Genomic DNA, 142,869 nt, shown 5'->3' with positions numbered 1-142,869 from the left:
AATCCTAAGCACCACATCCTTCAAATAAGTCTGTGCAGATGTAACCTTAAGACCTCATTAGCCTGATGGGACTAAATACAGCTAAGCATGATGCTGATACAGGTCAATGGCTTTAATATTTTGCAGTCCAAAACTCTGTTTTCCTCCTTACATCTGTTTTGTCCAGCCCTGGAAATTTTGCCACTGAGAGAGAGCTAGGGTCATAATAGATTTATCAGCTCGGTTTTCTGGGTGCTTGAGAAAACTGTTGTGTTGAGTTGGCCCTGGCTGGACACTGGGTGCCCACCAAAGCCTCTTTATTGCTCTCCTCCTCAGATGGACAGGGGGAGAGAAAATATAACAAAAGGCTCATGGGTTGAGATAAGGACAGGGAGAGATCACTCAGAAATTACCAACACAGGTAAAGCAGACTCAACTTGGGTAAATTAGTTTAATTTATTACCAGTCAAATCAGAGTAGGATAATGAGAAATAAAACCAAATCTTAAAACACCTTCTGCTCACCTCTCCCTTATTCCCGGGCTTAACTTTACTCCCGATTTCTCTACCTCCTCCCCTCCAGGGGTGCAGGGGGACAGGGAATGGGGATTGCGGTCAGTTCAAAACACGTTTTTTCTGCTGCTCCTTCCTCCTCAGGGGGGAGGACTCCTCACACTCATCCCCTGATCCAGCGTGGGTTCCCTCCCATGGGAGACAGTCCTACATGAACTTCTCCAACCAGTTTTTCATGAACTGCTCCAGCATGGATCCCTCCCACGGGGTGCAGTCCTTCAGGAACAGGCTGCTCCAGCGTGGGTCCCCCATGGGGTCACTGGTCCTGCCACCAAACCTGCTCCAGCGTGGGCTTCCCACAGGGTCACAGCCTCCTTCAGGCACCCACCTGCTCTGGCGTGGGGTCTGCAGGTGGAGATCTGCTCCCCCGTGGACCCCCATGGGCTGCAGGGGCACAGCCTGCCTCACCACGGTCTTCACCAGGGGCTGCAGGGGAATCTCTGCTCTGGTGCCTGGAGCATCTCCTCTCCTCCTTCTTCACTGACCTTGGTGCCTGCAGAGCTGTTCCTCTCACATATTCTCACTCCTCTCTCCTGCTGCTGTTGTTTCACACAGGTTTTTTTTTCCTCTTCTTAAATATGTTATCCCAGAGGTGCTACCACTGTCGCTGATGGGCTCGGCTTTGGTCAGTGCTGGGTCCCTCTTGGAGCCGGCGGGCACTGCCTCTGTCAGACACGGGAGAAGCTTCTAGCAGCTTCTCACAGATGCCATCCTTGTAGTCCTCCCTGCTACCAAAAAAACCAATACAACTGTTAACATGTTCATTGTGTCTCAGTCAGTAGACAGTTACAATTTTGGATGTATTTGGCCTAAGAATAGAAAAACGCCCTATCAGTGATGGCTTGTACTAATTAAACCTACCTCCCTAGAAGTAGACCATATGTGATATTGATTCATTCAGTCACGGGGTTTCCCACTGCAGATGTAATGGCAAGGCAGAGACAGTGAGCTGAGTGGCTCTCAGCAGCACATCAGAGCAAAATACACAGCAGACACACACCACCGAGAGAAAATAGCAAAAAAACCCGAGGCAAAGCTCTAGAAGTACCACTTACATGATCCTGATGAAAGCTTCAGAAGGGATCTTTTTGAATGGTGTTTTAAAAAATCAAAGGCTCAAATTTGTTCAGTTTTCCATGCCCAAGGCACTACAATGTGGGCAGCTGCTCACTGGAAACCAGTAACTATCTCTGTTGCATTTTCTGGATGAGTAGTGAGGCCAAACAGTCACTCAAGTGAGCAGGAGAAGGGCTGGTCCCTGTAGGGGTCTTGGGGGAGACAATTTCTTGCATGACCACTGTACAAGATGAAGTACAGTGCCAGCGTTCCCAGGCACAGACGTTTATCACCCTGACAGGCACAGGGTGTTGCTAGCTCACTTCCCACTATGAGACCACAGAATCTACAGATTCTTCGGTAACTGAACGCTGAGGAAAGCTCAGCAACCTGTAGAGGTTTGGATTCACTCCAGTCTGATCTGCAAAGGTGAGGGAAGATGTTGCAGTGACATTCCCCCATGCGCTGACCTGCCGAGCTCAGGCGAGCCAAGCCCAGAAGTTCCAGACTGCAGCAAATGCTGGCCTTAAATTCTTGTTTTTCATGACATGCCACAGCAAAAGTTGAGACGTATCATTTTGAGGGATACCAGAATAAATCACTTCAGCATGTGCAGAATCAAGGTACTTTGTTCTGACACGCTGAATTGATTTTGTCACTAAGTTCATTTGATATTTTCCACTGCTTCATGGGAATTTCAGCCTCAGGGTTGATGATTATGTGATTGATCTCTGTGAGCCAGAGTTTGGAACAAATTCAGAGTGGTGTGACCTCCACAGCACACTGCGTGACACATCCAGAAGGAAGCATGTGTTGCCCCATGGGACATACCGTTTTCTGCAAACCCTGTCCTATGAGAGGAAATGAAAGGGAAAAGAAGCCAGGACTCCTTGAACCCTGCAGACTCAAGACAATTCATGGCAGTTCACAGAACAATGTGAAACACTTCAAACTTATGCAAAAAAAGAAATTTTCCCCAGGAAAACACTGTGGTTTTATTTTTTTTCTCTTAAATGCCTTTCTAATTAAAGTTTTCCAGTCAACGTTAATTTTTAATAAAACCAGTATAATCAGAAGTTTAATTTTTTTTAAGAGATCTTTGTAGACTTAGCAGCTTGGACTTTTAAATAATGTAGAAAATATTTTCTGGCAACAGCACAAATCTCTTGTTCCTGTTCCGATTTATTGAAATGAGCAGAAAACCCGAGGAACTATTTTGAGATCCACTTCATTCCCATGAAAGACTATCCCAGGCTGCATAACATAAGAGGGACTCCAGAGCTTGAACAGCATTCAGAGAGAAAAAGGACTCCAAACCCACCGTGTCACAGGTGTTCTGCTCTCCATTACTTGATAAAAGGGTCATTTCAAAAAAACTTTTTTAAATAAAGCCAGCTTGCAGAGGTACCCACAGACGTGGAGGAGGTTTCAAGAGCGCTTCCTCAAGGGGTTCTCATCCTGCACTTGTTCCCGTTCTCTCACTAAGGGTGGAAGGTGGATATTCAAATACGACATTCACAGAAATTTCAATTTGGGCAAAAGCTTAGTTTTCACAGCCCCTAAGAGATGAACTGAACAGACAGTACCGCTCCCTTTGATCACAAGCACAAGCCCTGGGGATGGGCTTGAGCTTGTTACATTTCTGTTAGAACCCTACCCATCACCTCCTCTAAGCAAAGCCAGCCTCCAAGCCTGATTCCAGTTTGCCATCGGCCCCAGGGCAGTTACAGTGCTCGCTGCAGCAAGCAGCCTTACATCAATCACGTGAGATAAGCCCCTTGGGCAGCCCTGCCTTCCACCCAACTGATGCTCCAGCTTCCATCCATCTTCCTTTTTTCTTTGAAGGCAAACAATCCACCTCAGCTTTGAATCTCGCGTTTAAATCAAGAGAAATAGTTGTCTTCTCTTAGCCTTTTAAAATAGTTTAATCTATTCCTTTCTGACAGCCAGATATAGCTAGAATTGCCACTAATGGGTTTCAATACATTAAGTTTTATGACTCTGTGGCTGACACTGTTTATATCATATTGGTTTTCATTTACATACATTCTGTTTGTCTTGATTCCCAAACCTCAAATTTATTAGCAAAGAAGAGCTGGCAGAGCTGATGTAAGTAGCAATATTTAAAATATATTTGTCAGCCAAAATGAATCTGTGATATAAAGTGCCTCTCTGTGGGTTTCACAAAAAAAAAGCCTTACTGAAAACCTTTTTTTGCAGAAGTTAAGCAATTACCCTGATCATATCATAGAATCACAGAATACCAGGATGGAAGGAACTTCAGGGATCATCTGCTCCAACCTTTCTGGCAAAAGCATGGTCTAGGCAAGATGTCCCAGCACTGTGTCCAGCCGAATCTTAAAAGTATCCAATGTTGAGGAATCCACCACTTCCCCGGGGAGATTATTCCAGTGGCTAAATGTTCTCATTGTGAAAATTTTCCTCTTGTGTCCAGTCAGAATCTCCCCAGGAGTAATTTGTACCCATTATACCTTGTCTATTCCATGTGACTCCTTGTAAAAAGTGAGTCTCCATCTCTCCTGTATGCTTTCCATACTCTTTAATTAGTGGAACATGGTGATGAGGTCTCCCCTAAACCTTCTCTTCTTAAGGCTGAACAAACCGAATTCTCTCAGCCTTTCCTAATATGACGGACCTTCTGGTCCCTTGATCATATTTATGGCCCTTCTCTGGACCCACTCCACACAATCATATACGTGTTCCAAACAAATACTGAAGACTCATCTATCATGTATATAACACACAAGCAGAAATAAGATTTACTGTAACAACATGTATTGTTTTCTGACACTACAGATTATTCCAGTGGCCTGAAAACTAAGGTAAGATTTCACTAAAGCTTTTGTTTGTTTGTTTCAGGTGTCTAGATTTAGGTATCTGTGGTGTTACTTTCAAATCCACAAACTTCCATGGACTTACCGATACTTTAACAGCCATGAAACTGAGGTACCAGTAGACATCTGAAGCTATCACATCTCACCAGGCGCAAAGTAACTTGCCTGAGGTCATGTGGGTTTTTGCAAAAAACCCCCCCAACTTATTTTTCTTGTCCTGTCCTGCCCACTTTAATCAATTTATGTCCTGCACCCATTGTCTTGCTGGTAGACTGCTGATGCTTCTGCAGCACCACAGCTCCAGCTTCTTCTTCATGTACCCCACTGATGCTGCTCTCCATGGAGGAATGTCCCAGGAGCTGGCAGAGGGAGGTGACTTTTCTAGCAGTCCCATAGAGGGTCCGTACAGAAATCATGTACCCCATAGTGAGCCTTGGAGGGTGTCCTGGGTTTCAGTGAGTGGCGGGGGTTTTGGTGGCAGGGGAGGGGGATATAGAGGTGACCCCCTGTGAGAAGCTTCTCGAAGCTCCCCCAGCTCCAAGTCAGCTCCACCTCTGTTTGGGAAATTGAGCCCATCAGCTGCGCCTCTGCGATAACGTATTTAAGAAGGGACGTGGTGAGGGGCAGTGGGACTGGTGAGGAGGAGTTGCTGCAGCTGCGTGAACACCAAGGTCAGTGGAGGAACGGAGGAAGAAAGGAGGGGGGAGGTGTGCTGGAGCAGAGACCCCCCTGTACCCTGTGGGGAGACGGCAGGGCAGCCCCCCCTGCCACCCATGAAGATCTGACGCTGATTTATGGCCTGTGGCTTCTGCTTGGAAGAATCAAGGTGCTGTGCCCGAAGAAGGCCGGGGTCTCATGGGAAAAGGTAGCCCCGCTGCTGTAATTCAGTGCTGGGAGGATTGCAGCATGCGGGGGAGTCCCACGCCGGAGCAGCTCGGGAAGGGCTGCAGCCGTGGGAGGGAATCCAGTCAGAGGAAGTTAGTGACCCATGATGGAGCAGTGTGGGGAACGCTGCGGCCCGTGGGAGGGACTCACATCGGAGAAAGTTTGTAGAGGACTGTCTCCTGTGAGAGGGGGACCATGATGGAGCAGGGGGAAGAAGGCCTTGAAAATCAGCTGGGAAGGAATTTTATGGAATGACCCAAAGTGTACAAGGAGGTAGAGACTATCTGGAGATCTGCAGGTGGTGAGGAGAAACTTTTACGGCTGATCACTATTTAAAAACCTTGACCAAAGATAAACCATTACTGGAGCCTGGTTTTGAATTAAATTTTGCTTGGAGTCATAACTAAATCAACACAAAAAAAAAGGATTTCAGTGGAAACTGACATGATAAAATATAACTGAAATGCCATTGGTCTTTGAATATTTATGTAAATTTTTTCTAGTATTCAAGCATGATTTGGAGTAAAAATCCATATTTATCTATACAATAATATTTTGGCTTATAAATGTCAATGAAAACCATGCACTCCAGGACATGATTTTTACTTTTCTTAAAACGAAGTAAACTGGAGCCTTCAGAGCTGTATTTATTTTGTAGTCAGCCTTTAGAGAGATCTTACTATAGCAACAGAGCAGCCGATCTCACACTGCTTGCTCGGGTCTCCTTTCCTTTTCTCTTCAAGCCTTAGAACTCCTCCTGGCCCTGTTGCATGTATCCCCTCCATTCTCTGCTTTCTGTGACCACTCGGCCCCCAAAGTCTGTGTGTGCCATTCACCCCCTCCCAGGGACACTGCCATGCCTCCCTCCAGTCAGGTCCCATCTTGCCCCCAACCTGTGCATCCAGCCTCCCAAAGGGCATACGGGTCTTGTTTCGCAGCACATCAGGCTAGATGGTAACTAATTCCTTCCAACTCTAAAACCCGTAGCTGAATACAGCGATAAACCCAGCAAGAAGAGAATTGAGCCCTGTAATTTCAGGTACCTTTGAGTACCTGTTACTTCTCAGGAGATCTGCTCTAGTAGTGGTGAGGAGGTCCCAAATTCACCAGCTTACAAGGTGTATGTGTCCCAGAGAAACCTGCAGCGTTACTTTTATGTCTTTATTGTTTAAGTAGAGAGAAGCAAATGAAGTTGTGGAAATTAAATTCTTCCCATACCCAAACTGTTAAACCTGGAAGTACAAACACACAGAGCTTGAAAGCAAATTTTATGGAGGAAAATGAATGTTTCTGGAAAGGGTGTATTGAAATGTTTACACTGAAGAACAAAGATGAAGCATCCTTTTTTCCTCTTAATGTGGGGGAAGAGGCTTTCCACGTCTGGCGAATTAGGCCTACCGGGAGCCTGAAGCTGCTCTGGCATCACTTGCTGAACTGAATCTGTGCAGACCCAACATGACAGGCTGTGCTTCAGTTAATCGGGACTGCCCTAACAAGCAGGGTGTGAGGCTCATTAAGGTTTTGTGAGTAATGAATCATTTAATTTCACCTTTAGGAAGCACGACGTCTGAGTGCAGGACCGGTCCCTGGCTGTTTGCTCATCTCGGCACTAGCGCGAGCTGCTGGGGGTGTTGTTTTGATGCCGTTCCTGAGGATGAAACGAACCAACAATCAGAAAGCTTTTCTCACTGTGAACATAGTTAAGAAGCACTCTGAAGTTGTTTGATTGCTGCCTTAATATAATACTGCCTCTTATTAAACACAGTTTGAAATCCCATTGTCAAATCTTCTAAGATCTCACTGACAATTTAAGGGCCATCTCCAGCTCTTTGCTTAATCTGTGTGATACCTACTGAAGGCCATGGGGGTTTAGCGAACACAGCTGAAAGCAGCATGTAAAGCATAATTCTGGATGGTATTTTTAGAAATTACAGGATTAAGTAAAAAAAAGTCAATCAGTAAAGGCTGTCTGAAATCCCCTGATGCTGCTTGGGATGTGCAGCAAAAGGAGAGAGGGAGGCATGAAATATCCACCAATGAGTGGCAATACCTCATGTACTGAAAACATCACGGGCAGCGCTGTCCCTGTGAGCACAGGAGAGGGAATGGGTGAAAACTGAGTATTTTCCAGACTGAGCTCTGTGGAGTAACGAGGGATATAGGGATCTTGCAGCTGAATGCTGTATGGGCATACAGAGCCCTGGCTGTGTGAGGGACCGTGGTGAGGCACAGAGAGCTCCTCTGCCCAGGCTGTGCTGTTGCAATTGCAGGTGCCGGCGGAGGCTGTCGGTGGCTGGTCTGCCTGTGCAGGGTGGGCTGGGGGGGTGAAGGAAAGGGCAGAGTGAGCCCCAGATTTGTCGCTGTTCTGCCCCAAAGCTGGTGCTGTGGGCACCAGGAAAAGCCAGGCTGACGCAGGCTTGAGCCTGAGCAGAATGACCGTGGGGTTGTCGAGCCCTTTCAGTGCTCCTGAATCAAGAAAGCCATTGGGTTTTTATATCACGGAGCTCTGCCTCCTCCTGTAAAGCTATTAATCTTTGAGTGTGTTCTCCAGACGCTTGTGATTCTTCCTTCATAGTAACATTTGGGCCAAATCCTAAATGCATTCAGCATTTACATACAGGAATCTTAACATCGGGCAAAAATACAGAAGGCAGATTTGCAAAGGTGCTGCCAAGTGCCCAAGGCGGGTGAGTGGCGTCAGGCAAGAAAATACCATGCTTTGTTTTTTCAGAGTGTTCCTTGCAGCAGGGAGCAGTGGAAGCTCTGACAGTCAGTGGACCTGGGGTGCTTCTTTGCATCGTCCCTGTCAACCAATGGCACAACTGTCTCTTCTGTGGGAGCAAAATGTACTAAAATATGCTGGTATGTGAGTGCATGGAAAAGGGTGGAAAAAATGGCAAGCAGGAGGAGCAGGCGGATAAATCTGAGGTGTTCTGGGCATTTTCTACTTCACCGGTGACCTTAGTTTAAACAAGATGGCTATGCTGATGTCAAGGGCACACCAGCCTAGTTGGAATGGGGGGATGACTAAGGTCCCCTCAGCCTCCCTGATAAATCCCTGGAAGGTTCATTAGGAAAAACAAACAAGCTCTGGGGTCAAGAAAATCATTGAGAAAGAAAGAAATAGAGAAGAGGAAGGAAGTAAAACTTAAGACTGCATGAAAAAGAGTTTCTAAGTCTTATATGCCATGGGATTTGTTAAGCAATATTGGTTCTGAGAGTCAATTGGTGTGAAAATTTAAAGTGTTTCAGGAGTAACCAACAGATTTGCAATTATCCCTGCAGGATCGATGAAAAGTCTGGAGCTTTGCAGCACACCCGTGAACAAGCCCCACCAGGTTATTCTACCTCTGTTGTTTTTACAGAACATTTTCCCGTGTCTGCCTGACAGGGCTGATTTACAACCCTTGATAAATAATTAGGGAAATAAAAAATTGCTATGTTCTTCAGCCCATGAGTAAATTTCCTTTTCCATTTCCCTTATTCATAAAGAAAATTATTTGAGACCCTTGCCCAGTGAAGATGGTAATGTTTGTTATTCAATATCTTATTGTTTAAAATTCCTGCTACCTCCTGCTAGGTAAAACAAACTGTCATAATTTTCTATTCAATAACCTCTTCTAGAAAGTGATTTAAACTCAGGCTTTACCCTGGTTTTGTTTAAAATCAGACCACGGTTTTAGACCAGCTGCAGACTGGTGCTGCCTGGGAAGGATGCTGCTGCTGCTTGGAAATGGAGGTGGGGTGGAGAGGGCCGAGGCACAAGGCTTGCTCTAGGAAGGGGTGCTGCAGGCAGGGTGTACCAGGGAGTCAAGATCTCTTGCTATGATCGTGGGTGATCTCAGGGGCAATTCTGCTCCCGGAGAAGTCGACAACGCGAGCTCAGCGGTTGCTGTGAGGGCAGTGATACAGCACTCAATAAAAAAAATGATTCAGGGATTACGGTGTTATTTTGTCCAGGGAGCTCTACATGCCTGTGAGCACAAAACTTGTAGCAGTGTGTGGAGTTATGCATGGGTGGTTTATACTGGCTTTGAACCTATCCTGAAAATAAACAGAAGTTCACAAAGGTATTTGAAGCTATTTGTTTCCTCCTTAATAAATTTTTAAACATATTTGATAATTTCAGTAGGAAAAGAGCTCTTACGCAACATTTGGATATGTACGTCTTGAATAATTAATTGTACCCTGAAGGGGATGACTCAGTCAACTCAAATGTGATTTGTATTTGTCTCATGCGGGCTATTTCTGTTTGTGCAATAGTTATTCTATGAGATACATTACAAAGAGTGCATTTAAACATAAAATCTAAAGAGAGAGGTAAGATGGTCTAGCAACATTATTCAGAGTGCCTGAGATGTAAAAGCCCAATATCCACTAATGAACACCACTTTTTTGGTTACTGTGAGAGGGGATGTAAATGACCTTCTGCCGCAGAGAGACACTCTACGTCCACAGAGATACAGCCAGAACTTTGTTATACATTTCTTAGTAGGAAAGACTGGCCATGGCAGACTTGTCACCTGCATGTGGACCTCATACCTTTCTTTATCTCAACAGATCCAGCAGCTGCTCAGTCAGTAGAGAGGGAGCTTTACTTACTGCTCCTTTGGGTGTAGAAGTACTCTGCGCAAAGTGAAACATCTGCAACAGCAGCCTGTCCACCACTGCTGCTCCGTGTAGTCCAGTGGCTCCGGGCAGCACAGAGGATTTCTGCTTAAAGCTTAGAGACGGGCGTTCAGGCTCCCTCTCAGATGACTTCTCATCTTACAGGTAATGCTGTCACCACCACGTGCTTGGGTAATGCACAGCTTTGTGTTCTGGGTGGGATGAACATATCCTGTCACCATCAGTAGGTGCAGAAACATCTTTTCTGTAAATCTCAAGGAAGGGCTAAAAGTCTTAAATGTTACCACACTATCGTGACTGAAGGTGTTCTGACTGTTCCCACTAATGGGTTCTTGAGTATCTGAATAGTTTAGACAGAAATAGTTGCAGTTGTGCAGTTAAAGCCTTGATCTTTAATGCTTGGATCCCTTTGGGGGTATTTCAGCACAAGTGAAGAGGGCACTTCAGAAAGAGATTTGGCCAACAAAGGCATTAGGAAATTACACAGGACAGTACAAATCATTAACTGTATGCTCCCCTATATTGTACCATTTCCCAGTCCAGTGATAGTGAGATGTAAATATGGGATCTTACTGGTAGTGACTGTGTAAAATCATTTCCTTGGAGCCGTTAAGACTGAGGTTTGACAGAATCATGTGTCTTTGAAATAAGTCTTATAAGTGTACATGTGAAATATGGAAGAACATAGATCTATAAATTCTCTTTGGGCACACACTCCACAGAGATTGCTACTGAAATTTGGGGGTTTTTATTTGTGGATGGTAGAGGAGAATATGACATAGTTATCTGGAAATCTGTAATTATTAAGTAATTTTTCACTATTCAGGAGGACTTAATGGAGAAGAGAACGCTTTTTGGAGGGTTAGGGACATTACATAGAACAGTATTAATATCTTACAAATTTAAACAGCTTACGACTGTCTTCTCCAAGCTATCACCAACAGGTCAGATCCCTGAGAGCTGACTGAACAACAGTTATATTGCCTCTTTAAATGATTCCAGTGAAAAATTTTGCTCTGCTCAGCTCAGCCCTTGCACCCAGCAATCAGTAATTCCTCTGAAGGCTGACACAAACCGTGGGAACCCAACACCAGCCAGCAGCTCCTCACAAGAGGGCAGCAATTGAGAGCTTATTCGCTGGTCCTGGTGTGCTCCACACGTAGCGGTGGGGCTGCTTTTGAGCTAAGTGGCTGCACGTGAAGTGCGTTGAAGATCTAAACTGGTTCTTCAGTCCTATTGGGGCATTGCTGAAGAAATATATTCATTTTTTTTCTAACCATGGAAACAATTTCTTGTGAACGTTAAGGGAGATATATGCCTGCACCAACCCCTTAGATGCTTTGAACCTTTTGCTCAGCCTCAGCAGCAAACACTTTTCTTCCATTCTTTACACTGGCAGAGAGGCTCTAGCATGGAGAAGCCTCAATCTCACCTGCAAATAATGAATACAATGAAGCATGCATTTTTATGAGCAGATTGCCTGTGTGCTGACGGGAAGAAGGCACTTCCACGTCAGGTTGTCAGGAAGACACGGAGCAAGCAGGGAGTTGGAGGAAATCATCGATCCCTTCCCCAGAGTCTCCAGTGTTACACCTCCACCATCCAAGCAATGCAACCCCTTGGAAGGCTCCAGTAAATCCCTTATGCTAGATACTGGTAATGAGCCCTGCAAGGGGGCGAAGTGTTAATTGAAAACAGACTCTCCTTCACAAGCAAAAGATTTAAAACCTGCAGATCACAGAGGTAACCGCCCAATTAATTCCCAGTGGGATGAAGGCAGCAGGGTGAACGTGCTGTGTAACTCATCACCAGTACTGGGGGAACTGACGTGCAGATCTGGAGAGCTAGGGACAGTGATGGGGTGGCTGGAGGCAAAACCAAGCAGGAATGAGGAGAGCTGGGCTGAGCAGTGATGTGAGGTAAGTGATGCAGACAGCCCGAGCAGCTTCCCGGGGGGGTGCGAGTTGCAGAAAGGTGCCACGTGCTGGGGCATTGAGAAGCTCTTGTGGCTCTTCAGCTTCCAGTGCTGCTGGCACCAGCCTTGCAGAGAAGAGAAATGGGAATTCGGGGGATGGACTCGCTCTGCATAGCTGTGTAGATGATGGGATGAACCCCGGGGGTCAAGGATTCACAAAGGTTTTGTGCTGCGGCTGACAGGAACGTCAAAAAGCAGTAGCATTTTGTATAAATGTTACATTTGAATCTCTTTGACATTTTCTCTGGGTGCTAATTATTCCCAGCAGCTTCTCACCATGCAGCAAATGCCTGGCACTCTGACAGTTATTAAAAACCTGTAAACAGGCTCTGGAGGAGACTGCCTGGAGTCACCTTGACTGGTTAAAGAGGACCTGTCAAATAAGTAAAAATAAATTGGATGTGAACCTCTGTTAGGCAGCTTCAGAGGCAAAGGCTCAGGGAGGATCTTATCAATAAGTATCTGATGGGAGGGTGTAGATTAGATGGAGCCCAAGTATTTTCAGCAGTGTCCAGTGAAACGGGCACAAACGGAAACACAAGGAAGTCCAATTAAACATAAGAAAACCCTTTTATACTGTGAGGAAGGTGAAATACTGGCCCAGGTTTCCTAGAGAGGTGGTGGGGTCTCCATCCTTGGACACGGTCCTGGGCAGCTGGCTCTAGGTGGTCCTGCTTGAGCAGGAGGGGCTGGACCAGGTGACCTCCAAAGCTGCCTGGGCTGTTCTTCAGTTCTCAGTTTTTGTGAAAATGTGTTGTTCTCTTGAGAAACAGCTCTGATGGGCAGTCCCTGAGGGGAGTAAAGTACGAGGGATCTGCTCACCCAGAAGCAGCTAGTACAGCACTGGCTCAAATCCTCTCAGGGACCGACTGTGATTAGTACTGACAGGAGTCAACACAATACTCACCTGGAGTAAGTATTTCAGCCCAGATAGAGCTGGGCTCCATCTTCTTCCTCTTTTCAAGCCAGGAAAAATGTCATGGCTCAGTCCACAGGTCTAGTGTTAAAGGGACTTTGCAGAATGTACAAAGCTAGAGTTTTTCCCATGCCCAAGTGAAAATATAGACAAGATCAAGCAGCGTCCTTGTTTGGAGCTTCAGCTTTCAAGCAGCAAGTCCCTGAGAGCAGGGTTTGGACGATGGTGGCACCGCACTGGCTCAAGGCTGTGTTTCCACACAGCTACTTCCCTCATCTCTCTGACGGTTTGCTGTGGTTTTAGTAATAAATTACTAACTTTAGAGACAAGCGGCAGCAGGAATTGCAGTGTATCAGAGGACACCACAGACCTTGGGGGGAAGATAGCACTTCTGAATTATTGGAGTTGGCTGAATGATAATTTACATGTAAATTTGTTTCTTATGGGCCCATGTGCTGTCCAGACCAGGAGCTGGTAGAAGTATTGCTCCATGGGTTACCTGTAGTAGATGCACAGGTCCCCTGATGACGTATTTGCCAGAGCTGTGCTGAGATTGCTGTTTGCATAAAGGTGTTCAAGAACATTTGGTCTCAACTGGATGTGTAGCCTAAAATGTCTGTTCCTTTTAACCTGCAAAGCCAAAAAAAACATGGTGTAGCAAAGTACAGGAGAGAAAAAGCAGCGGGTGGGGAAAGTGAGATGTGGATCTTTAAGTCTTAGAGAAGTTTCAAAGAACTGGTAAATCAAGGCTTCTTTCATCCTCAGATGGCCACCCAAACAACCTGACTTGTTTGCCAGACCTCACCAGGGTATCAGCAACCTGAAAGAAGACTATGCAGTCCCATAGAGAAGCTTTGCCAAGCCCAGCTTTGCCAAGCCCAGCCTGGTTCCTCCATACCTCTGGGCTGGCAAAGTGTCGGAGGAAGCAGTAGTTCCCACTAGCTCATCCAAGGACATCTGGAATTAAGGTGTGGCTTAGCAAGGCTATCAAAGTGACAACCGGGATATGTCCAAGAGGTTTGGCCCTGAGGATCAAAAAGGACAAAGCTTTCTTGGGATCCAGGGCACCCAGGATCTTAATCTTGATGGTGTGATGCCAAGGGAAACTAAACAGGTCATTTGAACACCTAGTTTAAAGGAAAACTATCATAAGCACAGGAAAAGCTTCAGATATCTGAAGGGGCACCCTACTGACGAAGAAGTTTGCTAAGGATGATCTGCCACCATTTTTAATATGTGCCCATCAGAAGCAGTGGCTATCAGCAGGTCATCTTCATGAGTAACTGGGGCAGTAAGTCATCCAAAAATTCAAAGGGGGCTGCTGTGACAGACATCAGTCCTTCTGAGGTGGGGCATCCTTCAGGAGAAAGCTTAACTAGGGCCCACAAAAAACCATGAGAGCTGTGGCATGTGGAAATCTTTAAAGAAGCTTTACTGGAAGGTGATCTTTGGAAATCGCCCACAAAGAACTGAGTCGATCACCCCTAGCAGACAGTACAAAATAATGGAGGTGAAAGTCACAAAAAGGAGAGCTGAACTTCCCAGGCAGCGGGAAGAGAGCACAGAGTCTGTTAGGCAGCCATGGCCAGGCCTCTGTTAGCTGCTGGCCAAAGATGAACATATTTGACCCAGCACCTACGCTGTGATGGAGGATGGGTTTGGATAGCGGGTCCTCTTTGAGTGCTCTGTGAGCAGCCTGGACAGGAGGAGAAGGGGCTTTGGGTTTCTCCCTGCCACATTAGGGAAAATGGGAAACAGAACTGTTTTGTCCAGGTGGAGGCATGCTGAGTTAGCTAGATGCTGAAGTCAGACAGATGAGGGAAAAGTATAAATTATTCCTCTGAAACACAGGATTTGGAAGGAATCCAGGTTCAGTCCTGCCTTCCACAGAATACCTGGCATTTCTTGTTAGACTTTGTAGCAGATTGACCTCAAATCACTTTTTCCTCAAGCATGATCCCTAGGAGATCAAACCCTAACTCCCATTTGTAACGCAGGTCTTAGAAGTGGTTGAGACCATCTCCCACAGCAATCAGGCCTCTTGATAAGGAGACTACTGACACAGGTCTGATGCCGTTGACATATCAGCTCTAAAGATAGTTCACTTCCTGATATGAAAAGTCACTCAGTTTCTCTGGGATCCTAAAATCATATTCAGCACAGAGAGCTTGGCTGGCTGCCCTGCAGAGCCCAAGCTTTGGGGTGTTGGTCTTTGGCATGTTTCTTGGCCCATAAGTTGTGGTGGACCAGCACTTAAGTTTACATGCACGCGTGGCCCATCGTCCAAGCCTTGACAATCATTTTCTTGTCTGGGGTTCTGAGACACTGTCACGGCAGAGGAAAGCAGGAGTTTGACAGATCCTTTGTTTTGATCCACTATCTCTGAGGGGGCTCTGGACTTGTACAACCACAGGATACCCTACAGGCACAGGAACTGAAGCACTAGCTGTAACAACCACTGGTAGGAAGCAAAAACTCCAAGTCTTCCCTCTGACCTGAACTTTGTGCACACCAGTATTACACAGGCAGAGTCATACTGAGTCAGGGCAAAGGCCCACTTAGCTCAGTGTACCTGCCCGGGGTCAGCTAGCAGTAATGCAGAGCTTTAGCTTGAAGACGTTTTTTGAAAACCATAGTGTTTATTAGCCATTTACGGACCTTTCTGCTGCGATTTTGTACAATCTGTTTTAAAGCCCTTTTGCACTTCCCAGCCTCTGCACAGCTTGTGCTGTCAGGTTCTGCAGTTCAGTTTTGTGCTACGGAAACTCATTTGCCTGTATTGAAACTACCCTGACAAGTTTGTTGTGTATCTCTCAGAGCCTGGGTTATGAAAGAGTGAAAAATTACTCCCTCTTCATCTGTCCCATACCATTCATTAGATGGACTTCTGCCCCTCTCACGCCTTTTCAAATGGAAACTTCTAGTGTACTTAGTCTCTCACCAAACAAAAAATGTTCCGTATTTTTACAGATCCTTATCACCCTTCACATTGTTTCTCACTATCCTTAGAAATAAAATTGAGGAAGTTCTGGAATGTGTTACTTCTTAATCTGAAAGGAAGGTATTTCCTACTTAGATGAGTGTTGACAAGCGAACAACTCCAGGGGCCGTAAGAATCTGACTCGCCCCACTGCATTAAATATTTTTGTTCAATATCTCTTCACAGGTGATGCAGGCAATGACAATGCAACAAGCCAGGCCACATTATTGCTTCTTGGGATCTATTCCGTCCCACAGTTGGGCTCTTCTGCAGCACAATCTTGCCTTTGTCAGCACACGGAGAGTTGAGGTACTTGAACAGAGCTTTCTGAGAAGAGCAGCACTTTTATTATGCTTGCCCATGCAGCCATGAGCTGCATTAGCTGTGCTGTTTAAAACTGGCTGAAATTTCAACTGTTTGGGGATCTTGATTGTGGACAGGTGGACATAAAGGTGGGAGTTAACTCACCCACTCAGAGTCCCCGTTCTGCAGAGGCTGGAGAACAACCCCAGGTTTATGCACAAGGAACCAAAGCAATGAACTGCAGCATGAGCTCATCCATCAAGGTAAATCCACCATCCTTTGTCCTAGCAGTCATGAGTACGATAGAGACTTCTCATAGAGGTTTGCCAAGACTGACTCAAATATGGAGATCGGTATCTAAATCTCCAGGCATATGGCTGCATGCACTAATGTGGGAATGTAAAAGCTGCACAGACTAGTATGTTTTTACAGCTTAACTTCAGTATCTCTTTCCTTTCCTTTCTGCATTTCTACAATCTCTACCCTCTCCACTGTAACCCATCCCACCTTCCAGGATATCCGTTGAAGAAACCAGAAAAATTTTAAGAACGAAGCAGCTGAATTGCTAACAAAGGTCATAAAACATTCATTCTAAGCAGCACTCATGATGATGCTGGAAAGGCAACAAATATTTTATCAGTTTTTGAAAGACTGGCAGGACAATTTCAGGCTTCTATAGCAAGCATTTGTGGAAGTGTTAATTATACTGCCTAGGTGAATAAGTGGCAATCCGTGACAGAGTTAAGTCAGGGCTTGTAAAACAAAATCATACCTTATTCTGATAGGACTTTTAATCTTTTTCAGACATTCAAACTGCACTTGACAGAGTTCCTCACAAGAAGATAATAACCTGGTAATTATGGGGTGATTATCCACATTTTATTTGGTTAAAAAATGTATTTCACTTTTTATTAAGTGTAAAGTAATTCCAGAACTAGAATTTGTAAGATCAGAAGCATTTTGGTTAACATACAATCCATCAACAAAAAAATTCTAGCCTGAACAAACCATAAGGGAAAGAGAAAGAACAAATGATTGACTTGGTTTGTTGGGACCAGAGATAGACAGAGAACTTCCCAGCAGAGCTACGTGAATGGGCAGAATGAGGCCACCGGGCCACAGCAGAGGCTGAATCAGAGCACTGCCCCTGGAGCAGAGCCTCTGATCTGCGCTGCGTGAAGGGCCACCACAAGGAAACGTCCCTGACGAACAGAGCATAGTTGTTTCCAAACGCAAACGGAGGCGGCTTGCAAACAAAACATGAGTAACTGTCCTGGGTTGAGTGAGTGGTGGAGTTTTTTGGTGGCAGGGGAGGGGGCTATCGGGGCAGCCCCCTGTGAGAAGCTTCTCGAAGCTCCCCCAGCTCCACGTCAGCTCCACTTCTGTTTGGGAAATTGAGCCCATCAGCTGCGCCTCTGCGATAACGTATTTAAGAAGGGACGTGGTGATGGGCAGTGGGACTGGTGAGGAGGAGTTGCTGCAGCTGCGTGAACACCAAGGTCAGTGGAGGAACGGAGGAAGAAAGGAGGGGGGAGGTGTGCTGGAGCAGAGATCCCCCTGTATCCTGTGGTGAGATGGCAGGGCGGCCCCCCCCTACCACCCATGGAGATCTACGGTGGAGCAGACATTGATTTATGGCCTGTTGTTCCTGCTCAGATGATCAAGGTGCTGTGCCCGAAGAAGGCCGGGGTCTCATGGGAAAAGGCAGCCCCGCTGCTGTAATTCAGCGCTGGGAGGATTGCAGCATGTGGGGGAGTCCCACACCGGAGCAGCTCAGGAAGGGCTGCAGCCGTGGGAGGGAATCCAGTCGGAGAAAGTTGGTGACCCATGACGGAGCAGTGTGGGGAACGCTGCGGCCCATGGGAGGGACTCATGTTGGAGAAAGTTTGTGACCCATGACGGAGCAGTGTGGGGAACGCTGCGGCCCATGGGAGGAACTCATGTTGGAGAAAGTTTGTGGAGGACTGTCTCCTGTGAGAGGGGGACCACGATGGAGCAGGAGGAACAAGTTCTGGACACTCCCCTCACCGAAGATGAAGAAAGTGGCAGCGCTGACTGTACCCCCCATTCCCTGCCCCTGCGCCACTGGGGGAGGAGGTAGAGATATTGGGAGCAGAGCTGAGCCCGGGAAGAAGGGAGGGGTGGGGGGAAGGTGTTCTCAAGATGTGGCAATGCTTCTCACTGTCTTACTCTGTTATGTGTTGTTAGTGTCTGTAATAAATGTATGCTTTTTTTTTCTTCCCCTAACGAGTCTGCCTTTTGCTCGTGATCATAAAGGGGAATTTTTCCCCATCCCAGTCCTATCTCGAACCCCAAGCCTGGCTCTCTGTCCCTTCTCATTGCCAGAGGGGAAGGGAGAGAGAGGTGCTGCATTGTGGTTGGCTGCCAATCAGGCCTAAACCACGACAGTAACATTAGTGAGAGTCTTAAGAAGTCTTTGGAAAAAAAGGCTGGTGGATTGGCCATCAGCACTTGTGATCAACTGTCCTTAAGCACAGAGCTACTAATGCCTCCTCCTGAGCTGTGACTGAGCTTGACCTGGCAGCGGCTGTTATTTCCCATTGTATTCTGTATCACTTACACTACCTTGCTAGCTAGGGAACAGTTAACTTGAAGCAGGACTAGTGAGAGCTCTCCTTAAGACAACCAAGGAACTCACGAGGTCTTCAGCCATACAATGTTCCCCTCCATCCTGAGGGACATGTGTGGTATTATCTGCCATTCTCCCAGGCTTTTGGGGAGCAGGTACCAGACCCTATCATGCAGCAGCACCCCTGTGAAGACGGGGTGCAGTGCTTGCCTGTAGAACCAGGGCTAACACAGGAGTTCCTGCTCTGAGGACATTGATGAGCTTCAGTATAAACAGGCTGATTAGGCCTCCATCTGGAGGCTGTCCCAGCTCAAATCCAACAAAACACCCAATGTGCTGTCCAAAGCCCCCATGGCCTAACCCCTTCGGTTTTGACCACGGTCCACAACTGTTACACTTCAAGAGGAATTTCAAGAGTAAAGAGCAAGGACACCTGAGAATTTGGGCTGTGATATTGGCTAGGGTTGGTGTTGACTTCTTATTTCAGCATGTTTTCTTTCCATTATTTAAGTGATTTTGAGTTAGATCTGAGTACACAGCTGAAACAAAAAAAAAAAAAAAAGGGGCCCAAACAACAGGCCTCAAACCAAAGTTGACTTCTGAGTGAATTCCCCGACCAGCAACCAGCATCTTCTCAGCAGCATGAAGCAACCAGCATCTTATCAGCGTGAAAATGCAACCCTGGGAACAATCCCTGAAAACTGTAAGTAAACAACAGGAAGTAACTATAAATCCCAAATGTAAAGAAAAACAGAAACTCCTCAGACGTGCCCCGATCCTGGCCAGATCCGGACATGCCTGAGTGAGGCATATCAATCTACTAGATATCTCCTATGCATTTTGTATAGATTTGTTTGTTAAACTGTACAAAAGCCGGGCCCTCTCCCAGCACAGACGCAGACCCCACCCACGAGCGGGCGCCCTGCGTGGGACTTCCCAGCTGCCGGGACAGGCTCTGCGACCCTTCGCTGGGACGGGGCTCCCCAGCTGGTGCACAGGGCGGGGGGGTGGGAAAGTAGGAGGGCAACTGGTGATGGGTCTTTCTTAATCACTATAGCCAGCTTTATGTAGCAATGACTAGGTGCATTGTCTTGCTTATTCTTTCTGCTGCTTTAAACTAAAGTAAAATAAGCCTATTTCTTTAGCTTGGTGTCTGTGTCCTTTGTGTTAACCCCGTCAATTGGCAAAACAACAGCAGACACACCAGCACACTTCATTACTCCTTTCACATGAAGAGAAGGCACCTTAACGCTTTGTCCCATGGCATCAGTGAGCAATGGATGTTCCTACGAAGTCACAGCTGTTGAAATACACACAGGAGAAGTGGGCACAAACTAGCTGATCGTGCACAATCATTTTCCCAGCAGAAAACTTTCTTTATTGGCTGTTTATTATGACAATTAACAGACTGCTTACACTCTAGATTTTTTTTTTTTAAGTTAAATTTGTAAATTATTAACAACCTGTTTTTTAGTTTTTTGAAGTTGTTCTGTGTAAGAGCTAATCTCTTAAGTCTTCAGACTTACAAAAACATTGCTTAAAAAATTTATTTCTCACAGGAATAGCTTAGCTTTGTTTTTTTAGCCTGCAAAAGGAGCATACCTACAGATTTTCCATAAAGAATGTTTCATGCTACTCCACTGATGTAATTTCCTATCACTCCTCTCCATAGACTGCTTTCCAAACCCGTTCTTCCTTTCTTTGATGGGGAATCCTTCAGGCCTCTGAATGCATTTGCATAATGTCTACTTACCTTTTCATCTTGAAATATTTTCCCCTAGTGCTCAGAACTAACCAGTATACAGAAACTCCACCAAAGCTGTTTCATTCCTGCCGTCCAAATGCAGCTCCTAGTTAATCTCATGAGATTTCCTCTGCTGATTTCAACGGAGGCACTGCTGCCTCCTGACTAATAGGGGCACAAATAAACATGTATGAGTCAAAGGAATCAGCAAAAGCAGCTAGATGCAGACAATTCACCTCTCTCTGCTTCCACTAGTCCCATGGATTATGAGCCCACATGGATTATGGCCCACAGGTCTATTCCTGTAAACCACAGACTGAGATTTGAAAAACATGAGCAGTTTTCTTCTCTGTACAGAATTTAAATGATCGAGTAGTAAGTTACATGACGGATACCACTGTAAAACTGTGTATTAACAAAGCTAGTCCATACATGCACGTAACATGCAACAAATTGAAACATTAACTACCTACAAAGCAATATTGCACCTATTTTTTGTTGAATTAAATGATTACTTAAGGATATCATCCTCAGTGTGACTGGAGAGGTGCATTTGTTCTCTACTGACAAGGCAGGTGTGTGGGTATTGCGAAGCAACCACGCGGCTGCGACCTAGGCCCTGAGAGCCAGAGCTGCACCAGGCAGCATTAATGGCAGAGATTCAAGTGCTCCTAGTTTTCTCAGCAAATTTATGATGAGGTGGCAACATCAGGGAGAATTTTGATCGTTATTCTAAATATCTCCTTTAGTTTTCTATTAACAATAAGCAGAAGCAATACAATTAAAGCAAACTCAAATATAGTCATTATCATGGAGTCCAATGAGCAAAAGCCTTCAGTTTTATGGTGCTGTAAAAAGCAAACCTCTCACTACTTTTCCAGGGTTTTTGGTAATGAAGTGGCATTACTGGCTTTGGAGGCACTTCACAGTAGCTGCTTACAGCAGTCCCTACCCAGCGTTGATCTTGCTTTCCGGGATTCTAATGGAGTGGTGTCTTGGGCCTCTGGCTGAGACATATTCTAGTTACAGGCACAATAACAAAAGTCCTAAACCATGAGAAGTATAGAAACTAAAAATAAAGTCATTTGGACTCCTCCCACCAGTCAGCAGTCATTAGAGATGATGTTAGGGCAAAGTTTTCCTGCACAAAACCAAAGTTACCCAGCTGGCAAGCTGCCTCGGACTCACCCATTTCCTTCTCACAGAGGAAGAGACAAAGATCAGTTCCTTTTGGGTTTCCCCAGGCCTGGGCCATCTGTAGATACTGGTTAATAAAAACAGATTCACAGTCCTCATTCTCCCTGGTGATCAAATAAGGGATTCAAATACTTCATCACTCATCATTTACATACCCAGTTATTTTGAAGGCACCAGTATTTCAAGGTATTTTTTGGCTCCTGAAAGCAGATTAACCAACCAAACAAATTACCAAGAGAATTCCATGAAAGGAATATCTTAATATATCATCAGTTTCTGTTATAAACATTAAAAACAGTCAATAATGATTCCCAGGTTTTCTTTTTCACACCACAATTCTTGAATGTTCCAGAAAAGGGAACTTCAAGCAGTCACTCAACTTTGCAGTCCTGTTCTAATCTGCCTGTTACAAAAGCGAGTTGTGAATTCCCCTTCTCTTGCTTTGCTTTAACCTTGTAACATTTATAATCCCCTTGATACTCCTTACAAACGTTAGTACTGTTCGGGCTCACTGACATGCAATTTTGTCTTCAGGTTTCAGACAGTAGCAGACTTGCTGAGTCTTCTAAAACTAAATTTAATATAGAAGGCTCCACATCTTGTTTTCAGAAACTCTCTGGGATCCTATGCTTGAAAAAAAATCATTAATTTTTTGGTTCATGGAATAAAAGGTCACTTTTGTCATGCTGCTGCTAGGGTTGCATATCATTAGTTATGTCTCAAAGGTCAGAGTTCTGGGGGCAGAATACTTGAGTAAATTCCTGCCTCACTGCTTTCAAAATTATGAAGGCTGGAGTCAGAAGACTAATGTTTACTAATATCCTTGCAGTAAAACCCAGAGCTAAGGCAAGAGAAAAGATGGACTTTAAGACGGCTACTACTACGTTTGTCAGGCCAGAAGTGTAAGTCTGAGTAAGCAAGCAATGAATGAGTCGAGACAGAAGCCCACAACGGCAACACAGTGTGGACCCAAAGCTAATTGTCTTTGCCTGACCTACCCTGCCTTTGCAGGGCCCAGTGAGCTGTGAAGTACTACCAGCTTGAAGTTGGAAGTGATCGGACTACGCTGCAAGACCTCTGGAGAATCTGATTAATGACATATGTTTTGTGATAGCATCAAAATTCCCGATCACATGAAGTGTCCATTGCAAAAGCATTTTTAATTTGCATAAAACTAGAGACTTGAAAGTTAACCTAATCTGGGGAAGCATGTCAGGATAGAATATGAAGAAAAAAAAAAAAAAAAAGTTTAAGCTGCTTTTTTAGTACAACTGACCACAGAACACTGTTCAGGTGATAAAATTATGACACAGGTGCTTAAATAATCCTGTACTTGGTTTGCAAAGAGGAAAAAGGCACAAAAGGTTAAAGAAGAATGCTTTTATTCAGCTTTCAGTTCTCACAGTTCTAAACAGTAAACATAATTAACAATTCACCCACGGTATCGGAGAACATAGTCCTGGCATCAGTAAAATGTCTACTGTTTAAGGCACTGATAGTGGAAAAAAAAAAAAAGAAAAAAGACATAACATAGATTGCTCCTATTATTCAGATTTTGAATCTATTATGAATATATGCTTGCTATTCAAATGCTTAAAATTCCACAAGCTACATTCACAAACAATATTTATACAACTTCAGTGAATACTGAAACAGGAATCAGTGGCTCCCCTACTTTGACTTAAGAAAAAGTATTGCATTACTTTGGAGTGGGATCCATTTTTAACCTACTAAAAGAAAACAAAACACAAATTACTTCAGCAGTATGGCTTTAAGACCCTGTATTTGGTTACAATATAGCAAGCCAAGTTAAATAACAGCATACAAGTGCCATATAATGTCATCTTAAAAGGAGCAGTTTTACAATACAAAAATTAGTTTAGAACACACTAAAGAAAGTTTTTGTACAAACATTTTTACAAAACTGAATTACTCAAAGAAAAAAAATCAAGAACTTTTTAAATATGAATCACTCTTTACATGTTGTATACATAAAATTACTTATCTTGATGATATAAATTAGGGATACAACAAACTTTTTAAAGCTGGCACCCATTTACTATTGAAATGCACACATCAGAAATACTGAAGTGTTCGTTCTGCAAAAATCCTTAAGTCACATTTATACTTGCCAAATAGATACACAGTGGCTAAGGTTTCTAAAGGAGCCACAGTGACCTCCCGTGGCCACTTAAGAAATCCCTGTCCTTAACGTTCCGATTTTGAACATGACATTCCTCACAAACGCTAATAAACTTAACAGGTACAACAGTGGTTCATGCTTGGTCCATCTACCCCAATTCTATTTGAAATTAGTATAAAGGAACCTAGCCTTCACACAATCTAGCTCCTGGTCACAGAAACAAAGTTGTATCTCTGTTCTGATTTATCAAGAACCTGTTCCAGAACAGTTTAGAGAACTGTTTTCTGTACATCAGTGAGAGATGATGTTCAATAGTTGTTCAACACATCTTCAATATTAGGCTCCCAAATACATACCTTCAGCTTTTGAGACAACAAAGGAAAGAAAGGTAAAATGATGCTGACTGAAAGTCCAAACCAGAACACAGATAAAGTTGTATGAGACATTTTAAACGTGTCTCAAGTTTATTGGTATAGAAAGCCCAAAAACATTTTTAAAAGAATCCAAATGTAACAAGAGAATCGAAAAGTCAATTTAGGTGCCTTCTTCCATTGCTCTGAAGGAATGTAACAAACAGGAACAAAACACTGTCTTCTATGTCACCAACAGATGGACAACATGAGAACAACACAAAAATCACAGTAGTGACTGTCTCTCGATCTGCAGTACATTAATTAATACTTACATTCTTGTACTGCTTACAAATCCTCTCTGTGATATCCAACTTTCTTTCCATTAAGTGACTCTTCTGTGTTTGGTGCCAGCCATGTAAAATACACCTTCACTGGATCAATATTCCAATGCTTGTGAAATGAGACTGGAATTTGGTGAGAAAGGTAGCCTTTCGGGTAGTCCATTGGCCTTGCCTAAGATGGAAGAATAAAGCAAAACCACTGGTACTCAGTGATGAAGAATAATTTTAGAACATGGAAGTATCACCGTTCAATGGCCGCTGTATCACAAAAAAAGCAATGTAGCATCTACAAAACATACAAATTGATAACAAAGGGGGCTTCACATCATTCTATTAAATCAATTGACAGACATTAGTTTAGATCTTCAACTCGGGCTGCAGCCATCATGCTATGAATTACACTGACATTAAATATGCCCTATTTCTCAGGATGAAACGGTCACCATCTATGAAAGCAAGTGAAAAACACTGTAGTTCGTATTGCATCTTTTTGAATATACAGTTTTGGTTCAATAACGACAAAATGATTTTAACTAATCTTCTCTTGCTCCTTCTCTTAATGAGAGTTGCTAGCACTGCCACTGTGACTGGAAGACTCCAATAAGGTTGAAATATATGAAGTTTTGTGATGGGGAAAGGTTGCTAAACATAGGAAATATTGTGGTGCCAGAAAACTGCATCGTTAATTCCTTAACAGGTTATAGCAAAAGAGGTAGAATTACAATACAGCTACATGATGCAGCTGACTTCTTAATGCACCTAGCATATTTTATTTCCTCTGACAGTTTAATGGCATCTAAGTGCCTCATTGTATAAAAAAGCCCCACCTGTAGTGGTCCCTGGTAAAATAAGTAAATTTTGCTATTTTAAATAGAGTTTTTGTAAAGAAAAATGCATGGAAGACACACATTTGGGTTTTTTGAGATGTAAAACACAAGAAGAAAATTGAGTGATTGGGATACTGAATCAGTGATTTGATGCCTAAGCCAGTAACTGATTCAATACTGCACGCTACGCCTACTCATGGGGGTATTAATGAATTCTACATGCTGTGTGCTTTACGCAGTTCCATATACTCTCCTGTCATAAAATTATGCAACAGAATTTGACATTAAGAAATCTGAATATGTGGTGGTGCTGGGGTTTTTTATGTTGATATTTAAACCACTGAGTGCTTATTTTTAAAAAATTCCACTGGAGAAATCAAGAGGGACCTGTCTCCTTCAAGACTTTTGACAAAATCTTTAATGAACATTTAGGTTTCAAAAATCCGAATGATTTACTTTGGACAAAGGCAGTTTTTAGAAATCTGAGACGAAATATTTCTGCTGTTTGAAAATCAATCAACTTTTTATTGAGCTACTGAGACAAAATTTTGGTGTTTACATAATTCTAAAAGAATGAGATCTGCTCTAGCAACTATCATTTTTATTACATTGCTCTCTAAGAATCATACCACTTTATAGGTGGTTGACCTCAAGCTATAAATTTCCTGAATTTTTTATTCCTTACATTTTGTGGAATCAATTATTGTAACTTTTTTTTGGGGGGGGGGGGGTTGTTTTTGTTTTTGTTTTTTTGTGCTAGAATGTGTATTTTGTATCCTACAAAAGCCAAATACGTTGCTCTTGCCCAGATTTTATATTTAAGACCCCAATCCTGGCTGCTACTCAACAAGGTTCCTGTTCTCTTTAAGTGCCTCATCATGTCAAAAGCCTCTGGAACAGGTTACAGAGTATGTATCTACTTTAGCATTTAGCAAACAGGAAACCAGGAAGACCGAGCAAACACTGTAACATCAAAGACACTCTGAGGATGAAGATACCCCTGCTTTTGTTTCATAATATATACTCATTACAATTTTGCATTCGTGTACTTCAAGGAACATTGTACATCATAATATTTCATTGACGTCTTTAAAAAAAAAATTTTCTGGTTGACAGAAAATTCAGTTTTCGTCTTCTCATTTTTAAAATATTTGTTGCATGATAGTGAAATTTGTAGAATAAGCACACACAATTTTTACTCAGTAGCTTTCCCTCCAGCGTTAATTTTTGTTGAAGGTATGTTAAATTAGAATTTGTTACAAGGAACACCAAAGACAAATTACAATCCAGTGTCATTTTCTGCGTGGAAAATCAAACTGCTAGGATTTTACTTTCAAAGTGATTCAGTATCAAATGCACACCAGTAAAGACTACAAAGACATGCTTTGTTTTATTGTATAGAGGCCATTCCTACAAATCTGTAAAATGAGTTCTGTTCTTTCCAACTCCTTTAATTAGGTGGCTCTTTTAAAAAACACCTGCGCAAGCATAAATCAGTCAAAACCTGCTGATTTTATAAGATGCATTACTTGCTTTCTTTCTATACTGAAAGGAGTAAGCAATGATAAACACAACAGAAAAGTAAACAGATATGATTTTTTTTACATGGACAATGAATTAAAATATTGAATAGTGCATTCTCAGTCTTCCCATTTCTCTAAATAATAAATGTAATCAGAAAGAGAACCTTAATATAGGAAAACCTGATAATTTAAATAGCAATCTTTTTCCTCCCTCTTACAGCTGCTTTGAATTACATGTCAATTTACTAATTTTCAAGTAGTCTATTATCTTATTCTCAGTTCATATTCAGATACCCAGGTCTTCCCATTTTTTAAACTAGATTAACACCTGAAAAACATCAAACACTGCCCTGATTTAAATGCTGATTTTTTAAAAAGTTGAGCACTGTTTGGGAAAAATCTTAAGTGCTTCTTCTCTTTAATGCCATGGGAGGAAGGTAAAGTGTTTATTTGGTTTACAAGGCAGCAAATCTTTCTGGGACTCAATGCATCGTGTTTTCCACTGTGACACTACAGTTAGATTGTTAAATATTCTGGAAGACAGAAACAACGTTAAAATCTATTCCAACCCAATTCTCCCAGACTAGAGAATATACTCACAAGAAAATTATGTTTTGTGACCTCTTTTTCCCTTGTGCTAGCACAGGGCAATTTATCATATTTAAACCACCCTTCAGAATTAACCACGAAAGCAACAGTTCTGGGAATACTTTTACCTTTTATGTCTTCACTAATGAGATATTTCAGAATAGTAAACACTGAATTAATAGAGAGATTGGATAAGTAGAGAAGACAAATTTACTGAAAAATTTTGCAGTCAGTTCTCCATTATCTGAAGAAAAAAGTATTGTGGCGTGAGTTTTTTTGCTTGATCAGACTTGTTCTGGAGAGAAATAAGGTATAGCAGCAGCATCTTGGTTATCGTTATTACACATTGATCGAGTTTGCAGTATTTACGAGTCCTGTTTTATGTGTATACTTAAAAGAATGAAATACATTTTAAATACCAGTAAAAATAACTCTCTGACCTGATGGAAAAGTGGACTATGTGTTATAGGGATTCCTAAGCCACTGAAACACATCCCAAGGACCATATCATCAGGTGCATCCATGCTGTAACACCGGCATTTACTACCAAGTAGTTTCTGAACAGCTGTTCTGCTGAAAACCATCCTGAATAAAAAAAGCAAATGAAACGTGTAAGACAATAGCTACTCGAGAAGCCAAACAATTGTAATTAAATAATGCTAAAAAAAAACCAACTGCTAAATGATATAAAAGTTCAAGACAAAATGTAGCCCTCTGGTACAACATATCTGAAATTTTAAAATTTGAGGAGTCGGTACTGACAAGTAGTGTAAGAGGCATTTTCTGAAAGATAATTACTTTATGTAATGAAAATTAATTATATCAGTTATGCCAACTGTTGTTATTTCAACAATTAATTATTTAGCCACCATTTTTAATGCAGCTCATAATTCTTCCTAAATTTGGCTAGAACTTTAAAGGGATACTCTCCTCTGTCTTACTCAAATGGACTGTTCAGTTAGTTATCATGTAGCAATTAAATGAAAAGGACTCTAAACCTGAACTGTCAGTCCTTGAATCCTCTGTTATACAGAGTTCTCTCCATAAGTGAAAAATGTTCCTTGAAGCCATTGCAAGGCTCTTCTGTTCATCCTAACTTTCTTGCTTATCTAAATATCAACCAGGGCCTGGAGCTGTTAGATCATTATCGCTAATATAAGCCATCAATAGACCAAAAACATGATGATGTCTTAAATTCAACAGCTGAGGGAATATCCTCTTGTCTAGTATTCCACAGCTATCTTTTCTGAAGTTACATCATCCACCCAGTTCAATCAGAACACAGGGTACTCTAGCTACTGCAAGTTATACTAGAAAGATTCACACTCTGAAACCACTATATGACAATCCTTCGCTTGACAGTGGGACGTGGAAAAACTTCTGCAAGTACCAAATGCTAAGGCAAAAAGACTGACCTGAAAATACTGTGAGATTAAAGTTGTACAAGACTCCATCACTACCATTGCAACTGTGACGACTGCATGTATCATAAAAAGAAAAAAATAAAGGAAAGCACAATAGGAAGTCGTATCTCAGTACTCAGATCAAATAGAGAATGAATAATAAGCTAGAGACATGGGAAAAAAAAAAAACCAAAACAGAAAAACAAAACAAAAAATAAGAACAAAAGAGTTGGGACTTGTGACCAGCATGCGTTGCTCCACAGAAGGTGCGGTGTAAATTGCACACATTTGGGGGATATACTTGCTAAGTTGATTATCTGGACTGGGTACCTTCAGTTACATAGAATTCTTCACTTAAAATGAAGCTTCTCAAAATTAGGGTATGAAGCAAGATAGGTGCCTCTATCTGCTCACACCTAAGAATGAAAATAACCCCCAAATTTCCACATCTAGATGACAGAAGAGAAACTAAGAGACAAACACTAAAAAGATACAGAAGTGTAGGACTGGTAATCAACAAATATACCAGTACCAGTAGAAGGTTTGTTTCTCAATTCAAGCATAAACCCTACTTAAGTAAGACCTTATGGAACTATGCAAAACAATGAGGAGGCCAGTCAATTCATTTTTACTTACTTATAGATGGATAAGAATCTGGGAAGTTAGTACAGCCATTACTTATCACAGAGGAAGACACTAAGGACATTCAGCCATTCACACTACTTGCTTCAGACACACAAGATGGACAAAGCAGTCTTAAGATCATTCTTATTGCAATATGAGCCAGCCTGAAAGTTCATATATATGTTACTTGAAACCAAATTTTGCATACAATCACAGGGACCCATGTGTCTCATGCATGAGATCAACCCACAACAATCTCTTTCTCTGAGAAACTATTTTCCAGGACATCAACATCAAACGCCTTCCTCAGCTATCTCTCCATTAATCATTGCATGAAGTTCAAAACCAGAATGAGAATCGTGATCATTTTTCTCCTTGGACAAAGAAAGAGAACAGGAATGAATATTTTCATTGCAGCTATTCGTATCGCCAGGTGTGCTGCTTTGGGTTCTCCTGCAAACTTGACAACAGTTCAGATCATGAGGGTATTTTTTTAAGCAACTATCCCAATTGTCTCTGCTTACTACACTTTGAATCACATTGTAAGATGGGCTCTGAGTATGCGGAATGAATTCTATCAGATGAAACAAGGCTGCAAGATGTCTGTATTGGGAGGACATGTGGTGCAGATAGATAACTGATAACTCGCTTCACAGAACCAGTCAAGTTGAAATGACTCCTCCTGAAACACGCGTGGTCCTCAGCACCACCTGTTTCGCTCTACAGATCTGTTCCCAATGGGCACCACAACTTCTTACTAGTTAGCACATTTGGGTCTTTGAGCACCATTACATTTTAACTGCACTAGGAAACATTACTGGTTTTGTTGAAACTGATTTGTGTTGTAATTCAAAACATTTGCACTCAAAGCAGGGACTGGTGCAGATCTCAGTAGGACTTTAAACAAATTACCCTCCTCCGCCAGTGATATAACTATATCCTCCTGTTCCCAAGCCGTAACCGTAGCGCTCTCCAAGAAATACTGGTTCATTGGGATCATAGCAGCTGAGCAGTTTTCGGAGTCTGAAGATACTATAATATGAAAATCCATTTAATAAAAAATAAAATCACAAATCACGTAGACATTCATTTTGAAACAGACATCGCTAGCCTAAGTGATATTCTAGTAAATAGAGTAAAAATTACAGGAGAAATTCAGAAATTCTACAAAAAACAGAGATACCAACCGTTACACAAAAATTTATGCTGTGTTATTGGCTATGAGATATGACCGCTGAATTTGGTCAAATGATGAATCAATTAGCTTAAAATATTTTTCTGAAGCAGACAAAGCTTCTCAGCAAACCTGAGTCTCATCTCAGAGAAAACATTAAATTATTTTTTCCAAACAATGGTAAGTTCTCTGCAAACGATATTTTCTGCCCAGGAATTGAAAAACAAAAAACTAGATTTAGTTTTACAAATCCTGCTTTATCTACAGTTACAGCCTCTTCCAAATTTTTCTTCTGTCACATGATTTCATGTAAAGTATTGTCTTGAACCATTTCTTCTCATGTTCATGACCATGTGATCCTGCTGGTTAATCACTGTGTCTTATTTCACTTACACTGCAGTGCCAGTTTTCATGTGAATGGGATCTATTTTCTAACAAAGGCAAGTCCCTGGACACCGTTCTCACTCCAAAAACTGACCCTAGCTTATGGAACCTTTTCTGACACATTTATGTGAGGAATACATCTTAGAAAGTGTACTAGCAAATCACTAAAACCAATTAGCTCAGACATATCTACACTGAAGAATCACAATGTGTCATCATATTCAAACTATATAATTACATAATAACACCAATATGCATAGCTCTTATCAAGTTACAAGATTACGGGGGTTTTAACAGTCAAGGAATGCTGAAGGAAAGTGACAATTTTTTTCTTTAAAAGGAATATAAAGCTACATAACTAATAAAGCAGCTGTATCTCTTAAATACAGAAGAAGAGGTGAATATTTCTAAAACTTCTGTTGGCATGAACAGTGGTAATTCCTGAAGTATTGCAATGTATACCTTATTAGTGTGTCATCATCCACTACGACTAACCAAGGAGTTCTGGGAGAGGTATGATTCAAAAACCTTTCCAAAATGGCAAAAGTTTTCCCACAGTGACCTAAAGGAAGAGAAGTAACAGAATAAACATGTAAATAAAATTTAATTTTGTAATAAACAATTTTTCATTAATTAAGCAGTTTATTGCTCTATGCAAAACATTTTGGAAATGACCGGCAAAATATCTGAGATGCAAGTCTAAATTACATCCTTCATTGTGCTGACTGGTATTTGTTCCAACACAACCATTTCTTTCTATGCAGGAACATACTTTTGAAGGATGTTGAAGTATGGAAATTCTTTGAATTTTGAAAACTTGAAAAGTTAGCTTTATTCCAGCTAACCTGTTAAGCTGTTCAACAATACTGGGCAAACTGCTACTCTTAATTTCGAAAAAAGGTAAAATGAAGAGACTATGATAGAAACATGTTCTGCAAAATACTCCAAGATATTTTCATAGCATTTCATGACGCATCAGGTAGGTTTACTGCTTCTATGCAAATACTCAAGCCTACACTAAGCTGCCGTACTCATCACTGGCAACTCAGGTTCTGATAACTTCCTGCAAGGAAAGGTCTTAAAATTTATCACAAGACTATAATGAGGTTGAGAGGTAAACCACCTTCTACTAAGAGTTGAGAAATGAAACACCCCTGCTCACAATGAGAAGGACAAGAGAAACAAGAAGTTTCAGTTTTCTACTGAATCTTTAGATCTCAGAAGAAGCAGTCTTTATTCATCTAGATCACAAGCGAGTGCCTAAAGCAGTTATCACTATCAATATTACAATTACTAAACAATCATTACAAAATAAGGAAGCTTATTGAAGCTGCTTTCTGTTAAAACTATTTTTGAGAAAATGCAGTAACTCTATGCGTAAGAAATAAAGGAAGTCCTGTCTTTGCTGATTTTGTGAAACCGTGAACTTATTGCAGACTGATATATGAACACTTACAAAATTAAACCCAAGATATCTCTTTTATATTCCATCACAAAAAATGGACAAAAACAGTGTTAGAGCAAACTCAGCTCAATTTGTTTAATTTAGAACACCAGTAGCCCACAGGTCCCAAATGCCAAGTGCGGAAGGTCCCTTCCCCGTGGTGTGACTAGAACTACTGGGCACAGCTTCTGCAGATGATCCACCCATGCACAGCAGGTCTGCCACAGCCTGAGGACACTCACTGGTTGCACATGTCACACTGCACCTGTGCAAATGGCAATCCCTGCCTATTCGCCTCTAAAAGACCCTGTGGAGGACAAAAAAAAAAAAAAAAAAGGCAGCTGGGAAGCTGGAAATAATCCAGAGATCAAAACACCTGACCTAGTGGGCCAGATAAAGCTAACGGGCCACATCTTGGGCACTTCTAATTTAGAAGATGAGTAATAGCCTCTAGCAGAGACTATAAGCCTAAGAATGATAGCTCAAATAAAAAAAAACAAACAAACAAACTAAAATTAATAAACTCTTGTGCTTAAACCAAGACATACTAGGCACAAGCACGTAATATTTGAATACCATATGGCAAGTAGTTTATGCTCAATAACGAGTTGCCACTGTCTGAGGTCTTTTGAAATAAATCTATGACTCGTGCTACTACTGAAGATCTTATTCAAGGTTGACAATAACTCAGTACCTGTTACTCTTACCTCAACTAATAACACCAAATTTTGTCTCTTGGAGTGTATCAGTGTCCCACGCTTTCATACTCACAGTGTTCAGGTTTCTACTAAAAAGAACATTCTACCTACACAGGTGAAGACTGTACTCTCCACGCGTTTCCTGTGTGGCAAAGCATTTTTTTAGTTTATGCTGCCCAAATAGAAATGGTATAAAAATACAGAATTTCTAAATTATGTCCTATACATGAAATACACACATCATCCATAAAACTTACCATCTTTAGACAGTTATTTGTGTAAAACTGAGTACAACAGTCAATAACTCACCTCTGTCAGTATTAGGTACACCTAAATCTATAGTGGGAATGGAGATGTCTGCGTAATCACTGTAGTATTCAATAAGGGCAGCTTCTCTTTCCCAAGTCTGCTTTACAACTGGTACTGCAAAACAATCATTGACATTGAAACACAAGTAACTTGATTAAAATAAATACTTGATCAAAACATCTGTGCACCTTGTTAATTGACATATTCCTACACATGGTAATGAAAAAGCTGTTTCAAATACAGCATCATGGTTCTAAATGTTCTTTTTATTTTCCTACAATATTTGGAGAGAAACAATCTGACATTTTTATGAAAACCAGTCACAGCAGTTTTATTTATATAATAATAAATTTACTTTAAAAAATATGACTATAGTTTCATTCGTATTACATTGAAAATTGTGATGTTTACATTTATGCCAACCAAACTATGGAAATCATTTACTTTTACACTTGCTATGGTAGACTTTATAGCACACGTCAGCATGAACACCATCAGAGATCAATCATTCTTCCAGTATTGAAAATGTCTCATTTTAAAAACAGCATATCCAGCTGTACAGCACATAAAATATTCTGAATCAGAAAAAGAGCAAATGCACCTTTTGAAATGCTACATTTGTGTTATATGCATCATATCTGACAGCAATGTCATGTTAATGCTCAAAAGCACCTGTCTCTGGAGACATGCTCACAGAAGGACATTTATAAATATCATACAACCCATTTTGATCCAATGCAGATGCCATTCAAAGGAGGAGTGCTTAATGCTTCTCTACAAAAGCAATTCTTTTCTTATTTAATTTAAAATTGATCGTGCAAAATTCTAATAATGATGTTATGACTGTTTAAATTATATTCAGAAATAAATAAATTATGGGTAACACAAAAAAAGCCAAACACCAGCAGGGGGTTTGGAAGAAAACTATCAGATTAAAATAATGACCTTTTTCCATTTCAAAAAAATAAGTGGACTTAGATGAGCAACTACTCTGAAACACTGCATTCCACTGTCATTGTCTGCTTTACGATCTTTGACACCATCCAGTAGGTCTCACTGGTAGCAGCTAGTTCTTTAGCTTAAGGAAATATTTAAATAACTTCCCTTTGCTGCTATGTAACTCTGATGCTTGGGAACAACCCATTTTAGCCCCACGCTAGAATCATCCATCACCTAATTTGATGTTTGCTGCTATACTGGGTTTGTGTGGCAAGGTTTCGTTAGTGGGGGAGGCTACAGGGGTGGCATCTGTGAGAAGCTGCTAGAAGCTTCTCCCGTGTCTGACAGAGGCAGTGCCCGCCGGCTCCAAGAGGGACCCAGCACTGACCAAAGCTGAGCCCATCAGCGACAGTGGTAGCACCCCTGGGATAACATATTTAAGAAGAGGAAAAAAAAACCTGTGTGAAACAACAGCAGCAGGAGAGAGGAGTGAGAATATGTGAGAGGAACAGCTCTGCAGGCACCAAGGTCAGTGAAGAAGGAGGAGAGGAGATGCTCCAGGCACCAAAGCAGAGATCCCCCTGCAGCCCCTGGTGAAGACCGTGGTGAGGCAGGCTGTGCCCCTGCAGCCCATGGGGGTCCACGGGGGAGCAGATCTCCACCTGCAGACCCCACGCCAGAGCAGGTGGGTGCCTGAAGGAGGCTGTGACCCTGTGGGAAGCCCACGCCAGAGCAGGTTTGGTGGCAGGACCAGTGACCCCGTGGGGGACCCACGCTGGAGCAGCCTGTTCCTGAAGGACTGCACCCCGTGGGAGGGATCCATGCTGGAGCAGTTCATGAAAAACTGGTTGGAGAAGTTCATGTAGGACTGTCTCCCATGGCAGGGACCCCATGCTGGATCAGGGGACGAGTGTGAGGAGTCCTCCTCCCTGAGGAGGAAGGAGTGGCAGAAAAAACGTGTTTTGAACTGACCGCAATCCCCATTCCCTGTCCCCCTGCACCCCTGGAGGGGAGGAGGTAGAGAAATCGGGAGTAAAGTTAAGCCCGGGAATAAGGGAGAGGTGAGCAGAAGGTGTTTTAAGATTTGGTTTTATTTCTCATTATCCTACTCTGAGTTCTAATTGGCAATTAATTAAATTAATTTCCCCGAGTTAAGTCTGTTTTGCCTGTGAAGGTAATTGCTGAGGGATCTCCCCCTGTCCTTATTCAACCCGCAAGCCTTTGTTATATTTTCTCTCCTCTGTCCAATTGAGGAGGGGGAGAGTGATTGAACAGCTCTGGTGGGCACCCAGTGTCCAGCCAGGGTCAACTCACCAGTTCTTTAAATGAAGGAAATATGTACATAACTTCCCTTTGCTGCTTTGTAACTCCAATGTTTGTGAGTAACTCATTTTAGCCTCCTGATGGAATCATCCATCACCTGACTTGCTGTCTGCAGCCTACCTACTTGCTCACTTTCCTCTACTCTGATCACACAGGGACCTGAAGGATTTGTTATTTGTGACTGACCAACAGTCAGTTTGATAACACTAAAATTAATTGAAAGGTAACTGTTAAGACAGAGTAATACCAACTCAATGCACTAATGGAAACACTTTAATATTTGGAAAAAATATAACTTCACTTCTGTAGCATTGTGCAATGATCAATACTGCTTTTAAAAGTTTTCAGAGAAATGTAAAACTGCACTCAATTTTTGCATAGAGAATCCAAAGGGAATTGCATACAAAAAATTTGTTCATATGTTACAGTGGAGTTTTGAAATGCAAAGCCAGGAATTTCACAATGCATTAGCTCTATCTCTTATGTAATAAAAAGTCACATTACATCATATAACATTGCATAATCAGGCATCAATTGGCAGAGAATGCCACATAAACCTTTTTCCCCGCACCCCCAACTAGAGTAAGAAAACAAAGAGGCAGGAAATTATTTTCTTATTTTGTGGAACTGTTCTATTTAAAAAATGTTTCTAGAGAAAACAAAACCAGAAAGCTTTCAGAAAACAAGGCCCCAGTACAGAAGCATCATAGACATACAAAATGCTTCCAACCTTCACCTGGCAGAAGAGATGCACCTCTAAAGTCTGTTTTACCTTTCTCCAGCCAAGGACCTCAACCTCAGTAGGGTGCTTTAACATACAGAACTATTTGCTATTACAGACTGAGCTTCTCAATTTCTTCGGTGGCGTCCCCCTTCTTTATAGAAATGACAAAATGTTCACTGAAGCGAGGACTGGAGTCTCACCCCAGTTAAATGGTCTAACAAGGAGGCTACTAGCTGAACTGTCTTTCTCATTTCCTTGCTTGTTTTGACTGAAGTGTCACCATCCAGACTAACGTCTACTGTAAACTGAATCCCACAATACTTCAGAATTCCTAACAACCTGTATGTTCCCAAGAAAGAACAACCATATGAAATTTTGGACTAGCTATTGATGCAAATATTTATAAATTTGTGTTAATACTTGTGATCACATAGAAATTTTAATACCGCACTACAGAGATATTTATAGAAGGTCAGCTCTAAGCTCTTTATTATATTTTATCTGTGCTACCTCTAGAACCCTGATGTATGTTTGCAGTCTTGAAATTTTCTTTTATAACCATATATACTACGTGTAAGGAGAGTTGTATCTGAAGTAAATTCTTAAATAAAATTTAGCTGCTTTTGCACATCGAATTGCAAGCCTTAGTGTTGCACTAATGTAGTTTTTGGCATACAATAGAAAATGACTTACCAGGTAAAAAGAGCTCTCTGAAGCTGGCATCCATTAATCTTTCAAAATCTTGAGTAAGATTATCCTCTATTGTATAACACTGGAAGCTGTGAGGAAAGTTCAAGAATTTTCCTCAGTCTTCAACAGGTGTTTCTTGAAGGATGTTTACGCTATCTTTTTGAAACCTTATGTTCTTTTCTGACTTTCTAGATTTTTTGTTTATTTTAATTTTGATGTAAGAAAATAAGCATGGATCCAGAAAGGAGAACTCTTCAGCGAACTCCAATTACAGGACAGTCAATTTTGTTTTGTCAAAAGCTACTTTAAAGATAGACTAATGATTAGGTGATTAAAATACTAGAAACGTGCCTTCAACAAGTGCAGTAACATTAAGAATAAAATTCCATAAATCTTATTTTGAAGAAAAAAACAGCAACTGCCAAACAATCTAAATTTACAAGTGACAGAACTTAGTTTTGAATGCGTTAAAAAAGGGAGATTTAGTTAAGAAAAGAACTTATCTGAATCGTTTCCTCTGACTGTAGGTGTGGCAAAACATCCCCTCAAACTTGGTACAACTACTAGCCATTACTTCATTTTCAATTTTTTTTTGCCAGTAATAATCACTTTCAATTACTTTTATGACCAAACTAAGCCTAAGGGTGACAACATGATGTACCTTGAGTATTCAAGGAAACACAAAGCTCAAGTAAATTCCTGGAAATAAATCCCTTCCTGAATTTCCTTAATAACAAAATGTCTGGAAGTAAACTAGAATGAACTGGTAGGTGGCATCAAGTAGGCAGAATGTCTTCTGTTAAGTTAGTGGATTTGGAATTTTTCCTTCCAAATTTTGTAGACAATGGATCTACCTCAACTTAGCTGAGCCTTACTGTGTATTAGCTGAAGCTGAGTGTCAATCTGTGTCTTTATTTTCCATGCCTCTGAGAAGGAAGGTAATACTCACTGGACGTATCTTGTTGGGCTGTGCTAGTTTTTCTTGTTTGTTGTTTTTACCACGGATATCATGGTTGTACTTCCATGGTGACTAACATTACTCGTATAACACTACAATTTCCAGATGAAACATGCGATAGTGTTGCACGCTTGGGAAACTCTTGATCTGGGCTACAGTTTGGACAAAGTTCTACAGACGACCAGATTTCTATAAGAAACAAAACTTCCCATTCCAAGCATTATAAAACAGATGGGCACATCCAATTGCATAGGGTGACAACAGATAGAGGCAATATGACAGCATAAGCTGCTCGCTCTTTTACTGGAGGGGAGGGCAGGACAAAAGGGAGGAGGAGGGGAAAGACTTTTCAGCTTGTTCAAATTTCTAAATCAGCCACCATACAGCTGCACAACTGTCACTGCTAGTACAATGAACAGAAGTGAACCAATTAGCTGGGGGAAACACACTGAAGAATATTAATAGCTGCTATATTAATTAATATTGCAACAGCTCCAACTTACAATATAAGCTAACTTTATGCGTATTTTTAATTTAGATACTCCATTTTAAGATTTTTGCCAACCAATCGCTAGTGATGAAACATCAAACAACCACAACTTTTAAATGTTTTACAGCACTCTTGAAGAACTCTGAATAGCAAAAAAAAAATTCTACCCAAAAAATAAGCTGTTTACAATTCTGAAGCTTTCATGTTTCTCAGTGGATTCTGCACACAGTTAGTCCCAAGAGCAAAACAGACAGCATATATCAGCTTGTTTTTAAAACAGTAATTTCATAAACTATATTGTATAAAACTACTACCTCAACCAACCAACAACTTACTTCTGTCACCATGAAATTTCCGACATGTTTTTACAGCAACAAAAACGTCTTCCTTTTTCACTGGCTCTCCCTATATAAACAAAATAAAAATTAATGTTTTAATTGCAGGCTCTGCCTGTAACATTTTATAGGATATATATGTCCATACATCTATAATAAAAGAGAAAATACCTTTTCATTGTATAGCATACGAGGTAGAATAGTATACCAGTGATATATAAGAAAGTACATTTCTGTCTCTTGAAAAAAAGTCACTAGTGGTTTAAAATCCCTGAAATAACATTATTGAAATACTTTTTCCATTGACGTAGTATTCTAACGTGAACTAAATCACCTATCATTAGGAAAAGAGAATAAGTAGTAGAACCTGTTGAACTAAGAGTGACTCATCTGAAGAAGAACATTTTCTTAATTTCTTCTAAATTAATCACTATGTAAACATGTTGAACTGTATCCTACTTGGAAAAAGAAGCTTAAATGCTACACACTAGAAATCTCTGAGTTTCCTCAACTGTAATAAAATCATTTAAACACTTTTATTTGTTTTCCTTTTTGGCACCTAGAAATTTCCTCTCCTGGAAGCATGGAATACTTTTTGGCCTCTAGCAACACTTAACCCATAGTATCATATTCTCCGAGAAGTGAAAGAGATGGGTTGTACTTCAATGCAACAAATACTATCTTACATTTTATCTTTAGCCTCAACAAGTTTTAGATTCTCACCTGTGAAAAAAAGGTTATCTGTACTTCAGTATCTCAAAGAAATCTAAGGAGAAATACTTTATAGATCTTGGGCTGAACAAACATTGTGGTAGAAAGATCCTTTAAAGCATATGCAATATTTGTTTGCCAGGAAATATCCAGTGCCTCTGTAGGCTGAAAGCGTATACAAAGATAGATAATGCCAGAACAAACTTTTTTTTTTAACTTATTGAAAAATATTTTCTTAAGGTTTGAGATATTTAAAGTCAAGTATAATGCATTTGAGTAAGAGTCTTACCTTTACTAAGCAAGTGGTATTTAAAATATGGTACTTACACACAGTGGCAGAAAATTACTGAATGTAGTTGCACAATGATCAACCTTATAGGAATTCACATCATCTGTGCAGAACTCAGGCACTGGAGTAAGATGTGGTCCTTCCCCTTTCTGCCAAATATACAGGGCAATCTATGGAAATAAAACCCATTTATATCAGTAATGAAACTGGATAAAAATTCTCAGGGCATACAAAGAAATCATATTACAGGACAAACTTAGCAGAAAAACTGAAAAATAGGGGATGCTGCAGAAGATTTGTCCCTTAGTTGATTAACTAGCTGCATACCTTGCTGTCTCTGTAGATGGCTGAGCACCTGCCTGTCGATGGGAAGTGGTGAATGAATCCCTTGTTTTGCTTTGCTTGTGTGAGTGGCTTTTGCTTCGCCTATTAAACTCTCTTTATCACAGCCCGTGAGTTTTCTCACTTTTACTCTTCCGATTCTCTCTCCCATCCCACCAGTGGGGAGTGAGCGAGTGGCTGTGTGGGGCTTAGTTGCTGGCTGGGGTTAAACCACAATACCATCTCATTTAGGTTTCAACCTCCTCAGAAAATCCCAACTTATCTGCACACAGCCATTTCTGGAACCAGGGGGAATAGAATGGAAGTGCCGGTTTGTTACAGGCCCTTTTAGGACTGGATGCAAGGTTGAGAATACAATCGTATTTTTGAAACTTAGCTTCCAGATTTGAAAAACTTTTGATAGGGTACAGTCACATACTAGAACACAATTAGATGCTAACTTCTTAGCAAGTTCCTGATTGCAACTAGGCTGTCACAACTACACATATACTCTTAGACCACCTCAGCCGCAAAGTAAAAACATTTAGTTTGATTGCACTGAAAATTGTTTAAATTACTGCACTTTTCCTTGTAATTGAGAGGATGCAGACAACTGGGAGCTGTGAGTACAAACGCGGTCACTACCACTGCTCAGCTGATAGCGACTTGCTAAACCACTGTAACTCAGACACAGGTTCTTTCAATATGATGAGTTTTGTAGTTCAAAAGTTCTAATTTCTCCTTGCCTCCCCATTATTAAGTGGCCTGTTCATTTGCTGTTTTAGCAATGCTTCTGAAAACACAGGTGATCTTAGCATTACAGATGAGTTCAACAAAGTGCTAAAGGGAGAGGCCATTCTACAGGGAAGAAAATGCTTGAGCCTGAGTGGCAGTTAAGACAAATACCGTTGATAGTGCTGGGAGTGCAGGAGTATGAAAGTTACGTGTAACGCATGCATGCTCGTGGTAAGGAGCAGCCAAAAAACCCACACATACACATCTCCAAAGTTATCTTTTTGCTTTGTCTCTACATTCACATTAAGGGATGTAAGTGGTTCTTGACCCTGCCTTGCAGCTGGAAGACTACATAACAGCAAGGGATGGGATTTCTGAAGAGCTTCCAGTACATTTTAGGATCGTATTACTTCAGAATTCAGCTATTCAGAGTTAATGTCTATCACAGGAACCAACAAAGAAACCATGCCCCTGCAGCACAAAGAATATTTAACAACTGTAACTTAACATGAATTGTTTATGAAAGTTCATGATGTGCTAGGATTTCCCACTGAACAATGAAACCTTCAACAGAAAGCCATAGAATGGTGTGAAGCTATCATATTTCAGAAGTGAGGTTTGAGTGCTATTTTTGGATACAGAACTGGATGATGGACTGTTCGTAAATTTAAAGAAATGGATTTACAATACAAGGACAAAAAATAGTCTTAATCTTAGTCCCAGTTCAGTTCTTACGTTAGATATACAGAAAAGCCATTATTCACTTCCAGTTTTGAATAAGCATCAGGGAATATGCTATATATCGTGCAGTTACATAAAAGTCTAAAAAACAATCTACAAATAAACAGCAGCATGACAAAACCCTTTGCCATATTTGTAAGACAGGCCTTCCACATGGAAAGTGACATAAATGTTACAGATATAAGAAATAGGGACTTGGAAAGCAGTAGGATGAAAAAAACCTGATACAGAGCACAATACAACACCAAAGACTAGAGGCACATGTTATTAGGACTCTATCAAACTAAAACATTTCTTAAAACATTTATCATCCTTCATAAATTAAACATTACGCACAATCATTAAAGATAACAGCTTATATTCTTTGATTTGTTGTCAATCTTGATTCACACAAGAAGGATGTAGAGATAAAAATGATTTAAGAAGGAGAATATGGTGATTTATAAAATAAATGAGGGGGAATGGAACTGTCTCAAGGGAGACACAAGACTGTGCAGAAGGAATAACTACAGGGCCGAGGTAGGTTATCAATGGCAATAAATCTGAAATGAAACATATGCAAAGAACTGCTAACAGAATAATAAGTGCATGAAAGTAATTTTGCCAGTCGAGTGATCAACTGTTTTTCATTAAGCAATCTGTGGCACATAAAAGAAATGTCTGTTAATGATTTTTTTTTTTTTTTTTTAAATGACACTACTTTTAGAGGCTTTGTCAGTGCTGAGGTAGACTGGAATACTGGGAATATACGCAGGACTTTGAGGTAACTTATAAAAAGAAGATTAACAGTGTGAAGCCCCAAGGTCTTGCATTTAGAAAAATCAGAAGGAGGAAAGAAACAGTTTGTTGGCTTGTTTTATGTAGCAAAATGAAAGCTGAGAGGGATCCAGCTGCTTTTGAGAAATACATCAGTCAAAGAGGGGAAACTATATGAAAGAACAGCGTTGGCACAAAACCAAGTTCATTTAAATATGCTACCAGTTTATACTCTGCAAATACACTGTAGATTTCTGTTGGAATTGAGAAAGTTTATAACCATTACAGAATAAAGTAGTTTAAAGTAAAGTGTTTGCTTTGGTTTTGGTTTTGTTTTTTTCTAGGCCAGAACCATAATTGATAGCTGGCTTCCAGGAGTTTTAAAAAATTAAAATGAATTCAACATCACTTATAATTTCAGGCCAAAATCAGCAAGCTTATTCCAGATTCATCCTCCTGCCCCACCCTGGGAGTTCACTTTGGTGACAATACAGACATTCTGAAGGCAGAGAAATGAAAAACCTTCAGAAAAATTAGCACTGATACACTTTTAGATTCTCCCCCTCCCCTTAGTCTCATGTTCCTTTCAGTCAACTCACTTATTCTCTGAAAAACCTAGTAGCTATCGTTTAAAACTTGTGCAAAAGTTTAAAAAAAAAAAAGTTCAGACTTGCAAGTTGCAGAGCTGATTGTTCACACAACAGTGAGGTTCCTCAGACTGTTTAATCCAAACTCCATCACATTTAGCTCTTGGAGTCTGATTTAGAAAGGGAGCGAGGCTGGCTAGTATCTGAGATACTATTCAGGTCAGCTTACAATTCATGAATTAGAAGTTTCTCTCCTTCAGAGAGCAAGCCTGAGAAGACACCTTATTGTATACAACCACGTATGTACTCATACATGGATGCTACTTTATTCATGAATTCTTCTATGCTTGAAATATAAAGTATTACAATATTCTGAAGGAAGGGAAAGAAATTAAACATGCCATTGCAGTCAATTTAGCAATGTCTAAGAAAAATCTGTTATTTCCATTATAATTTATCACCATTCAAATATACAGATTTGAGACACTTTTTTCTTTCATCACATCACTGCTTACCTCATGCTTTAAATCTATTGTGAAGTCTGACTTGAGTGGTTGACTTTTCAACTTCTTTGCAAGCCTATATAATTAAAGATGAAGAAATTTACTCAAAAAAATATTTTAAAAAATAATCACTAGTATACGCAGCAAAGTGTGGCTGGTATTATTGGCCATCTTATAAGGAAAAAAAAAAAAAAATCACACTTCTATATGTATTGCCCCAAGAAGCAACTTATATTTCTTTTTATTTTTAATTTTTTTTTTAATCTGAGCACAGTGTGATGATGTTTTATTTAGTTTTCAGTACACACATTTTGATACATTCTTCCTGCCCATGAATCAAGTTCTCATCTGGTGTGCATGAAGAGTCTGGCATAACATTTTCAACAGATTATAAGCAGCGGCACAATTGAAGCTCAATATTGATCAGCATCTCGAATTTCAGGTAATATTCTCTTTTTATGTATTCCAAAGCACAGTATTTAGGCACCTTTGATTTATGAAAATATCAATCCTTGCTATAGGAAGATGCATTCAACTTATGAAATCTATGAACTTTTAAAATCTCATTTAAAAACTAAGCATCTGATCTGAAATATCTAGGTTGTCTCTATAGCATGAGAAACACTTCTAGAGGGCAATGCAATCACTGTAAGATACAGGAATAAAACTGCTGTCTGGTGGAGAATACATTTTTAAAATGGTAAGTGATGGTATTGAACTAATTGAATGACTAGTACTGGACAACTGTTAACTAGCTGACGTGACGTTAAATTTTAGACAGGCAGAGTGAAGCAAAATAAATCACACACAGAGCAATGATACAGAAATCTGTTTCTATACCCTTGCCTACTAATGAATTCTTAAGCGCTTATTTATAATAATTATGCTTGGAATGTGTAGAATAAGGAAGAAACGGAGTTTTATCACAGCAATATTTTCTGGGTAAGTTTACAGTGGGAGCACAAGTCTATGTATGCATACCCAGGGCGAGTTGTGCATTCCTGTGCCTGGCTGAACATCTTGCTATGCAACTTAGGTCCTCAAACTGAAGTAGCCTTACACGTATCAGCATGGGTGCTGATAATACAGGTGGCAGCAGCAAAAGCTCAGTGCAGGCTCCCAAGTCGACGCCGTGAGAGGCCAGCCTGCACTGGCTGGGTACATCCCAAGCTGTCTGCCATAGCCAAGCTGTAATCAGCAGCTTCAATTCAAAGACAGCTCAAAATTCAAACACGGCTTTGCATATCTACATGATCTGCAGTAAGACCTTCAACTGTATTGCATGAATACCTTCATCTTTTACAGAAAATATTATTTCATATTAAATCACAACTCATTAAAATAATATTGATTCGCACCTAGAAAAACTGTATAAATTAAACATTCTTCATTATCATCAGTAAGCAGGAAGTGATTAAAAATTCAATTCTTACTTGTTAACAAGTGGAATGCTAAGTGCCCAACCAGCTGCAAAATCTGGAAATTTAAAGACTGTAGGATTTTCAGCAAAGGCATAATGGTGAATTATTGTAGATTCTTCATCATACAATGCTTTACCTAAAAACCATTCCTGTAAAGGAATATAGGAAACAATTTTGTTCATCTACAGCATCCTCTTAGTGAAGATGACGACTGCATTCACGCTTAATAAAGCAAACCTGAAAACAAATACAAGGGAAGTGTATTGTTCACAATAGCCTGGACAAAAATTGTACTTGGTAAGAAATGAAACTAAAGGCAGTTCTCCGACTTCAAATACACACTGTATTTTCAAACTCCAGTATATGCCCTCTATTCCACCTGTTCAAAGAGCACTGAATCCCAGAATCTTAGAAGGGCTGAGGTTAGAAGGGGCCTTGAGGTTGTCTAGTGCAATCCCCCTGCTCAAGCAGGGTCAGCCAGAGCAGGCTGCCCAGGACTGAGCAGTCATGTTCTGAATACACTCCACAACCTCTCAAGGGCAACCTGTTCCAGTGTCTGACTGCCCAAACTGACTACTGACTAGACAAGACACTCAAAAGCATTGCATTCAGGAACTTGATATGTATTTCCATTTTGAATTTCCATCTGTCTAGCCTCTTTTACACTAGGGAACTTAAAAAGCAGATTCATTTTAAATACCTTGATCCTCAAAACGGTTAAATGAAGAAGGTCACAAGTATACATTTGTAAAGTAAAAAATTAAGTAGTAGTAGAAGTAGTGGAGTTTTAAACAACAGCATTTAAGAATTTACCACTGACTGCTGTATCTGAAAATAATTAACAGGCTTAAATACTATTTGTTTAACTTTACTATCATCTGTCGTAATCTTTTTGTTTAGGATGGGTATAAACTAAGTATACCACCAAATTTTTGCAGAATAAGGACTGTAACAAAGGGAAAAAAGAATATAAATGTATATATGTAATTTAAAAAAAAAATACATAAACTACTTTTCAGGCCTGTAAGTACAAACAACGAATCAGAATTCTGAATCACCTTATGAGTTATATTAAATCTTTAAAGTGTGAAGTTCTTTACATTATGAGAGTATCAGGTTTTTCTTTTTCTTTTTCTTTTTCCTGACAATTTCTCAATTCCTGACAATTCATCCCTAAACCAGATTCAAAGTTAGGGCAACTGATTTTTCGCAAAAGATTCTCTTTCTCCATACTCCCTGCAATATTTGATTTTTCCTCTCCTTTAAATGGGCAGCTATCAGCAACAATGAAAAATTCCTTCAAGGCATTAGCACGGTTTGCACACTTCACACGAGATAAGTAAGTAATTTACACAAAATTCAAGACAAAAGGGAAAACAACAATACTGTAGAAACATCTGGCAAAAGACCCACGGTCTAACCCCAAGAGGACCTTGCGTCCCAACAGCCATCATTCTAACCCCAAGCAGATGTGGCTGTACAGTGAGCTAAACGCCCCAGCTCCCTGGAGCTGATGAGGAGCAAGGGATGAGACTGGGCGAGGACACGGCAGAGTCAGCGGAGGAGAGGTCTGCACGCACCAGGAGACACCTCCAGCCCAAACCAACTGGCTGTGCCTGGCAGGAGCGCGCCAGAGTGGCTGCCCCGGAGGACACAGCCTGGCAACCCCCCCAAATCTTCCAGCCAGGACTCAGGCTGGCTCCCCAAGAGGCAGTAACAGGGCAGCCCTCAGGAGCTACCAGGGATCCTCGTCTTGCCGCGCACAGACTCAAAGCTGTTGACTGCTTGCCTGCTTCAAGAACCCCACCTCTGCAAGGATGGCCAGGACCCGTACAAGCAACCATGAGCCAAAGATACGGGATATGCCACCCCTGCCAGGGACACTGACCCTCCGAGGAACTGAAACAAGCGTAACATGGTGTGCACGTGCATCTACCCGTGAGGTGCTGAGTGCATTCCCCAGGAATTCCGCACATTTCTCCCCTCTACTTTGATCAGCTACTCTCGATACTACTAAACTGAATATACCTTGTGACTTCTTCAGAACACAAATGCTGAAAACTTGCTTGCTCCTATAATCCCCGTGTGCCTCCTGAGGCTGAGAAGTAGGTGTTCAGCAATCTGTTCAGGAAACAGCCAGTTAAACTGGCACTACCCAATCTATGGAGAATGTAAGGGTGGAGATTTTTTTCCCTACCATTTTTTTAACCACCTTCATAGGGGTTGCTACCAGGTGCCTACTTACTCACCCTTTGATTTATACCTTCCAATCACAACAGAGTCTCTTTTCTCCTTCCTTTACTGGAAGGATTCAATAGCGTTCACTGGAAGGTTTCAAAACCAAACAAAGTATCGGGAGCTAAAAGAAAATGGGCAAACATACTCATTTTTATGCACAAAGATGATTGTCTTGAAAGAATCAAAATAAATCTTTAGAGGCATTTGTGCACACCAATTTTTAACTCTTTGGGCCCCCAAGGCTTCAAAACATTCATAACACATGCACACTATTCCGTTTCAGAAACAGTTAATAAACAGTAACATTTTACTCTGACAGTACCACTTGCAGACAATTTTTTTCTGGACCTCCACTTTGTTACACTACAGAGCGAGGAAAAAATCTTTATTCACCCTAATTTTGCATGCTAATTTTTACACCAAAAAAATATATGGATTAAAATAAACAACCTTACTTTCCTTTCGCTATAAAGCAAAGAAAATTAAACCCATACATATACCCTCCTCAGGCATTCACATAATATTACTTCTGGCAATATTAAGCCACAAATCACAGTGAAGGCATTCCAAGTTACAGTCAATACTCTCCTAGCTTATTTGGCCATAACACTGTTTATTTACTACACTGATAAGTAGGACAAGTCAATTTGTGCAAGCTGGCTTTACAGGATTAGATTAGTTATATATGAAGGAATTTATAAAGTAATTTAAGAAATTATGGTAATCAAATCGCATATAGGCAAAAATGTGGATTAAAAAGAGAATGCAATTTACTGCATTATGGACTACTCCCATCAACCAGATCAGTTAATATATTGTGCTTCAAAAATGGCAAAAATCACCTACCTTTAGTAATAACATTCCAGAGTCTGTAGAACACTTTAACAGCTGAAGGAATGTGATGCAACAAAACTCAACAGGGTCATCAGGGAGGGCAGAGGTGACTTTACCTAACTTGATTAGCAAGTTGATTCTACCCACTCACTTTTGTATCCACTTACAAATACCAAGTCCACAGAATTCATCTGTTTGAGACTTGTGTCTGATACACAGGACCGGAGATTTCAGCTGTCACACCCTCACTGTGTCTTACTATGATATCTTATGTTTCTCAAAGACAAACTGTTCTTTAGACAGATCTTTTATACCCTTTAGGTATCAACAGTTACTAAGTCATTGCTGCCCATCAGCTTGGTTTACTGATTCTCCATATCTTTGGGGGCTGTATTCTATCACCCTGCTAGGATGACAGGAAGAGGAGTGGCACATACAAACTGGTTTAACCTTGCTGCCATCTTCCATTATGAAAGCATAGGCTGAATCAAGCTGCTTTTGAAACACAAAATCACAGCGGGGTTGAGGTTGGAAGGGACTTCTGGGGATCATCTGGTCTGACTTCCCCTGCTCAGGCAGGGCCACCCATACAACAGGTTGCTCAGGACCATGCCCAGACAGCTTCTGAGTTATCTCCAAGGATGGAGACTCCACAACCACTTTGGGTAACCTCTGGGTGCCAGTGCTCGGTCACCCTCACAGTGAAGAAAGTGTTTCCTGATGTTCAGATACAACTCACCATCTGAGTGCTTGCCTTGAGGTCTGTATGTAAATCAGATATTCCTCACTCTTTTTTTAGTTCTGCTGCAGTTAATAATGACCTTGGTTATCAATGCAGGTCATTCTCTTAACATAGTCTCTTTCACACAGCTGTTTTCACTCAATATTACATCCATATCCATCTCGGTAGTTCTGTTACTAATCTCTACATATCCAGATGGAAAAGCTGCGGATTCATCAACTATCCACATGCCCCTTGTAGACCTTTTATTGTGATTAATGTATAACAGCTTTTTATTATGCAGACTGCTGACATTTTAAAATGAATAATGAATGAACTCATGCCAGTCTAACTCACCTTAAATTTTGTGACTGATGGACTACTACTATACGTAAGGAATCAGTTATGGACTGTTACACTAAGATGATGATAGCTGTGTACAAAAGCAAACCAGTTTATTTTCCTTTTAGCGCAGACTGGAACATAGTTTATTATTGCAACAGACTTTACATGTAATGCAAAGGAGAGATCAAAACTGGCACAAGGGTACCATCTAGAACAAAAATTTTTATGTTACCATTTTGAGAATGCATCAATTAGGAGTAGGCGTTTCTGAAACAGAAATAAATGGGTATACCAAAGGCCTAAATATATTCAGTCAGCTAGTCTGAAGACACAGTGTTTAAAAATGCAAGACCTCTGAATTATTATTATTACCATTTTAGAAAAGAATTGCGAGAAATCACGACAAGGCCATGTGCCTCCAAAAGAAGTAAATATGCTAAAGTGAGACCTGAAGCAGAGTTCAATACTCAAAGTAACAACAAACAGGCAAAACATATTTCACACAGGATATTTTGGCTTCTTTAGGTCCAGGCAAAGGACAGTCATCAAGCTGAATTTTTTTCTGAATGCTGAGAATTCTAAACATTAACAGCTTTTGTGTCAGCTGCATTGCTGAATTCACTCTGTTCCTTGCTGACTGCATTTTCCTTTTGTTCTGCAAGTCTTTTGGTGTTGTTTCTTCTCCAGCTGGTAAAGAAAACTGTCATATCACCAAGACAGTTCAAAAACAGAATGCAAATAAAATACTCTAGTATATTAGATCAGAGACAGTTAGTCAAACTAACATCAGTCATTGTGTCTGATGATAATCAGAACTGATGACAGACAAGAAAATGGGGAGCGGGGACCACACAGCAGACTATATTCATCTTTTTACTGATGCTACATCATTTTCAGGCTGTCCACAGAAGGAATCTTTTCTCTGCTCAATTTTAACAGTTCTTCAACAGCTAGACAGGCGCTCATGCTGCTTCATGTTAAATACCTTGCTCACTCAGCTTCAGCAACAGAAATCTATCCCCCCTAATTTAAACTGTTTGGATACAGATTTTCCAATGTTTGGAGCTCTGAGCCATCCAGGCTGTGTTATAAAACTGAATTATGGACCACAGAAACTGTTCTGTAACTAGGAATTCCAAAATTCTACATTCATAATTTTGTACTTAAATTGATTCCACATGTTTAATCTAAAAACCCATTCAAGCACATTCAAAAGAAAGTTAAATATCTAAATTTTTATTTCACCTTAGACCCGTCAAATCTTCCAAGTGTTTCTAGCAGCTTTACAACTTGTATTCTTGTATCTTCTTCACAGAAGAAAATCCATGAGGAGTTGCTACCATAGGTAACAGACAAGCTAACAAAAGAAATTAACATTTTACTAATAAACTGGCTTATGAACAGAATGATTGTTTCAATCCACATTCCCCAAATATAAGTACTTTGCAACCAATTATACATTTACACAGAAACAGAAATTTTTACTACTAAATTAGAATTACGTATGAAATGACTACATTGAATGAATAAAGATACTGCTTCTGCTGCTATCTATTTATATAGCACCAGTTATTTCAGAAAGAAGGGAAAAGAGATACATAAAGAATGTCCACTCAGAAATGTATGGGTAGTACAGGTCTAACAGCCACCTATGAATTCAGAAGTTTACAGACAGCAGTTTAAGTTACCTTCCACTCTGTACCTTAACTTTCTTCCAAGGAGCCCCACTGCTGGGCATCTAACACCGTCGAACCAATCATGAAGATGCCTAATGACAGGTTTTCTCACTGCTGCTCCACACTGATCATCACCAACCTAAAAACTTTGTTAGCTTTTTCAGTACAGTGAAACTACACAGATTGAAGGGACTCACCTACCTTCCTCAAAACTAACAGTAATCTCAATGCAGGATTCTCAACTCCTTCAGAAAATTCTCATTCCTTATTTCTCTACTCCTCTCTGCTTAATTCTTCCACTACTTAATAAAACAAAGCCTTATTAATTCATGACAACGTAATGGGGGGGGAATCAATCTTTTTCTGTCCAGTTTCCTTTGCACAGCTTTTACGTTGATTTAATTAAACAAATCATCTGAAGAGAGGGATAAGAAAATGATCAGCTATAAACATCACAGATTTCTTCCTCTACAGCATTGTCTACTGATAAAATCAGCAATGAAAATAAACAGCAGAAATATAAGTCAGCAAAAATGAGTAAAAAAAAGGGCAATGGGCGCATTTATGTTTTAGAGAATGGTATTTGCCTAAAAAAAAAAAAAAAACCAAAAAAACCCTCCAAATATCAAACTCACTAGCTGAGAAATACTTATGCTATAACAAGTGATACCTGCCCCTGCAGGTCTTTTAATTACATGCTGGAAGCACCAGATGGTTGCCAGGTGCTAAACTAGTTCAGTCTTTTTTCATCTGGGACAAGTCATTGTGCTGGGTTTGGCCAGGATAGAGTTAATTTTCTTCACTGGGGCTTGTATGGGACTGTGTTTTGGGTTGTGATGACAACAGTGTTGATAACACAGAGATGTTTTTGTCACTGCTGGCACAGAGCCAAGGCCTTTTCTGCTTCTCACCCCACCCAACCAGCGAATGGGCTGGGGCTGCACGAAATGGTGGGAGAGGACAGAGCTGGGACAGCTGATCCCAACTGACCAGAGATATATTCCATAGCATATGAGGTTATGTTCAGCAATAAAAGCTTGGGGAGCAAGAAGAAGAAGAAGAAGAAGAAAGGTGGGTGGTTCATAGGGACAGTGTTTCTCTTCCCATGTAACCATTACACCTGATAGATCCCCACTGTCCTGGAGATGGCTGAGCACCTGCCTGCCGATGGGAAGTGGTAAATTAATTCCTTGTTTTGCTTTGCTTGCATGTGTGCAGCTTTTGCTTTACCTGTTAAACTGTCTTTATCTAAACCCATCAGTTTTCTTACTTTTACCCTTCTGATTCTCTCCCCCATCCCACCAGGGCTGGGGGGTTAAGCAAGCAGCTGTGTGGGGCTTAGTTGCTGTCTGGGGGTAAACCATGACAGTCATCTTCCTATAAATCTACCTTTCCTCTGTGTCTTGCAATGGTATTTGATTATTCACTGCTTTCTGCTTATGATACTTAATATGCTAAACTAAAATAGCCAGAAGAACTCACCCTTCTAGTTCATAAAAGCATATACTTGTTGCCTTCTCAACACTGAAATCTGGGCAACTCTTTGCCGTTCAGGCAAGCAAACAAGATACGATCAGCTGGGAAAGACACTTCCTAGCTGTTCCTTCTAAAACTTGACAAACAAGTACAGAAAGAGTATCAGATAACTGCAGGTTTTTAAATATGTACAGTATTCAGTGCCCTGTGAAGACTGAACACTTTTTTTCGCACGGTTTAGTGTTCAGCTTGAACTTTAGGAGAGAAATATCTGGATTTACATGAAATCAGGTGGGTGAAGGTCAAGAAGAAAACACTAGAATGACCCTCACAAAAAAGAATTACTCCATCTTGTGAATACAACACATACAAGTTCAAAACACCAAATGATCTGTTCATTTAGCTACTGACGGACAAACAGAGTGATTTTCAAGGCTAAGTATTTAAGGCCTGCAGAGAGTCTTATGTAGACCTTGTAGCACACAGGTTTGGAGTTCAGATTGCAAGGAGCCACTAGAGATACTCAGGTAAGATCCAGTTCTGGAGTCATAACTGAGAAAAGGGATTTATTCTCTGCTTAAGGAATGTGGTTACGAAGAAGAAATGTAGTGGACCTTCTGGAGACAGTAAGGGTACTGTGTCATAAGACTTCAATTGATGTCTTATGATTACATCTTCTGAAATGAAGTATTTTGTCCAAGTTAACCTGTGCCCAAGAACTACAAATTAAGAATTGTTATGACTGTTTAGAGGCTGCCTTAAAAATGCTGACAACTACAGAACTGAGGAAAGCCATCCTTCTGAAAGCAGTTTTCAGGTAAGAATGCATCTTGTATCACAACTCCCTTCCTCCTCTTCTGTCCATTGAGAAAACTAAACAGTACAAGCCTCACAACATTCAACATACTTCTAAACTACTCCACGTCTTCATTCTGCCAAAAGTGGTAAGTGAAACCGTAGACACAAGGGAATTCATATTCCAGAACTCTCAATATGAAAATCCTCTACCTGAGATTCCTCTTCTGATTTCTGATAAATTTTCTTCTGCTTTATCACACAAATGAGCATTCATATTTTTGGTTCTGAGTTCTGCTATCCTGTAAGAGTTGTATCTGTAAACCCTGCCACCAAGACATAAATAATTCAGAAGAGAAGCCACTAGGTCATTGAAATAGGAGCTAAGAAGGAAAAGCAATGATGATTGATAGTTGAAACATCATCTTTCAGTTTTTTAATTTACTTGAATTCTCCTTTTGCTTCTTTTCTTACATGTATCCCAAAGATAGCTACTATACAAACACTATTTTCATGTTTCTACACGTAAAGAAAGCAATGGAAAGCAGAAGGAAAAACATCCTGTCCTGCCATTACTCTGATGCAAAAACCTCAAACCAGAACAAAAATATCCTTCTGAGTAACTCTAATAAATTATATTAACTAAATTAAGCCTCAAGAGGCTGCAGAGCCTCTGGCATCAAATGCAAGTTTTAGGCAAAGGGTAGCCTTCAGCACCATGAAGGACTTTCTGAAACAAGAATCATTGCTTCCTGACAGTTTGCAACATACTACCATGTAAATGTAGCATGTCTTCCTTGGAGCAATTTGCATAAACTAAGAAAAGACATTTGAGATTACCTTTGTTCTCTAACCGCACTGAGATGAAAACTGGCCATATAAGCTTCTAAAAAGATACTGAAACCTACACCATTTCACTCTAGAGGCATGCCACTTCGCACAAACTCTGTAAGCAACAAAAGATACAAACCCCAAACAGATATTATTATCTACTTTTTAAAAATTATTTATCCACTTCATTCAGACAAGTAATCTGAAAGGTCAAAATACTGAAACACCTCACAATTTACACTGTGAGAAGTGGGGACCAAATAGGAAAACAGACATTTAAAAATGTTTTTTCTTTTGACTAGTTTACTTCCCTAATAATTTTAAAGTCCACAGTGGTTTGAAGAAGGCAGTCGCTCAGTTACATTATTCAGTAATATATTGTTCTTTTATTTAAAGTAGCTTGCTCTGATTTAATTAACAGAAAATTGCTTTGCAAAGACAAAACAGGAGTAATAAAGTGAAGAGATAAAGTTGCAACTCATTCAAAAACTTTGCTTCTGAAAAAAGAAGTCTGAGTAATTAATATTTATGTTTTTAGTTACAAAAAATTCTGAAAATAACTGGCATTCATTATACTTACTCTCTCATTAACGGTAGTATTGTCCATGAACCTTCATGCCCATCCATCTGATGAATAAGCAGAACCGTAGGTAATGCCTTTAAGAAAATAAAAATATTGCCATTAAACTTGAATTATATGCACTTTTTTTTCCTAAACACCATCTAATCTTAAAAAAATTATTCTGGAAAGACTACTTAGTTTTCTATTGCTTTTTACCACCAAGCAGCCCTGCAGAATAGATGATTTAGGATGATATGAAACAAGGTGACCTGCAATTTAGGGACAGTGCTTCTTCCAAATCATGATTTCTTAATTCTCTATTTGATATAAAGCTAATACACTTCAAGTGAAATGTTTTGTATGGGTCCTGTGTAATCAGTTAAGAAAAATGTCATACTCATTTCTTTACCATATCATAAAATCCCTTAATGTAAAGACTGGCTTACAAATACTGTAGGGTATTCCATGAAGGCTTCCATTGGACAATCATGTTACACAAAGCTTACGTGAGAGTTCTAACACTCTTCACTTTGCTGAGTTCACCTCTGACTTGTCACACTAACATCATGACAAAAACTCACAGGTTTATGCAAAAATCAAAATGAGGAGTTAGCATTTTTTCTTCTATCTTTGCTCTTTTGTTACTTGAACTCTCTCTGGTGTGGCAGACCCTGATGTCTAGAAAAAAAGCTATCATTCTGGGGTAGTTCCCAAGAAAACACCCTTTAAACATAGCCCTCTGATAACCAAACTGCAGGATTTATTTGCTAGTTCATACATGTAAAAAGTGGGAGATATATATCCCATAATATATAGACCATATCTTACTCCATTGATTTACTACATTTTCAAGTACAATTCTCTACTACAGCATCATTAGGGTCTCAACCACCTCACAAATATCTAAATCCTCTGGGTTAGGTAATTGTTCTAGTATGGAAGCAAAAATCTTCCTTCCAGAAAAGCCTAACCTTCCAGTTTATCTAGATTTCCTCAGCACCTAAATACATCCCATTGCAACAATTAACCTAAGAAGCACCGGTGGTGTCAATGCACATTCACACAAATTACTTAATACTAGCAGTAAACGATCCCACTTTTCTATTATACAAACTGTTAAGTTATGTGATTAAAGGCTCATCACCACAAGCACAAAGAAGCACAGAGAAACAGCAAAAGGGTAGGAACCCCGATAACGTAATTGGTGAAAACTGAGCACCCTGACCCAGCTCCCCCCAGGGCTGTCCCAGGGGAGCCATCAGCCTGTCCAGGTGTGACACCAGCTAAAGAGAAGGACGAGGCTTCCTGCTCGCCTTACAGGGAGTTACTGCCTACAGAGGCACGGGGCTTATTATGGGATTCAGGGGAAGAGCACTATGGAATGGTACAAAACTTATTAGGAGATGCTTAGGAAACATGAGAGGTCAGGAAACAAGGGATCGGGGTGCTTTGAAGAGGAACAACCACTGGTAAACACCGGGAAAAAAGGGGTTGGTCACTTGAAACAGGTTGCTGGTCAGGATGCTTGTCTGGCCATGCCTTGCACTGACCACTGCAGTCTGTCCTGTCTTAAATTCCTGTTGCAGCTCCTAGGCAGGAGGCTCTGCCTGCTTGTGTATCTGGAGGTCTGAGCGCCTGCAACCGGAGAGGGAACCATGAGTCATCGGGGTGCACATGTCTGTGCTGCCAGCAAAGGGGGAGAGTGGGGTGTATGCATGTTGTGGGGGTGTGTGTTTCAGTGTGTTGAACTGCTTATGAGCATTAAGCTGGACTAAGAGTAGAAGAGGCTTGGGAGCCAGGTATTAGAGCAGCCACAAGTCTGAGGCAGACACTACGGAGGCCAAGGGACCTGACAGCTGGTCACTGGAGGAACCAGGGGGTCCCAGCTACAGGAGAGACTCTGGGGTGCGAGGGTCAGCTACTGGTAGTGGTGTAAGTCTGCACCAGCTACCAGAAAGACTCATTTGCATGTGTGTGTCTGTGTGTGAGGCAACAGGGAGGACAGGGGTCAACTGCTGCATACACTGAGTGTCTAAAGCTACTGGGAGGATCCATAGTGTGGGCACGTGTGTGTGCAGGAGCAGGGCTGAGCACCACCAACTGCAACGGAGCTGTGAGCCACCCAGCAAGCCCCACGGGCCCACGTGCTGGCAACTGCAGAGACTGGGGATGAGACCAGAAACTGCACAGACCTGAGAGCCAAAGACCAGCCACTGGGGGCATACGTACTGTAGATATGTGTATTTATGTAGGTAGATATATATATATATATTCCACAAGCAGGCTTCTATACTGACCAGTCAAAAAAGGTAAAAAAAGGTCAGGCCATAGGTGCGGTTTGTGAGTGTGCCGTGGTTTCTGTGTTGATCCACGTGGATGACCACATATATATATGTACGTGTAGTGTGTATATGAGTTCACACATGACTGTTGGGAACACATGCTCAGCCTCACTGCAGGCTGGGCCTGGGGACACGGAGCTGCAGCAGCCTCGCCTCGGTCAGGCTAGCGGATTCAGCAGCTCCTAAAACAATCTTAATCTTTCAAGGGCCTAATTCCTTTCCAGTCACACCATGCATACGCGAAAGATTTTTGTCTGATGAATGCTTCTCAGGAATATAAGCCAATGCCATTAACATAAAATTCACATTTAAACACAAAAATAATTTATCCTCTAAGAAAAGCTGTAAGATAAAGTTCGCACTCCTTGCCGACTCTGTCAAGTTTACTTTAAATCCCTTTTAAGAACAGTTAAGCATAGCACCTAGAAATACATAAAACCTCCAGACTTTATACACTAAAGAAAATACCTCTATCACTCAAATAACTGTGTCTTTCAGGAGTGCATTAACCCTGTAAAAAATAATGATCTACTGCTTTTAAAAATATTTATGCTATGGCGAATGACCTAAATTGAAATGAAACAATGCCAAAACTCTAATTTGGAACAGGATATTCACCTGCATCTAAAATACTGGCAGTTCTGATTTATGGTTCTAGTTCAAGGCAATCTATCAAATATGTTTCTGGTTAGTTTCAATCTATTGCAAACCCGAAGAAATCCAGAGGTTTTTAGTGGAAGTGGCAAACCTTAGTAATAGTACGCTCAACATCTGGTATTTCACTAAAATGAAAAACCACTTCATGGTAAAACCATAAAAATATGTTTGCTTATGGGATTGCCGGTAGGAAGACAAAAGGGCAAACCTCTGTCTTTACAAGAACATTTGTTTTTACAAGCACACAAGCGCTGCAGTTATGCTAGTATTTGTACGTGACCACATCTTTCATATACAATAGAACCCAGACAGAAATAAAAGTAGTTAATAATACATTCAGTGTCTGTATCACACTAAAGGCTGAAGTTGTATTCATTTTAGAGACAAACAGCATTTGCCCATGCAACAGGTGTGAAGTAAATTACATAATCTAAGTAGCTGTACCGTATATTCAGGTAACTCCTCTTCAACGAAAAAACCCCAACTCTTTCCTTTGTGCACATCAAAGGAGTGTTGATAAAGAAAAAGCACTCTTTCTTGAGCTAATCTGATATTTTGCAAGGTATCTTTTCTTTCTGACATTCTCATAAGCCTGCTCTCTTTCTCTACCCAACTTCCTTTAAAACATGAAAATACATGTCCTGCATATGCCTTTCCTTCCACCCATCTTTAACAATGCATCAATTCTGATTTAATAAAGGACATGCTTAAAAAGCACTGTACATGTAAAGTAGCCTCTTCCAAAAATACAGAAGCATCTCTGTTGCTTTTCCTCCCTCATTTTATGTATTTTCACCCTGAATCTAGTGGAACTGGGCTGACCTATTCATTTTATTTATTTTATCTTCAGTACAAGACAGAAAAAAGGCAAAAAGTACCTGATGTCAGCTTTGGGGTGTGAAAGGGCATGTGCAGGCTAGCTCATCAGGGGGTGGCTAAATAGTTAAGGTAGTGGTAAGTAACTTACAAACTCTGTCTGTGTATCTCATAAAACTCTCCTACAAATGCATCCATATCCTGTACTGTATTCACTGCCATACCCTGTACTGTATTCACTGGTTATTTTATCTTGAAACTACTGTTTCCACAGTTAGAGAGCCCACATGCTTTCATGTATGTTAACACTACATACGACGCAAGTAAAATTTAATCTACATGAAATAATTTAATCACTTTTGAAGATCAAGAAACTACCCTCCCGACTTTCCCAGTTGAGCTGACTTTAAAAGGGCAAAACCAAACAAAGGAATCACTTGTGGTCTGAAATACAGTATAAGACACTTTTATCACAAATACCACCTACTGTATCAGCACATTGAGAGCAGTAATACCTGCCACAGAATACAACTGCAAACTCTACACAAACAAAAAAACTAAGTGTGAATTAAGAGGTTAAGTCTACGTCTTCAAAATAACTCAAAAGACACTGACACAGCCTCATATGTACCTTTAAAATAATTTAATGTTATTTATGCAAGTCAGAGAACAAATATGCTAGTGACATGCTCAGCTTCACAGCAAATCACCAACAGAACTGAAATAAAATTCTAGTTCTTGAATCTAAACATTTAAAGTCCCCTTCATTAACACGTGAAAAATCTGGGGGGAATAGCATATCCAGTGAGGAAAAAGATCATTCAGAATAAAAGAATTTTTAAGAAATAATTAAGAGAATTGCTAACCTGAAACAACCATCTGAAATCTTTCTGTACTGCATTCAATTTCATATTCATCTACCGAAACCTATATAAGAAATTCACAATTACATAAAAAAGAACAAAACAGTACAGTACCAAAAAAAAAAAAAAACGGCTAAGATTTCAGAGACTACAAGGTCAGAAGGGACCTCTGTAAGCACCCAGGATGGCAGAGATCATCCCCAGCTAAGATGGGATTTCCAGAGCCACAACTAGATCACATCTTCTAAGACCCCCTAGCAGATCTGTGTTTTCTTTGTTTTCCTGAAGAATGGAATCCACTGAATTTCCCCTAAGCATAACTAAACCTTGCCCTAAGTGTATGGTTTAATGAGAACATTCTTCTTAGAATGTAATTCAAACGATGTTGCTCACCAGTATTTATTATATGTTCCGTTATGTGAACAACATTCAGAGGTATTGACCCATTTCAAAATGATGATCATAAATCTTAATACCTAGAAAAAAAAGACTGAATTACTAAATAAAGGTCAAACCCAACTGCAAGACAGACCTAGACCAAAAGCAGCTCCTATTGCTTCCTAATACTGTTCATATATTCTGTTTAGGCTAGTCCATTTCTGTGCATTTTTTCCTACTCACTGCGCTGTCGTCCATCATAGTGTGCACAAACTGTGTTCCTTTGGGATGCAAGTAAAGCAAAGGATGTGCTACAACTGCTAACGGACCTCCAGGTCATACAACCACATCAGAACTAGTCCAAAGTAAAACCCTTTGAAACATCATGTAACATGAGTACTATTCCCTCAGCAACAACTGCACTCCTTTGCATGTTTGCTCTGACTGCACCACACTACTTGCTAGTGTGGAAATAGTCAAAATAAGCAGTATAGCATATCTGCTATACTTTCAGTTAACTGAGATTTAATAAAATAATATTAAAATAATTACTTGGATTTTAAGTCAATCTAGTATTTTGTTTGAGCAGCAGTCTGAATTTTGAAAACTAAGACTCTGAACTTGCTAATTAAAAAGTGTAGCTTTGGAGGAAGAAAATCAATATAAAAGTTCTCATCAATTTACTCTGCATTTAATTTTCTTTTTCCTCCCCTAGAATCCCCTATATTCCCTCTAGATATCCCTTATCTCCCCTGTTCTGTTCTTTTCAGAGTTAGTGACCACCAACATGCCAAAGCAAGTCTTATTTTGTAACAAGACAAAAAAGATGTGGAAAAACCTGGAAAAGTTTTGAGTGCTTATTATAATAAATGCTACCAGAGATACATATGAGACAGTAGCCTAGAATGACAGCAATATATTGCTGTAAAGTTCCGTTTGTTTGCTTACCACTTGTGAGGATAAAAGCAGTGAGGAATACTGTGTTCACAGCTCACAGCTTACAAAAATTCTAAATGAAAGCAATCATACAGAAGACAGACAGGTGGTATACGGTACACGGCTATTATTCATGCAAGTAAGTATAAACTGTGAACCGTAATTATGTTGCCAAATGATGTGAGTAAGAGTCTTTATTTTGAATGTGTTTAAGATAGGATTTTAGTATTGTGGCTGATAATATTACTATGTAAAGTGAGTTTTTATTTAAAAGTAAAATCTTTCTCAATCAGAGCTAAGACATAAAATAATCTTAAACAACAAAATTAAGCTATTTATGAGGTCCTGTTGATTCTTTTATTATTAGCAAATAGTCCTTTCAAAATTTATAGTCTATTCTAACATTGGATGGTATGCAAATTCCATGTGTCATACACACAAATAGATGATGGTTTACTTTTGTCTTCTGCTATTCTCTCTCTTTAGCCTAGGGAAACAATATAACTCATTAACCTTCAACTTTTTATTGCAATATCTATGGAAATTCTTAGCCTCACAGCAAGTTTTAAGTATTTCCACTTAGTAGATTTTTATATTCATAGACAGTAAGTCTGGAGCATCTTTCACTGACAGCGAGTTTGAGGCAGTCATCTGCCCAGCTAACACAATGTGATACGTGCGGTGGCAGATCCCTTACCTGCTCCCCCCAGTCTCTTACCAAGTAAATCTAAAAGAAGTTTTCTAACTAAGGAAGAAGAAAGAAAGAAGCTAAGGAACAGGAACAGCACAGCAGAAAGAAGCTTGCACAAGGCAAGAAATTTGGTAAATGAGTTTCAAGCACTAGTATGATGCCCAGGAGAACTTAAGAGAACAGTGTCAACAGGTACTGACTGGTTTTAAGGGTTTAAATCTGATGATTTAGAAACTCTAGTCTCATGCATACTTGAGAGCGGTGAATATGGCACTCTATTCAAAGATGACTGAGCAATTTTAACAGCAGACAGCAGCCACAGTGCAAGAGGAAACTTCAGCTCAATCTCTTATTCTTTGCTAATAAACCTTAGTGAAATGGATTCGATCAAATCCTATTACATATTCAGAGACTGCTGCAGAGGAGGCTGAGAGAGGCACCTTTGCCTAAAGCACTTTAAACTTCCCAATTTCATGTGTATATTTTGCCCTGACATGAGAATCCATCTCTGTGAGGTGTCAGGTCCTATTTGCTGCATTAAAAAGCCAATGCAGTTGCCACATATTTGATTGGGAAAAGCAGCTACATAAAACCAGTGTATGATTTGTAAGGCAGGCCTGAGAGGAGCCCATTCATCACTACTAAAACATTTAAAAGAACTCACTAGTGCAAAATTATCCAACTTCTACAAACTCCTTCAAATCTACTGAGTACCTATTATGGGAAGATGATCCTATCCACCTTCTAGTATTACAGTGTAGGTAACTTTTACAGTTTCAGTAGTTAATGGGCTAGACATCAATTTTGCTGACAGTAAATCCTATTAATAGTCAAAAGGATTCTGGTACCTTTGCAGAATGAGAAACAAGGGCATATCAGAAAGTCAGAGATCCAACAAGTAAAACAAAAAGCCAAGAAAACAGCTGGAAGAAAGCAAAGATAAAACAAAAGCCAAATCTGTAAAGTTCTGCAACATGACTCTGAAGAGAAGAGATTCAAGACAACTCTGAAATACATTTTAAAAACTAAATAGTATTTTTGTACACTTTTCCTGAAACACATTCAAACGGTTTGATAATCAGAACTTAAAGGCACTTCATGCTTCAACAGATCCGAGTTCAGAAGCATTTCAAAAGTTGAGCACACATATATTGAGATCCCCAAATGAGCTGTTGCGTTTTAAAATGCAAATCCTAAAAGACATCAAGCATTATGAAGACAAACTATAGACTCAACAGGAAAGAAAACGAGCAAGAACATGCTGATATCAGATAATGCACGTAAGCAGAATAAGTAATACATCAGAAAACAAACAAATGCACATGTTAATATGGATAAGGAAAAGGAAATACGAACTTCATACACTGACCACTTAAATGCAGACTGTTACTAGAGGCAAGGTTGTTATTCTGCAAACTCTACCTACATAATAGAGGTGAAGTTTTATGAACAGACTTGGAAAGTAAGTATACATATGAAAGTTTTTGATGATGTTACAAGTAGAAGTCAGGCAAAATGAAAGCGAAGGGGGAGAGAAGAAAGGTTGGACAAAATGAAGGTCCGACTAAACTTTGTAGAGGAATCTGAAAATGAGAGCAAGTCTGAAATACTAAATTAATACATCAATTTTATTAATGTCTTTTAAACAAGAAATATAAATTATGCAAGGTACAAATATGCAAGTTTAGGAGAAATTTCAACTAGTATGGCAATATTTATGTGTTCATTCTCTAAATGCAAAATATTGTTTAAAGTGCGGGGGCCGGGGGAAGAAAAGGACAAAGAAATCTCGTTTTCATAATTTTCTATTCACAAACCGAGATTATACAAGGCTTTTAGTAGTTATTGGAACTATCATCTGATTCAAACAATACAGACAGAAAAAAGCCTCACAAGAGCAACACATACTGGGTACTATGATACTCAAAGCTTTTGGACAAGGATTTGTGTAGTTTCAGCAGGCCACCTCTCTTTCAGTGCAATACCATGTTCCCTAATTACTCTAATTTTTTAAGTCTGTGAGGGACCCCCTGCAGGAACTTCACTTCTTTGAGAAAGTAAGAGTGCCAGATGCTCCAGATACCCCAGAAGCAACTCTGCCCTCACCACAGAGAAGTGCAGGACTTGTCATCTCAGCAAGATATTTTCACAGTCTATTGCCAGTCATGTGCCAGATTCATTATTTTGCTGTGGAAAGAGTTCTGATGATCACTAAAAGACTTGCCAGACTTGGGCCAAGTAGAGTGACATACAAGATTAACATTACAGATGACATGACAATATCTTCCCCAAGAGCTCTGGTACAGACTGGTACCTGATCCTTGTTCTACAAAGAGGGAAAAACGATGGAAAGCTAATGAAGAAGGTATGCCAGAGAGCCCTGTATTTCATAAAGTCAACAGAAACTTTCCACTGCCTGGCAAGATAAACTCTTACATCTTAAGGAGTAAGCATTTTAAGAACTAAGATGATAAACACGTTTCATGAGGCTAGAGGATTTGACATGAATAAATCCTTACAGAAGAAAAGAAAGCTGTTGCCAGGATGGAAACAGATTGCACACTAACATTTTACTACCAAAAAACCCCCAAAAAACACTAGATCTAGTAACACTGGGAAATGGGAAATAATTTAAAGTTATGCATAAAGCATATCTGTTCTAATTTAAAAACCAGGGTTGATCTTGATCTTGTGGAAAACCTCGCCATAAAGACGAACTGTTGTAGACATGGAGATGGAGGTGCAGGACAGAATGTAGCCCAACACTTAAATATAATCAGTTAAACCTTGTTAAAACTGCAAGATCCAAAAATTAATCATTTGATCAGTCTCAGCTGGAAAGCAGCTTCCATGGCATGGGAAGCCATGGAAGGGAGGTGAGGAAACAGGGGTTTCAGAACAGAATCTAAAATTTGAGGAAGTAATCTAAAAGGTGAAGCAATAAACATAATATGGATTGCACTGCATTTATGGTATTAATTTTGAAAAGTCTGAAGCAAATTAAGTCTATGAACATTTCATCTAAATATACAGATCAGTTTAAAAATAACTCAGTTGCAGTGAATGAGGAATCCTTCCACTAAATTTTATAATCGCAACATTATTAACACACGTGAACTTTACAGTCATGGAACAGTTCAGGCCTACTCCATGAACCATTGGGAAATTTTAGCTATAGAGCTTGTTGTAGGTCAGGAAGATGAATTATGCCTGTTCATTTGTAGTACACATCTAACAAAGAATAAAATAAGGAAAGAACTACTACAGCCCAAGGAAAACATAGACACATTTTCAGAGTTGTTTCCATCCATACCCTGATAATATTTAAAAATCTCTTTCAGGTGAGATATGGATGTCAGAATCCATCGTGGGAATAGCATCAAACAATAACAGAGGAATATTTAAAGAGGTTTTTGGACAGCAGAACTCCAGCATCTGAAATCAGATGTGAAAGTAGAGCCAGGAAGAACTTCAGAAAACATTAATTCATGCAGAAAAGGAATGTATGTCTTGCTGGCAAATTAAGGAAAAAAAGATATAGTCTACAAATTGCCTGGAAGTAGTCTCCCACAGATGGCCAAAACATGAACAGGAACAACTTGGAGACATATCATTTCAGATAGGAATATGGTGATGTCTTAACAGATATACATTAAAATTCAAGCAAACTAATTATACTTTTTTTTCCTCCTCTCTCCAAAACTTTAACAAATAAATCCTTCATATTACTGAAATTGTGCAATGCTGCCATCAGTACAGCCTAGGCAATTAAAAATAACATTTTTAAGGCACATATGCCATGCTCAACAACAACTGGCGCTTTGGTAACAGATAATGTGGCCATGAATCTAATGATAAAATAGAGCTGAGATAGGCACCAAGTGGCTTTTCAACCTTATAGATGCAGCAGCTAAGATACTGAGGTACAAGTCAATTTGTGTTGGAAGCAGAAAAATAAAACCTTCTGTAGGCATGACTCCGTAACATAACAAAAAGACTGAACTTTGGAGGCACTGACCACTGGCACAGGCCTGCTGGGTTTCTGCTGGTTTTTGTTCCTGCTGTGCTTCAGGAAACAGGATGTTGAAAAATTGCTCTAAATAAACAAGAACACAACTATAGGATGTTCCTAACATTTGTCACCTATTTTCACGTTAGCAAAACTGGAAAGTGGGAGATTGACAAAGAAATAATATTATGAAAATTTAATGAAGCTGTTAATTAAAGCAAGTATTTACTTAAGCAACATAATATGGAGGTTTTCTATGTACAGTTCCATGCTTTTTACTGTACTTGTTTCTTTTAAACTGATGTTAATAATCATCACAGTTATAGATCTCAAACTCACAAATGAGCAATATTCCCCTTTATATGTGTGCATAGTTTAAATCTGTGAAACTTCATTTCTATGAGGTGGTACAAAATATCGGATTTTGCTCGAAACAAGGTAAGCCTGATAGTGCAAATACTGCAAATTATAATTGCAACGCTTCTATAAAATGGAGGGCATACTTCACATCATCTATTATTCATATGGAAGTATGTGATACTCATTTTCATTTTCCAGTAGTTCGTGGTATCAGTCTTAAAATCTCATTCTCGTATTCTCGGTTTGCTGGGTTTTTTTTAGCGCCACAATGAATAGTACTAATTTGTTATATTTCTTCTGAATCATATACATAGGATGCCATTTAATTTCTAGACTTTTCAGGAAAAATAAAAGGTTTCTTTTTTTTGAACTTGATTAATTGGCTGAGGGTGTACAATATAAAACCCTGAAGGGGGGGGAGGGGGGGGAGGCATACTCAGCCAGTCACAATGTCACAATCCCAGGTAATTAAATAGCATTAACTGCATCTAACCCAGTATTTGAGGAAAAATACTACCAGTATTCTAAAACCTCATTTTACTTGTTTTCTAGTCTTGAATGTAATAGCCAAAAAGGTAATCCTGGTTTTCAATTTTTAAGAAGATAGAAAGGGAACAGTCCCAATACTATCAGCTACCTTATTCTTACTTGGTGTTTCTTAGGAAGGTCTAGTTTACAGAGCTTCTTAAACGCTCAGAAATATCAGAAAATTGGTAAAAGTCTTCAGGAATTTTCTTCATTGCTTAAGAGTTTTGGTTAATATTCAATAAATCACTATGGAATATGATTTAAGCATGAACACAATACTGACATCTACTGCTGACCAGAATTATAGATTAGTTTCACATGAAGAACATGTTTTTAAGTACATAGTGAAAGAAAATAAGTGGACAAAATACTTGTAAAGATTAATGCATAGTAAATATGAATGTCAGTGAATTTAATCCATTTTAAAGCAATGAAGATACTCTAGTTTCATTAAAAAACACATATTTAGCAGCTAGCTTCCACTTCTCATTTTAAAAGAGCAGAAAATAATAACTAATGAATCCTTATGGACTAAACATCTATCACTTGGTTCTGTGACAACAGGCAAGTGAACCTGATGATTCAGTTGACCCAGTCCTTAGTTTCTATATAGTTGTCCTTTAAAATACAAGGATTTAACTTCCTTTGCCTGAAAATAATAATTTCACATATATTCATTTTAATGAAAAACGCGAACTCCAAATGTGCAGGATTTCAGAGAATTTCTCGCCCTTCTCCTTAATTAGCATTATTGGGTCATGCCCACAGTGGCCTACAGTGGAATTGTGAGCTGATAAAAACAAGACATACCAAGTACATGCTAGATATGCTCATTTTTTTCCTATAACATTGATGGCTTTCTCCTTTTGCCAGATTTCAGGTATGAGATTTTTGGTGTAATGTATTTCCATTGCTGCTTGTCTAAGATGCCATAAATGCTGTTTAAAAGGTACCTCTTAATATTGGAAAAGCATTACTATTTAAGCATTCCCATAAAGGAATCTCTTTAATTAGACAATGAAGTTTTTTAAAAGCCCATTCAGTTTGTTCAAGGCAGAAGTACTCACAGGCAGAACCCTTTGATTACAAAAAAGAATTTACCTCTCTCTTATAAAACATGTCTGTATCCCTGCCTCACTGAAACTATACTTCCACTTACTGGTCTTTTCATCATTCATATTTTGCAACATCAATTACAGAACTCAACTAAAAACCTTGGTTTTAACAACTGAAGCCATAATCCTCTCTGTACACGTTGTACCTCAACACTTGTCTCAATCCCAAAGAGGGCTCTGAAAGAGCAGAACACCTCAGAACAAAGGCTGAACACATGACTGATTTTATTAAGGGATTAAAAACTGAATTTAGAATGGATTTAATTACAACAGGTTTGAAAAGCTTGGATAAATGAAGCCTAAAATGTCCAGGAATCTGATTTAGGCACTCCAGATGCATAAGACAATTTAAATCGGATTTCTTTTTCACTACTACTTCTTTTACAACAAAGAACCTGGAATTGAAAAACAGGTCCAATAACCTCACAGCAAGCTATTTCATATCAGGGGACTTATGCCCCTCTTAATTTTCTTTTTTGTATTAAATACAGAGAAAATTAATCATTGCTTATGTACACTTAACTTTCAGTGTAAGTCTCTTAAAAACCTCTTCTCTCTAGGCTAAAGCTTTACAACTAAAATTTTGTGTTAGAGTGTTACGTCAAAACCAGAATTGTACAACACGCGGGTCCCAGGCCCGCATGGCCCACCAGCAGGTGAGAGGCAGAGAGCTCAGTCTGCAGTGGGGTGGCAGAGGAACAAGGAGTAGAGTTAGGGAAGGTACTGCACCAGGGAGGGAACTAATACCACTGTGGGCAAGAGCAGCATGGAGGACTAGTGCTGTCAGGAGTAGGGAATCCTGTGTTGGGAATGTCCACGCACATTGCTGCTCTACTGCCACAAGCTACAGTTGTGCAGTGAAATTCTGACAAAATCCACATTACTGCACCTTCATCGGCTCTAATAAAATGAAGTCCTCACCTAAAATCATTCTAACTATTACTTAAATGATTATGTTTTTCACTTGATAAATAAAGCATCTTACTTTTTTTTTAAACACACATTACAGTTGTATTAGAGAACTATATTCTTCAATGTCTTGTTATCACTTTTGCATCAAATTCCTTCCAAACAAAACCAGCTGTTATACAAAAAGGGAGGTAGTTCAAATTAAAATCATTTAGTGATAAATTACAGCATACAAACAGTAAATATCTACTGAAATAGTTTTCTTATAAACATACAGAGGACAATTAACAAAAGGAATAAAATGGATTTGAAAAAAGGCACAATAGAAAATGATTTTTTAGTAAAATGAAGTAAAAGCATACATAACAAGGTACAATCTATATTATGTAAACATACCTTTCCAAGATCTGCAGCCTGTTTTAAAATATCTCTTTTTAGATCTTCCGCTCTCTTGGAATGAAAAGAATTACTTTGACTTTGGATGATAAATACAATTTCTTTTAATTCTGTAAAACAGAAAATAAGAAGATTTAAAGACAAAAGAAGTTATTTCAAATTTTGTTCCAACACTAGTGAGAACCAAGGTGTGTGTGTGTGGGAATCGATTACATAGCAAACAATTTCTTTAGCTATACAAACATTTAATGAAATAGCAAAAAAGCATAATTTAACACACACACACACACAAACCCATCCAAAACAGTCCCTATAAGGATTAACATATAAAAAGCATGACATGACTAGAAGACCCGCAGCAGATCTTACTCCCACAGTTAACAGCAGCCACATTCATGAAGTAATTTTTTCTCCAATACACCAGCACTCCTTAAAACCAGTTCAAAGGTGTTAGTCATAGACCAGCATCTCCCCTCACTGGGCAATGCATGAATATGAAACGGAAAAGATGCTTCCTCAGTAAAGAGCTTTAAACCATACCCAGAAACAAACATCAGATGGAGAGAGACGCAGATGAGAACGATGAGATAATACTCTTATTTAATAAGACAGCATCAATATCTGACATGTGTCTTCATAGTGTTTAAAGGCACTATAGTTAAGAACTTTCAGTGGGAGGGCAGGCTGTGAGAAATCTAAAATAAAATAATGAAGTAGCTTTGCGAATATTATAGATAGAAAAAAGTGCTTATTAAAAAAATACGAGTAGGTGATGAAGTAGATAGCCAAATGTTCTTGATGATAGTAGATAGAATAACCCCACAGCACTTTGAAAGCAAAGAAAACCAGGCAGATTTGATCCCATTCAGAAGCAGAACACAGCAGAGGGCCAGCAGAGGACCAACAGAGGATGAGAAGGTGAAAAGGAGAGGACAAGATGCCCTTTCCAAAATTCTTAACAAGTTTGACCTATGTTGTAAAATTCACCCAAGACTGTAACTAAGTAACAGTCAAGGTATAAGATGAGGAAAACCACACAATATGACAGTTTCTGTTTGGCCAGAAAAGGCTGAACTTTACAGATACTATATAGAAAGTGCACAGACAAGGAAACTCGGAGTATAACAACTTAAGAGGTCCAAGTCAATTACCAACTCATTACTGTACAAGGAACAAAAAAAGTTAGTAATGCTGTTGTTCAGTGTTCAAGGAGATAAGTAGAGAACTTGTGGGGATAGAGGACATTGAGAACTGCATTTAAATTCTGTCACATAAGGTGACAGTCAGATCAAGCACAAGAGATAACAGATTCTAGTTAATTTGACGAGGGGCCAGCACAGAAAAGACTACTGAGTTAATGTTTACAGACGACAACACTCCAAGACAATACAGTACCAAAAGGAAAGAAATTAAAGTCCCATGGGATCTGTACAGAATGTCAAAAAATGTGGAGAAGGAACAAAGAGCACACCAAAAAAATTATACAGGTAACAAAAAAGACGTAGGAGTCAAGCTTCAGAAAAGCAGAACTTCAAGACCACCATCAGCAGCAACATTATGAAAGCTGACAGAGAAAACAAAGATATAAAACAGGTAGGAGAGCTTCCTAAGACTCTTTCTGGTATTCCGTTGAAACTGAACTTTCAGTGAGATACAGGAGATGTCAAACTGAAGACAGTCCAGGATGAAAGTTCAGTAGAGAACTGGAGAGTCATGGCTGACTGAAAGCTGCCAGATTTTACTATAAGCAATGTCTGTGAAGACAAAGAACTCAAGGACAGAGCACCTCAGAGGAAGCACATGAAGCTTCTTGTCAGGAAGCAGAGTATTTCAACACTTTAAATCTGCAGTTTCACTGCAGTATAAATTCAAGTTTTACATCATGCAATAGTCGTTGTTAAAGTGTACATTCTTGCATCATAGATCAAGTCAACCTAAAAGATCTTAGTATTGCATGAAGATCTTGACCTCTAGGTTAAAACTGATAACTTGGCAAACAGAGTAGAAAGAGTGAAGAGCAGTGAAACAAAGATTGAGAATAAATGTCCAAAAAAGGAAAGAAATAGTCTCAGGAAAAAAGAATAAAACTGAACACATGAAGAAAGATTGCAAGAAAATGATGGCAACAAAAAGAGCATTAATCCCAAATATCTTCGCTACATTGTGAGACTACCATGTCCAAGACCTGAGGATCAATTACATTTCTTTGTTCATTTGAAGTTACTTGTTAATTTAGACCTACAACAGCTCAAAGATGCAGTTAAATGCTTTTCTACTTTTCCCCCAATATTTTCCCTCTATTTATTAGCTTATTCATCAAAACAAACTCTGAAAATGTCAAACTGTGTGAGGTTTCTGATGATAAAGTTGCAGAGATGGCATAAGCATTGACATAGATACCAGTTCTGATTTCACATTTTTCCCACGCAGCGTTTCCTCACGCTCTGACCCACCAAATAAACTGCTTAAAAAAATCCCATGCAAAATGAAAGCTTTGATAGATTACCTGTGCCAAAATTAGAATTAGTGAAAAAATTAAAATTACACTTCACTGATGTTAGTGAGAGTCAACGGGCTAAATCTACATGCACAACACTGAAAATCCCCTCAGAGATAAAAAATAAAAACTACATTGCTTGATATAATTACTGTTTTAGTATCAGTACATTTACAGATATACAAGCATCTGAATTACACTCAGTTTCATTTATGGTACATTTAACAACAGCTGTGATATCCCACAACAGAATACTTTCTAGGAGTAATCTAACATCTACTTGGGTGTTACTGCTTTAATTGAATGGAAATAGTTTCCTCTACTATAGCACTTTAAAATAGTTCATAAAAAGAAGTATTCACTGTATTAAACTGTCAACAGGAAACAGGTATCATTTTAAACACCTAAATTGTTTCTCAAGTTGAGAAAGTCAACCAAGCAAGACAAAGAATGGAGTCTTTTGGAAGACTAATATCCAAAAGAGCTACTGATATGCAGATATTCTATTTCTCTTGTCTTCTTTCCTCTTTTATTTCCATAAGATATTTACGGAAAATATCTTCAATAATCTCAAAAGCTCACTGACTGGAAAGATACTGAAAACTCACATTAAAAAAAAAAATTGGAAAATAAAATAGGGAAACAGTAAGGCTGAAACTTCGTCACTCTTACCGCAATCATGGCTCACCGCTAAATAGAATGGAACCTTAATTAAGTTTTAACAAGCCTTTAATGATAATATGTGTTTTAGCAAGTATAACATGACAAAGGGAAGCAGAGACAGGTGACATTATAGTTGGTGTCTACCACAGGCCACCTGACCAGGAACACCGAGCAGATTAGGCCCTCTGCAAACAGACAGGAGCAGCCTCATGTTCACAAGCCCTGGTCCTCATGGGGGACCTTCAACCACCCCATTATCTGTTGGAGGGACAACACAGCAGGGCACAGGCAATCCAGGAGGTTCCTGGGAGGCACTGATGATAATTTCCTTCTCCAAGTGACAGAGGAGGCAACAAGGAGGGGTGCTATGCTGGACCTTGTTCTCACCAGCCAGGAGGGGCTGGCGGGCAGCCTTGGCTGCCATGACCATGACATAGTGGAGTTCAAGATCCTTGTCCCCTCTTGAAACTGCTGGTATGGTCTGCTTTCACAACCTCCTGTGGCAGCAAGTTTCTAAATTTTGCTACCTGCTGCATAAAATACTTTTGTTTATGTGCTTTAAAGTGATCTCTTACTGAAACAAACAATATATGACAGATGGTAGTTACATCACTAATGTACCACTGTAACATTCCTAAATATAACTTCCCTAAGTAATGAGATTATATGAAAATTTACGAAAACTGAGCATTGTCAAAAGCCAAAAATAAGTCTGTCATTGCCTCCCTGGGTGTTTTGTGAAGTGAGACACAGCAGGTCTGCTGGGAGTGATAAAAGCAGCAACCAGCACCTGGCTGTGCTATGAGATTCCACAGAAAGAGATGGAAGAACACAAAGAGGAAACGGACTTTGACACTGGATACAAAAGGGTGAACAGGGAAACAGAGTAATAAAGCTCCTGTAGAAAGGTCTTGACCTTTCAATGGTAAAATGGAAGATTAATGGGACAAGGGACTTAATTATTTTCCGCTAAAGGGGTCATCTGTGTTAGGACAGAGCTTGCAACTAAATAAAAAAACGCCAACAAACAAAAACCAGATCTTAGAACTACTCATAGTTCTGTTAGCAACTCCTAAAAGAAAGTTAAGCGTTCTGGGTGTTCAGCTTTGATGTCAGAATGAACTCACAACTACTCAGAAACTGCTACAACAGAGACATGGTTAAGCTGTCTCCTGTCAGAACAAGCAGATCCAAGTGCTCAGGGTTTAGAAGAGTGAGAAGTACCATAACAGCCCAAGTTGCTTTAAGAATTGAACAGCTATAGTATAGCAGAGGCAGCACTAGTTTACAGTGCAGAGATTGCAAGTCCTTATCTCAGGCCTGTAAACTTTTTTGCTGGAAGGACATCAGACTTGTTTTCAGAAAAGTCAGAAGCTTGCAGAATTTTTATTCTTATAATTTATCTCACATGTCCAGTAAAAAAATTATTTTACTACTCAGTATCCTCTTAATGTATGAAAAGTTTCTTAAATACCTGCTTCTAGATATCACAAATTTATTACAAGTTGTTACATGTAATTTATAATAACCCTAGTTATTACAAGCACCATGAGAGCCTAGGAGAATGGTAAAATTCAGTTTCATGTTAAATTTTTACAAGGACAGCTACTAAGTATCATGAAATTTTATTTTAAAATATTGTGTGCTGCAAAAAAAGCAATGCATCAGTTTCATAGTAAAAGTGCACATTTTCAGAAAAACACTTAACTACAAGAATTGCAAATACAAAGATCAAGAAGCTTCTGTTTGATCAGACTACATGAGCAAAAAAAAAAAAAAACCAAAGTATTTGGGAATTGGAAACTAATAATGCTGTTGAGCATTTAGGCACTGTTCATAGTCACTTTTCAAAGCATAACCATATTTTATTTATACTAAAAAGGCATCCACAAGTGAAAACAAATACAGACTATACAGTACTTACCTCTGCTTATTTTACTAATTGTTCCACTTTTTTGAGACTTCTAGAAGAAAGAAGAAAAAGCAAAATAAGGATAAATGCAAAAACTCAAGTATTTCTATAGAGACACACAGGGAATCAAAGCATTCATCGGACTGTAAATGCATACATAGAGGTTTTAACTCAAGAACTAACAAACAAACTAAAGTGAAAAACTTTTCATCATCAAGAAATGAAACAGATATTCTACATGTTTGTATACTGTTACTTAGACAACACAGTAAAAAATTAAAGGACAAAAAAAAGGAGAGAATACTTTTCCATGACTCAATTTATACCAAAGCTCTTTAAATTAATACTAACAATACTTTTGTTTTGTCTTTTAAATACATATCTCCTGAGCACAAAGTTTGGAATATGGAACTCTATAACACTGTCCTGGGTTGAGTGAGTGGTGGGGTTTTTTGGTGGCAGGGGAGGGGGCTGTCGGGGTGGCCCCCTGTGAGAAGCTTCTCGAAGCTCCCCCAGCTCCAAGTCAGCTCCACCTCTGTTTGGGAAATTGAGCCCATCAGCTGCGCCTCTGCGATAACGTATTTAAGAAGGGACATGGTGAGGAGCAGTGGGACTGGTGAGGAGGAGTTGCTGCAGCTGCGTGAACACCAAGGTCAGTGGAGGAACGGAGGAAGAAAGGAGGGGGGAGGTGTGCCGGAGCAGAGACCCCCCTGTATCCTGTGGGGAGACGGCAGGGCGGCCCCCCCCTGCCACCCATGGAGATCTACGGTGGAGCAGACACTGATTTATGGCCTGTTGTTCCTGCTCGGAATAATCAAGGTGCTGTGCCCGAAGAAGGCCGGGGTCTCATGGGAAAAGGCAGCCCCGCTGCTGTAATTCAGCGCTGGGAGGATTGCAGCATGTGGGGGAGTCCCACGCCAGAGCAGCTCGGGAAGGGCTGCAGCCGTGGGAGGGACTCCAGTCGGAGAAAGCTGGTGACTCACGCCAGAGCAGTATGGGGAACGCTGCGGCCCGTGGGAGGGACTCACATCAGAGAGTTTGTGGAGGACTGTCTCCTGTGAGAGGGGGACCACGATGGAGCAGGAGGAGCAAGTTTTGGACACTCCCCTCACCGAAGATGAAGAAAGTGGCAGCACTGACTGCACCCCCCATTCCCTGCCCCTGCGCCACTGGGGGAGGAGGTAGAGATATCGGGAGCAGAGCTGAGCCCGGGAAGAAGGGAGGGGTGGGGGGAAGGTGTTCTCAAGATGTGGCAATGCTTCTCACTGTCTTACTCTGTTATGTGTTGTTAGTGTCTGTAATAAATGTATGTTCTTTTTTTTCCCTTCCCCTAACGAGACTGCCTTTTGCTCGTGACCATAAAGGGGAATTTTGTCCCCATCCCAGTCCTATCTTGAACCCCAAGCCTGGCTCTCTGTCCCTTCTCATTGCCGGAGGGGAAGGGAGAGAGAGCTGCTGCATTGTGGTTGGCTGCCAACCAGGCCTAAACCACGACAAACACAAACACCCTGTTCATTGTGTAAAAAAAAAAAAAAAAAAACAACACACTCTTATTCATTTAATCCATCATCAAGCATCTATTGAAATACAATTCTTAAAAGAAGTCTCAACAGCAATTTATATCAAGACAAATGAATATGAAAAGTTTGTTGTACATAACGTGACTTCACTGTTTTTTACTCAGTTATTACATACATTTGTGATGGAATTTTAATGGAGTCCTGAGATACAGGTAACAGTGACATTGGATTTGCATCGTTAACCAGGAAACCAAGACACACACATTAAAACATCTTACGAAGATATTCAATTGCTTCTAAATAACAGGCTGGGTGGAAAGGTGTTGTTTAAGAACTGCTGACTGGTAGAGAGACAGGACTGGAAAAATAGTTCTGTGCTTCCTACAAAAATAGGAGGAAGGAAAATAGAGCCTTCATTTATTGCACAATTTCTCCCTGGTAACAGCACCTCAGTGCTTTGGTTTCTCCACATGTAAAATCAAGATCATCTTCACTAATGGCATAAGGATGTCATAGGATTTATCTCGGTTCAAGTGTTTTAAGACCTTCAGATAGAAATGCCATACAAGGTACTCCTCAGTAATAAGCTTGCACATAGTTTTCCTTGTAAGTTACCTTTGTAACTTAATTCCTGTTTATAAACACAATTTTTTTCTCCCTCTTTTTCTTTCTTTAAATATCATATCCATTCAATCCTTCTAGTCCCCACTTGCATTAGATGATCTCTCCGTCTGTCCTCGTCTGACTTTTACACTGAAATGCAAAAGCTCCAACTTCCCTGGTAGCCATCTGTATTCAAGAATAACTGCATTGCATCCACACTTATGACTCTTTTTTGCTGACTGCGTCAATAAAGTTTAAAAAAATTCTTATAAGATTAAGTTATTTTGATGACTATACACAGTATTGTCATCTTACAGCGTTAATATACACTACATTCTAAGTTAACCTATGTTATAAACAACGCGGGAAGATTAATTTTCTATGCAAACAAAAAAGTATGTGTTTTGTTGAATAAGAGTTGTATTTTACAACTACCTTTGTTAAAACACAAAACAAAACAACTGTTGTCTGTTACATTGCTTTTAACATAAAAAAAAAGGATTTTGGCCTGAAGAGTTCCAGGAGGCACCTTGGATTTCATCTGAGGGAAGGTTTTGAAACTCTAGAATAGTAGGAAAGACTTCATGAATTATATCCTATATAAGAAAGATAACATTAAACAGCTGGATTGAGACACTAATGGAATTTGACAAACAGCAACTTATACGTAATGAAAACAGAATGACATTATCTAGTCTCCCAGATACACTGCACCAGATCAGCATTTTTCAATAGGGATCTTCATTTATGAAAATTACTGTAGATAGAGCCACCATCATCAAAACTAAAAATTATTTAGAAGCACGTATCTCTGACCATACTTCCATTGCATTTGATATGAGGTCACTAAACTTAAACGGCAGTTACAGATTCTAACTCTTGATTCATTACAGTACTTTTATTTGATTTTCCTCCCTTTAATCTCTTCTATACGTACACAAATATCTGTTACAAATGTATACATATAAAAAAAAATATCGGTAGATAGAAGTCTGTTAAAGGACATACATGTATACACACCTAACACCAGTTATGCTGCTTAACGGTAGGGCTAGCTCTGACCATTAGTTCTTCTAATCTGTTAATTTGAAATTTCATACACAAGCTTTACCTGAGCTGATACTTGGGTAGCAATATGTAATAATGCTAATTTAGCAGAGAGGCAGCCGTTTCTCTCTCAATGTATTAACTAAACCAAATTTTTAACTAAACCAAGAAGAAAGAAAAACCTGCCTCTAAACTAATAAAGGTTATATACTCAAAAACTATTCTCAGCAGCAATAAAACTATCAACTTGCGGAAGCTAAGCAAAAATCACCAAGGTTTTTTTTCCTGTCAGTTTTTAATGCACTCTTCAGCTGATCCTGGAGAGAAGAAAACAGATTGTTTTCTAAATTTTAATTTTGTTCCACAAAGAAATCCAAAACACTAATTCTTTTAATATATATGTCAACATAAGTCAGAAACTCCAGTGTAAATCAGAAATCAAAAGTGCTAAGCATAAATTTATTCTAGTAATTCTAAGAAACCATAGGAAAAATTAAGAAGCCAGTAGTACTAGAAGAGTAGTGCTGCATGCAACCTGTGTCCCATTAAAGGTCTCTTATGTGCCTCATAGAACAGAAAGACAACATATGACATTTAGTACCACTGAAGCCAATGATCAAAATAATCAATGTCACAGATGTTAGGCTTTCAGCTCTGGTCTCTTCTAGATGATTTTATAGTGTCTGTAAAATGTTCCTGCTGTGGCAATTAAAATTTATTACCTGCAGCACTGGTAGTTCAGTCTCATCTTCTGTACCTTCAGGAACTACACTTACAGCAAAAGCTGAAAGAAAAAGCAGACTTTTTTCATATTATAGGAGCTCATTTTCACACTTGACAAAGTTCTGCAGCAAAAGAAAAAAAAACATTTAGGTAGATTTTCACATTAAATGACAGTATATTGGTAATAATCTTCATGAACATAAGACAGTCCGTTCTTACAGAATTTGTACTTGTGCTGCCTGACAATTCTATTCCCGTACATCACTGAAAAGATTACTCTTTGATGCGAAGCCAATTTATCTTGGCTTCAAGGCAAATAAATCCTATTAAAAAAAAAAATTAAATCTGTTCAGTCCAGTAGTTCACTTGACAACAGCATAATATGCTATCACGTAGGAGACCGGCATTCCACTTTATCTTTAGGTTATATTTTGGATTACCAAAGCTTCACTTGGAACCACAGGAACTGAGAGCAGCTGATGGAAATTTCTATCAAACTTGAAGATGGCTGTCATATGCTTTGAATGCCATCTTTGAAGAACAAACTTATTCATGTATAAGAGACCCAATTAAACATTTACAAAAAGAACAGACACCCAAAAGAGCTAATTTGCACAGACATAGCATTACCATAAACCTTTTATACTGACACCACCCTATGCATACACTTCTGGTTTGTATTAGAAAAATCATCATAAAAAAGTGGTTGTTTTTTTTTTCCTTGTTGATGTAGTCAACTAAGCAATTTGTCTCAGCTTGCCCATTTATAAAAGTAGTTCCATTTAACATAAGAAAGCTTTGCTAAGATTCTTCATGAGGAGTCTTTTTCTTAAAGGTACTGAAGACATCCAAATGAAAGTAAATTGCTGTAATTTGGAAGGAACTCAAGATACTACTCATCATGGTCAAATAGATGGTTTTCTTAAAAACTGGGGCAGAAAATAAAAATCAACAGATTCAAGTGGAGTGTCTCACTGCAAGTTTAAATTATGAAATTATATGAAATTGATTTCAAAGTGACTTGCTAGCAACTGTCAATTCCTTTGACACACTAGAAACCTGGAACGTAAGAAAGCAAGAAGACAAAATTGTCCAAAGCCTGTGGTGCTCCACCTCTCATCACCTATATCCCTATGCTCTTCCAGCTGGAGACAAATTTCATCAAGTGTCTAGGAGCTGAGTTTCACAATGACATCTTAGGTCCTGACTAACTTGAATCTCAAATCACACCACTAGATACAAACATCCCAAAATCATTCCAACATAGAAGCCCCATGCTGACCATTGCCACATTTCAATAAGGGATTTAGCCAGGAAGAAGAAAACAGAGTACAAGTAGGAGTGTCCCCTTCAATGTTGTCCTCAAGTAAATGCTTGGCACTCCTAGTTCAAAAGTGCAGAGGAAATACCTCAATCTGCCTATTTCATCCCTTGCCGATTGCATGTTATAATCATTTTCTTCCTTCTCTTCCAATATAACAGTACTTAGAGCCCTAGATAAGGAATATCTTCCCCTACACAAGCCAGATCCACATCATCTACTTGACACGATCCTAATTACAAGATCAACACAAAACACCCTTATTCTAGGAAATGTATTAATTACATAGTATTAAGCTGAAGAAGTATCACCTCATAAATTTGGCTTATTTGCAAAACTGAATGCAAGTAGAATTTTCACAACTTTCAGTTTTTAATATGCAGCTGAGGAATGCACACATGAGACCTGAAACAACTGTGATTGACAAGAGATGCTGCCTCTATCACCATAACATTCAACAACCCACGCCACCCTGCCTCTAAGATTTATAAAATATTAATACACATGATCCTTGAAACAAATCAAGCAATACTCAGATAACCTGGGGAAAAAAAAAAAAAAAAAAAAAAAGACCTATTTAATACTGTATCTTTAAGAGCACAGATAAAGCTCTTCAGGGAATTATTTTAACCACCTGCTTCACCTTCATATTATAGAACCATAGAATTGTTGAAGTTGGGAAGAATCCCTGAAGATCATCTAGTCCAACCCCCACCAGAGCAGGATGCTCAGGACCTTGTCCAGTCAGGTTTTGAGTATTTCCTAGGACAGACTCCACAGATTCTCTGAGTAACCTGTTCCAATGTTCAATCATTCAGAGTTAAAAGAAAAAAAAAAAAAAAAAGAAAATTTCTTATGATTAAATGGAATTTCCCGTATTTCAGTTTGTGCCAACCACCTCATGCCCAGTTAGGCACCCCAGAGTCTGGCTCTGTCTTCTTTACTGCACCCCATCAGATATTTACACATGTTGGTAAGATCCTCCCTGAACGTTCTCTCCTCCACACTGAACAGACTCAGCTCCTTCAGCTCCTCCTCACACGTCAGGTGCTCCAATCTATTAATAATCTTCATGGTCCTTTGCTGAGCTCACTCCAGTATGACCATGTCTCTCTTGTACTGGGGAGCCCAGAGCTGTACACAGCACCTCAGATGTGTCTCACTGGGACTGAGCAGAGAAGGATGATGACCTCCCATGACCTGTTGACAACATTCTTCCTAATGCAGCCCAGGAGGCTGCTTGCTGGCCATCATCGCCACAATGGCACACTGCTGGTTTGTGGTCACTTTGTTGCCCATCAGGACCCTCAAGTCCTTCTCTGCAAAGCTGCTTTCCAGACAGCGTGCCCCCTGTGCGCACTGGCGCATGGAGTGACTCCTCACCAGGGGCAGGACTTGGCATTTCCCTTTGCCCAACTTAGTTTTCCAAGTTTCCCGTTTGCCCACTTCTCCAACCCACAGAGGTCCCTCTGAATGGCAGCACAACCAGCTGGCCCAACAACCCCTCCTGCCCACTCTGTATCCTCTGCAAACTTGCAGAGGGTGCACTTTGTCCCACTGTCCAGGTCATTAATGAAGAGGCTAAACACTACTGGTGCCATTATCAACCCCTGGAACGTGCCATGCCACTGATCAGAGCCCGTGAGTCCAGCAAGTCAGACACTTTTCTATCCACCTCATTGTCTACATATCTAGCCCATACTTCATCAGTTTGTGTAAGACAACATAGCAGAAAGTATTGAACTTCTTGCCAAACTTGAAATAAACAACATCCACTGCTTTTGCCACATTCAGGAAGGCAGTCATCTCATCACAGAAGTCTTTTTGGCTGATTGAGCATGATCGCCCCTTCATAAAAACACGCTGACTTCTCCCAATCACCTCCTTGGCCTTGCTTATTTGGCAATGGTATCCAGGATTATTTGCTCCACCATCTCCTCAGGGATTGATGTGACACTGACCTATAGTTTCCCCAGATTCTTTTCCTTGCCATCCTTGAAGAGAGGGGTGACATTTCTCTCTTCTAGTCTTCAGGAATCTCCCCTAGTCACCATGACCTTTCAAAGATTATCAAGAGTGCCCTTGCATTGACGTAATTGAGCTCTGACAGCACTTGTGGGTGCCTCCAATCAGGTCCTGCTGATTCCTGTATGTTCAGTTTGTTTAAATGTTCCCTAAATTGGTCCTCCTCCAGTGAGAATACCTCTTCCTTGCTCCAGACATTCCCATGAATTTCAGGGGCCTGGAATTGATGAAGGTGGGTCTTACCAATACCATGCAAAGCAGAGAAGGTTTTGAATTCCTGGCCCTCTTCCATGTTCTTATAACCAAGTCTGTCCCTCCCCCCATTTGGAAGCAGGCCCACATTTTCCCTAGTCTCCCTTTTGCTGCTGATACACCTGTAGAAGCCCTTTTTCTTACCTTTCACAAATTTAATCCCTCGCCAGATCAAAGTCCAGGTGAGCCCTGGCTTTCCTAATGGCACACCTGCACTCTCAGTGTCTCCATATTACTCTCGGGGTGATCTGACCCGGTTTCCATCTTGTGTGCTTCCTTTTTACATCTGAGTTTTGTCAGGAGCTCCTTGTTCACACATGTGGGCCTCCTGCCATCTTACTTGCCTTTCTGCATGTGGCATTGGACTATTCTTGAGCTTGTAGGAGGTAAACCTTGAAAGTAAACTACCTTTCCTGGACCATCTCCCATATCAATATTTTTGTACTGTTGAGGACAGTGGTAGACCAAATATGCCTGGCTAAAACTGACTTTTGTAGCAGCTCTGAGATACAGTGCAACTTCATCACTCACACATACCATTTATTAAACGAACCAATATCTGTGATGAACACTAAAGTCTCTTTGTATACCATTATTCTTATTCCCAGTGATTTCAGATATGCAGCCTCCCTTTCTTTGCCAGCAAATAAACATATTAAAATGACTTGGTATCTTTTACATTAAATATTCCAGGAACACTTTTTCCAGATAATGCATTTTAATGATAAGACGAGAACTGCTCAGACTGTTTTTAAACTACTGAAGAACCATTCACTAAACAGACTATCAGACCCCTGAAGACACCACAAAAAAGCCTCAAGAATCTTCACTCAACAGTAACCAAGCTTTTCACTCAGGCAGACTGTATGAATTTATTTTAGCAATTAATATGCCATGGCCCCTCTATTACCTTATTAGCAAATCTGTTATGCACATATAATTCGATATGAGTAAAGCAGTCTTCACAAGTAAACTCGGATGCACCTGTGGGGTAAATTCAGATCTTACTAACATACAGACAAGACTGCTCTGGCGAAGCAACCTGATCTCTCAGCCTGGAAATAAATATCCTCTTCTAAGGATTTACTGGGAAAAGGGTGGCATGAGAAGAACATGGTAAATCTAGCTGGCATATGGCTTATCAACAAAGGGGTCACAGAGTAGGTAAGAAATACAGTGCCTGGGCACGAGTGGACATCTCCAAGATTAATTCATCCACCCACAATTCACTCCCAAGACATTTCTGAAAAAGGTGTGCCCAGGAGTGGATGACAGATAGAAAAATTCTAACTACACAGAGAGTTCATGGCTAGATCAGTTGTACAACACAGGTAAAAACTGTAAACTCTTTGTGGCAAGGATGTATTTTTGCTGTGTAAATTACACATGCACAAAGAAGGATGACCTATGTCTAGGAGCTATCAGATGCTACTATGCCAAAACAGTAACTTTTAATGTGCAAACATTATCAATTTAGACAACTGCAATAGATTTCTTTCAGTATAAAGCTCCCTAAGACACACATCAGTCTTTGGAGCTAGAGGTACCTTTGCTAAATCCCGCATGTCCTCTATTCCCTTTGAGTTTTTTGATGCAATGCAAGCATACCCGAGGTGGACCACTGACTCACCATAGAGCACAGAGAAAATATACTGCAAGAAGACACTGATTAGCTGGTAAAAGTTCACATTGTGTAGGCACCACAGTAACCAAAAAGGCTTGGGTGATTAACTGTACAACTTCTCGCAAAGTTATCTAAAGCAGAAAAAAAAGCAAGGCACTGTCTTAAATGCAACCCATAATTTTGTATTTGTCACTTCATTATTTGATGTATTGTGTACTTTGAAGTTTGTTAACACACGTAGCTGTTCACATCCTCAGCACAAGCAGAGAGAAGCTGAACATGTCAGTTGCCAGTCCTCCCCTCCTTTTGCTAAGTGCTCAAGGACTGAAGATAAGTAAGAAAATTAAAGAAATTTTAGAAAGACTTTATTGCTCCTTATTTTCATCAATCTTATCTTTATTTCTTTTGAAAGCGGGACTAATATCCACTGAAAAAGATAGACAACAGTTTTGGATCCATTCAAAACCTGGAAATTTAACTAGAGAATGTAATAAAAGCAGCTTTAATTCCTATCTATTTTTCTTAAGTTTTCCACTATTTCTATTAAAATTTAGGTAGGTAAATAGACTTGCTTATAACACTAGAAAGTAAAACTCAATCATCTATTTTCATTGTTCAGCAGATGACCTGCAGGAATACGTGTCAACATACGATTAGAAAAATGGTTGCAAATACTATAGTTTTTAAATACAACATACTGTATAAATATATAGAATACCACATTATAAACGTAGAAGTATTCCTTTCTTTAGTACTATCCTTTGGAGTGTAAGCAACTTCCAAATGTTTATCATTATATGTACTTTAAGTGCAAAGGATGTTAAAAACAGAGGAGTTAATTCCTTTGCTTTCACAGACAAAATCCATTTGAGGCAGAAAGCCAACACTCCTGTTACCTTCCTCTTCTACAGTCTGATTCAAAGCTGACTGACCCCAGAGTCATTCCAGTCACCTCACTGGGCTGTAGGTCAATTTAAATGAGCTACAAAAAAGTTATAATTCCATCACTTACGTCTGGCAAAACCATGACTAATAATAAAAGCTTCAGATAATGAAAGCCATTGATTATGTTGTACACAGCAGGGAAAACATTTAAAATAGAATTTCTTTATACTTCTAATTATAATTTAACGAAAGGCCTATTTTTGTTTTGCTTGGGGGTTGATTGGGTTTCCTCCCCCTCCCAAGTTTTCAAAGAACATAAGATTCTGTGGATTGACATGATTCCAGAGAAAATCTGCACCGACACTGTCAGTCAAAGAGACAGGATGGAAGATTATGGAAGCCATTATGGAAGATAATGAGACGGCCTGGGAGCACGAACAAGCAAAATAAATTAGTTTCATGTATTTATATGCAAGCTTGTATGATATTTCTTCATTGTTGCTATCCTGTCAGCATCAAAGACCCTGGTCTAGCCGTGTAAGAATGAAGACTTACTGATTTATCAACCCAAAATGGGGAGAGAGCAGGGGGGAAGAAGAAGAGGGCGTGATGCAAGAAAATTTCCAGCATCTGAAGCTTTTAATACAATAGAAGCAACTATTTTTATTTCTTTACTAAATTTATTTAAGCTAATGGCACATATGGGAAGAAGGCAACTGAAATCACCACTGTGAACCACTGACGTGTGTGCAGCACTCATTTAGACAAGTATCTTTATAAAAGGCAAGCAAAGAAAAACAGTAGAACAAACAGCATCATCATTATCCCTTCTGATTGTCTAGAAGTTAGACCAAACAAAAATATCTGAATATGTTTTCCCATCCTGCAAGCTGCCACCTGCAAGCTGGAGTTTATGAAATGACTTAACTACCAACCGACAAGCTGCTTTCTTCTGTGAAATGCAATCCAAATTATTTCTGTTTTCCAAGAGCAAAGCTGATTGTTTTGCAAACTTATTGTCCTGGCCATCTCAAAAGCACAGGGTATTTATGAAAGAAAGGACTTTAATATAAAAGAATACTTTAAAAAACTACAAGAAAGCCATAATACTGCAGAAGCTTCAAGTGAGCAAATTCTGTACAAGCATTAATCAAGACCTATTAAACAAGAGGTAATTGCACAAGCAAGAACCCGAATTTTTCCATTTCTGCCTTCTACCTGCATATATGTATGTAGGTATAATAAATATGCATACACACACAGGGAAAATCGAAGCTGCTATTCTCTGACTGTGATTACAATCTGTTCGAGGTTACAAGTGCTATAGTATGTTGCCAAAGCACTGTAGCAAAACTACTCATCCTAGAAAGAATGAAATACAGTTTTAGGAAAAGCAGTAGAGTATTAGGACTCCTCCAAAAACCAAGCTGCATAGGTGAAAAGTGCTTTACAAGAGAAAAAACAAAATATCACAGTTTTACTTTGCTGAAAACAGCATTTATTTGTACCAGGTTTCCCCTGCAGGATTTTGATTCACAAGCCATAGTAGTGACAGAGAATCAAATCCAAACGCTCAGAACAAACTGACAAGCCTATGCTGACAGCGATGGAAACATTCAGGAACAGAAATAATGAGAAACAGAATAGATATAAACATTTATTTCTCCCTCTCACACTCAAGGCAACAGCTCCTAACTCCAAGAGCCTGTAACGATCCAACTGCTGACATATTACTAGCCCTTCTCTTTTAATCTTCTCCCACCTGCCTAGACACATTAAAAACGCCTCTAAAACACAGTCGCAAGATTTTTTTTTTTCCCCTCTATGCTGACGTTTTAACCAGGCAGTATTACCTTTCCACCTCCCCTCAGCAACACCCAGTCAGTAAGGCGCTATTTCAAACACGAGCACAAGTGGCTTCGTGGTGGCTTTCTGCGAGTTATTCAACGGAGATTTTCTTGACCTGAGCGGCTGGCCCCGTGAGGGCCGGTTTCCACGGGGAGGGCTTCCCGCCGCCCCCTTGTCCCCACACACGGCCGCGGGGCCCGGAGGGCGCGGATCGGTCCCGGCACCGGCACCTCAGAGCCGGGGCCGCTGAGGGGAGCCCGCGCCGCCCCGTCCGCGCTCCCGCCCGCCTCACTAACAAACTTCGGGGGAAGGGGCAGCGCCCCTCTCCCCGCTCGCTTTCCCCTCCCGGGGCGGGACAGAGGGGTGACGGAGCGGCGGCGGCGGCTCCGGCACCCCCTGAAGCTCTCCGGCTCTGCCCCGTGCCCTCCTCCCCCTCACCACCTCCGCGGGGGCGCCGAACGTCCCGGCTCTCCTCCCTTCACCTCGCCATGGCGTCCCGGCCCGGCCCCCGGCCACTCACCCCGGGTGCGGAGCGGCGGGAGAAGGCAGAAGAGGTGGGCGCACGCAGCGAAAAGGAGCCAGCGGCTGCAGCCGGGCTCCCGAGACATCTTGGCAAGAGCCGCCGAGCCGCGCGGCGGGGTGGGGGGTAGGTTGGGGGGGGGGGGGGGAAAGGAGGAGGAGGAGCGGGGCACGGTGCGCCCGGCTGCCCGCCTCTGCCGCAGGAGCGCGGGCGAGCGGCCTCCGGCTTGTGGCGGTGCCGCCGGCAGCCCGCCCTCCTCCTCCCCCCCTCCCCTCCCCTCCCCTCCTTCCCTTCCCTTCCCTTCCCTCCCCCCCGCCAGGGCCCGGCAGGACCGGGCGCCAGCGCCGGCGGGAGGGGGAGGCGGAGCGGGGGCCTCGGCGCCCTCTGGCGGGCGGCAGCGGCAGCGGCGGCGCCCTGCGGCCCCGCGGTCCCCCGCCGGCCCCGGCCTCCCGCGGCCCGCAGCCCCCCTCAGGGACCCCGGCCCCCCTCAGGGACCCCGGCCCCCTCAGCGACCCCGCCCCCCCTCAGGGACCCCGGCCCCCTCAGGGACCCCGGCCCGCCTCAGAGACCCCGCCCCCCCTCAGAGACCCCGGCCCCCTCAGGGACCCCGGCCCCCTCAGGGACCCCGGCCCCCCTCGGGGAGCCCGGCCAGCGACTGGCAGCTTCTCGGGGGCACCCGGAGCTCCTACAGCCCTGTGTATAGTTATGGACTGTAGAGTCGACCCAAAATAATGCTAGCATGCACGGCTCTCCGTAGCCGTTATTGATCATCCAGCATCTGTTGCCGAAAGCAATCGTGTCTTCAAGGCTTAATGCTAAATTCCTAACTCCACAGAAAGTCCTCCAGCGAGGTTTCTAGGTTATCCAGTTCAGACAAAAGAGGGTTTTTTTGGTTATTAGCTTCATCCTTCTCCTCTCAAACAAACTTAAATATTGTCAGTCAAATAATACCCAGCACTCTGATAGGAACGTGGTCCACATTAGCAGTTGGCCTAGTTCATCTCTAGAACCACCCTCACAAACTGTTACCCCAAAAGAGCACAGTGCACCCCCAGACAGCCATTTCATAACTGCCTGTGTAACCAGGAGTGGAGACACGGGGTGCAGCATGCACCAAGAACAGGAACAGGACACGAGAGGAGCACAGCCTCGGCACTGCAGACTCCACAGCTACGAACAACTCACCCCATCGTCAGTTAAAGAAATTCAGAGCTGAAGCCACACAAAACTGGTTTTAGGAATAACATAGAGAACAAAGAAGTAGTATCTAACATGCATCAATATCACAATACAGACAGTAAATTTGGATGTAAGAGAGATGCAGACCAATGAAGAAAGATCATGAGTTTAACCTGGTTAGCAAACAAAAAATGTGGATCCTGGAGCAAGGAAAAATAAACCATCCACATGAACGTCAAATTTGTCCCAATGAAGCACTCCACATGCTGGTAGCCTGCTGTGACATCCCCTATACACCCCACAAAGAAAGTGCCAACCTTCAGACCCTGGGGAGCCACGGAAGAGTGAGCAGGAAAAGGAGTAGAAGCCCAGCAGTGTGTATAACATCTTCACTGCACTGTCATTCTTTCTTTTTCTGTGGCAATTAGATTTGTATTAATAATTATTATTCACATTTCAACTATAGTAACAAGAAATTCTTGACTTTACTTACATATAAGGCTTGCTTCCTCTTTGCCTTTAAACACAATTTTGAGTGTAACACCTGGTGCCCCTAGGTAATGATTCCTTACACACTGGGTACACATAGATGTGAATTCTGGCCAGATCTATACATACACATTTTCCCATCAAATACTTTCCACACAGACCCCTCCTACCAACCCAACTGTTCGGTATGCGCTGATCTCACTGAAGACAAATGGTACAATGTCCAGGTCAGCCATAAGATTCCCATGTTTTTAACCCAGTAAGGCCAACAGCATGTGACCCAAGTTGGACCTTTCCTCAAAACTCTGCAGCTGTTGGATCTACTGCATTCTTTTCCTGACAGATCAAGCAGTTACAATAGGGCACCTTAAGTATGCCAGAGAGGTGATTTTGAAGATGAATGGAAATCTTTTCACAGTGATAAACGCCCGCTCTCACTGCAAGTTCAGGCAAGCACATCTACATCACTGTAACTTGGTAGCAGACTTTACCCTTTCCTTTAAAACTACCTCAATACAAGTATATTAGCCAGACTTCCTTGGGGTATGAGACTTGCTTTATGTATTTGCTACCACCCCCTTATATTGCAGGGGATTGAAGAGAGAGGGGAAAAAAGGACACAGGTGTGAGCAACCACAGCTTGTTTCTTGCTTTACAGAACGACTGCTTTTGCTGACATTCTGATCCACTACATAAGTTACTGGCCTCAAGAATAATAATTCTGATGCAGATTAAATAGAAACTTCCATAGTACCTTTCTCTTTCTGATTCTGTGTGAGTGCTCATTACCAGCAAAAGCAATTGTGAAGTAATCTTTCCATTTCTATAACAATATAAAAGGAGTGAATACTTCTGCTTAGCATGTATATCTGCATTTGCTTGTTTTTCCTTACAAGTTGCATCAGCATTTCCTGCCCTTTCTCCCATTTCTCTGTTCTGTGCTGGTTTCTGTGAGTATTCACGTCACAGAGATCATGCCCACAACACTGGGATAAGCATAAAACCTTTCACTTTCCAAATGTTCAAATGTTTCCTCATGCAGCAAGTCAGTAAGGAAAAAAAAACAACAACCTTTTGCTGAGATGTAATCAGTGTTTTGGTTTCTCACAAATGTAAGAGAACTTTTATTGTAACAACCTCTCTAGAAATATGGAACTCTACCATGAAACCTAATGTTCTCCAACAGCTAAGAAAAATAGCACTTAAGTGTTTTAAATCTTATATTTGGGGCTGGAAGGAAGAAGGAGGAAATAAATCTTTTTCTTCAATTCTACTCTACATACAAACTCAGATTGTGTTTGCTTGTTGTTCCAACTATCCCACTGAGAATTTCCATCTCAGAAAGGATGAAAATAATGAACTTTATGGTAAGGAACACAGAGTTTCACAACACCACCGAGCTTCCTTTCCTTATAGTATTACATATATCTTACATTAGTAAATAATACAAATGTAGTATTGTTGCTGTCCCACCTCTCAGATTAACAAGGGGGGTTGCAAATACAAAGAAATCCTGTCAGATATGTATACATAAAGTTACGTATATCGAATTTATTTTGTCCTGGTAGGATATCCTTCACAGATATTAAATACAATTAAACATTTTAAATTAATTATTGATCACAGGTGAGATTTTTAGAAGGAAAAAAAAAGCAAAAAACCAATATTTTTTCCAGAACTAAAAGTAAACCTGGACTTCCTGGAAAAAGAGTAATTAAAATAATAAAGTAAATGACTATGTCCTTTGAAATAGTTATAATAGCATGTATGTTACAGCAATTTTGCATCCAAGTTCCTACATTTTAGTTAATAACATTCGTTATTTTATTGTAAATTGTGGGATTATGAGACCTGTAGAATGTCTGAGGTGGCTTTTTCTCACGGATTTGTGGAAGCTTTGCTAATTTACTTCAGCTTGACAATTTGATGTGAGAGACAAAGCAATGTCTCACTAATCAAAAATTGTGATTGGAGTGGGGACAACTTTTCACCTATGATTTTGGTCCTGAAAACATTTTATGTGCATAAGCAGTTAAGAGATCAGCAGGACCGTTCACATGCTAAATTTAAGTCCTTACACCTTTTCATAGACCCAATGTCACACTATTTTAACCTTTTCCATTAATCAAATGGTTAGAAGAAATCAAAAAATCTGGAGTCCCAATGGAGAAATAAGCTTGAAGTTATGGCAAGTGTTTATATTTTACCAAGCATAAAGATAAAGTTCCATGATATATACCAACCCTACTTGTATTCCAACTGTGTCATTTGGGCTAACGTGTTATTCACCCATCTCTTTACATAAACCAAGGGACAGCCAACCTTTCTAGCTCAGAAAAGAATGCTCAGATTGCCATGTCAGAGTAAAGAAACAGTGGGAGAAGTTGAGAGACAGATGACAACAGTGTCCATTTGCGACTGGCCAGGCTCAAGGGTGGTTTGCCCTTGTGCACAGGCAACCCAGCAGTAATTCAGGATACTCTGGTGGCTCTGTCATCTGTTCCTATAGAAAGACTATAATATGGGAGAAGAAGAGAAAAGCTATGAACCAGACACAATGGCAATTACTGAGTTAGGGAACTTGACTGGAACTACCTTGTTATATTAGCCATTTGAAAAATATTTAACTAATCCAGGAATGATAAGGTACTCGTATGGTTTCTTGCAATGGATGGGGTGGAAAGGCCTTTTCAGCAGAGACAGGCCTGTTAGCCACGAGTCGAGTTCTGTTCCAGCTCTTCCTCAGGCTGCTGCAGTTTCACTTCTCTGTCCTACTCAACAAATTACATAACACCCCCACATGCTGCAATCCTCCCAGCGCTGAACTACAACACAGGGACATAACTTTAAGCTATGACTAGTCCTGCAAAAAATCAGCAAAACCAATCCAAATGAGTTCAGAATCACACAATTACTTTTTGAATCACAACATGCATCTGGAAAGAGAGTTTGTCAGTTTTCAGATACTCAGGAAAGTAATTCAATGATAGTTCCTTTCCATTAACATCACAATGTCCAGCTAATACTCTGGAAGTACATCTGCATTTGCCAAATGCTAGGCAGTGAGTTTGAGCATGGCAGCTCTGTTAGCCTGAGTTGCTCGTCTCTTAGCTACACTCCTTTGTCCCATTTGGACCATTCTGTGTAGCTCTCCCTAAAAGAAATCTGCAGTAGCGGGGAAAATCCTGAGTGCTGTAGGCATGACTTGGTCAGTGAGGCTTGGCCTGGGACTTGCCCCATCTTGTTCAGAAGAATTGATAAAGTTGCAGTATTAGAGCACACGCATGCTGTAAGCTTAACAACCAAACTACTGAGGGAGACCAGCACTCCAGTTGACCCCTGTGGTAGCCCACAATGTATGCTGAGTTTAAATCTCTCTCCTTCCCGCGTTAATCTGGGAAACACTTGCTCTTAATTAAAATTTGAGGACTCCATCTTGAGGTAAGTCTTAGGGCATTCAAGCAAAGCTTTATAGAGAACTGGTCAGGGACTGTAGAAGAGAGTCCTGGGGACAAAGTTCAACGAAGCAGTCTCTCATGATAGAGACTGCTGTTATTAGAAAGGACCTGGAAAAACACTGGGCATGAAGTGATCGGTCACGAATTCTTAGAAGATTGTAAAGATGGATCAAAGACAATTCCTTTCCTATGGGGCAAATAAAGTCTGCTTTGAAGCTCCTGTCTGTCATTCAGCACAGACACACTGATAAAACCTTATGTAATGTATTTTCCAGAGCTCATGCTAGGATTGTCCAAGAGGAAGAGTATACACACTTGGGGATGGGGGGAGGACACAGGTATTTCAACACCTTTGAACCATTACAGACTAAGCCATGGGTGAGAAACAGGAGATCTAGCAAACATGGAACTTGACACAGATCCCCAGAGTGCCTTAAAACAGCCACACAGGTGTCAGTGCTTCAATCTCCCTTACAGACCACACCTTGAAATTTCTGATTGGATCATTCTCGTAGGCATCACTGAAAATCTGTTGCATCCAGACTGCCAGATCCCAAGTGTGGCTTACCTTCTGAAATGCATAATCTCAAAGAAACAGCATGAAAGAAACCTAAAATGGTTATGCTTATTATTCAGGTAGCATAAAGAATATAACTTACAGCTGCAGCTTTGTCGAGTTTGTATTTCTCAAATTTGTGGTTTAAAACACAAAGTAGTAGTAAATCAGCAGGTCTGTGGGAGAGATGCAAGCTTGGAATCTGGAATCCTTTGGCAAGTGAACTAAAGGGAACTAAACTCCCTCCCTCCTCACTACCCTGCTTTAAACCTTTCCCACTTCTTTTCCTCCACTTTAGTCAATAACTCTGCTACTCCACTTCCCAGAGGATTGTAGTTTAGTTGCAGAATCTAGTTCTTCTTTTTTTGCCATCTTGGTTCAGATATTAAGTCTCACTGACTAGATCTTAGAACATCCTCAGGTGTTCTCTACAGCTCTTTATTCTCCGTGCAAAGTCACCATGTTGGCTTTAGTCATTCTGTACTCATAAACTTCTACCTCCTCTTTGGCTTTGTTCTAACTACAGTATAGCTAATCTGTCAAAAACCTACTACAAGATTATCCAGTCTACCTGCAAATTGCTATACTAACCTATCATATCAGAGAAGGAATTCAGACTGCCATAGTCCTAAGGAAAGGACCTTATTATCCCTAAATTAGTATTAATGTTTTGTAACATTCAACTACTTGCGATTGTAAAGTTTTCCTTTTCTACTTTTGGAATCTTAGTGTTGTCTTCAGTTTTGCTGTACGAGATTCTTTTAAAATGAAATAATTTAATTATAAATTTATCTAGGTTCAGAACTGACTGAAATTATTTAATACCACATGATATTGACAGGAATATTCAGTTATGAATTATTTTTAGTACAATGTTCCTGAAAAGCTATAGTATAAACTCTTTTCAGAATCAGAATCTGCAGACAAATAGCTGCCAGGTTGAAATCAGGGGGAAAATGCATTATTTTGATTTCTTACAATTGTCGGGTGATGAGAGGGAGATGATTTACGTTCCTGTCTTTGTATTGCACACAGTCAAGGAGAAACAAGGGTAATACTTCTACAGGCAGATGTGGGGGACTGAAGCTTTTCAGTCTTGATTATAAGCCAAGGGCATATTGCCCACTCCCTGGTCAAATGAACAGCTTGCCTAAAAGAACTGTCAGACTTGATCCTCTTTCCAGTTTTGTCTCCTGCTGCTTCCATCTGACACAGAAGTGCCTCTACCAAGCGTATCTGAGCTCTTTATATTTTCTCTGCTGGAGTGCAGCTATTTGAAAATACAAAACATTAGTCCTAAACTACGCAATAGTATCCTTTTTACCAATATATGAAAATATTACCTTGTCAACTGAGAGTCAAAGTATAGATGAACAGCAAGGGATTTAATTGAGCAAAACCATGCAGGAACAGAATGCTTCCATATATTTTAAATATCTTAGTGGCCATATTGACCACTTTCCCCTGCTTCTATTCCTACAAGAAAAGAAATGGTGGTATAAAGAATCACCTATCGTTCTGCACTGTGGATTAAGTCATAGTGTCAAGGAAAAAAAAAAAAGTTAAATGCTCAAGGAACACTGAGGTGAATAGTCAAATAATGTCCTCTGAATTTGTCTTTAATCTGCTGTTTTGATGAGTTGGAAATAACATGATCACTCATGCATTGACTAACCTGCATCAGCTGTTGGGATTGTTGCCTCAAAATGTCCCATGTCTCACAAATGGCTTCCACATATGTTGTTTTACCTTATTACAGCTGCACTGTAAACTATGAGAGTTCAGGAACCAACTCAAAAGTTGTAATGACATTGCAGTTTGGCTGGAAAAAAAAAAAATCCTTAGAAGAGACAAGTAGTCACAGTAACATCCAGAGATGTTCAAACAGCGTGCAACATCTCAACTAGATTTTAGACCCTGGAAAAATCCATCCTGGTGACACCAAAGACTTTGGGGTATGTCTGTTTTACAGGTTTTAATGCCAGTAATCTCGAGAAGTGCAGGAGGTTTATACTTATATAAGAACACTCTAAGCAATGGCAGGAACATAAGAGCTAGTTTCTTTAGCTGAAGTAGCTCTCTTGTGAACCAACCCGGGTGTGCACAATAATCATGCCCCTGAACAAGTAAGGTTGGAAAATCCCCACTAGTTGGTAGGTGTCTGCATTTTATTTTAGTATAACTAGGTTAGGCATAGTTTTCTCATTTTGTCATCTGTGTCTCGATAGACCTTGGTAGCTACGTTAGGTATCACAAATTTTTTGTTCTTACCTTAATGACACTTGAGAGAAATCTCATTTCTAGCTGAGATATTAGAAATGCCAATGCCATCGCTATAGGAGTAGCTTTCAAACATGGATACTCCCACAGCATCTCAGCACACAGGGTATCAAAAACCTATGAAGTTGTATGGACTGATTAACAGAAGGCCAGTATGTTGATGAGTCACATTCTCATGACCGTCGTCAGCCAGGAACATTTTCTAGTGGAGAATAGGTAAACAGGAGGGAGTCATAGATCCAGAAAAAGCTTCTGACAATAATGTCATAGTGTTACATTCTGCCCTGATATCTGAAGCTACTTGGTACAGAGTGATAAAATACAGCAGCTCCCTTCACACCAACAACTGTGGACTCTACAGGCGGCTGCTGGCCTTTCTTATCACTGTCCCAAACGATTCCTGGGAGGCAGACCTTCAGCTTGCTTGCAGATGACACCAAGCTATCAGGGAACAGTCAAAACCCTGGAGGGCAGAGCTGCCCTTTGAAAAGGCCCCTCATAAGCTTTAAAAATGGCTTGATAGAAACCATATGTTGTTCAACAAAAACAAATGTAAAATTCTGCACCTGAGTCAGAATAACCTCATATAACACCAACAGGCCTGGGGCTGACTGGTTAGAAAGCAACTTTCCTGGAACAGGCCTGGGGGTCCTGTTGGTCAAGCTGAATGTGAAAAAGCAGTGCCCTTTTGTGATAGTGAAGGCCAGCTATGCAACAGGCTGCATTAGTAATAGCAGAGTCAGTAGGACAGAATAAGTGATTAATACTCTCTACTTGCTATTTGGAGGCAGCACATGCAGTACGCTACAATTTTAGGCCCACCAGCTCAAGAAAGACTGTCAAACTGAAGCAAATCCACTGGACAGTCACTAAGTTGGTTAAGGGCTTGGAACGGGTGGTGCACCAGGCAGGTCCGAGGTAACAGATTGTTCAAGATAGATGGAAAAAAAGACTGAAGGGGAATCTAATTGCTCCCAGCAATTACCTAGAGGAGGAAAGCTAGAGATTCTTCTCAGTAAGTGCACAGCAAGAGAGGAAGTGTTCACAAGTTGCAGTAAGGGAAATTCTAATTTAACAAAAAAGGCACAGAGATTAGACACTGAGACAAGTTTACCCAGAGAGGCTGAAGAATCTCCATCCTTGGAGACATTCAGAACTTACTGGGCAAGAGCCTGAGCGACTTCAGAGGTAGCCCTGCTTTGAGCTGGGTGTAGGATCAGATGACCTCATGAGGTACTTCCCATCTTAAATTATTCTCTTATTCTGACATGACACCTGTCTGGCACATACCTACAGACATAATCAATCTATAATTTTGGGTCTGTAAAATGTCTCCAAGCATAGAAGTTGGTATTTGCTGCTTACTGGGGCTCCCCACTTAGACAAAACAGTGGTTTAAAATAATTATTTCACGGACACGTCAGTTATTATTAAAGGTACAATGATTCAATTCTGAGCTTGCCAACCATCTTTGCTCATGAATAAAGTCACCTAACAACCATCTCTTGACATGAACAAAACCACAAAAACATCCTCTGTACAATAAAAATAGTTTTAATTATATCTGAAATAGACTCCTGCATTCTGATCTTCTTCGCTCAAAGGTGGGCATCTGCTTTGTCCTGCTGACTGCGATAATGGAAAACAAGGGCTGGGACACTTAACCAGATGAGGAGCTTATTGAGCAAAACTGACAGTAGGAACCAGAGCACTACTCATTCCAGAAATTTTCAGTTATGAAATGGCTCTTAAGAGCCATTGCAGCCTTATGTCACTTCAGAGCAACTGAACTCATTACAGTCTGTATCAACCTCTAAGCAATTTTAGATTATGTCCACCGACAATTGCTCCTTTAAGACTATTTCATTCTGCTTTCGATACAGAAAGTCAAATGGAACCGGATCAAAAAAACCACAGAATGTCACATGTGGTACAAAGCAATTAAAATACAGAAACATCAAGTGAACGTGAGACAGAGGAAATACAAAAGTGAAAAGTAGTTTAGGAGATTGATGTCAAAATCATAAAGAATAATATTACCAATCCCCCCAAAATATACAGTTCTAAACTAAAACCACTCAGTTAAGACTGGAAAAAACTGTTTTGTGGACATGCCCAGTCTGCTATACTGATTAACAGCAATGTAAATCTTTATATAGCTCTACAGAAAACACCACCAATTCTAAGAAAATATCTATAAGATACAGAGTTATCTGTATGCACAAAATTATCATCTACAAGTATAAAATTACAATGAGTTCTTATGCAGACACATCCTTTTCCAATAGATGTTTAGTTTCTATGGTTTCATTGGGATGTATTTCAAACTGACAGATATTTTGCTTGATATCTAAACATGTGTCTTGAGCTTCAATGGTATTACTTTCACAGATAAACCCTTGTTGTTCTCACACAATATGTGTCTACATCAACTGTTTGCCATCTATTTTCTTTTTGTTGGGTCCATACTCTGTGTTCTATTGAATAAAGTATGGTTCCTCCATGATTCAACCCTAATGCTACAATGGGATATATAGTAAGTACTGATACATTATATATTGTTAAAACAAAAACTGTGGCTTTTTGGGTGACAGAGTCATAAGTGAAATTCACTGGATACCACTATGGTTGGAATTCTCTTTCAAATTCATTTGCGTTATTTCAAATTACTTTTTGAATCTTGGGTAAAATGCCTTCTGCATCTTCTCTTATAATTGCTGCTACTGTAGAATTGCACATGTATATAGCTAAGCACTAATGAGATACTGTTTTGGACTATTCTGACTGTATCTATAATCAGCTGGTGGTCTTTTTCATTCTCTCCCATTGGGGCGTTATATCAGACAGGGGCCATTGATTAGTCCCTAATGCTAACAGAGAGGATCCGAAGGAGTGTTCCAGTTTGTCCAGCTCACTAGATGTCATGCTGAGTTTGCTTGCGAGTACTTCAGCATCTATACCATATAAGGACAATTAAGTCATGCTCCTAATCCTGAGAGGACACTAGTCATACTTCTTTTTGTTCGTTTGGCAGGGGACAGAGTTTGTCCATGTAGCCAAGCTAAGCCACACTGTGGAGGGTGGACTTATGAATGGTGCACAGGCCAATTTAATGGAGGAAATATTTATCTGCATTGACAACTCTACTCATCTTAACAACCATGAGGGATTAAACAATATTTGTTGCTGACCCACATTTTTGATAGCATATGGCCCAGTTTCAGATATTTGTGTTGTCAGCTTCCCCATTCACAAGGGAGCTGAAGTTGGTAATGTAGTAGTTGGGAGACAGTTGTCAATACTGGCATAGTAGTTCCACAAGTTACATTGACAAGTATCCTATTAACATTTAATCTAGGATTCTCCCACACACAAGACCTGGAGTCTAGCAGTAAACAGCAGCTGGCTTTATTAAAATACTATGATTTTTTCCTACTAGTCAGTTCTAGCAAAATTAAATTCAGAGCTGTATCCGTTTCACAGCAAAAGACAAGAGTTTTTCTTTCTGGTTCCCTAGTGACCGGAACAGCTACTCCCTTACAACCTAGGTAGACTCTCTTCCCTTTATTATCAAGAACTTCTGTCCACTTGGGATCACCCATCCGTTTTATATTTAGCCATGCTGCTGTGGTTGTCGGGGTTGTCATCATCAAGAGTAGTGAGATGTCTCTCTTCATTGTTACCGTTGCAAGTGTTCTTCAGAGTTCGATTATTTGTCAGCTGGTTGGCTATCCACCACTCATTTGACGTGTGAGTGGTGTATCCAATTTTGTTTTCCTGAAACTTTGACAGCAAAGTAAGAACATAGTGAGACAGTATATGGCCACTGCCATTTTGGTTCTAGCTTAGACTTTTGAGAAAATCTATCTGAACTTTTTCCACAGGCTGTATACCATATACCTGTACTTCAGACAGTATAGATTGGTACCACTGAGCATGTTTGACATGGTCTGCAAATTGCTTCTTGCATGCTTATACTGGATCAGTCATTCATCTCCATCTAGCAGGCTAGTCTTAGCTGGGATATAAGTCCCTGGTATGGCCAAATGTTTTCCAAAGAGAATTTCTGCTGGCATTAGTCCTATGGGTTGTCACAGGGCATTTTGCACATCCCATAGGGCTAAGTGCAATGTGTCTGCCCACCTTAAACCAGTGTTTGTGGATATTTTAGCTATCTTTTCTTTTAAAGTTCTGTTCATTCTTTCTACCTGTCCTGATGATTGCAGGTGATAGGGAGTGTGCAAATTACTCTCTACACCTAGCAATTTATACAGTTGACTAATTATAGTTGCTGTAAAATGGGTACCCCTGTCCAGTTCAATTGATTCAGGAACTCCATACCTGGGTATAATTTCCTTTAATAATGCTGTCACTACTCCTCCTGTGTCTACTTTTCTCCTGGGGAAAGCTGCTACCCAACCTGATAGCTGATCTACTATAACTAGTTTGTATCCACTGGCAGATGGCGTATCTGCATTATCTATTTATAATTGCTGAAAGGGGAAGTTGGCCTATGGTGGTCCCCCTAACTGAGCTCGGCTTGAAACTTGAAAACTTTTGACAGATCGGGCAGCTGCTGGTGATTCCTTTTGTGGCAGCATGAACTCCTGGTGCTGTCCATACTTTTCAAACCTGGTTAGCCACCACCTCTGCTCCTCCATGAGCTTTGTCATGAAACCACCTGGTCATGGTACTTAAATTTTTCTTTGGCAAAACCGGCTTTCCTCCAATTGTCCATATTCTGCTGTCATCTTGGTTTGCTTTTCACCTCTTCCACTGTTTCTTCTCTTCTGCTGAAGAGTCCTTTTCAGATATGGTTTTGGGGTTTGTTAAATTTGGCCATTCATTCTGATTTTTCATTGAAATTGCAACCACATGCTCTCTCAGAGGTTGCCGGGCTGCAGCCTTTGCAGCTGCATCAGCTAAGGCATTTCCTTTACTAATTTCTTGGTATGGGCTGGGCAGTGTATCACAGCAATTTCTTTGATTAGCTAAACTGATTTCAGCAAATTGCACATTTCCTCTTCACTGGATACCCTTTTCCCTGATGACGTGAAAAATCCTCATTCTTTCCATAATATTCCTGTTGCACAGCAAACCCTGAAGGCATACTGAGAGTCTTTGTAGATATTGTTTCCCTTTCCCTAGATGAGCCGCACACATCAAGGCTATCAGTTCTGTCCCTTGGTCCCTTGTGCGCTCAGCCTGGCTGGGAGTGGTTCAGCTTCCATCACCTGCCCTTAGCTGACCATGGCATACCCAGTCCCTTGTTTTCTGTGCAAGTAGTAGGATGAGTCACCTACAAACAGAGCTGGATCTGGATTCTGCAAAGGCACATCAGTTAAAGCTGTTTGTGGTTTGCTGGAAGTAAGCATTACCCGTTCGCAGAGATGATGTTCCTCCCCTTCACCAGACAGTAGTAACAATACTGTAGTGTTCAGAGTATGGCATCTCTTCACAATGACATTATCTGCCATTAGGAGAATTAGTTCATACCTATGTGCCCGTCGCGGTGACAATGCTCAGGCCGCATATTGCTTCAGTAGTATTTCTACTTCATGTGGGACATAAACTGTCACTGGATGTCCCAATATGAGCGGGTGACTCCTCTCCAATATAGCCACCGCTGCTGCTGCTGATTGAATACAGGCTGGCGCCCCTGCCTCCACTGGATCAAGCTGAGTTGAATAATAGGTGACTGGCCTGTGATGTGGGCCCAGTTTCTGCATTGTTACTTCACTTTCTATCCCTTTTCACTCATATACATGCAAATTAAAGGGTTTTGTATAGTCTGGCAGTGCTAGGGCTGGAGCTGATGCTAATGCTTCCCTTATTTCTTTAAAAGCCTCTTCCTTTTCTGGTCCCCATGTAATCCGCTCTACTTCTTCATCCTTTGTAGCCCCTGTTAAAGGTTGGGTCAATTCTCCTAATCCTGGGATCCACGGTCGATAGGACCCTGCTGTTCCCAGGAATCTTCATATCTGTCTCTTTGTGATAGGGCATGGGAGCTTAATTATGGTTTCTATTCTTTCAGGATCTATTTTTCGATGGCTCTCCTTTAGGATAAATCCTAAATATTTAACCTCTTTCTGACACAGTTGAAGCTTGGATAGAGATGCATGATGTCCCATTTCAGCTAAGGTTGTATATAAATGAACAGTGTCCATCATACAGGTACTGGGTCGCTTTTGCTTGCTAATAATAAGTCATCTCTGTGTTGTACAAGTGATGATTCTCCCATCAATTTTACATCTTTTAAATAATTTCCTAATATCCAGGAAAATACTGCAGTGCAACCCGCAAACAGTTGGGGGAGATGCATCCAGGTCATCTGCTGCCCTTTCCACATAAAAGCGAATAACAACTGACCTATTTCATCTATAGGAATGCTAAAAAATGCTGTGGTAAGATCAATAATGGTGAAGTATTTTTTGTCCAATGTGGTATTTGTAAAAGAATAGTTGAGGGGTCTGGTACTACAGGATGGGAGACTTCCACATGCTGGTTAATTGCTTGTAGAACTTGCACAAACCAGCATTCTGGGTTTCTGTCCTCATCTAACCTATTATTTTTTACTGGGAGTATCAGGGTATTGTAGGGTGACACACACAGCTTCACAATTCCTTGGGTCAAGTATCAATCTATTTGTTTCTGGATACTCTTTTCCGCTTCTTGTGGGATAGGATATTATTTATCACTGGCAGAGGCCCTTCCTTTGTTTTTATGTTTACCAGTTGTGCTGAGACCAACAACCCCACATCATTGCTTGCTTTACTCCATAATTTTGTTGGGACAGATTCTAATACCTTCAGCACTTGTAGATTCACTACTAATTATGCTTGATCCCTTTATTATTAGATCTACACTCTCTTGGGTTAGGGGTATCTCCACATCTAGGGATTGTAAGAGAGCTCTCCCCAGTGGGCTGGGGAGTTGTCCGCCAACACAAACCTTCCCCATGTGCTCATCTTCTACTGTTACTAACAAAGGTTTACTTACATTTTTTTTCCCTTCCCCCACGACCCATATATTAACACTTTGTCTGAAGACCTAGACCCCTGTTGCAGTCGAGACGGACAAAACTACAAGACAGATTCTTCTTTAAAGCAAGTTAATATCAAATCCCAAAGCAAAAAGCCAACAAAAGCCTTTATTGCTCTCCTCCTTTGTTCCTTTATACTTTTTCTACAGGGTGTACAGATTTTCCAGACCACCTACTGACACGCCCCTTCATGGATGTGTTCATACATCGCTGTTGTGGTTTGATGGAAATGAACCCTGGCTCTTGCCAGGGTGGAGAATTTAATATGCATAAGCTCATCACGCAAGCATAGTAAGATGAAAAGTTCAAAAGTTCAGGCTCCCAAGCCTTCTAGTATCGCTATCCACCTAAAACTAGTTCCAAGTACGGGGTTATCAGTTCTTCCAATGTGTCTCTTTTCTTACTGGTTCAGAGTTGTTATGCTCTCTTACTGCAGTTGATAAGCTCGCTCATCTTGCAGCTCCTCCTGTTCTTGTTTGCTCTCTCAGGGGTAGTTTGGAATCCTTTCAAGGTTGAAGTCTTTCTTTCCCAGGGCCTCAGTCCAGCTGAAGTCCCCCATAGATCCCTTTGGAATGAAGTTTAAAAGTAGTAATGTAGCTCCTGTATCTTCCAAAAATTCAACTTCTTGACCTCCCACCTTCCCAATAATATGTTTCTTTTGGTTTAATTGGGTTACCCACATATAAAGAATTTCCTGTTCCTCAAGCCCTCCCCCAAGATTCATAGGCAACCCTTCCTCCAGTCACTGTGACTGTGTATTCTCCTGAGTTAGTTCTTTTTGGTGATAGGTCCCTTCTCTTGCCCTTTCCTGGCATTCCCACCGTATGTGTCCTAACTTTCCACAATGATAGCACTCTCTCCCATCATTCCCTCCTATTCTTCTCTCTCTTTTCCAGAGTTTCAACCTGCTCCCTGTTTCCTGTCTCTTCTCCCCTTGGCCTCTCTCTGTCACTTGCAAATTTCTTGCTAATGCCGCAGCCAAAAGCTTTGCCTCTTGTTCTTTCACCTTTTTTGTCTCTTTAATCTGCTCAGCCTTTTGTCTCTCCTCAAGCCCATCCTATACGAATACATCAATACTCAAAATTTTCTGTAGATTCTCTCCTTGACACATGGGTATGTGGTCCTTAAAATATTTCCATGTATCTGGGGCCACCTGGCTCACAAAAATGCTAATCACAAGTGTGTCATTAAAGTTTTGTGGAGTCATTCCTCCATATTTCAACAGTGCTCGCCTTAGCCTTCCCCCAAAATCACAGGGATGCTCATCTGGCTTCTGTTTAATTCCTGCACCTCCATCCAGTTTACACCCATCTCTGATCATGCTCTTATGGCTTCTACCAGATTTTGCAGTCAGGTCTGACAAGCCACCCAATTTTCATCAACACTGTAATTCCAGCTTGGGTCATTTGCCGGCCATGGGGTTCAACCTCCCCCTGTCTGTCATGTTAATTCAGCATCTTTAACCATTATTTTTAATTTTTCATCAGGGTGAAAAAGTTCCTTTGATAGTATTTGAGTGTCTCTCCTATTTGAATTATGCCCTTTACATATATTTGCAAATAGTTGGCCACACCTCTCAGCATCTTCCCTGAGGTGGGGCATCTTACTTCCCCACAACGCTAAGTCACTAGGCTTCCCAGGCTGGTCCCTATAAAAGGTTAACACTGGTGGAGCCTCCACTGGGGCCCCAGGTTGCATAGCAGCAGGATTAGGAATGTGAATCAGTCATAGGAAAGAGCCCAGCGGCCAGAAGGTAAACAGGAGGAGAATAGGAAGAAGGTGGGAAAGGTGAAGACAACAGATAGGGTAGTGCTGACCCACTCACAGGATTTTCTGGTGTGGTATCTTCTGCTACTGTTACAATTACCCCCTTTTTCTTTTTTGACTTTTGTCCCAGATGTTCTCTCTCCAGACCATGCATGCCATAGATACCAGTAATCCATTTGGTATGGGTACCTATCCTCCAGCTGTCTTAAATACATTGATGTGTGTGGATCAAAGGTTTCCCAGGTTGGCTATAATTGTAGAGGGCTCCCTCCTGCCATTCTTGTAATAAATAGCCATTCATTTTGGCATAATCTGATTGCCTGCTTTTTAGATAATCCCACTGTATCATAAATTTTCTCCCAATTCAGTAAGACCTTGGCCAAGGACATCTCCTTTTCTACCCAGAGTACATTTCCCATTTCTTTTTCTTAGTATCAGGGCCTCACTTACGTGTATTTGACACCAGTCAGGCCACACACTAACCCTTTTTTTTTTCTTTCCTGCGGTTTATGCTGACCAGGCCACACACTAACTCTTTCTTCTTGTGCAGTCTGTACTGACCAGGCCATACGCTACCCAAATCTCTGGTCTTTAGTCTGCTTGGGGAATTTTAACACTCACCTTTTGGAGCCTCCCACTCCAAAAGTCCCGGGTGAGTTCACCCTCTGCCGGCAGTTGGATGTTTGGAGGCGAGAGGATCCAAGGGTGATGTCCTAGGGTCCTATCAACTGTTACAAGAGCGGCCACTGCCTGAGCTTTCACACACCTTTCAAGGAGTCACACAGACACCACCTGAGACTTTAACTGCTAGGATGGGGTCCCTTTGCACCAGGCGGCTGTGCCCCTTCCGACTCTCTGCACACACACGCTCTCAGGTGTTGCCTCTTCCCTCAGGCTCAACCCTTGGCCTCCCGAGGCAGTCAAAGCAGGATTCTTCGATGTTAAATCACTGATCCTCACTGGTTCTCGTAACACATATTTAAAGCTCCCATCCCACCTTTAAGCTCTGAAACTGGATTATCTGCTACTCCAAGTGTAGTTGTGAAGCTTTAAATGTTTGAAGAAGGAAGGATCTTGAACTTTCAGAGCTGCACCGTGATCAGTTCTAGAGCAGGATAAACAGAGCTGGTCAGATTATGCATTACAAACAGAAAATACAATAAAATTATTTTAATAAGCTGTTCTTCAATTCTGTAGTTGGTTCAGATTCTAGACAACACACTCCTTACAAGGCTTCACAGTGCAAACTTCTGCAAGTAGCAGGTTCAGAAGCGGTTTATAGCAGATACTACTGATACATGATTTGGTACTGTTTATAATAACTCAACTGGATGGCAACATTTTCAAAGGATAAGAAATACTTCTATGTAGATTTCTATTTATGCTAAAACTGTGGTATCTTTAGGTTGAACAGCCAACATATATGCAAATGGCAGGAGGCGAGGGGGACAGGGGGGTGTTAATCCAGAAAAGTCACTGTTACTCTTTTAGCTTTCATCGGAATGTTTTTGCTCAGGCAAGTCAGTCCTAACACTGATCTATATAACTCTGACATTGCTCTGCTATGAGACTTTCTGAAACAGCTTAAAAACTTAGTTCTGCACTTTCGCCACAAATACATCTATAGACTAAAAATTAACCAAAATACTATACTCCTTTTCACTGGCTCATTCAGTTCCACCATAGTAAACACTGTGTAACTGGTCAGTCAATTTTCAAAAAGCAGTCTCTGACAGTTTACTTTAATTAATCTAATGGCAAAATGCTATTAGTTATCTACTGTTATCTACTATGTGAGTATTTTGCTCTGTATGATAAATTTAATGGACCCCAGAAAAAAAAAAATACCAGTAGCTAAAACAGGTATTTGTCTTATGCTTTTATACCAGTAATACATGAAATTTCAAAGTGGCATACAAACAAATGTCTCCTGATCTGGAACAAACTTTGTACCTGCCAGCAAGGAGATCCGATTAAAAAGACCTAAATACATCTTAAAAGTAAACTTAGAGGAGAACTTGCACTTACAGAAACATATAACAGTATCTGATACGTCAGCCATGTCACCGATGCAAAACAGCTCTTAATTAAAAAATCATTTTACATTGAAGTTTTGTAGAGAATAAAACACACAGGTTCTATTCCTGGTTTTTACATTAGTGAACAGCTTCACGACAGACTGGCTGGGGCACACGAAAGCAGATTGGCTGTAAAGGGTATCTTTCTGTTTCAGTCAACAGCTTCACAGAAGATCTGTAGATCAGCCCTTGAAATCAAACAACAGTTCCTTAAACTAAGCAACATCAGTTCTTGGTCAAAAATCCATTACCATTTAAATCAAAATGGTTACTTAAAATCAAGCTAAAAAAAGAAAAGAAGGGTACTAGTTCTGATTTTGACTTGCCTTATACAGTTATGCTAAAGGAAAAAAGGGACCTGAGCCAACACTATAAAATTAAAGCTGGAAGGCATCTAATCGGTGGCTTGCATGAGGCAATGGTGCCACCCAATGTCCAGAAATTATACATAAACTTGATTTTCTTTGTTGATCCAGGAGCAAACAGGAAAAAAAGAAAAAAAACAAAACAAAACAAAACAACAAAAAAACCCTCAAAACAAAACAAACTCCCCCCCCAAAAAAACAAAACAAAAAACCCAATAAACTGTATGTAATGTTTATTTGTAATCATATCTGTATGGCAAAGCTTGGCTCAGACATAAGATTAACAGATGTGGTAAATTTCAAAACAGGCAAATATTTACTATTTCTTTTGTTTCAGCTTGAATTCTCTATAATGGATATTAGCATAGCCCAGGTAAATCCAGAAACAAGATGTCAAAACACACTTACCAGCATTTTCCTAAGGTCCTCATTATTTTGGTTTCTCACTTTCCAGGCCCACCCAGTTGGGGCCTCTCATAGGGAGGAGTCTTCAGCATGTTCCAAGCAGTGCATGGACTTTACTATGACACTGCTAAAACCAAATCTGTCGCACAACAATCTGGTTTTCAACCACAGAGCCCTGAATCTAGCCTGTGTTCAAAGGACAGTAACTTTTTAGAAAGGCTGCCATCCATAACAATAAAGAATTCAAACAAGTTATCATATTGGAAAACTTTACCAGATCAGTAATGACTGTCACTGTTAAAAGTGTACATCTCGGTTTTGTTTTGAATATTGCTCCCATCCTTCTACTAGAGGAACATTACATGACTATGTCTAAAATTAAAAACCACTTTGATAAGATTACACCTCTTTCTTGTATAAGTAATTCTAAATCTGTAAGTAAATCTAAGCAATGGATTATTTATACCCTTTTGCAAAACATGCTTTCTACACTATAAAGCATGCTGTCAGCCCTTTGAGCTGCCTTCAAATATTACAAATCATCAATAAATGTAAATACAAGAAACTACACACAGCAAGTCACTTATGTTTACACAAGCATCCACATCAAAAAAGTAATCTTCTGTTAAGATTTATATCCCTGTAGTAGAATTTTCTGATAGTTTTTCAAATATTCCCACTTGCTTGTCATTTATAAAACTATGTGTTTGTGCTGCCTTATTTTTACCATATTCATAATTGAATCTTATGGTCACCTAACAAATAAGCTCCCTTCATAGGCCCTTAATTTCCAGAATACACATAATGTTTCTTAGTCAAGCATATTCCTGGTTTTTTTTTTTTTTCCTTCAAAAGAATGATTTCCATAGCTTTGTATGTACCATCTTTGAGACATTTCTTGAGGGGAAGGGAGCAATTTGACCTGTTAATTATTCAGTCTGTCAATTTTTAACTTTCAATATTTGATATTCTATCTAACAGATTTTTGTAGCTTTAAATTTTCAAAATACATTTTATTAACAGATTTCCATGGCAGCATGTTTAAGATAGTCATATACCTGTAATAGCTTATTTATTCTGAGCATAACTATAGACATGCCATAAACACTCAAAGTAAACTTTTACAGTACTCCATTTGTGGCAATTGTTGACTTTGTGACAATGTAAGCAGAGAAATAACATATCAGCATTTATTTTTAGAAAAAAAATATACAGCTTTTGGATTTGTGTAGGCATAGGCACAATACCATGCACACACGCTTTTAAAAGGTGTTTTATTACATGCTTTTTCAAAGCATGCTTACTGTAACATGTAGTGTATATAAATCTATATAGTTAGTTATCTTTTCATGCTGTTCAGGCCTAACTGCTTACTCAGTTATTTGCAGTAAGTTACTGAGAGAAATTAGTTTCTTACTGTCTGTACAGAATATACTGATATTATGTTGGTTTTTGTTGTTTTTTTTTATGTAAGTCAAAATTTGAACAGTCTTTGAAGCGCTTGGGATATTTTCTAGTGAAAAAATAGCTTGGATTACTGTCAGAAATTCATAACAAGTACATGTCATACTAATATTGCAAGTGTTATTTTTAAAACATTCTACCAATGTTGAAAGCACAAGGAGTCTGCATAATCCATGCACATCTAATTAGCACTGAGTCACATAAATGATACATAATGATTTGGCAGCATATTGCCAGATGGTTTGCTATCAGATCAAGTAGTAATAATTTAGCTGCTTTTTCTCTATTCCCCCCCTCCCTGATTTTCATTTATACCCATTTTAATTTCTCTACTGAAAAATAACATTCAGTTCCTTTTATTTTATATTCAAAAAACAGTCAAACCCCACTGATTTATTTTTTTAAAATCCAGACTGCCTCCTTGCTTTCCAATCTTTCTGCTTTTACAACCACATTTATTTTATTAATTGCGCTTAGGCATCAGAAAGTTTATGCAATCTAATTCCATATTTACTTAAAAATCATTCTGCTCTTCACTACTTTGGGTTAGTGATGTGCAGCTAGTCACCTACACTAAATTTGTTTTATGTCATAATCCTATTGTCTAATTTTCTTATTCAAAACACTTCTTGAGTCTAAGCAACATGAAAAAAGGTTATGAGGGTATGAGGGGATTATAAACACATAATCACTCAAGTTAAAGTATTTGAGATTCATGAACACTTAAGATTTAATATTATTTGAATGTTCCTGAACTCCATAATTTTGTATCTTAAAGCATTTATAGTACACTTATGTTGCTGTAGTAAGTTTATTAAATACAAAGTAAATAAAGTGTAATTGTTCTTTTCCCTAAAATCTTCATATTTTCCAGTAGGTCAATCTGGTTGTTTTAAGTGAAAGGATGAAAACATTTGCACATCTAAGTGAATAGAATGGAGAAGTTTACAGTAACCTTGGCACCGTAACTTTTAACTTATTGTCTCTACCTTTGCATTATTTAATTTCAGTCTTAGTTTTGTGTTTTTCTAAATCCAAAGAATGCTTAATCAACATCAAACAGTAATGGTAGTTTTCCAGTAATCAAAGCAAACATTCACAATCACAATTTTTGAGGAATTCATGTTAACCTGAAAAGCAAAGCCTGCTCCATTTTAGTTCATGTTTTATAAGAACATAAATCTATTAATGGGTGTGAAAATTAAAAAAAAAAAAAAAAAGAAAAAAAAAGTCACAAGAAAAGGACACCCTTTTATTTGGATTAAGAATTTACTTTTGAGCTAAGTTTTATTCAGCGTGTCAGGAAGATAAAGCATCACCCCCTTGGTTACTCTGGGATTTGGATCCACGTTATGCTGTGCGGTAAAGTATGCTGATACATGGGCAGAGGCGTGAAGCGTCACATTAGAATGTGCCAAGTACTGAGGCTTTTATCAAGAAGCATGCAAAAAATCAATCAAGTCAGGTTTATTTGCCTTACCCGAGAGACTGTGCATTTTGTTTAAAGTGGATATTCCCCACAGTAGGGATGCTCTGAACCATACAGCTCAGATTTCAAACCTTCAGAAAGCAGTGCCTATTGGTTGCTATGCTTCAGACTGCTTACACTACAGTGTTGGTGACATACCCTCTTCATTCTTTCTTTCTTTCTCCAGGATAAGTATGCAGATTGAAGTATTAACAAAGATAATACTGTAGAACATTATCATTAACACTTCCTATACAGAAGAGACCAAAAAAAGGCCAAATGAAAATGCTTAGCTATTTTACAAGCATAATGTGTTACCTATTGCTTCATATAGTTGAATAAACATTTGGCATTTCATATTATTTTCCTTACTACTATCCTCTTTTTCACTTGATTTACAAAATGTTTATATACACAAAAATAAATAGCATACAGTGGTAACATAGTGGTATGAAAATCAGTGTAAAAATGGAGCTGCACTGCAGCATTGTACAGCAAGGGTGAAACTACTGGAGCTACCTAGTGAATAAATTCGTATTTCCAGAGAACCATAACTTGATAAGAGTATCAGTCTTTCTTTGGAATAAGCAATGATCTCAGATGCCCTTTTCCCTTTAAAACTTAGCCTGGAACCCAGGAACAAATGAACCCTAATCTCATTGGGTTTGCACTAAAGACCTTTTCAAATGATGAGAGACAGAAATGCTGCAGAAGCTTAGATTGGCCAGCATGCCCATCATGCAATACCATAAGAGCCAACTACTCATGGTGTCAGAATGCCAGCTGCAGCAAAGCTGGCCTAGGCAACCTCTAAATAGATTAGAATGATAACGTGAGCGGGAATGCAGTTCAACCCACAACTGGAAAGTGAGAACATACATCAGGTCCCCAGAGAAATGATAGAGAGCCCTATTTACTTGTAATGCAATGTTTAGACGTTGCCTGCCTATGCTGGGATGGGCTTTCCTGTTTTCTGTTTTAAATAAAATATGAAGATTATGTACAAAGAAGGCTGCCTCTACTGACCCAGCAGAGCCCCTGTATGTCTCTGCTTGGGCCCCTGGCAACACAGCAGAAATCCTAAGTACTCAGTAGATTCCTGTGTTCTGTTCTGTGATGCCTGGCCTTCCACAGGGACATTAGCCAGTCCTCTTTAGTTCACTTAGGTCATGTTTTATAATGGTAATATTCCCTGTATAGACACTAATGTCATTCTACCTCCAAACCCCGTGACAGCTTACCAGAATTGGGACTGGTTTAACAGATGAGATAACTCCTGTTTCCATGTCAAACTCAGTTTCTTAACACCCTTATTAATGCTCTGGTAGAGGCCACAACATACAACATCCAGTACTAAACATGAAAATAATTCTTTAAAGGCCTGACCAGCTACCATTTTAAAGCATTGCTTGCACTGATGAAGGCCAGATTTCTCTTTTCTCCAAGTCAGAATGTGGACATGTTTAAAGAAGCCCTTATCTGTCACAGACAATAAGAGCACTTACATAGCTGAACTCCCTGTGTGTGACGAAGAATAAAGGAAAATCCACAACAGATACTTTTTTGTGACCAAACCCCCTCCTTATTTACCATAAACTAAACACCTGAGTAGACAGAATATTTGGGTAGACTAAGCAACACTCATCCTAACTGTGCAAGGCAATCATAAAAATTTGAAAAACATGGGTCAATCATTACGTTCAGGTAAGAAGCTGCAATAGTTGGTGCATTGCAAAACCACAAAGGCTGAAATCAAGCAACTGTGTGTAAGAATCCAATATCCCACTGAACAATGAGAAAGCAGGAACCACAGTGCCTTCTGCTGCCCTTCCCAGCAGCATTAAGATCCCAGACTACTTGACAGGTACCAAGGAGAACATTACAGAAATTTCGCATCAGGCCAGCACGTCTATCCACATGGCCATCCAGTAAAGGCTGATGTGACAACCAAAGGGAAAGGCAGAACATCACTTTTTCTGTTTCTACACTGATAAGCTTTTCAATGCAAACCCCAGCAGAAGTTAGTTACAGTGTTTCCCCACCCCCTCATATGAGATAGTTAATTGTCCCTGTGCAACCCATACTATCTCTAGTTCAGAAAGGAGTGACACCCAGAGCCTCTGCATCATTGCAAGAAAGTACCAAGGGAGTTTTCTTCTGGACTTTTAAAATAAAGTTTCTCATCTCACCTTTACAGTCCTTGGTAAATGACAGTTTTAATGATTCTAATCCTGCCGGCTCTGTCCAGGGCATCAGTTTATCCAGATAGATGCGAGTCTTCTCACCGTCAGGCCTCACCAGCGTGTTAACCTGAGCCAGTAAATGCAGTATCATTTCTTGATGGCTCTTTGATCTTGCATTTGTTGGCCCTCATCAATAATGAAAACCAGGAGGTTCTTATTCACGTCGTAATGGTCAAACTTGTTCCTCCACAGAGGATTTCCTGCTGGTACAGGGGCCATGTCCACAGCCGCAGGGTGTCCAGCATACAGAATGCTGGCAACGAGCCGCACCGGCTGCCCTTTCAGAGCAGCCCTCACTGCTGTTTCAGCTGCCTCAGGCCCAGCCGTAGGGACCATCTCAAGGAAGCGTCTTAGTCCTCAGCAGTTCTCATCTCCCCCCTATTCCCTCCTATATCCTCTCAGCAGTTCTCATCCTCTCCCTATATCCCCTGATACCACTTCCAGTTCCACAACGGGAACTCGCCTCACAGAGAGCAAGTCACTATCACACGTGATTCTGCTCTAGGCCAAGTAAGAAAAACATTATTCCTATACTGGGATCCCAGTTCACCAAAGCTATAGCTCAACCACTGCACTGAACAACACTGTACTGCACCATCAGACAGATGGTGCCAGCAGAGTAACTTCCAAATTCACTGCTGAGCTTAACATTTTTCTCCCTTTAGAGACCAGCTGCAAATCTGGGCAAACAGTCAAGTTTTTCTTATTTCTATTCAAGGATAAACAATTTACAGCAAAGGAGAAAAAGCAAAAGGAATGTTTGGTATCTACTTTTATCATCTACGGTGACACTTGAACTAGCGGGTATGCTGTATATTCATCATTTGCCACAACAGGATTTTCTAAACAATCACTGAAAATGCTAGGCACCCAGCTTTTTGTCAGATAGGGCAACGGCTGACATACAGATAACTGGTAATAAAGGGGATGGATTTTAACTAGCTCGAGAAAAGTATTATCCAGGATGCAAGGACTCTAGATGCATATGAAGGTGGTGGGAGTATTTTGAGCATTTCAGTACCACCCAGGAAACAGCAGGATATTTAACCATCCAAAATACTCTGAAGAAGTCTACCTCCTCATTTAAAATTGGAAGTGCATTATCAGGAATACTTACCATGTCAAGTAGGGACAGGAAACTTCATTGACATACACATACGTCTTGGTGTTTGGCCAACCTGACAGCTTATCCCGAAGTTAAAAGTTGCACCCTCAGCTAGTCACACAATGGTCCCAATGGATTTTTCAGCTATGTGGCTCCTGAAAGAAGCAAGCATTATTTGAGGGGACCAATTCCTTCCTACATATATTCAGGAGGGTTTAAGATCCAACGCAGAGCTGTATGTTACTCAACTCTGAAACAAAGCTTTAGCAGAGATAGATTGCTACAGCACAGTACTTGGGATTACGGGCAAAATACTGACGTTTTGCCTCTTCTACACTGGGACACTCAGGACTCTGAATCCCTCCCTGCCCTTTGTAACAGCCAGGGCAGGATACGACAGATGTACCATCGACAACCAAAATCAAGACCTATGTACCTGCCATGCCTCCATACGGAGCGGGTGAGGCTAAGGCCTGCCTGTAGCAGGGTATGGGGTCCCGAACAAACAGCTAGAGCTAAACTGTGAGGAGGCAACAAGCATTTATATCATAGTGGGCTGTGGCACTGGACACAGAGAGAAAAGTCCTCCTAAGGAGAGCAAGATCTGTGGCACTGATACACTCAACCTGGGCTGTTAATTTTTGCTAGCCCTAAGAGCACCCCAACAGCACACAGGGGACATACCTGGGACAATGTGATAGCTGACTCTACAGGGAGGTTTCCCAGTGTGTTAGTGGCGTAAGGATACGGTCACAGACAGCTGCTTACTCCATTCTCCCCCACATAGAGGCTCAGCAAGGTGCAAGCTCCCCGACCGGCAGAGCACCGCTGCCCCCGGTTCCCTCACTCGGCCCCCGCAGCGCGCTGCCCCCGCGGTGGGCAGCCCCGCCGTTCCGCCCAGGCCGCCATAGCCGGAGCCTCCCGCCGCCGCCGGCTCGTCCCGCCCTGCGGCCGCCGAGGCGGGCACCACAGCGGCGCGCCGCCATTTGCAGCGCCTCAGCAAAGCCTCAGCGCCCACACGGCCGACCCCTACAAACCCTTTTATTTAATTTTCCTCGGTTTTTTTGTTTGTTGGTTTTTTTTTTGTTTGTTTTTTTGTTTTTTTTTTTTTTTTGTCAGAAAGCAGCAGCAGACCTCTCCCCGCTCCCCGCGCAGCGGAACCGTTTAACGGTCACCACCAGCCCGGCGCGAGACCCCGCCCACCCCCACCCAGCTCCCGCTTGCCCCCGCCCCTTCCCGCCTCGCCCCGCCCCCGCCCCGCCCCCGCCCCTCGCGGGGCTGGCGGCGTCCGCGGTCGCCGTGAGAACCGTCTGCGTCACCCGGCCCCGGCGCCGCTGATTGGCTGGAAATTGTTCGAGAACGCCGCCGAAGGCGGAAGCGGAAGCCGCACGTGGAGCCGGTGAGTGGTTGCCGCAGTTTCTGGAAACTTCGCCTCATTGTCATATTGAAAGCGGCGGGGCTGCCTTCCCCCCCCCCTTTCCCCCTCCTCTCCCGCCTGCGCACGGAGCCGCCGCGCTCTTGCACCGGGGCCGGCGGCCGCAGCGCCGGGAGGTTGCACCGGGGCCGGGCGGGGGCCTTCCCCCCGGCGGCGGGGCGGCCATGGCCGTGGTGGGCTTTGACCTGGGCTTCCAGAGCTGCTACATCGCCGTGGCGCGGGCCGGCGGCATCGAGACCGTCGCCAACGAGTTCAGCGACCGGTGCACGCCGTGAGTGAGGAGCGCGGGAGGCGGCGGGGTCCCCCACGGGCGGGGGATGCAGGAGCCGGGCGGCGGCTGGCGGAGGACCCACGCTGGAGGCTTCCGTGGGGTGGGGGGTATGCCCGGTGTGTGGGGCACTCGCCGCCTTTTCACGGGTCCCCCCGGGGGGTGCGGGGCCCCGCTGCGTGTCCCTCTGTGTCGCGTGTGTGTCCGTCCGTCCGTGTTTCCTCTCCCCCCCCCCCCGCCAAACCCGAGACGGGGTCGGAGCGTGTCCTGCGGGCACCGGCCGGGCGGCGGAGGCCAGCCCACGGCGGGGAGGTTTCTCGGCTCGTGGCGCGGCAGGCGGGGAAAGCCGGCGGCTGCGAGGTGGATCCTCGTGGGGGCAGCCGGGTTTAAATGGGACACGGGGACGCCCCACGCACACGCTCTCAGCGGTCGGGTGGTCTCCTGCATCTGGCCCGGGGTCGCACTTCTTTGACCTGAAATCAGGTTAGGGAGCCTCCGGCTCCAAGCAGGAGTTGTAAAGTTACGAGAAGCTAAACGCAGTTGGGGAGGATGGCAGCCTGGTTGCGAGCTCTTAATTGTAATCATCGTGTTCGGATAAAGCACCGTGAAAAGTCCTGGATTCAAGCCAAGACTTTTAAGATGGGTGAGAATCTTATTGCAGTGTTTTACCGCAAGCTGGAAGAATGGCACTTCAACAGAAAGACTCTGGTGTTTTAGCTGCAGTTGTAGAAAACGGATCCGTGACAATCCTCCGTCGCGTTTATTGTCAGTCCTGAGTTAATTAGCCTGTTCTTTTCAGATCGGTGGTTTCGTTTGGATCCAAAAACAGAGCTATTGGTGTCTCAGCTAAAAACCAGGTAGGTTGTTTCCTGACACTTGTGCAGAACAATAAATCAGCCAGTGCGAACTGTTCAGGTACCAGTGGGTGTAAAGAGTTGGCTTGCTGTAGTTAAAACCGAGAAACTTCATTTTCCTTGTCAAGTCTTTTATTTTAGAAATGCAGTGCTATGCTGCCATGCTTCCTTCAGAGAAATGCAGGATGTTTTTGCTAGAACGTTATTGCTCTCTCTTTCATTAATGGTAATATTTTCCAACTGAATGGGTTCTGACAACTTTAGGTCATTGGGTTTCTTTTCCTAATGGTTGTATGTAGGATTTTCCTTGTGCTTGAAGGAAATAATTTTAAATGCTGTGTATAGTTTCTTAAAATTAGATGTAAAGGGGAGAGTCTTGGCTCAGTTTCTTAAAGCTATTTAGGTATCCTACTACCTTTTGTTTCAATAAAAGGGAAAATTCTTTGTTTTTAAAGGTGTAAGTCCTTAGTTGTTTTTTTTTTTTTTATTTTCTTTCGTTGAGGTGCTCTGAAAGATTTAATGTTTAATGAAATAAAGTAGTATTTTCAGTTTAGAAGAGCTGAATTCTGACAAATCTCAGAGTTACTAAATGTAATGGTTAAATAAATCCTTAAGTATTGTGTTGTAGGTTGTTACATAACTGCTGCTGGTGGAGACCAAGCGTGCAGCCTTGGCTGGCCTGTGCGGATCTCATGTAGTAAAAGGACTGCAGTGGGTTTCCATGGAGAGAGCACTGAAGACTTTTTTTTTCCCCCACTGTAGTAGTTCCCCTCTTAATTTTGAACAGCTGAGGCAATACAAATAGGTTACATGTTCACAAGCACACATACACTTTCAGTTACAGGTTAATGTTTGGAGTAATAAAGTAAATACATATGTTTGTGTTTTTTCCTTAAAGTTAATTTTAGTATTGCTTTCGTTTATTTGACTGCTTCTACTGTTTCAAGTTGGAAACTACTATGATTATCAGTGTGCAAAGATGAGTTGTTACTCAAAACTGCAAGTGATCTGAATCTTGTGTACCCTTGAAAGTGTTTCAGTATTGTTAGATTATTCCAGTAAATGCTGTTGAAAATGTGAAGTAAGCTGAAAGTGAAGTAGATTCTGTCTCTTGATTTGCACTTAAAAGCATGTATTTGTAATGATGAACATCTGACTTCAGTTGCCTTCAGACTAAACTTTACAAGATGTTAATAAATTGAGTCTTTAATGCTTGGTTGTCCTAGCAGTTGAAACTAAGTATTTTTGCTAGAAGAAAATAATGTGATGCCTAAATGCTCTGAAATCTTTTATAATTTTATTTCTCTTGCTGTAAGTGGTCCAGTTTTGCTGACCACCTGAGATGCAAATCATGTTTCTTTTGTAAATGTAGAAGTTGCCTGACGTGGACAGCTGGCAGTTATATTTTCAGTGTCCTAGGGTGTAGTAGCTACTTAAATCAAGGAGTAAAATGATCCCTTTCATTTGAATGAGTTTCTTAGTTTAAAAGAAACAAAACCAAAGAACAACAACAACAACAAAAAAAACTCAAACCAAAAATAACAACCAAAAAAACCCCACCAAAAAACCCCACAAAACAAAAGGGGAAGAAAAAAAGATTTTGTCTGGTGACTTCAACAATGTGATTATGTGTGAGAGAGCTCATAATACTCAGAGGTGTGCTGTATTACTCTAACACTTGAGGAGCTGTTGGAGCAAATTTTCAGAGAATTCCTGTTTCCTTTAGCTAAGTCTGGTAGCATTGGAGATGAGAGCAGTATGCTAGTTAACAGACCATAATTCTCAGCTTTCTTAATTGTGACTAAGCAGGAAGATATTAAAACATGCTACAGACCTAATGGCATACAATTGCTCTAAAAATATCTTAAGATTGTTCTCTTAGAAAAGGCTCTGAGGTTAATTCTAAATTAGGCTATAAAAGCTACCAGAGTGTGTGTGCTGCTCTGCCCACTGTATGGTAATAATTTTTGCTTCTATGTTCTTCAGCAATATGGCTGTGAATTACGTAGCATTCAAGTACTCTGAAGTTCTGGCTAGTCAAATAAATGAGACCATGTCAGGAAATGATCTTGGACACAGCAACCTGAATACTCTATTGCATTAAAGTACTGGAATACTTCCTGGCATGATTTTTGGCCTGTACTAATTCATGCTCTTACTAAGAATTGCTGAGCACTATTTGGCGATTAGAATAAACCAAGGATGATTCCTGCTAGGGAATTTGGGTGTGACATTTTCCACACACAGCTTTCTAAAAGTTAGTTTAATATGGCCTGCTTCTTTGTCAGGGCCTGCTTTTTTTGTTGAACTGTCATAGTTGCATAGTTTTCTAATATAGGATGTAGCTCAAGTTCTTCAATTCCATGATGGAAAATTTTGCATGCAATAAGAAACTGATGCTTTCCTTGGAGAGTAGTGAATGCTAGAAATCTTTCTCTGTATGCTCATCATTTGAGTTATCATCCTGCAATCTGTTGGTGCCTGCCTGAATCTATTCTGGGGAGAACAATGCCCTTTTATCGTTTCTCTCCAATAGAATAGGATTCATTCTACTCTGAGATACTTGCAGTATCTCTTTTAGGCCTGTCTAGTTGTCTATTTTTTTCTGCTCTGCATTGCATTCCTGATAAAGAATGCTTCTCTAGGTCAGTTGGTTCCAGGGGGAGCTTGCACTGTAGTTTAGCATATACTTTAAGCTGGCATTGTTGCCAAAAAAGTTATAATTTCTTGCTGTTGTCGATGAACTGTGTCCTTTGGTGTGGTGCAAGAATTTGAGTGAGCAGGGAATAGCTGGGGGAAAACAAGTAAGTACTGAAATGTATGGGGAGATTTATCAGCCTGAAACTTAGTAACTGTGAAAACAGTTGTTTGCACTTAATGTAATGGTATTTAAAGTGAACAGCTGGAGGTGAGGTGGCTGGGATTGGAGTGCCAGTTTACAAGCATTGCAGCTATTTGTGAAGCTGGCTCCTATTTTTAATAGTTTGACTTCTGTCTAAATTAGCTGACTAAAGTGGTATGCACTATAGATCCTGTTATTGCTCACCTGATTGCTTCAAGGTTTTGGAGATACTTGTATAATCCTCGTAATACTTAACATATAATGGTCTGTAAGTATTTGTGTTCATCCCTGACTCACATAAACTTCTTTGGTAATGAGCTGATACAAAGTACCAGATAGTAATTACAGGTGTTACAGAAACAGATGTGACCAGTGAGCAGTTGTCTTGAAACTTAGCTGATGCTTGGGGACATACAGAGCAGTACTGAACATTGCAGATCGATTAAGTGTGGATTTCTAAATACCCTGTCTTTCTTCACAGCAAATTACTCATGCCCATAACACAGTGTCGAACTTCAAGAGATTCCATGGCCGTGCATTTAATGATTCTTTTGTTCAGAAGGAAAAAGAAAAGTTGAGCTATGATTTGGTTCCTATGAAGAATGGTGGAGTTGGAGTAAAGGTAAATTTGAAGTGTATTTGGGGGGGGGGTTAAAGCTAAATTTAAAAGCTTACATTTCAGCATCTAGTCATGAAAATATAGGTTTTATTTAGTTACCCTAAAGGTTTTCTTTAACCTTTCAGTTAAAATGGAGCTCTTCTCTGAATAGACAGCTTAATCTTTAAATAGTGGATGTTAACTATCAAATTAAGGTTCATTTGCAAGTAATTACTGGAGTGTAAGCTTCCCTTTTGGCACATTGCACATCAAGCTCAAACATCCCGGCAGAAAAACTGTTAAGATAATTACGAGGTCATATGGTTTTACTTCAAAGTATTAACCTTTCTGTCACTTGTGTGGAATGCATTGCAACAGTCTAATTATGAGGTTAGAAATTCCTTATAAAGTAGTAAGAACTCTTCTTTGGAATAATTGCTGTAGATGGGTGACATACTTGTCTTTAGTGGACTGCCTGGTGTAAATTACTATTGACAGATGACTCTTGCTTTCATTTCAAGCAGTTTGCTGATACAATGTCAGCTTTTCCTAGAATAGGTGCAGTTAATAATATTGTATTCGCTTACAGAAGTATATAAAAATACTGATACTGAAGCCTTGCTGATGTAACAGGTGATGCTGCTTCACTAATGAAAACCCTATCATAGGGCTGTGCATTTAATTTGTTGCTTTTCTTCATATCTTGAACTGGTGCCTTGAAATTTAGGTATAGATCAGGCCTAGGTAATGAATAGAGAACAGAAGAGATTATTCATTAGAAAGGATTCTGACTGGAAGGGTAATTAAGCATTACAAAAGAGGAGTTGCTTTTTCTGATGGTGTTTGTGACTTGTGAGGTTAACAGATAAATTCAGACAGAAATTAATGTTTTCCTTTAGTTACGGTGTGTGTAGGAGTCTTCCGGTATGAGAGTGTAGTATTGGGAGAACAGTGCTACTTTGTATTTCTCCTTTGTTCTCTGGCTGTTTGGAGAAAAAAATAAAGAAAATAGTGTTTTTTTTCTATTCAACTGTGGTTAAGTTTTAAGACTTTATTCAGTAAATAACATTCAGTAAAGGTGGGATGTTTAGAGAACAATTTTTCTATTAAAATTGAAATGTTTAATTTTTCCCCAAATTGGACTGATGTGAATAAAAGGAGAGTGCTGTTTTCAAGAATCCCTTGTAACATGTTCCTTCGCTTCATCATTGTCATTTATTCCATTACACAGGAAAATGGTGATTCAATAATAATTTCCTGGTAAAGGAACAACAAATAAACTTTTTGCTGAGATTCATCTTAAGCTTCTAGTTGTCTTATGTATATAGGTGAACTGTTGTTGCACAGTTCTTTCAGCAACTCTTCACATATTTGAGCAGAAGCAAAAAAGTGTTAGGGGAAAATAGCAAGTAATTCTGGACTTTTTTTGTAGTTGGCAGCAGTTTGAAAATTGTTAGCTATTTATACTTTTCTGGTATAATGCAGTGTGACCATGTCTAGCTTTGGTCACATTTTAGATGTGTGTCACTTCTTAAATCACTTCCTAGCCAAATCTTTCATCTATAGATTTGAAATGGTTATTGATGTTTTAAGTCAGTGAACATGGAATTACTGCTTCTGTAGACACTCAACTGGGAAATTGAATTGTAAAGTGAAGTTCTATAATGAAATTAAGCATGTTCTGATTGATAGAGTATTAGTCATCAGTGTATCAAAACCCATTAAATGTAAGTAATTTTTCCTCTAGTTGAAATAATGGAATTTTCACATACTTCTTCTATCCAGGTCATGTACATGGATGAGGAGCATATCTTCAGTGTGGAACAAATATCGGCTATGTTATTGACTAAATTAAAGGAGACTGCGGAGAGTAACCTGAAAAAGCCAGTAACAGACTGTGTTATTTCTGTAAGTAGTTGTAGTGCACAGGAACATTATGTCTTTTAACTTCAGCTATTGAGGGCATTTTGTTTCTATTCATGTAGTGTGAAAAAGAACACTGCACAAGCACTTACAAAGGGATTAATCCTAACTAGCTTTACAGCTTTTGACTTAAAGAAATCCCAGGACCACTTCATGACCTACTTCATGAACTCATTCTTTTGGGGATATCTGAACTTTTGGACCCAGAACACTTCTGGGATCCAGGTATATACCCTTCTGCTGTAGCTTGTTTCTGTGACCAAGTGCACTAATTACTCATGAAAGACACCTTTGCTTATCAAAGTTTGCCTTCTGGCAGCTGAAAATGTTAGTTTCTGTCTTGTCTATATTCATCCTCTCTAAGTTAGGGTTTTTTTTGTTTTTGTTTTTTTTTTTTTCCTATTTATGACGGCACAGAAAATGACCTCTGATAAAGAACAGTCATTCAACTTCAAAACCTGAGTATAAAATAACATCTGCCTCTGTTCTCAATGACTGTTTGAACGAGTCTGTCTCAGATTGCATCTAGGAATATTTAGTTCTGTTATTAGAGTTTGCTTTCCAGTTGATACCTGGAAAGTTAGTGTCTTCTGTTGTAGTTTCTGTCCCTGTGGACATCAGAGGTCACTGTCCAACACCAATGTTAGAGATCTGTAGCAAATTTTTACCCAAACAGATTCTCTTTATTTGTTAGCTCTTATTTCTTTGCATCTCTCATCTATAATATTGTTGTACCTCCTCCCTCCTCCCCGCCCCCTTTATTGGACAGGAGTACATCTACTAATTCTGATTAAAGTTTTTCCATGTCTCTGTCTCCATAACACCCAGTTTCATATTTTGCAGCAGTAATGAAGGTTCCTAGCATTTGTATACAAATAACTCATTCATTTCTTGCTAGTGTGTGCTCATGTAAGCTAGCTGATGCTCATTTAATTCCATCTTGGTTTGATTGAAAAGAATGTTTGAAGTCTCAATTCAGTACAGTAGTTGCATGTTAAAAGACTTGCAGTGAGCAAGTGTCTTCCTCAAAGAGGAGGAATAGATGCAATTTTAAAATTAATAATTTCAAATAGCGTGTCTCATTTTCTGGAAATAAATTCCCATTCTCACCTGCTTTCTTCAGGTTCCATCATTTTTCACAGATGCTGAAAGGAGGTCCCTTCTGGATGCAGCTCAGATTGTGGGATTAAATTGTCTTAGATTGATGAATGACATGACAGCAGGTAAGTAGGGTAAAATACCAGTTCCTGCATGTGAAATGTGTGCTAGAGGGTGCATTTAGTTACTTCAAGAAACAAGGTAGACTTGAAAAATCAGACATCAGACAAACATTATAAAAACTTGTCGTTCTCCTGATCTACAGTCTTTCATTTTAATGTCTTCTGTGTGAAGGGGTAGAAGAGATGAAGCTTTAGTGATAGTTATCTCCCTGAGTACTTATTTAAGAGTCACCATGTGTGCCTGGACTACTTCTCAGTTTAGTTTACAGTCCAGATTTCATGGAAGAAATGTTATGATGCATAGATAGTACAATAGTACGTATATAGTATATAGTACACATAGATAGTGTAGACACTCTTAAAGGAAGCTCCATAACTAAATATCAACACCTAGTAATTTCCAAGGCTACACATGTGCATGGGCACTCACTGTCTTACCCTGTCTTCCTGCATTTTTCTGTTTGTGTTGGTGAGAGAGCATTTGTTCCATGTTTTTAAATGGCATAATAACTAGCACTTGTTTCCTGGAGGAAGGATTGGGAAGTAGGGATCTGTACGAGAAGACAATAACTTTCCTGTTCCTGCTCCCCACACTAGGTAGATAAGTAGGGAAGAGTTTACTTTAGGAGAATGTTCCATGTGAGCATGTTTGGTCCACACTGGCTGGTTTCGTACCTTTTGAGGTTTTTATTTTATTTTTTTAAGGAGTAAAGCAGTGTTAAATACACATTGGAGTGGTATCTTAAAATGTTTTTCCACAATTAGTTTCAGATGAGTATCTATATGATAATGTATAGCAATTCTAGTAAACGTAGTAGTTTCATCAGTATTATGATCTTTACATTGAACGCTATAATTACACCTAATTGAAGAGCAAATCTGACAGTATTATTGCAAAAGCTATAGGTGCGTGTTTCTGCCATCTAGCTTTAGCTTAATTCTTTGTTTATATATCAGAGTGCCACAGAGAATGTGTGGTGGTGTGAATTTTTGAGCTGGGTAAGTGTGGACCCCACAGTAGGTACACTTTGTCCCATGTGTCTGGATTTTTCTGGGTTACAGGGCTTGTACATCTTCAGGGTGACTGTGGAGAGAGGAGGAGGTTTGAATATCCAACCCTTTATTTTTAAGCCTTTTGAAAATGGAATTTAAAGGTTATGAAGAAGCTTTGTATCCATAAAGGAAAAAAATAAGCTAACACTTATTTTTTAACATTTTTAATAAAAAAAAGTTTTCCAACCTTGGCAGTCAGAGTACCTTTCCAACCCCTTTCTGTATTGAAGCAAAAGTAATCCCTCACACATCATTCAGACATGACTTATGACCTCTCATGATGGGGTGACAGAAGCCAACTAAAGGCCTTGTCAGAAAAGACACTGTCACTTCCTTTTTGTTTGGCAGAACATGCCAGGGGCCAGTCTTTGGCCATGCAAGAACCTTGAAAGCTTTTCAGGAATTGGCAGGGATCTTTGGAATCTTTGCCATTGGGATGAACAGTCCCCAGAAAAGCAGATAGCTCTTTCATCCCCTTAGCAGCACCAGCAGCCTTTCTTTACTCTGTAGCACATAGCATTTCTAATTTTATTTTCCTTATCTTGCAAGGCTAATGAGTACTGTCTGAGAGTTTTTTAAATGTAAGAGTTTTTATTATATCTTTGGGGAAGGGGTCCTGAGGTGTAGTAGAGCAGAAAAGTAGTTTGGGGTGCTTTTTGTTTGTGGTTTTTTTTTTTTTTTTTAACAAAAAGCAAATTCTGCTGTGATTTATCAAGTTTTGTTCATAAATTTTTAGCTTGGAAACAAGGACAATGTGTGCAGTCTGCTCACATACAAATGTTATGTGAATGAACAGATCAATTTACAGTTTCTGCCAAATCTAGATCTCAAGGATATAACAGATACATTTTGTGAAATAGAGTTTTTTGTTTTAATTAACCACCTCTTACTGACTGCTTGTGAGAGAGACTAATGAGTGCTGGTATTGGGTTTTTATAGACCCCAAAGAATCCACACAGATGAGAATGAGTACACTAACTGCAGAGGAACTTTATTAGACACCAGAATCCATAAATCTCATGTCTCTGATCAGTGGGGAACTTGGCTGTCCTTGTTCCAGATGGTCTGGAACTACCGGTTTTGATGTGGGAGACCGAGTCGATGCCCCTTTCTCCTAAAGTGACAAAGTGTCAGTGTGACTATAAAACATTGCTCTTCAGAGCACGTGTTCACTGCCTTCCTCACCACCTTCTCTCGTGCTCTGATCCTGTTGCTTGATAATCTGTCTAGTATCCTGGCTGTTATCTTTATTTTGGAATTTTTTTTTTGTCATACACAAATGTATGCTCTTGCACATTCTATCTTGTGCTAAAATCTCGGCCTTTCCTACGTAATCATGTAGCCAAGACTCCCTGGGGTTTTATTTATCTTCAATTACTGCATCAGCTTCTTGCCTAGCTTTGACACTGCTATCCATCCAGAATGAATGCTGCTGCAAAACTGTGTTGTGTCCTTTGACTTCGTCATCCTGTGTTTACATGTTCCACTGTCTTCTCTTTTACACTTTTGATGCACTTCACAAACTGTCCCTGCCTGATACTCTGTATAGACTGAGGTTCTGCCCTCTTGCAGCCTCTGCTGACAATTTACACTGTTCTCAGACAAAACATTCATGCCTGGGAGATAGTCCTTGTAAATACAAAGCTGGGTTTGGGTTTTGTTCCAGAGGTGCTCTCTGATTTTGATTACTATGCAAAGCAAAAAAAAAAAAAAAAGAGCTGTTAATAAACAGATCAAAGTAGAAAATTCTTGAACAGTGTTGTTGCTTCTTATATTTGAGTGCTGCTTAAATGCTTAGAGAGCATATACGTGACTGAGGAAGTTTGTTTTGCTTCTTAGATCTTTACAGCATCTATTAATGGAATAAAGCTTGTATGTAGGTAAGACCTTCCATAGGTATAATACCTACATTGGTCTTGCTGCTCTCGATCCTACAGTTTAATATTAACAGGGATGTGATGGCATGCAGTTGGAGACCCACTAGAGATTACATTGATTATATTTGACACTTGATTTTGCAGTGGCTCTGAATTATGGAATTTATAAACAAGACCTTCCAGCTCCTGAAGAGAAGCCACGGATAGTTGTGTTTGTTGATATGGGACATTCTGCATTTCAAGTATCAGCCTGTGCATTCAACAAGAGCAAACTAAAGGTAGTAAGATTAAATGAAAATAAAAGGGTTTATCAGAAGTTAGAATCAAATATCCTGTAAACTTGCCCTGTTTTTAAAATTCTGAAATAATTTAATACATGGGAAGTGTCAGTGAGTCAAAAAGTGAAGATTTCTATCAGTGTCCTTCATTTCATTAGGATGGTTTCAAATAGAGGCTGTAAATTGCTTGCAATACACCAATAGAAGATACACAACACAACTGCTGTAATTTAGTTTGCTTTATCTGAGTGAATGTGTGCATGGATTAAAACTGTGAATGCTTAAGATTGTCACCTAGTTACTTAGTCTTACTTCCACTGTAGAAGTGAAGAGTAATTTTTGTCTGATGTGGTTGATTGAAGTACTTAAGCCTTGTGCATTGGGAGGTAGGCTGACTTGTTCCCAACCATTTTCTAAGCAAAGCCTTGCTGATATTGGAAGACTGCTATTCCATTTGATTTTTACTCAGTGTAAGACTAAATGATTGTGTTCTTTCAAACCAGGTACTTGGCACAGCATTTGACCCTTTTTTAGGTGGAAGAAACTTTGATGGAAAGCTAGTAGATTACTTCTGTGCAGAAATAAAATCAAAGTACAAACTGGATCCAAAAGCAAAAGTTCGAGCTCTTCTTCGTCTGTATCAGGAATGTGAGAAGCTGAAGAAACTAATGAGTTCAAATAGTACAGACATTCCTCTAAATATTGAGTGTTTCATGAATGATACCGATGTATCTGGAAAAATGAACAGGTGAGTTCTCTACAAGACAGGTAGTTGCTCTGGTGGCCATATATCTTAAACAAGTGTTTCTTTTTCCATGTTTGAAAGAAACTTATTGTGTTAAAATTAAGCGCAAGCGCTGAGTAGCTGTGGCATTTTTGTAATGCTGGCATATCTAAGGCTGTGAAATGTGATGTTCAGACACCTGAGCAATGTTTCAGTGTAATAATGTATCCATCAGAAGCTTGGATCCTTTGTAGAGTGACACATTCTTCAAACCATGAATTGATGCATGCAAACCAGACCCAGGGGGGTTGGCTGCATATTTAGGCCTCCTGCATATTTTAGGTAACCAAAATCCCATACTGCTCTCAAGATAGCAACAATTGAAGCTTTGTTCCTTTTTCTGTTCTTACTGTACTGTGGATGTTGGCAGAGAAATGGAGGACAAACTTTGCTTATGGGGGATGACTTGACATGGCCTGAGAATACATGAAGTCTGTGCAAGAGACAGCTCTTGCACACACTCACAACTTAATTTGTAGTCGCTGTTAGTCCTCTAACCACTGCAACAGAGCGGCGTGGGGTGTTTTTCTTTCACCCGGTATTTAGGGAACAGTTTTTCATCGTAAAGGAAGTATCAGTGTTTTCTGTATTCTTATCTGTAACCTCTGTGAGAGGCAAATATATAGCACCTGCCCAAGCAATAGCTTTTATCTTGCTTAACTGGATTGATAGCAGCACAGGAAAAATCTGTCAGCAGCTGTTGATGTACTACCTTGTCTATGGTTGTCACTTCAGCCTACTCAAAGGGGTTTGGCTTTTAAGTCTGTTTGCAGTGTAGTTAACAAACCTGGTCAGCATCAGTTTGGAAACAAGAATACCAGGAAATCTTAGTGGTGGGGCAGGCATTCTGTGGTTAATTCAGTTTCTTTCCTTAGGTCACAGTTTGAAGAATTGTGTGCTGACCTGCTGCAAAGGATAGAGATGCCTCTGCTTTCATTAATGGAACAAACACAACTGAAAGTGGAAGATGTAACTGCTGTAGAGATTGTGGGAGGAGCGACCCGCATTCCCGCTGTCAAAGAGAGGATTGCTAAATTCTTTGGCAAGGATGTCAGTACAACACTGAATGCAGACGAAGCCATAGCTAGAGGCTGTGCTCTGCAGGTATAGTACTGGCAACACTTGATGAACTTAAAAGTTATGCTTCTTGATAACACTTCTGTGAAGAATTAGCCAAGCAGTTATGAGAAATGACAGAAGTGATCCATTTCAAAGTACACAAGGGAATATACATGTTCACTGGGTCTTTTTGTGGGACTGTGCTGTTTAAAAAGTCCAGGGCACTCCTCTGGTGCAGTACTTTACTGACAGTGCTGATGCTGGATGTATTCTGTAAGCAGTCTACTCTTCAAAATAACAGGATCTTGAGATCTTTAGTGAGGAAAAAAATGAGTTGCTGTCAACCTGAGGGAAGAGATATTTTTAATCAATACACTGTATGAGAAGCATCTGTTGAGAGCCCAAAACACTGCAAGCTTCCATTTTTTGGTACCCAGCTTTCTATCAATGTAAAATGGACTTTTGTTCTATCTTGCTCCTCTTTTTACAGTTTCCAACTAAACTGTATTTTACAGGCAAACCACTCATTCTGCCTTCTTCCTTTTCTCCTTTAAATATTCTCTTATGTCACCCTCTTTTCTTTGACTTGTTTATTTACTCCAACTCACTAATGGCTTTCCATCACTAGCAGCCAGTTGTCTCTAGGGAAAGAAGCAGGACCAGCAAAATAAACACTACTTCTTTTAGGACTAATACAGCACTTCCATTCTTTACAACCCTGGTATTTGTTTAGAGTGCTAATTTTTCACAAGCTACAGTAAGAATAAGGCCAAAAGTCTCGCTAACCTACAGTGTATTTGAACGCTTCTGTATGAGATTTCTTATCATACTCCATTGAAATCAAGCAATTTGCCTAGCTCTGTTCTAGTAAAGTCAACATAGTTCTCTTTTTCTTCTTTAAAGATGTTTAGCTGTCTTGGCAGGTGGAGTAGAGCAGTTAACCAACTTTAATGCATGTCTTTTTTTTGTGTAGTGTGCAATTCTTTCTCCTGCTTTTAAAGTGAGAGAATTCTCTGTGACAGATGCTACACCATTTCCTATATCTCTGCTGTGGAACACAGAAGCAGAGGACACTGAAGGGTAAGTAGCTCAAACTACAGTTCTGTGAAGCTTTTGGCCTTCATAATTCACGGTTAATGTTCTTGGTTGCATTTAAATTAGGATTCTGGCATTCTGATGCAGAAAGCCTATAGGCCACGTACCAGGGATGGTTGACAGTCTTTGTCATTCAGCCTTTTCTTCTTTTGTTTCTCTTCTGCTGAGAGCAGCCTGTGGATTCACATTCTAGGTGAAGCTCTTAATATATTTAGGTTATTAGATGAGATCCTTCCATAGTTCGGAGACAAAACTTAGCTGGAAATTAGAATCAGACTGGCATAATAGCGGACAGACCCTAAAGGAAAAACATAAAATAAAGCTGGTTGTCTTTCTGTCATATCAAGGAATGAATAATAATCTGGTGTCAGGGTTTTCAAGTGAGCCACAGAAAGTAAATGAGTAAGGAATTAACAGGGCTATAATTAGCCCTTTGAGACTAACTGAGGAAGGGTGCAAATTATAATTTAAATTATGCTATTCCAAGCTCAGAATAATGTCTTTGCAGGAAACAAATTTTGGAGGTCTGCTGATAGTCTGTCACAGAATTGCCGCCTACAACTAAACTTATTTGCTTCTGAGACTCAAAATCAATGGAATAGGGCAATTTCCCATTAGAGTAGACAACAGTAACTTTTTTTCTCTCCTTATGGTGCAGTTGTGAAGTATCTTTTTGGGGATTGTTTAGAAGGGTAAATGTGTCAAAACATGGGGATGTTTCTCTGAAGAGTTTTTTGACCCTAGATCAAAGCCTTTCAGCTGAAACACTGATAAAAGTGATATTTTTCTCTTAATTACAGGGTTCATGAGGTCTTCAGCAGAAATCATGCAGCACCTTTCTCTAAGGTTCTTACTTTCTATAGGAAAGGTCCATTTGAGTTAGAAGCTTTTTATTCTGATCCTAATGGAGTCCCATATCCTGAGTCAAAAATTGGTAAGTAATTGTACTGGAAATGGTGTTGACTCATACTGGTCTTAAATCGGTTCTGTGACTGTGTTGTGTTACAGTATGGTTATATGATGTATATATTTAGGTCTTCGTCTCCGAAGGATTCAATTTTAAGTTCTACCATTCCATAGGTAACTGAATTTGGATTTTTTTATTTTTCTAGCTTCTAAACTTCAGTTCAATGAAGAATTAAGGGGAAACTATAGACAAATGCCCAGGACTAGAATGTGGCTATCACTGCAAAAGATGACTTTTAAACTTACTGCATTTTCTTTTCTGTTTATCACTAAAGCAAGCTAGGAATACTTGAAAATATCTCCTGCATATAAAAACCTTAAACATGTCTTGAGTAGCTAGTTGTTTTTTCCTATGCTTTTCTGTGTTTGACATAAAGCTGAATAAGTTTTAATCAAGGCAGCCTGAAATAGTGGCAGCTACAAGACTACAGTATTGATTTGAATTGTCTAGGTAATATTTATAAGAAGCTCTTTCATCCTTTTTGACAAATTACAGCATTGACAGTGTTGACACTTACAAAGAATTTACAATGTGGTTACTGAGAAAAAGATTGTGATGGTAAAGACAGGCCAATTAAATAATTGCTCTTGAGTTCTAAGCATGCAATTGTATGTTGTATGTTTGTGTGTAAAATTAAAATAAAGCCATTAGTAGTTGTCAAGGAATTGCTTGGTTTTGTTAAAAAGCTTAATAATAAGAAAAGTCAACTTTTCTTCTACTGCTCTGAAATAAAAAATTACTAATCTTAAGTATTTGACAATACAGCTGTCCTGTTGGTTAACAATGCATTTGAAATAAAGTATCACCAGAACTGTAGTGTTAAAGATAAGCTTTGTAAATGTTCTTAAAATGGGTGGGAGAATATATAGGGCAAAACCATCTCCCTCTGATTTACCAATATTTTAACTAATGCTTAATGCACTACAAAGTTACCAAAAACTATTATCCTAACATGAAACATCAGTTATTTTCTCTACTTTTGAAGCAAATTATGTCGTCATTTCACTGAGAGTCACAAAGTTCAAGTACCAAAAGTCTTAGAAACCAGCATATTATTTTGTAGTTACAGAAACAGCAGACTTCTTTCACGTTAACTCTTACCACAAAGACTGATAGTGGGATTTATGAGTGTTCAATTTATATGGCTTTAACAAACAAGATGATGTTTAACTGCTGTTCCACAAACTAGTAAGAACAGAACTGAAAATCAGATTGGTTTCAGCTCACTCACGATTAACTCTTTGCTCAGAACAGAATTGTTACAGTTCTGATGTGACCTGTCCTCCCTTTTGGTAGTCTCAACTCCAGTATTGGATTTACAAGAGAAGGGGGATTACATTCTTTAGCCTGTAAAGTAAGCAGGTAAAAGCTTCTATGCTTGTAGTTTAGATCTATTGATGAAGGAAGGGATGGTGTGAGTGAGCATGTGTATATCCTGCCTGTGATGAAATCAGTGAGCGCAATTGTACTTTGCAGCTGTACAAGCATCATAGTTTCCAGGTCACTGTTTGGTGATACGCATAAAACCATGCAGTAGGCAGGAAAAGTATATCTGCTGTTAATGTCAAGGAGATCCGATTCTTCATTTACTGTTAAACTAGTTGTCTGTCTGGTTCTTAGTTTCACAGTTGTTGTTTCAAGTATTACACGAGTTACAAAACTATTACATTCTACCCTAGAGTTAAAAGGTAATGGCAGACTTACATGGATGTTAAAAGCTGAAAAGGACACTTATGGAAATACTGTTTCTGTGTTGGGCAGTAAGTTGTATGAAAAAGAGATACCACTTAACATTGGCATTAGACTACATCTTTGTGTAGTTTTCTTTCATCCCACTATAGCACCACAGATAGCACAAGCAAGGAGGAGTGAGTGTGTTACTTTTTGTATTTACTCTGTGTTACTAGTGGCAGGAGAACCTACCCTATGGGATGAAAATAAGTGTTCTCCCTTTTGATTTGTAAGGTAAAGTCTGAAATGCAGCATACTTCGGTGGGGGGGGAGGGGTGTTGTAGTATTCATTTCATTTTGGGGACCATGAGATTAGCACAGAGGCTTCATCAAATATTTAGAAAATATGTCCTCTACGAAAAAAGGAGGTGTTTTCCTGGCTCTCTGGTATTACCTACTTAATTCCCCTGTGTGAGTATTGATTCTTTTGTTTTTAGGTAGGTATGTTATCCAGAATGTGGCAGCCCAGAAAGATGGAGAGAAGTCTAAAGTCAAAGTGAAAGTCCGTGTCAATACTCATGGCATTTTCAGTGTGTCCACTGCATCTGTGGTAGAACCAGTTAAAAGTGAAGAGAGTGAAGATGTTGGTGTTGAGACTGAAGTGGAATCTCAGGACCAGAGGCCTACTGAAAACTCCAGTGCTGTAAGTTGACCTTTCTTGTGTGTGAATGTCCTTACTGATGACAGTGTGTTCTGCTGCTGTGTAGTCTGGAAGAAAAATACCTTCTAAGGAAGCAAAATGAGGTTAATTTTGAGATGTGCATAGCTGTCAGGAAATATAATGTCTTTATAAGAACAGGAGAAAATTTGTGTTATCTTGAAAGTGTGTGGATTTCAAAATCAATTATTGGGCAGAGTGTCAAATAGCAGCAGGTGGATTGCTTGAGGGTGGGGTTCCTAACAGCTGCTGTAATTATCAGACCGTTCCAAATGGGAAAACTTGATTTGGATTATTAGTCATCCATGCCCTCTGTGTTAAGAGGATTTGTGTTTAATCCTTTGTATTAGTAAGTTTTTAGAAACTTTTTGTGAAAGGAAAAGCTGGACTGTTTTCTACAGCATCGAGAGGGAAGGGAACACTGGGGAATGATGCAGCATTGTTACGGTGTTACTTGATGTTTTAATAGTAATCTGAGGGGAGGAAAAACTTAAAAGCTAAGACTCAATAAATTAAAGACCACTCTTTGTAAGAGAGAGAGGTAGTATGCGCACACATGCACACAAGTGTTTCTGTGTGTGCACTGAGTGCTTTGTAGGGCACTTCGTGCAGTATGTTCATGTGAAGTGCCCCATAACTTTTATTACATACAAATACACATGCCTTCTACCTCCTTTGTGCCTGGGCTTTCATTTCAGAAAAATATCCAGCAAGAGAACAGTGAGGCTGGAACACAGTCCCAGGTACAAACTGATGCTCAGCAAATGTCACAGTCTGCCCCTTCATCAGAACCTCCCTCTGAAGAAAACAAAATCCCAGATATCAAGAAAGTGAGTGATGCTTTAACTGTTGAAAATGTTATACTCTGTAGTGGTGGCTTTTAAAACTGTAACGTATTGAAGGAAAAAGGAACTTGGTGCTCAGGACCTTTTTAATTTTTATACCTTTTTTACTGTGAAAAAATTAATGTGTGTATCATGATGATTTTCATACAGAGTTTACAAAAGAATTCCTGCAAGAAGCCTCTCTTTACCACTTTCCTGTCTTTATACAGTGTTGTACAGTTCATTTGTTTGGGTTGCAGATATTTCAGCTTAACAGCTGTTAGAGGCCAAGCTTATTAGGCCTGCTGTGCGAAGTTAGGATCAGGAATTCATAAACCTGAGAGAAAGTAATCTATGTGAAAAACATACACTGGCATGATATTACTAATAGTCTGCTCTTTCTTCTGTATATGATGAAAAATGTTTTGGGTTAAAATCTTACTACTGTCAGCATCACTACTGAAATGCTAAGCTACAGATGGGAACTTCTGGAAAACCTGAAAATACACCATATATCTGAGAAATGTCCTCAAATAGCTTAGTACTTACTGTCCATGAAATAAACTGTAAGGAGGCTAGGATAGGAGATGGAATTCCTGAAAGGAAAGTGCCTCACAAGTATACTTTGAAGATTCTGAAAGAACACGTAAAACCTTTGCAGATTTGTCCTGTGAATGTTCCTTTCGTCATAGTGCTACTTCATCAGAAGTGAGTCAGGAAAATGACCTTGTTTTTTCCTTCTCTCCAACTCAGACGAATGAGAAGAAAGGTGATCAGCCCCCAGAAGCTAAAAAACCCAAGATAAAAGTGAAGAATGTTGAACTACCTATTGAAGCTAACTTGGTTTGGCAGTTAGGAAAAGATCTCCTCAATATGTATATTGAAACAGAGGTGAGTTAGTGTGCTTTAGACTGCTTTCTCGATTGCAGTTATTAACCATTCATTTGCTTTTTAAGACAACATCTGATATTTTACTGTAACCCTGGGCCGTGGCCTCAAATAATGTACAACGAGTGAATATATAGTCCAGTTTTAACACATAACTGACCGATGTTAATCAAAGATTGAAGTGTTGTTTATAGCAATAGTATCAGAGTACTCATCCATGGAGTGATACCACAGATTGGTTCAAGATGTTGTAATCTAGAGAAGTGCAACTCATTTCTTCAGATGAGTCCACTGCATAGCTATGAGAATTCCAACAGTTACATAAACTGAGGCCTCTGGCAGATTACCATGTTTTACAGCAGCTGTGCTTTGTAGAATGCTGTTTGAACACAGTAGGCATCTCTTAAAAATGTTTTCTGTGTTTATACAGGGAAAGATGATTATGCAAGATAAACTGGAGAAAGAAAGAAATGATGCAAAGAATGCAGTGGAAGAATATGTATATGAGTTCAGGGACAAGTTGTCTGGACCCTATGAAAAGTTTGTTTGTGAAAAGGTAGGTTATGGTTTCAGCTTTTCTGAAAATATTGATACCAAAAAGCTATTTTGTATTCCTTGGTCAAGCTTTCTCATAGCCACTGTGGAGACAGCTGAAAACAGTAACTCATTTGAATGATGGCTGGGACTGACCTAGTATTAGGTTCAGGCTTAGAAAATAGTAGGTATCCCTGAAAGTAAATGTTGTCACAAATGGAGTAAAGTTTTGTTTCCAAATAAAGTTGGTGACTAAAAGGGGAATCTGTGTTGCTGTATCATAACCAAAAACATGAACTAAAGCTATACACCAGCGTTGGCCTAATCAAGGACCAAAGGCTATAAATGCTACCTATGTTGTAGATATGTGTTTCTCAGTTCAGAAGCTGGTGTGGTTTAAGTGACTTAATTAGGGAAAAGCTGCAGTAGGAATGTAATTTTTATGTAGGAGGCTAACAATGTGTATGTTTACCAGTGGCCTGTTACTGCCAGACAAACACAGTCAATTGGTGCATATTTTGATGATTGATATGTTGAATTATACTGCCACGTAGGACCTGCAGGGATTCTCTGCGCTCCTGACAGAGACAGAAGGCTGGCTGTATGAAGAGGGCGAGGATGAAGCTAAGCAGGTGTATGTAGACAAATTAGAGGATTTAAAGGTAGGTCTGTTAGTGTCCCCAAAAGGCAAAATTTCCGCGATACCACACAAAACAATGTTAATGAATGTTAATGAATCACATAACGCATAGGAATTGCTTTTTCTAGAAATTAGGTACTCCAATTGAAATGCGCTATCAAGAAGCAGAAGAACGGCCAAAGCTGTTAGAGGAATTGGAACACAGGCTCCAGCATTATGCTACAATAGCTGGGGAATTCAGGAATAAAGTAAGTGGCCTCAAAGTACCTTTTTTTTTTCCACATAGTGTTTCACTGAGGCTCACCAGCTGGCAGAGGCTTCAAATTCATTCTCAGATGAGCTGCAATCTGTGGTTATATAGGTCACAAATTTAACACCGCAAATGTTTCCCAGTACTCAAAAAGTCTCGCACAGTGTGTCATATCTTCAGTTGCGTGATACTTCTGGATGTTTTCAGGCCACAAAGGACATCCCTATAAAAAGTGAGGGTTAGACTGTGGTCTGGTTTTTGACCTTTTAAATGCTGATCTGACTTTTTTTAGAAGTGTGCCGCTCTTCCAGTTCTTTTGGGACCAAGAATTGTGCCATGTTGAGAAGCATTAGTGTAAAAGCTACTCAGGATAAACTTAAAACATCCAGTTTTATTATATATAGGTGTTTGGTGGTGTTTTGCCATTCATATTTGAAGATTTCTTTCTTGATAAGCATTCCTGCCTTTTGAAAATTTACTCCCTGTGCTTCAACTTAATAAGCTTTAATAAGGCAGCTCACAACATTCAAGCTAATTCAGTTTGAGACTTGCATCAGAAACTATGTCCTCACAACTACAGAGTACAAAATTGTCATTAAGTCATTCAGTAGTAATACAGTCTTGAATCATTGAAAATAATAGTACATTTAAGACTTGAATCTGTATTTAGAATTCTTAACTGAAATCATAGGTTTTGTTGTTGGTTAGGTCTTATTCCTGATATCAGCTGTTTGTGTAACCGGCATTGTAGGGAATGTCCTGAAGTTGAACAACTGATCCTTTCTCTTGCTGTGTGCAGTGAAATTGCATTGTCTAAACTATCTTGGGCCCATGTAGGACTCACCAGAAGAGAGGGGATTTTTTTTTTTTATCAGCCCTCTTAATGTTTTGTTTTATTGTGTAACCTGTTTGTGAAGCCTTTATTTCCTTTGTGAATTAGGTTTCTTGTTTGATTATTGGGGAAAGGAAGCTTTGTTTTGGCATCTGTATTTCTTCTTGTCCCTTGCTGTAACAAGATCTGGCTTGTTGCCAACTTCTATTTATTTTGGAGATCAATAAAGGTTAAAAGTTACAAATAATTGGGGTAGTCTTGTTGGCATAACTTGATGACAGTAAACTTGACATTATTAACTAATGCGAAATGTTTGTGTTTGGGCAGGATGAGAAATACATCCATATCGATGAAATGGAAATGATGAAAGTAGAGAAGTGTGTTAGTGAAGTGGTAGAATGGATGAATAATGCTGTGAGTGCACAGGCTAAGAAGAGCTTAGATCAGGATCCAGCTGTGCATTCCAGTGAAATTAAGGCAAAACTACAGGTAAGTACTGTAAGAGACTAATTTTAGAGGCTGGTGCTAAAGCTAGACGAGTATCTGTCTCCCTCCCTTCCCCAATTTCATCTTACTGCTCCAGTGTTCTTAAAAGGTAGTTAGAAAGTATGGACAGGAGGTGCAGTAAAAAGCAGAGGAGCTGTACAATACTGTATACAATTCTGTGGAGCTTATTGACATTTTACGTCTTTCATCCACCTTAAAAACTCAGGTTGTTTATCCATGTGAAATCCAAAATAGTACATTGAAGAACTTTGCCCACCAAACTTCAGAAAGTAGATATGTTAATTTATTTCGGGGTATAAAAATACCTGTCAGTTTGGACTCAGGAAAACAAATACAGAAGCAAGTTTCAAACAGTGTTTTGGGAACAGGACTCTTCACACTAGTGAAGCTGGTGTGTCCTTGAGATAGATATATAGATATGTTATGACCATATCTTTTCCCTTTCTTTTAAGGAGTTAAACGGTGTCTGTGAGCCTGTTGTGACACAACCAAAACCAAAAGTTGACTCTCCGAAGGAAGAAAACCCATTAAATGATCAGGGTGATTATAAAACTGAAGATACGGGAGAAGATGACAAAAATTCAGAAATGCCCCAACAAAATGGCGAATGTCATCCTTGTGATCAAAACACCATTAACATGGACTTGGACTAAACCCCTGCACTTGCAGCAAGTTATTTCATCCCATGACAGAAGATATTTTTGCTGTTGTATGTGATGGGGGTGGGAATGCATTGTTTTGGGAACTATTTATATTTTTTTCTTAAGACTTGTCTGGGATATGTTGTGTTATGGGAGGAAGAATAGTAATAGAGTTGGTCATGACTATCCTAAAAGGAAAATTGCCTTGGTAACTTCCAGATTCCTGTGGAATTGTGAGTTCATACTAAGCTTCTGTGCAGTATTTAACCATTTGCATCACTAAAGATGAAAAGAAGCCTTTGCTCTGAAATATACTGCTCCTTCAAAAGGTTGTAATCGAAACCTTCGTAGGCATTTGTAGATGCCAAGGTAGTTTTCTTTTGTCTGGACATCTAATTGGGTATGTCAATAAAAAGTCAGTGTCTGTCCCATTTGTAAGGACTTTCCAGAAGAAATCCTTCTGTTCTAAGGTTTTTGATTATTGCAGTCCAAAGCACTTACCAGATAATAAGATGGTGAAATGTGTTAGTAGCATGCAGAAACGCTTACGTTTCATCTCTTGCTAAACAATACATTTTTCATGTGGGGTACATAAAATGAAGGAAATGCTAATTCTGTTAGTGTTGTTGTGAAGCTTTATTTAATGAGCTTTAAAATAAAGTTCATTTTACTGGTATCTCCTGACTCCTTGGGTTTAGCTGTTTTCAGTACTTCTGGTGTAAGTGTTGCCCTTCTTGTGTCTTGTGACAGGTCATTGTTTTGTGTTCCTGTTCATGAGACTCATAAAAAGGCTTAAACCTCTCACACTTATCCCAGAACAGTTGTGCGGTGAGTTGAAAGTAACTCAGATGATTTGCCCAAAGGGTTGTACCCACTTAAAAGAACCCAGAAACCTGTCCGGGTTTTGCCTGGGAGAGTTAATTTTTCTTCTTAGTAGCTAGAATAGTGCTGTGTTTTGGATTCAGGATGGGATTTGGTATGAGAAGAATGCTGATAACACACCGATGTCTTCAGTAGTTGTTAAGAGATCACAGACTCTCCAACTCCCCATGTCCTGTCCGTGTGCAGGTGTGCAAGAAGCTGGGAGGGAGCACGGCCAGAGCACTGGACCCAAACTGGCCAAATATATATTCCATATCATGGAAGGTCATGCTCAGTATGTAATGGAGGGGCAGCTGGGAAGGAGGGGGATTCTCTCTTTCTTTTGGGATTGCGACTGTGGGATCTTGATATTTCAGGATCACTAGCCAGGAACGGGCTGGGTATTAGTCAGTGGGTGGTGGTGAGTGATTGTGTTGTGCATTACCCACTTGTACTTTATTTTTTTTTTCCTATTTTATTACAAGTATTACTGTTTTTTATCTTTACCTACAAGTTTCCTTTTACCCCTTGAATTCCCTCTCCCTTCTCCCCGGGCAGGGGGAGAGAGTGAGTGGCTGTGTGGTGTTTGGCTGACAGCTGGGTTTAAACCATGGCAAAATATCACAGATGTTAAGGCATAGGACAAAATTTGTAACGCTCGGAACCCTGTATCTCAGAAACAATAATCTGCAGTTCAGAAAAAGATGTCAAAACCTGACTGAATACTTGGGCTAGGCTCTGCTGCCTTTTGTCACAGACTAAACTGAAATGGTAAAATGAGATTTCAGCCCATTCTGCTGAGCAAGTGGCTCTGGTTAGACCTTGGTAAAGGCTTTGAAAAATTAAGAATTCCTCTCAGTGAATCTCTAGTCTATTGAAGAAGCTCAATTTTAGGTACTTGGAGCAGGGGAGGATGCTGAAAGAGATTGTTTGTATCTTTGGCTTTAGACATCAAATTACACTAGGAAATCAGGCACCTGAAGTACCAAGGGAAGCATATTCCAAAGGATATTATCTCTACTGATGCATTGGAGCACAGACCCCATATGTATGCATGACACCAGGTGCTGGAAGATCGGTGTCACTAAATGCAAAATGTTTTTTTAAAAGAGTTAGTGTGGATCCAGCAGTGTTTTGTCTGCAATAAAACTGAAAAGAGAAATTAGTCTCACTGGAGTTACTGAAGAGGGAGTACAGGTAAGAGGACTGGCGCTTTCCATGGCAAGTGTTTTTCTTCTAGTTGGTGTTTTTAGCAGCACCCTAAGTCTCACAGCCAGGGGCTGGAGCAATGCTACAGTTTGTGCAGCTTCCCACATTAGTGCCTGGTTTTCTGCATTGACTATTAACTGGATTATCAAAACGCAGATCCCTGTTACTGGCCGCTTTCAGCCGCCTGTTCTCTACCTCTGATGATCCATTAGACAGCTGTACAGTAAGCATCACTAAGAATACTTTGATTATTCCTCATCCTCTTCCTAGAGCTAAAGAATAGGAAGTCAGACCAGACTTCAAAACCATGTTTGGAGTGTGGAAAAGTACTTCTGTGGTGGTACCAGTTGAGTGGTAACATCAAGGGTTAAGTTTTGTAACGGGCTACTGCTTGCTTAGGTTATTGCTGAAATGGAAATTGTGGTTCTAGCACTAAAAGATATGAACTTGTGTTGCAAAATCAGTAGGATGCCATAGCAGGGAGCTTAGCCTGATCAGAGGAAAACTAGAAGTAGAATTCTGACAGAACATCGTCCTGGATCTACATAAAGAATTTTTGTTGGCCCTGGAGTGACGGATTGTCATTTGTTCAGTTACCTCTATAGAAGGTACTGCTCTAATTTTCCTTTAATGAACCTTTATAAAAGGAATCTGCACAGAGAACAGACAAATTGTTTTTTTTTCCGATTTCTGGAACATTAACTATTTCATAGCAGCTAATGGTGTGGTAAGTGATTGATCCCTTATGATTAAGTGGCTTATTTAAATTCTTGCAGCGCTTGTGCTTTAACCTGAGGGGTGGGGAGGAAATTAAAGCAGAAATCGGTGATTCAACCTTTCTTCTTCTCGCCTCCCCCCAGTGTAATGAATTTCTTGGCTTTCTAATCTACCTTTTACCAGACACGTGTGTGTGTTTCCACTTTGATCTCAGCATCAGTCATAGGGAGGTGTGGATGTTCAGGAGGGCAGTTTCCTTCATGCTGTGACATACTGGAAGAACAGGCAGCAGCGCAAGGCATAGACTGACGGCCACTTTAATCTTACTGGCACGGGCATGTAGTAGCCTTATTCTGTCACTGACTGACTACTGCACAAAGGTTTGAATTATTTTTTTTTTTTCTTCCAAAAGAAGAGAACTTGACTACTCTAAACCAAGCTTTTGAAATTCTTTTGGTGTATTTTGAATAGTGTGTGTTAAGTCGTTATATTTAATTACAATGTGCTTCTCTAAATTCCCAAGTTTACCAAAGTCTTTACAACTGTTTTGCTATTGTGGCATTACTAAAAGGGGGAGTTTACATCAGTATTCATTGCATTTTTTTATTTTTGAGGTATGCTTCTTTCAAGCTGTGTCCTGAGATTTTTTGGACTCTGCTTCTTTGAAAGATCCTAGAAAAGTGTCTAATAAATTCAAACATTTATTTCTTCTCTAGAAATCTGTGTGAAGTGTACGAGGAGGTCAAATCCCCACTAAAAATGTTTAAGGATGCGAGTGGAAAACACTCAAAAAGCACCTACTCAGACTGCCTTACTGGGTCATTATATTAACTTCAGTTACCTATAAAATTTTTCTTAACTGTCATTACCTTCCTGACATAAGATTTATGAATTAATTCTGTCTTAATTTTAAAGTTTATAAGCTTACAACACACATCAAATTGCCTGAGATTCAATCTTTCTGTAATTCTGAATCTTAGATAATTCAAACTTATGTAAAATACACGAGACTTACCGGAACTCTTGTATTTTACTTTGCCATTATGTTTTTTTCAAAAGGTTTAGTGGAATTAAAAATTATGAAATGATGCACAGCCTGAGAAATTACTTTTTAAAATCAAATTTTTAAGTATTTTAATCCACTAAGAACCACAAAAGGATAAAGGCAAAATAAATAATAAAGGTAAAATATTAAGTCTACTTTTGTCTACTCTATAACCTCTCTCATAAGGGTTTGATCTAGAATGTCTTGATAGACTAACAGTGCATAGACTGACTACTATTACAGTTCAAATTATGTATTTTAACATTTGGTTAGGTATCTTGACCCTCAGTGAAATGTTCCTTTTATTATTTACCTCTTCTCTCATTTTTGCAATAGGTTTTACTTCCTTCATAGATGTATGTGATGAAAACGATGGAGCCAAAATAAGATAATCTCTCTGGAATACCCAATACACTTGCTGCATGTATAACAAAGCTTCCATTTCTCACATGGTGGTCTACTACATCTCACACTGAATTTCATCCTTTTGTTCCCAGTGTTTCCAGGAAGCACGAGTGGGAAGCTCCCGAGCTCAGCCTGGCCAAAGGTCCGGGGGCTGGGGGGTGGGAGGGAAGGTAACCGTGCGAAGAGCTGCACAAGGAAGTCTCGTCTCAAAGCTCAGGGTAATACCAGCTCTAAAGTCTTTAGTTCTGGGGAGAGGAGGAGCAGAAAGCAGGGTCACAATATACACGTAACAGAAAAAAGTGTCACTGTTTTAAACAAGCTGTAATGGAAGGAGGGACTTATGAAGCTTTGCTATGACTGATCTTTGGCTCCTGGCTCTTCGTTCATGTGAATTAGGGCTACTGCTTCTTTTAACAGCGTAGATGAGAATACTGGACTGCCATGTGAGTTACTAAATTTGAGTGGAAGTTTTAACTCCTCTGTTTACCCTGGTAATCAGGTGCTCAGATGTATCTACTGCTCTGTTACAGATAATGTTTGTCATATGCATATATTTCTGTATTTTGTTTTTCCCTGTGATTAAGCAAAACTCTTTGAAGATTACATGAACATGTATATATTTTTGGAATATTTTTCTAAGACAGATGTTATTCTATGGACCTTGATTAATCCCCCAAACTGGTATTGATTTCAGCGGATGTTAATTCAGATAGTTTCAGCTGACTTTCAAAAGTGGTGAAGGAGACAAAACTACATAGGAGAAAATATGATTTAAGCATAACATTTCCACAGTAGTTTGGGTTTTTTGGTGGTGGGATTTTTTTTTGGTTAAAAAAGCATAACGAGCATCATAAAACTTCTTAACATGGGCATTTTCAGATTTAAAAGTGTCTTAAAAGCTGTCCTCTAGTTCTTCTGGCTGAAGTAAGTAAATTCTGAATATTGTTTGACCGTGTTCTTCCTCCTTAGAATGTAGGATGCGTATGGGAAAATAGAAAAAGCCCAAAGGCTCCAGAGAATGGGGAGGAGAGGGATCCCCCAAAGGGATTTTGAAAGGAAACCAAGGGGTCAGACTACATCGGAGCTGGGGGCACCAGGCTTTTCTGACCAAGGATCTCTGACTGCACATACCGTACCCCTGCCCAGGGGCACTGCTGTGACACAGCCCCTTGTTTTGAGGATTGAGGCTCCTGGGAGCATCAGAGAAATCCAAATGATGCTGAGGTAGAAATGGCATCATGAAACAGCGCTTCACGTGATTTGAGAAGTGATCACTGCTGGCAACCTCTGGACTGTGCCAGAGGGCAGAGCTGAGGTTTTCACTGCTGCCAGGAGGGCTGGTAATGAAGTAACCTAATCACATTGCCATTGAAGAGCAGCTGGCTCTAGGCCTGTGTACTTTGTGGGTATTTCCACAACCCAAACTGAGCTCTGTAAGACCACAGTTAAAATACAACTGTGTTTATGTATGCTCGCCAATGATACCTATCTATAGCCAAATAAAGAATAAACCTGCACTATCCCATTGAATTTGCAGTAATACACAGAGGTAGGTCAATAGTGATGAACGTGTCACTGAATGATGTTGCAAGGAGGACACGCCTTGTGCAGGGCTGAGCACAAAGCCCAACAGATGAAAACTAAGTCCATGCCTTAGTAGTACTGCTTCAATGCAACAAAATGTTAAAACAGTTTTCATGCCGAGCGTGAAACAGACCCATATGGGTAAATAGCTCCCACTAAACTGCCAGGGTGTGAGTGTCGCAGGATGCTATACCAAAGTCCTTGCTGAGATTTTGCTCAGTCCTTACCTCCTACTGAATTCAAAGTAGGTTTGTCAGCGTTTAGCCAATGGGCCATTAAATTGTTTTACTTGAAATGCTACACAGGGGCAAACCTAGCTGTGCTGAAAATAAGCCATGGCACTACCAAGGACAGATTTATGAGAACGTACAAGAGGAGAAGAGAGATTAACGTGGGGGAGGAGAGAGGATTCTGATTTGTTTGGGGTTTGTGGTTTTTTTTTTTTTTTTTTAATAGCCATAAATCATAGGCAGGACTTTGCTCGTTTAAATCCTTATTTTCTCTTATCATGTTTGCTCAGATGCACACGCATACATACAGCCACTCAAACAGTTTATCTAGGTAGGAACAATCCATATCACATGTGTTGTGGTGGCTCCCACTCCGGATTCCCAAGGGCATCACCCTTGGTGCTGTCAGCACAGGCACATCCCTCACCATCGGCCGTGCAGAGAACCTGCTCGTGGGGGGTGACAGCTGAGCTGTCGTTGTGCTCCAGACCAAGATGGACATCCAGGTTGCTTGTGTGATTAACCGGTAATTTACAGTCTGTGATGATACAACACGGCCTGTTTTAAGGGCCGTGCACTGCATCATGCAGCAGCCTGTAACAAACCCAAAGAAAAGATGCGTGTCTGCAGCAGCTCATCAGACAGAATGTGTTTTTTTTTTTTTTCCCTCTTCATGCACAATTTTTCTGGAGCTGCACAAATGGTGCCAAGCTCGGCTCTGCATGGTGAGCAGGTGCCGGTGGGCAAGTTTACAGGTGTGAACCCAAGAGGGCTCCAGGAGTAGAAAGAACCTGCAGAAAAACAAATGGTGATGGCAAAAATGTTTCTCAGTAATGGTGGAATATGAGTCTGGTGGGAGGGGAGTGCAGAGGGGATGAAATTAGAGTTAGAAGCAGTGGTCCCAAACCTTCCTCCACCGATCATCTTTTGCCTACCAGGTATTTATTCACCAGCATACTGTAATGCAACAGCTTTCTCTGTTTTATTATCCACCTCAGCTGTTCTCTGGATATTTGTCTTCTGAGCAAATGATTACTGTAATTCAAAACTTTAACATAAAGGAAGGGAGGAAACAAGAAAATATCCACATTTAATGAAAAAAACCCAACCCCAGAATAGTTCAAAAATATTAGAGCAAGTTATGCTATCAGGGAAAATCAGATCTCTCCCACAGGACGAATCACCGCCTCATGCAAGGGCCAGCGGTCCTGTAGATTTTACCCCACAG

At 40.2% G+C, this 142,869-nt stretch overlaps 2 protein-coding genes across 3 annotated transcripts; one reads left to right on the top strand and one right to left on the bottom strand.

Annotated features, from left to right (window-relative positions):
- Positions 1-23,046: 23,046 nt before the first annotated feature.
- On the bottom strand, positions 23,047-86,256 carry B3GLCT (beta 3-glucosyltransferase). 2 transcript variants are annotated; one of them, XM_032982888.2, is made up of 16 exons: positions 85,934-86,256; positions 77,458-77,519; positions 73,578-73,617; positions 68,494-68,603; positions 54,512-54,588; positions 50,399-50,510; positions 45,028-45,164; positions 43,607-43,670; positions 39,990-40,121; positions 38,952-39,021; positions 33,493-33,606; positions 31,504-31,603; positions 30,396-30,515; positions 28,872-28,933; positions 27,897-28,041; positions 24,584-24,690 (listed from the first exon to the last, which is right to left on the bottom strand). In XM_032982888.2, exons 1-15 carry the CDS (start codon positions 86,019-86,021, stop codon positions 27,932-27,934), a joined length of 1,398 nt encoding a protein of 465 aa, XP_032838779.1. In that variant the 5' UTR covers positions 86,022-86,256; the 3' UTR covers positions 24,584-24,690; positions 27,897-27,931. The 2 variants fall into 2 exon arrangements, with proteins under 2 accessions (XP_032838778.1, XP_032838779.1); XM_032982887.2 differs by lacking the exon at positions 28,872-28,933 and having other exon boundaries at positions 23,047-24,690; positions 85,934-86,253.
- Positions 86,257-113,224: 26,968 nt separating this feature from the next.
- HSPH1 (heat shock protein family H (Hsp110) member 1) lies at positions 113,225-136,266 on the top strand. The gene is made up of 18 exons (XM_032982827.2): positions 113,225-113,538; positions 114,335-114,392; positions 117,713-117,853; positions 119,615-119,737; positions 120,876-120,975; positions 124,047-124,180; positions 124,684-124,928; positions 125,840-126,068; positions 126,997-127,103; positions 127,919-128,052; positions 130,254-130,459; positions 131,173-131,304; positions 132,052-132,189; positions 132,617-132,742; positions 133,275-133,382; positions 133,489-133,608; positions 134,770-134,931; positions 135,402-136,266. The coding sequence occupies exons 1-18, from the start codon at positions 113,432-113,434 to the stop codon at positions 135,600-135,602; spliced, it is 2,571 nt and encodes an 856-aa protein (XP_032838718.2). The 5' UTR covers positions 113,225-113,431; the 3' UTR covers positions 135,603-136,266.
- The last annotated feature ends 6,603 nt before the right edge of the window (positions 136,267-142,869 follow it).

The sequence above is a fragment of the Tyto alba genome, unplaced genomic scaffold (genome assembly GCF_018691265.1).
Source record: "Tyto alba isolate M040663 unplaced genomic scaffold, T.alba_DEE_v4.0 Super-Scaffold_2, whole genome shotgun sequence".
Lineage (NCBI taxonomy): Eukaryota > Metazoa > Chordata > Aves > Strigiformes > Tytonidae > Tyto > Tyto alba.
Note: the sequence above shows the minus strand (reverse complement) of the source record. Positions and strands in the feature narration are given on the sequence as shown.

Bases quoted from the DNA above. Each gene is read 5' to 3' on its own strand.
- B3GLCT (XM_032982887.2), bottom strand. From the start codon at position 86,021: ATGTCTCGGGAGCCCGGCTGCAGCCGCTGGCTCCTTTTCGCTGCGTGC. The intron at 77,520-85,933 runs GTGAGTGGCCGG...TTTTTCTTTCAG, and splicing joins CCCGCCGCTCCGCACCCGGG to CTTTTGCTGTAAGTGTAGTT. The intron at 73,618-77,457 runs GTAATAAATTTT...TCTTTCTTCTAG, and splicing joins CTGAACTACCAGTGCTGCAG to AAGTCTCAAAAAAGTGGAAC.
- HSPH1 (XM_032982827.2), top strand. From the start codon at position 113,432: ATGGCCGTGGTGGGCTTTGACCTGGGCTTCCAGAGCTGCTACATCGCC. The intron at 130,460-131,172 runs GTAAGTTGACCT...CTTTCATTTCAG, and splicing joins CTACTGAAAACTCCAGTGCT to AAAAATATCCAGCAAGAGAA. The intron at 131,305-132,051 runs GTGAGTGATGCT...TCTCCAACTCAG, and splicing joins AAATCCCAGATATCAAGAAA to ACGAATGAGAAGAAAGGTGA.